General features: G+C 40.6%; 7 protein-coding genes across 11 annotated transcripts in view; 2 read left to right on the top strand and 5 right to left on the bottom strand.

Annotated features, from left to right (window-relative positions):
- Positions 1 to 12078, bottom strand: part of DHX8 (DEAH-box helicase 8) — a 32555-nt gene extending 20477 nt beyond the window's left edge. The window contains exons 1-9 of the mRNA XM_032234770.1: positions 11954 to 12078; positions 7967 to 8052; positions 7512 to 7584; positions 6658 to 6740; positions 5089 to 5198; positions 4002 to 4301; positions 3423 to 3567; positions 2149 to 2349; positions 340 to 427 (exon numbers count right to left, since the gene is read on the bottom strand). Coding sequence (XP_032090661.1) covers positions 340 to 427; positions 2149 to 2349; positions 3423 to 3567; positions 4002 to 4301; positions 5089 to 5198; positions 6658 to 6740; positions 7512 to 7584; positions 7967 to 8052; positions 11954 to 12059 — 1192 coding nt within the window. The 5' untranslated portion in view covers positions 12060 to 12078. The remainder of the gene's footprint in view (positions 1 to 339; positions 428 to 2148; positions 2350 to 3422; positions 3568 to 4001; positions 4302 to 5088; positions 5199 to 6657; positions 6741 to 7511; positions 7585 to 7966; positions 8053 to 11953) is intronic.
- Positions 12079 to 12102: 24 nt separating this feature from the next.
- MLX (MAX dimerization protein MLX) lies at positions 12103 to 23443 on the top strand. Of its 4 annotated transcripts, none has more exons than XM_032234774.1 (8): positions 12103 to 12476; positions 13885 to 13921; positions 14438 to 14527; positions 16545 to 16651; positions 16850 to 16949; positions 20312 to 20411; positions 20836 to 21037; positions 21517 to 23443. In XM_032234774.1, exons 1-8 carry the CDS (start codon positions 12456 to 12458, stop codon positions 21571 to 21573), a joined length of 714 nt encoding a protein of 237 aa, XP_032090665.1. In that variant the 5' UTR covers positions 12103 to 12455; the 3' UTR covers positions 21574 to 23443. The 4 variants fall into 4 exon arrangements, with proteins under 4 accessions (XP_032090665.1, XP_032090664.1, XP_032090662.1 ...); XM_032234773.1 differs by having other exon boundaries at positions 16527 to 16651; XM_032234771.1 differs by having other exon boundaries at positions 12456 to 12537.
- On the bottom strand, positions 23164 to 35005 carry PSMC3IP (PSMC3 interacting protein). The gene is made up of 8 exons (XM_032234775.1): positions 34928 to 35005; positions 34082 to 34185; positions 33467 to 33556; positions 26617 to 26728; positions 26297 to 26442; positions 24695 to 24748; positions 23714 to 23773; positions 23164 to 23556 (listed from the first exon to the last, which is right to left on the bottom strand). Exons 1-8 carry the CDS (start codon positions 34962 to 34964, stop codon positions 23500 to 23502), a joined length of 660 nt encoding a protein of 219 aa, XP_032090666.1. The 5' UTR covers positions 34965 to 35005; the 3' UTR covers positions 23164 to 23499.
- A 7901-nt stretch (positions 35006 to 42906) lies between these two features.
- RETREG3 (reticulophagy regulator family member 3) lies at positions 42907 to 52442 on the bottom strand. The gene is made up of 9 exons (XM_032235223.1): positions 51977 to 52442; positions 48959 to 49065; positions 47400 to 47430; positions 46371 to 46497; positions 45821 to 45905; positions 45430 to 45567; positions 45045 to 45127; positions 43982 to 44114; positions 42907 to 43685 (listed from the first exon to the last, which is right to left on the bottom strand). The coding sequence occupies exons 1-9, from the start codon at positions 52246 to 52248 to the stop codon at positions 43234 to 43236; spliced, it is 1428 nt and encodes a 475-aa protein (XP_032091114.1). The 5' UTR covers positions 52249 to 52442; the 3' UTR covers positions 42907 to 43233.
- A 41-nt stretch (positions 52443 to 52483) lies between these two features.
- Positions 52484 to 91949, top strand: TUBG1 (tubulin gamma 1). The gene is made up of 11 exons (XM_032235221.1): positions 52484 to 52694; positions 53248 to 53360; positions 60156 to 60323; positions 61403 to 61471; positions 66857 to 66936; positions 83326 to 83452; positions 84317 to 84403; positions 85150 to 85299; positions 86533 to 86685; positions 87022 to 87183; positions 91558 to 91949. Exons 1-11 carry the CDS (start codon positions 52646 to 52648, stop codon positions 91753 to 91755), a joined length of 1356 nt encoding a protein of 451 aa, XP_032091112.1. The 5' UTR covers positions 52484 to 52645; the 3' UTR covers positions 91756 to 91949.
- Positions 91950 to 95159: 3210 nt separating this feature from the next.
- PLEKHH3 (pleckstrin homology, MyTH4 and FERM domain containing H3) lies at positions 95160 to 115342 on the bottom strand. 2 transcript variants are annotated; one of them, XM_032237420.1, is made up of 11 exons: positions 114955 to 115342; positions 105562 to 105620; positions 103939 to 104024; positions 103641 to 103835; positions 103166 to 103323; positions 101969 to 102077; positions 101289 to 101586; positions 98728 to 98935; positions 98270 to 98485; positions 96645 to 96871; positions 95160 to 95435 (listed from the first exon to the last, which is right to left on the bottom strand). In XM_032237420.1, exons 1-9 carry the CDS (start codon positions 115099 to 115101, stop codon positions 98477 to 98479), a joined length of 1269 nt encoding a protein of 422 aa, XP_032093311.1. In that variant the 5' UTR covers positions 115102 to 115342; the 3' UTR covers positions 95160 to 95435; positions 96645 to 96871; positions 98270 to 98476. The 2 variants fall into 2 exon arrangements, with proteins under 2 accessions (XP_032093311.1, XP_032093310.1); XM_032237419.1 differs by lacking the exon at positions 98270 to 98485.
- A 24790-nt stretch (positions 115343 to 140132) lies between these two features.
- CCR10 (C-C motif chemokine receptor 10) overlaps positions 140133 to 143758 on the bottom strand; it is a 23403-nt gene continuing 19777 nt past the window's right edge. Inside the window, exon 2 of the mRNA XM_032235904.1 lies at positions 140133 to 141241. Within this exon, the coding sequence (XP_032091795.1) occupies positions 140177 to 141241 (1065 nt within the window). The 3' untranslated portion in view covers positions 140133 to 140176. The remainder of the gene's footprint in view (positions 141242 to 143758) is intronic.

The following is a 143758-nucleotide window of genomic DNA, read 5'->3' as shown; positions in this document are numbered from 1 at the left end:
CTCCACACTTTATTTACCAACATACAAATCTAACCATCATACACTTGTGGTACAACATTCTTTTCTATTGCCGAACAGCCCCGCCATAACTTTATTTCAATACAACCCACAGTTCTGGACTCTGGATTGCTGGAGATAGAAAGATTATTAAAGAACAATCTCTCTTCCATAATATGAAAGTATCTTAAGCAATTACCTGAACTGACAGTAATCTGCTGAAAAGAATCTGAATTAAGCATTCCCAAATTCAACACAAATGAGGAGCAAAAAGAGTAACTACTTTGTGAAACACACTGATGCATCATATCTAGACCATTACTGTATCTATCATGGTTTTACCTTCCTCATCATCAACCTTTGGCAAGATTCCAGTTTCTTCATCAAAGTCAGGAAACTCCTCCTTGGAGAGCACGTTTGCAGCAATCATCTGAGAGTGAGGCAAATGGTTATATGTATCCTCAAAGACACAACAAAGAGGTACTACTTTTTCTAAGCAGATTTTGTAAAAAACAAAAACCATTCTTTTCCTATTAACATAGAATCTTTCAAAGAACTGCCAAGGACTACAGCAACTATAACAAAGTTGTCATGTTCAAAGCAAGGTGCCTCCCTTTACCAATTTGAGAATGGGTGAATTTGGGATTGTTCTGTGTTATTTGCTTCAATGAGTATTTGAAAATGCAATAAATTATCTTAATGCTGTATAGCAGCAGCATAAATCCCAGATTCCTGTAGGAAGGACTTTTAATATGAAAAATATCATAGCTAAGGAAGCTACCCAGATTTTGTGGTCATCTATTCAATCTCATTTCATGGGAGTATGAAGTATCTCAAACAATGGCCTAACAGGAAACAGTACGATAGGAAAGTTCTGCCATACTACTTATACCATCTTAGAAAAGAGAAGGATTTCTCAAGATGACTTACTACATACAGGGAATCCTCAGCTTATGACTAGTTGCTTAGCAACTGCTTGAAGTTAAAAGAAAGGTCCCCCAAACTACTGATAACCCTGTATCAAAGTTACAGCCACTGCAAGGTCCTCACAGTAATTCACTCTTATTTCATATTCCAACTACAGGGAACTGTAATGCCCCCCCGCCAATCTCCCTCACCGTCCTGCCCTGCAAGCTTCGGCTCCTTGGACAGAAGATGGGGAAGAGGCCCACAGGTTCCCTCAGGACGTAGGCCTCCTCCCCTCTCCTGTCACAGATTGCACATTTATCTTTTGAAAATTTCCAGAGCTCTGGACCTCCCATTGGGGAAGGAGTAGTTGTAATTTCATTGAATAGCCTCATTGTTTCCCTAACCCAGTCTGCACAGCACTGCCATGGTGGTCTGGTCACACTGCGGCTTCTTCTATGATATGGCTGCATGGCCCAGAAATGCTGAGGGAAGGCCTGCCATTCTACCCCAATTTGAGGTCCAGAACTCTAGAGATCTTCAAGAGATAAGTGCACAATGGGTGATGGGAGAGTGCAGAAGAGGCCCAAATCCTGTGGGGACCCAGTGAAGGGAAAAGTAGACTCAAGGACTGTGTGGTCTTAAACAAGACAAAGATTAATTTGCATAATAGTAAGCACTTCAATCCACTATCCAACTCTCATATTATACAGAGCTTTAAAAGTTATACAGAATACTAAATTGGATATCAAAATGTAAAGTATGATAAATGAAGCTTAAAATAACAAAATTACCATCCTTATTAATAAGATGTATTCTCTGGGCAGTCTCAAATGTAATCTAGTTAACACATTATTTACCAGTCATGGTTTCCAAATAGGCTTCAATGGTCATCATTATCACCTAATGCAATAGTTAAGCTAGATGGCGTTATTAGAAGATGGTAAACAATGGCCAAGATTTATGATCAGCTGACAGTCTAGAGCAGAATTGAGGGATACTGTTGGCCATTGATTCATATTGGAATATCCAATTTTCTGAGAAAATGACTGAAAAGCCTGCTTTGGTATCAATAGGAGGAAATACAAATATGTATTTAAAAGAAAATCTGTTAAAATCTTGGTGTTTTTGTTAGCTGTCAGGTCCGAATTGGGACCTGACTTCCAGAGGCTGCTTAAGCAATTGCAAAATGTTCTGCTTTTTACAGCAAGAAAAAGTTACATATTTCATAATGAAAATTATTACCTGCTTAATTTCCCATTTTTCTGGATCAGAAATACGAGTGAGACGCTTTCGTTCTAATGTGTCATCTTCTACTTCAGGAGCACTGACCAAAGATAAGTGAGTGGGCCTGTCTGGATTTCTCATGGCTGTCTCTTCAGATTCTCCAATAAGGTTGCGACGTCTATTTGGGTTCAAATCTTCTCCTGTCTCTTGATCTACATCCTAATACAAACATGAGAGACAGTTCCATAGTATAAGAAGAATTTACCTTTGTATAAGGGCACTGAGAGTTTAGTTCTGTAATTTGCAACAAGGCATATTCCCAAATGAGCAATTTACAACATGTCCAATAGTGACCACAGCTGCATCACATAACAGAAAATAGCAGGAGCTTCTATACTTGTAGCTATATAATTAGACAATAATCTTGTGATAATCTTGGTCTGTGAACTTGCATAATGCTTTGGAATAGCGTCAATTACACTTTTTTCATTGTTTCTTTCAAATATTCAAGAAAAATGTATTATTAATTAAATAGTATTCATAATATAGCAAGAGAGGGGAGATAAGGAGTTTGACAGCCTTTTTAAAATAATATTTGGGATATCTGATGGATATGAGGGTTTTTTTTCTGAATCTTAAAATCCTAAGAAATATACTAAAAATTATTTAAACAACCCACTTGTTAACAGTCCAACTTTTTATATCAACATTCCTAATATCCACTTTAGTGATAGTTTATTTAAAACTCTAGATTCAAAGCCATCTGCAACACATTCTGAAATTAATAGTACTTCAAGACTTTTAGACATTAGCATCCTGACCAAGCAGTGAAATCAAGAATATGTTAAGTATACTGCCATTAGCCATTTTAAACAATTCCTCTTACAATAACTCAAATGTTTTTTTTAAATAGCTTGACAAATAAATTGAACTAAAGAATTAATGCTGCTACTCAGCCATTATTTTCAAAAAGGATCAAAAAGAAACACCTTCATTTTTCAAGTTTTGATTAACGCAGCACATAAATCTGTCATATAAATAACAGTTTCTGTTCTAACATCACACAGATAGCAGGAAATACAAAAGAGCTTTGGCTAAAAATCAAGTTAAGTTTCTATTTGTTTCTGATGTTAAAATGTCATAGCTGTCATACAATATTTTCTAATTGTGCTCATGGTGGTTTGTATTTCACCCATTCCACTGAGAAACTGAAATCAAAACAATAACAGATCTAAAAGTCAGCAGAGTAAAAGTCAAATTATCTAATAGACAATAGAGAGGTCTTAACTTACTTTCATGCTAAGGCTAGTTTTTGAGCCAGTGAAGGAGAGTACTTTGACCTTGACCCGCTGGCCCTTGCTCACTACATCAGCCACATTAGCAACTCTTCCTTCCCTACGTAATTCTGAGATGTGGACCAGTCCTTCCCAGCGTTTCCTAAAGGAAGTAAGGCCCAGGAAGAGCAAGAATAACTCAGTGCTGTCTTCTACCAAAAGCACAAAGTATTTTAGAAACATCAGTTCTTCCATAGTAATACTATTAGCTGACATATTTGATTTATATTCTTAACCTTTAAAAAGTTGCTTAAAAATTAATCCTTAAATATTTACAAGAAGCAATTCACTCCTACATAACTTCCCTGACTATTGGTTAATGGCTTCAGTTAAAATGTAAGGCAATTTTATAAAAACTGCCAAACAAGCCTTAAAAATAACATAAAATCTTTCTGTATATATAATATACAGCACTGAAATCATAAAAATTCAAATAGTTTGTAGCAATGGCTACATTACACTAAATATACTAAAAAGACTGCTTAACTTATAATATTTCTTAAATTGTATCGATTCTCAGCAGAATAGGAATGATACCTGAGCCCTTCAAGCTGAACAAAACACCCAAACTGCATGATGCTGGTAACTTTGCCATTGTAGATGTCACCAATGGAAGGCTCTTCAGGTGGAGGGCGGTCCACATGCTTATCCCTCCATCTTTCACTGCTTTTCTCACCAGCTCTCTCTCTTTCTTTGTGGTCCCAGCTAGGACTTCTGCTCCTGGAGCGGTATCTGGATTTACCCTTATGTCGTTCCCGTGTCCGGGAGCGAGAGGGTGATTTTCGTTTCCGCTTTCGATCTCTACTACGACTGCGACTCCTATGCTTTTTCTTGGATCTACCAACAAAACATACTGAAATTATGCTCATTTCTACTTAGATGCCAGTCACTACAGTACAACTTAAAGATGGTTTTATGGATCCCAATAGTCACTACTGCTTGGATGATTACCTATGATGCCCAATGGAAGCTCTTTATTCTTCTACAGTGTTATTTGCCCTTATGTTGTTGTTGTTTTTGCATCAGATATATTTATAACAGTTGCAACTTTATAATACTTTGAATACAGAGAGAAAACAAGCAAAAAACTGCTTCTTATTTCAGACACGTCATTAGATATTAGTGAGCAAGAGACCAGATACCATTTGATTCTATTGCAATAGAAAGTTTGTATGTGTGTGAGCGTGCGTGCACTTTCAAGTCAATTCTTAATTCCTGGCTACTGTCTGGACAAATCCTGGCAGTTTTCCTGATTTTAGAAGTGATTTCCACTGCTTCCTTTTTAGGGCTGAAAATGACTGGCACAAAATCACTCAGTTGGTTTTGTGCTTAACATGGTCTAGTCCAGTCCAGTCTCCTGGTCTAGAAGCCTCTTAACCACCATACCAAACTCACACTTGATGTAAAGCTACTACGGAAGAATATTGATAGCTATTAATAATACAGAAATAAAATCAAAATATTGTATTACATCTTTACTACAGACTACATCCCTATTTTGCCTAATCTATTTGCAATTCTTTGAAAAGATGCTTCATCTAATATAAAAATATTAAGCTAGATAATCTATAATTTTTAAGGTGAAAAAATTATTTCTTAGAGAAATAAGACAAAGGGAACTCACTGATCTTCATTGTTCCGGTGTTTTTCCTGCCTGCCCGCAGATGGCATTAAAGCTTCTAGCTCTTGGAGAGCATCGGCAGCCACTTTCACATCATCTTCATCCAGCATTGTCTATTCAAGAAGAAGAAAAAGTCCTTAAGGCAGCAAGATATTCCCTCAGCAATTCTCTCAAACCTATATGATGGCAGTTGCCATGTGGTCTTGGGAAATTTTTGTTTTGGGGCACAGCTATGTGACGTTTCTATAAACAGATTTCACTTCCAGAAATGCAGTGAATGACCAATTAAGTAATATCAACGTGAATAAATACAATCTGGTACAAACAATACTGAGAAAATGGACTAGATAATAGTCAAATCAAGTTTCACTTTTCTAAGACAACAACACACTATGATAAATCTGCCTAAACTTTCAACGATCTTTTTATTTTTTCCTTAAATATGTTACGTATGATATTTAGTTGTCATATCTTGAAATCCTCACAAGCATTATGGTAAAGGAACAGGTAATCACCTATCTATTGTTTCAGAGGATCCAACAGGATGGGCAGGCTTTGGATCGCTTCTATTAAACTACACCACCAAGCGGGACCCATAACATCTGCCCTCTAGAAAATCAAATTGCACAATATTTGGATAGCCACAACCTTGCTGCCCTTTTGTAAGACTTTGAAAATCATGCAGATGATTGAAACAGGCCTTGAAAAATACCCAAAGTTATTGGGAATCAGGCAGCATATAAATACATTATTAATAAAAATATGTTTTCAACTACATTTTAGCCCCAGTGGCTGTAGGGTTTACAGAAGTTTTGTGCTTTATATATTTATTATTTTGTTTTGTGTTTTTAATCCTATGTCAGCAGTACACAGTCAAATGTGCAAATTGGACAACCATTAAAGTCCATTAAGTAAATAAATAAAGTTAATAAACTAATTTCCAAGTAATACTTTGAATAGTCACAAGAAATTCTCAAGACATACATTCAAACCAAACCACTACCACCCCAAAGAGAGAAAGTGATTAAATAACAGATCTCCATCAATTTAAGGCAGTAGACATTTTTCTATTGCTTTGGGGGAATGCATTTTTTATTCATCCTGAAAATATTCTTCATTGGCTATATATAACTTCTTCCCTCCGATGCCCTTTTGACTAAAATTATTTGTGGTGTCTTGCACAGATTTTTTGCTATGTTGCTCCCAATTCTTTTCTCATTCTTACACAGCTGACACTAGTACTGATAGTTCTGACAGGATTTTATATTTATGGTCGTCACAGTATTCTTGCAGTTATGTGGTTGCAATTTATGATGGTCCCTGCCAACTTCCCACAAACAAAATTAATGGGGAATCACCCAGAAAGTCAGAAGGGAAGTCCTTACTTAATAATCTGCACAGTCCTTGCTTGATGATGGACTGTTATTAGTGGCAGTCATGTGATTTTCCAACTTATGACACATCACTTAATGACAGAGTTCCTGCTCTCAGTTAATATCAGTAAGTAAAGTATTCCCAACTTATTTTACTCTAAATGTATTTGTCAGTAAATAAGGAAACTCACACACCTACCCTGACCATGGGATTATCTGGCCGACACAAGGCTGGAAACAAGTCCTTCAGCTTATCTTTTTCTGTTTTTGGTTTAATAATATCTAATGTGGTAGCAAAAAACAAAACAAAAACCCACATAAATTTAAATGTATTTTTCTTACGTCACAAGAAACATTTCTACTTTTTAAAACTCTTTGAAAAATATTCTTTATTTTTCTTTTCTGCTTGCATGATTTTGCTAATCATATTGGAAAGCTTAGAAAATGGGAACAGGATAAGAAAAATGATATTTACGAGATAAAGTGTATCTCCAACTATTTACAGAATTTGAAAGAGTTTCCAGAAAGACTTATAATATAGTCACTCTTAGGAATAAGCAACTCAAAAATCTCTACTATCCTACTAAAATGTGGGAATATTTTTTTGCTCACAATTTCACAAAGTGAAAAATTATATTTTCATTTATATATCCCGATTATGTTGTACCATATCCTTTGGAAAGGCAAGTGCTTATTTTTTGAAGGCAACTTTTACTTGAAGAGGCTACCTTCATTTTAATAAGATCAAATGTTTGGGATATCAAGGAACCATTTGTTGAAAGTCTGCAAATAATGGCAGCAATCTATTTGCAAGATTAAATAACACAAGAACAACAATCCTTAGAATAATTGATGTAGCTACTCCATAATCTGTTTTGGCCTCTAACATATAGGACAGGTTTGTCTGTCTGCCCCATTTATTTTAAAATTTTATAATTTCAATGACTTAAAACCAATTTTTAATTGCAACTTTCTTTTCTCAGGTAAACAAATTAATCCATATCCATAAGAATCTATGTGTCTTACAATTGATGAACAGCAAAAAATATTAACCTTTGCTAGTGGAAGCTTTTGCAGGAGGCCGCATTGTCTGTATAAGACGGAGCAGATTGCTGACAAGGGAGTCCTAAAATGGTAAAAAAAGAAAAAGAAAACAAATTTTCTAGAAGCTGCAATTTTTTTTAGTAAAGTAAAAAGTATGTTAGTAAAGTTTAATAACAATAGAGCCAACATCTCTCCCTAAAGCAGTATTGTACTGTATTTTTTCTCGGTTGATGACACATTGACCTTATCCACTTAAGAAAGTAAGGGGACAGACAAAAAATGTACTTTGAATATTGTTAATATGAATATTTTTATTATATATTGAATTATTTTCTTTTTATGGAATATTAGAGGTTACAATTTGGTAATATGTCTGGAGCTTGTACTCAAGTATTTGGGAGCCTCAGATTATGTACTTCTCATATACCACATGATATCTTCAAAAGATTTTAACAATTCCTTACTGTGAACTCAGCACCATTCTTCACCAGAGCTGTTTTGAAGGTATCAAAGTTTGTATTTCTCTCTGCAAGACTGATCACAAATTCGGCTGTGAAAAATTAAGAGAAATTATTATGCTGAAATTATTTAGACACTCAATTCTACTTTATACATTTAATTTTATGGGTACCCATTGTAAGTAACAGTGGCCAATAATCAATTGAAAACAATAAGGAAATAATTAAAAAAAACCAACTAAACATCATCTTTAGCATGACTCCTAATCTACACAAATATTTCTATTAAAATAAGCCCACTAGTATCTTAGTCCAGGTCTTCAATGTCTTAGAAAAGGCTGGCAAGATTGGGAGTATGTTGTTCCAAAGGATGAGCACCATAATAAAGAAGACACACTTTACATCTACTATTACATGATGCTGTTTGATAGAAGAGACTTGTAGTGAGGATAGGAAGAAATAGTAGGAAGACAGTGGCACAAAGAACCTGGTTTTGTGCTATGACTAGCTTAATAATTGATAACCAGAATCCTGAATAGCATAGCATAGCAAGAGCAAGGATACTGAAAATTGCCACAAGAACAAGGAGGGCCAGAGAGCATTTATCGCTACATTAGATGAAACCTGGGTCAATAGCAGTAACCTTGAAAGGGATTTTGTAGTCCTAGTGGACAATCAAATATGAGCTGGAAGTGTATAGCAGGAGCCAAAAAAGCCAGTGCTAGGTTGTATTAACAGGGGGATAGAATCATGATCATGTGAAGTATTAGTATTTCTTTAAAAAATCTTAGTAAGACCATACTTAGAATACAGCATCTAATTTTTGTCACCATATTATAAAAAAGATGCTGAGATTCTGGAAAGAGTGCAGAAAACAGTAACAAAGATTATTAGGGACTGGAGGCTAAAAAATTAAGAACCGTTGCAGTAATTGGTATGTCTAGTCTAGTGAAAAGAAAGACCAGGGATGACATGATAGCAGATATTTGAGGGACTTGCCACAAAGAAGAGGGATCAACCTACTTTCCAATATACCTGAAGGCAAGACAAGAAGCAATGGATGGAAACTAATCAAGAATTCCAAACTACAACTAAGGAAAAAAAATCCTAACAGCAGAACAATCAATCAGTGGAATGGCTTGCCTTCAGAAGTTGTGCATGCTCCATTTACTGGAGACTTTTAAGGAGAGACTGGGCAGCCACTAGTCTAGAATGCTATAGGCCCTATTGGGTATCCTGTTTGAACAGGGGCTTGGAATAGAAGACCTCCAAGATCCCTTCCAAGTGCTATTCTGTTATTCTCTCTGGAGATGATCAAGTGCAATTAATATCTCACTACATTCAGGTCTTGAACCTTAATGAAAGGGGATTATATAATCATCTTTTTCCAGGGGTCTCTGAAGTCCAAGCCTTTTCTACATTCTTCAACAAGAATGGAAGGACAAGAATTCTCCAATAGCATTTGGTCCAGCTACAATTTCCTGAGGCTGGGATGAACTATCTCCTCCTTAATTATTAGTGGCACTACGCACTCACTCAAGAACAAATCACCATGACATGGATATAACTATATGTCTTATGGGAGGCCTTAGACCAAAATCTTAATAGAATAAAATATTTTTTATTGACCAAGTGTGATTGGACCCTCAAGTAATTTGTCTCTGGTACAAATAGATACAAACAACAAAGTGATAAATAATAAATCATAAGATAAAACAATAGTATTAAGTCATTAGAGATCAATAGGAGATGATAATAGGAAAGGTGAGAAAGATAATAGCAATACAGCGCTACTTTATGGGTAAATATCCTTAGGTATAAGTCAGGGAATTAGGTGTTTAAAAGAGCGATGGCATGAGGGAAAAATGTCTTTGTGTCTAGTTGTTTGGCATGCAATGCCATATAGTGGCATCTTGAAGGGAGGAGTTGAAACAGTTGATGTGAGACGTCTGTAGATACTTTCTCAGCCCTCTTTCCGATTTGTACAGTATACAGATCCTCAATGGAAAACAGGCTAGTTGCAGGTTTTTTTTTTCCAGTCCTAAGGATCAGTTGAAGTCTGTAGCTATCCTGTTTGGTTGCTGTGCAAAATCAGACAATTATACTAGTACAAATAACAGTGTTAATAATTCTTCTATAAAACTGTATCAGCAGCTCCTTGGGCAGCCTGAGCTTTCTGAGTTGACACAGGAAAAATATTCTTTGTTGTGTCTTTTTAATGATTCTAATGTAAGATGTCCATCTCAAATCCTTATTGTAGAAGATTATAAAACCCAGAAACTTGAAGATCTCGATTGCTGATACTGTATTGTCTAATATTATAAGAGGTGATAAGATAGGAGGGCTCCTCCTAAAATCTACTGTCACATCTGCAGTTTTAAGTGTGTTCAGCACCAGATTATTCCACTGCACCAAAGGGACAGTTGCTCAGCCTCCAGTCTATAAGCAGATTCATCACCATTTCAAATTAGATCAATGACTGTTGTATCATCTGCAAATTTCAGTATTTTAACAGTACTCTTAAAAATTTAAATTGGGATACCTTAAATACTTAAATTGGGATAGGTAACATTTGCTTCAACCTCTGCCATTGATTGTTAAAGGAACCAGAGCATCACAATTAATTTCTGTAAGCCAGAACATATAAATAGGGCATACATACTACTGATACAAAATAACTCAAGATAACAAACAAGCAATCCATACAACTTGTGTCATGAAAGAGAGAAAATGTTCAGCATAATTAATCAAGCTGACATATGGAAAGATGCAGGACCTGGGATATTAATTTTTGTACTTGGTATCTTGGAACAACCACAATTATGGCATATTTTCTACATATATTGCTATTCTAACTTCTTTGCCATATAGATAGATAGATAGATAGATAGATAGATAGATAGATAGATAGATAGATAGATAGATAGATAGATAGATAGATAAAACAAAAACAAACATAAGAAAACCAGAATTTTCTATTGATTTAGGGCAACATACAATTCTGCCTCTCCTAGGAAGACTGTTAACAGATGCTCAAAATGCAGTTGTAATTTAACAGCGTACTAAAAAGCAGAGACATCACCTGCCAACAAAAGCGTCTATAGAGTCGAGGCTATGGTTTTACCAGTTGCAATGTATGGCTGTGAAAGTTGGACCATAAGGAAAGCTGAGGCTGTGCTGGAGAAGTCCCCGCGAGTCCCTTGGACTGCAAGGCGATTAAACCGATCAGTCCTAGAGGAGACCTGACTGTTCTTTAGAAGGCCAGATCCTAAAGATGACATTTAAATACTTTTGCCACCTAATGAGAAGGAAGGACTCACTGGAGAAGAGCCTAATGCTGGGAAAGATTGAGGGAAAAAGAAGAAGGGGAAGGCAGAGAACGAGGTGGCTGGATGGAGTCACTGAAGCGTGAGGTTAAATGGACTCCAGAGGATGGTAGAGGACAGGAAGGCCTGGAGGAATGTTGTCCATGGGGTCACAATGGATCGGACACAACTTTGCAACTAACAACAACAAATGTAATGCTATGTCAGACTGTTTTACAGGTTCCCTCCATCTTCTTCAGAACCATTTGAAGCAAAACAAGCCTCATTTTTGCGATTGAGTCCTCCAGTAAATAAAAAAGGCACAGCTACCTCACAAGACTGCAATCAAAGAAACAACAAGCTCAGTTGGAAGAAATACAGATGCTCAAGCAGCTCTGCCACAAGAATTCACTGCGCAAAGAAGCAGAAGACCGGGGAAGAAATAAGGCGGTGAAGACAGACTAAGGCAGGGGTCTCCAAAGTTGGCAACTTTAAGACTTGTGGACTTCAACTCCCAAAATTCCCCAGCCTGGGAGTTGAAGTCCACAAGTCTTACAAAGTGGCCAACTTTGGAGACCCCTGGACTAAGGGGACCGTGCATCAGGCGCCTGCCAGAACCCACCAGCCACGATACCCCACGGGAGCCTTGGCTCCCCTCCATCCCACCCCTCCAGTCCAAGAGACCTACCTAGATCTTTGTCATTGATGCCCAGATGGTTGTCGAGCTCCGTGCAAACTTTGGAAACGAGTGACAGATACTCGAGCTTGGCGAGCTCATCCGTAGGATCCGCCATGACGCCCCTAAATATCTTCCCCGTCCAGCCTATCTCCAGCAACGAACACTTCCGGCTTCCTGTCTTTACACGCGCTCTATCAAGAAGGCTTAGAGAACAAGGCGGATTTTATTCCAACAGCGCCTTCCGACGACCGTCTGGGAGAAGCCTCTGGGGAGGGTTTCCAGTGATATTCCCTCTCGGCCAAGATGAAGTTAGGACGGATTTAAAAGGAGATGCGAATCCGCAGCCATCAGCTCATGGACAACAGATAGGCCTGCGCGATTTCTCAGCTCCAGGATGCAGGAGACCGTAATGTTAATGAGACCAAAGAAACTACTACTCCCAGCATCCCTTGCGATCCAAGCTCCTTCCCGGAAGTGTGCTCTCCGAACTTGATTGGCCGTTCTGGAGGCGATGCGTGAGCATGTGACAAAGGTAGGGGGGAAAGATGGCGGAGCCGTCGAGCGTCTCTTCGGAAGCTCCTTGGGGAGGAAAAGTGAGCGATGCGAGTAGGAAAAGCGAGGGGCAGAATCAACTGTCAAGGCAGACAGTGTTGTTTAGGATATATTTTAGTTGTTTGTTGGGATCCAGTATTATAAAGTAGTAGTCTAGCGTACCTCTGAACATAGGAAGGTTGCTTTTTTAAAAATTTTTTGCCGTGTTGAGTTAGCGGTAGAAAGTTGTCTGTATTGAGGAACTCTTACCTTTTCGTTGCCTGTAATTGGGATGGGAGTGATATTTAGGTTGGGTTCCTGCAATATGCTAGGCTGAAGGTAGCCAATACATTAGTTTGGTTCAGTGAGCAAATGCAGCCGGTGTGATTGTGCTCTTTGTTGTGCAAACTCTCAACTGGATTAATTGGGTACACGATGGTTTAATAAGCCATGGAGTAATAAGTTATGTAAACACAGCCACTGGCTTCTCAGGAATATTTCGTGCCAAGATTCGTTGAATTTGGTTTGTTGCATAGATAGTATAATAAAATAGACACTTTAAGATTCTAAAGAGATTACTGAAATTAATAAGACTGTTGCTCCACTGATAGCAGTAGTTTTTTCTGCCATGATAATTAAGATGTGGATGACGATGTTTGTTTATAGGTGAGCTCGTAAATTTGCTGCTGCTTATCTCATTGCAAAACTATCCTATATAAAACAGAAATGAAGACAGACAATATTAAGTTCCCACCTTAAAATTATAGATAGCAAATATAAATATGATTGGCATACTCAAAACTATATTGAAAAATATTTATCTGAGACTTTATTGATTGCACTTTATTAAGTGTTACTGTCATTAGCATGCTGGATAGAACAGAAGAGTAACCAACTTTCTAATTTATATTACTATATTTTCTTTGAGGCAAAGTATTGTTTCCCTCATATCCAGAGTTTGAACTTTATAACTTTTAATGTTGCAACATGTCATTGCTTCCTGTCTTGTTTCTCTATTGCAACAAATTGTGCAAGGGTAAGACTGAAGCATTTTAGGGGATTATATACTTGCATTGTAATTTAACTCTTTTCATAGGGATATTTTTTCTCCAGAGGAAAATATACAAAATGTTGGCTTAATATTGTGAAAATATGCCTTAGTTTGTTGCTCAGAAATAGACCCAAAACTGATGCTATAAATTGGGCTGTTTCTATGTGTATTTATAGGCAGTGCTTACTTATTTTATATATTCTAATGTGACATAATAGTAGATTCATTGAATAGTCACCATGGAGCTTTAAGAGATGCTTAGGGAAATGTATGTAATACAACTCACTGCCTGAGTTATCAAAGTTGAGCAATGGAGAAATGATCTCTTATATGTTCTTTTTGTGATATAATTCAACAGGTTGATATTTCTTATACTGACAATGGGTTGGATTCTGGTAAGTTTAATCCCTTTATCATTTTCTTTCCCTGCAATTCTTCTATGAAGAATTAATACTAAGGAGTTTACACATTTTAGTTTAGAAGTTAGGAATTATTTATGGTTACTTCCATTTCTTATTTTCCCAAAGTTTGTTCACATGAGTCTATTCAAGAAGCACATTGTCTTTGCTTCATATTGTGCTTTGAATGAATTCCTAATAAAATAGGGAGGGAATAGTACCCTTGCTTTCAAATAAAAATGACAAGAGAACCAATTGCAGCGGAGGGGAAGGAAGAAAGGAGAAACTAATTTTGCAAATGTTAATGTCATTTATTGCAGTGCATAGAATACTTGACTAAACAGTCACTCTTTTGTATGGCATAATTGCAATCAATACCTATTAGAATCTTTGCTTCAAATATAGGCAGGACTATCAATTTTTTAAAAATATATAATTTATTGAATAGCAAATGATATCTAAAGGATTACTAGATTAGTTTGAATTATAAATACTTTTGTGTTTACCTTCTAGCACTCTTTGTGGAAAACAGAAAAAAAGTGATGATCGTATCAAGAGCTAATAGTATTGGTTCTACCAGTGCCTCTTCAGTACCAAATACAGGTATGCATTTGCTTTATTTCCTCTCTGTAAAACTCAATTTTCTATTCTAAGTGTGTAATGAAATGTACCTTTGTCTTATATTCTTAATTTGTTTCTAAATGGTAAATAGGCAATCAGTGTAATCTTGCTTTGTGAAAATTGTTAACTGTAGATTTAGAAATGACATTTCTTAATTATTATACCAACATTCTATAATTCTAAACAGTTCCTTCCTAACGTTTGGGTAGGCAAAAACTAAGTCTACACAATCTACAATTATTTTCAACAGATGTTATCTCATGAATTTCTGACTGATATTTACTTAATTTATAGCTATTGAAATAATTGTGCAGACAGATACTGAACAGTTCAGCAACTCATCCCCAATCGCATAACCCTCTGGTGGATTTCTTCCTGTTGCTTCCTGAATTAAAGAATACTTTTGTCTACCTAGTATATTCCTTTATTTCTAAACACATTCATATTTATTATTGTTCCTCATCACCCTTGTTACAACTTAGATTTTTTTAAAACAGAAAGGGGTCAAAAAACAATAAAAATCATTTTCAAATAATTTATTGAGTGCCCCCATCCTGGCATCATAAAAAATCTTAAACAAGTAGACTGGAATAATTCTTCCAACTGTATTAGTCATTCAAAGAAGGTCTAGGGCAGACATGTCAAACTCAAGGTCTGTGGGCCACATCCGGCCCATGATATGATTAGATTTGGCATGTGGGGCCTCCTTGGAGATGGTGACGGGCCGTCCCCTGATGCCTTGGCCCCAGCCCGGCAGGGCGCTCCCCTCTGGGCACACACGCAGGAGGTGGTGAGCACATGGGGGCTGGCATCCCCAGTGAAAAGGAAGCATTTGGTGGCTGCAGGGCTAGCAGGTAGGCCGGGCCGATGAGCAGGCAACAGAGGCACTGGTGGCAGGTGAAGTGCTTCTGCTGGGGCTCTACTATGCACTTATCTACAACAACTTCATGGTGGCCACCTGGTGCCGGAACACAGTCAGCACATAGTAGTCCCAGCAGCAGCACTGCACCTGCCAACAGTGCTTCTGCTGCCAAAGTCCCGAAACTGAGATTGCAGTGTGTGTGTGTGCATGCACTTGGCTACCAGCAATTTGGGGACATGAGGAGCTTATGGAGCACAAAATTGTCCTCACAACGAGTTAGCTGGTGCGACTTGTTCCATTCCAAGTCAGCCATGCCCACCTGGCTGCTGCGAGTCGCCATAGTCTTACATGCAATTGGCCCTTTGAGGGCAATCATAATGCTGACGCGACCCTCAATGAAATTGAGTTTGACACCCCTGGGCTAGGAGATCTTTCCTGCATTCTAATTTTATAATTTTTGAAGAATTAATAGCCACTGATATATAATATCTGAAAATGACAGATTCTTTTTATTATGTTTCATTTTTTTTGTTTTAGATAGATTGCAAACCAGTTTATTCATTAGTTCAGGTACACATTATCTTTTCTGGTTTTCCACATGATCCTCCAAAAATCTTAGTCATTTTAAACTGTTTCTTTTATATTAACTTGATTTGTGGGCTCCTTTCAGGATACCAATGGACGCAACATTGCTGATTGCTGCCTTATTTAGCATCAGTTACATATAATTCTTTATTAATCAGAGTCTTTCTGTTAAGTATCCCAAAAGTTTGTTAGTTTTATTAAACAATTTGGTTCTTCACATTTCACTTAAACATTTTATAGCAGAAAGCAATATAGAAGTAAGCAATTTTTCAATTGCAGCTGAAAGCTGAAGGAATTATTTCCTTCAGTATCTATGCTAAAATGAAAGTGCCTTTTAGGGACTATTTTTTTAAGTTATAAAGCTAAGGTCAAATTACTCTTCTTTGACTTTGGAAAATAAATCTGAGGCTAAGCAATGCTGTTAATGGTTCTTAAATAGACTATTGGGTCTTCTTTCAATAAACTGAAACTTTGTGATTAGAAAATTATTGGAAGCACTCACAATGACTTCCCTTCCTTGCTTTGCCAACAAAGACTCTTTTCATGCCACAGATGATGAAGACTCTGATTACCAACAAGATAGCCACAAAGAATCATACAAGGATCGCCGTCGCCGTGCTCATACACAAGCTGAGCAAAAGCGGAGGGATGCTATCAAGGTGAGAATATGACAAACTATATATGTATGCTTGTTATTTGTTGCATCTCAAATTCATTACAAGTTTACAAAGCTTCCACTTTGGAAGAACAGGTAAAGGAATAGATTTACTGACCAGGTTCTACTATTTGTTGTTAATTTTCTTGTATTATGTGGCAGATTTGATATGTGAGTTGTAATGTTTTTGTTTTTCTAACAGAAAGGTTATGATGATTTGCAAGCAATTGTACCCACATGCCAGCAGCAAGATTTCTCAATAGGCTCCCAGAAGCTAAGCAAGGCGATTGTGCTGCAGAAGAGTGAGTAGGGCTCCCAAGATTATCTGTGTTTCTCCAAGACCCGTTATAAGATTCCCAGAAATTTATACAAATTTCAAATTTTGCATTATATAACTATTAAATTCTATAAATAGATGAATCTTACTACTGTATTCTAACAAATAGAAAATAGAATAGAATAATCACTTTTCTGATTAATATATTTTAATAAAAGGTGTGAATATTTATGAGCTCTGTAACCCACTTTGTAGTAGATACCGTATATACTCGAGTATAGGCCGACCCGAATATAAGCCGAGGCACCTAATTTTACCACAAAAAACTGGAAAAGTTATTGACTCGAGTATAAGCCTAGGGTGGGAAATGCAGCAGCTACCGATAAATTTCAAAAATAAAAATAGATACCAATAATGCCATTGCCCATTGAATAACATATACAGCCTGCCTGTGCCCATTAAATATACAGTAGCCATTGTAAAAATTTGCTCTGCATAACAAATTATTATCACACAATACCGGTGTATTCAATGAAATACTTCACTCACCTCATGATGCTGATGTCCCGCTGTGATGATGATGTCCCACCTCCTATGACACACGGCACAGTGATTCCTATCATTGGATCACTGTACCAGAGGAGGTGGGACATCGCTATGTGGCTGCTTGCCATAACAAGGAGGAGGTGGGACATCGTTGCAGAGCGGCAGGAGGGGGAGGAAGGGGAATCGTAAGATAGCCCTGCATTACATTAGAACGTGAGGAGGGGGGATGGTGCGGTGCACGCTGTGCGGCAAACTGACACAGAGGGAGGGGAAACTCACAGGGGCGCTGGGCCATTCACGAGCGTCACCCAGCGGCATGGCCCCGCCCCTTTTTCTCCTCCATTTCGGGCAAATTTTTCACTGACTCGAGTATAAGCCGAGGTGGCTTTTTTCAGCCCAAAAAGTGGGCTGAAAAACTAGGCTTATACTTGAGTATATACAGTATATAGTGGCTAGATTGTTGCAGAGATAGGGGAGGGGCTATGCAGATTATATGAGAGAGCTTTGGAAATGTGTCTTATTTCCCAACAGACTACTACTATTGAGCTAGCAGTTGCTTAATTTCAGTTTAAATCTTTTGTCAGTTTAGCCATTCTGTGCGTTTGTGAGTGACCTGCAGCTGATGAAAGCTTATGCTTTTTAACTAAAAATTACCATATCTTTCGGAGTATAATACAGACCTTTTTTCCTCAAAATAGAGGCTGAAAATCTGGGTGCATCTTATACACTGAATACAGCATTTTTTGCCTCCCCCCCCCTCCCCCTGGCTCTGCACAAAATGGCCATGCAGAGCCTGTAGAAGAGAGCTCATGGAGGCTGTGGAGGGTAGAAATGAGCAAAAAAATTGGACATTTTTTGTCCCACTAGTCCCCAGCATCACTCTATAAGCCTCTATAAGGCTATGCATGCAATTTTTTTTGACAAAAACCAGGCCCGTTTTTGTGAAAAACGGGCCATTTTTTGCTCTATTTTGTCGCCCTCCAGGAGCACTCTGCAAGCCCCAAGGCTATTCATGCCTTTTTTTTTGGAGAAAAAAACAGGCCCGTTTTCACACAAAATGGGCCGTTTTTCGGAGGTTTGCACAGTGCAAAAACTCCCCCCCCCCTTGGAAAGCTCTCTAACTCTTTGATCAGGTCAGAAACAAAGTCTTAAGGTTTGTCAGCGATTTCCTTCTCCAGCACCTGGAAACATCTACCCGCCTACTCTCTCTCTCCCTACCTACCATATTTCTCTCTCTCTCTCTATCCCTCTACCTATCTATCTACTGTATTTTCTCTCTATCCCTCTACTTACCTACCTACACACTCTCTCCCTACCTACTGTATTTCTCTCTCTCTATCCCTCTACCTACCTACCTACTCTCTCCCTACCAATCTACTGTATTTCTTTCTCTCTATCCCTCTCCCTACCTACCTACACAATCTCTCCCTACCTACCTACTGTATTTCTCTCCCCCCCCACTCTCTCTCTCTCTCTCTCTATCTATCTATCTATATATCTATATCTATATATCTATATCTATCTATCTATCTATCTTATCTATCTATCATCTATCTATCTATCTATCTATCTATCTATCTATCTATCTATCTATCTATCTATCTATCTATATATATATATATATGATAACGGATAAGAGCCTGTGGCCTAATGGCTAAGATGTCTGCCTAGTATGTAATATAGCCCAGGTTCAAATCCCAGTAAGGGTATGGCTAGCTGATGAGAGCTAAATAGCTTGAAATAGATCTATACTAGTCTCCCTTTATTTATTTATCAGCACAAATACAATATGTGTGTGTGTGTGTGTTATATTTGTGCTGATAAATAAATAAAGGGAGACTAATATAGATCTATTTCAAGCTATTTAGCTCACATTAGCTAGCCATACCCTTACTGGGATTCGATTTATTTATTTATCAGCACAAATATAACACAAATATAACAAAGGCAACAGTAAAAATATTGGGTTTCTGTTGTGATGGACTCTTGTGACGAGCCGATTGACAGATAATGGAAGCAGTTAGCTTCCTCCCATAATTGGGGCATACTAGGGGTTGTGACACTATATATATATGTATGTATGTATGTATGTATGTATGTGTAGGTCTCTAGTTGTTCAGGTTTTCTCCCGCGTAGAATTGGAGATGTCTTGGCGACGTTTCGACGAAGTCTCATTCGTCATCTTCAGGCTACTTCAGGCTTGGTGTTTCCAGGAAACACCAAGCCTGAAGCAGCCTGAAGATGACGAATGAGACTTCGTCGAAACGTCGCCAAGACATCTCCAATTCTACGCGGGAGAAAACCCGAACAACTAGAAACCTACATACTAACACCCGCGAAAACCTCAGAAAACACACACATATATATATGTATGTGTGTGTGTTTGTGTCTGTCTGTCTGTGTGTGCGTGTGTATGTATATATATGTATGTATATGTATATATATGTATATATTTCTCTATCCCTTTACCTACCTACCTACTGTATTTCTCTTTCTTTCTCTCCCTCTCTATCCCTCTATCTACCTACCTACTTTTTAAAAAATTTGCCTCTTCAAAACCTTGGTGCGTCTTATACTCCGAAAAATACGGTACATCTTTAACAATAAAAAATAGTTACAAAAAGACATTTAGTTTATTGCCATCATACACTAGCATGGTTCTCCAAAACTTGTTAGTCTTAGTGTTTGTCAATCTATTTAACTCTGTCTTCATTCTAGGGAATGGAATGCAAATTTAATGTAACTGAGTGTAGAAATATCTGAATAGCCAGATGTCGTGTGTTGGGTTTTGAAAAGACTCAATGACTCCTTTTCTAAATTATTGCTTTCTCTGCTACCCAGCTATTGATTATATTCAATTCTTGCACAAAGAAAAAAAGAAACAAGAGGAAGAGGTCTCCACTCTCCGGAAAGATGTGCAGGCCTTGAAAATCATGAAAGTGTAAGACTTATGCATTTGTATATTCATGATTCACTAGTTGTGCCCCCCCCCCCCAAAAAAAAAGTGTGGCATTAAAAAGAAGAGCAGGGAGACCTATGTTTTAAACTACCTTCAGTCATGGAAGGTCACAGGCTAATTTTCTTAGCTCAATCAGGGCTTTGATTTTCAGAAAAAATAGTAAAGAATGTTACATATGTTACCTTGAATATATGTCTACAGGGTGGATACATATATTTTTAGTTTAACAGTAAATTCCATTTTATGTTTGAGAAATGTTTACTCTGTAACATGATTATCATTTATTGTTACAGTTCTTCCATCCTATCATTAAGAAATGTTTTCTACAAAATAATCAGTTTATTATCCTAGATCTGATTATTCCACGTTTTCTGCTAAATTATCTAACTATATATATGCATTTCAGAAACTATGAAGAGATTGTTAAAGCTCACCAGGACAATCCCAGTGAAGGAAAGAATCAGATCTCTGACCAAGTGAAGTTCAATGTTTTCCAGGGTATCATGGACTCCTTGTTCCAATCCTTTAATGCCTCCATCTCAGTAACAAGCTTTCAGGAGCTCTCAGCTTGTGTTTTCAGCTGGATAGAAGAGCACTGTAAGCCACAGGTAATTTCAGAACATAACACATGCCCAATATCACATATAGGAAAAGTATACTTGATTTGCTCGTGGAATCCTAGATTCAGAGATAATCATATTAAAAAAGTCATAATGTAGATATCCATTGCTGTCCCTTAAATAACATTAGTCTCAGCTTCTCTGGCTGGCTTTTGGGTTTACTAAATAGCATAACAGTGGCAGAGATGGTCTTGTCTTTCACACCAAAGTCCTCTTGTCATTGCTTAGGAGGAAAATAAAGCACTTGAATGGAAGCAGCATTTTTTTTCATAATCTTGCTGCAGATAACTAAAAAGTTCTATTCCAATGCTAAAAGGTTGACAAACTGCCATATTCAGACTTCAGAAATAGAATGGCGATTGTTGGTGATTTAATTCAGGCAGAATTCAACATCTACCATGTTTTTCAAAGGATAGATTATACCAGAAACTGTTTGCTATGAACTTACTTAGTGCCTTTTTCTACAGACCCTGCGAGACATTGTCATTGGTGTACTGCAACGACTGAAGAGCCAACTCTACTAATCAAAGAGAAAGCTTTGAAGGGGCCTCATTTGGAGAGATATGGCCAAGAAGCTTTATTCCTTCCAGTAATTCCATTTCAAGCATTTTTAGGGCTACAGATTGGTTTTACCTCTGGAATCCCGTCAGTTTACACTGCAAGCTCTTCAGATGAGCAGAAAAATAATCAGCTCTCAATTCATCAGGATTGCTTGCTGCCATCTCTTTTTCAAGCCTTGGCTCTACCTGTTCCTATGCATAAATGTAGTGGATCTAATAGAAATCTATTTACAATATACCAGGGTTTCACAATGAGCCAAATTCTTTTCTTAATGTCTCTTCATCTCTGTTTGGTAAATACTTTTTCTAAATGCCTAGATGTTATATCTAAGATTTGGTTCAAGGAGCAGTAGCTAGTGTAATGATTATAAAAACAACGCTGTTTTACATACTACCATGGCTCCATGTAGCATTTACCTTGGGTTAAGGGCAGAGAACCAAGGAAATTAAGCAATAAACTGCCTCCCTCTGATAGTCTTGTAGAGAGCTAGTAAATCATTTAGCAACAACCTTCTGTTGTGTAGCCAACCTCCAGCTTTTTAAAATTAACCTATATGCAATCATCATTTGCCTTCACTTCAATTCTATGGATTAAAAGTCTGAATAGGCTTATCAATTACGTTGTATTAGCAATAAAGGGGAAATACCTTTTAGTCTCTTGCAGCTTTGGTTTCTATAATAATGCAATGAAGTGAATTAAGCCAACTCCCTTCTGCAGCTCCTTGGTTTTTTTGTTTTATTTTTTTGCTGCAAAGGTGGGTCCACTGTCTTTTATAGGCATTGCTTTCTGGATCTACTGCTGGTTGGTGGAGAAGGACATTAACTCAGACAAGAACTTGCTATTTTTTATTATGACAAGCAGTTCTAATAAATTTGCTATGTGGTTGAATGACTTGTTGGCTTTGCCTGATTTTATCTAAAATATTTTAAAAGACTGGACTTGGGTATTTAGATTGAAATTACTCTAGTTATTTCATGGTAATTATATAAAATGCTAATTTCCAGACTGGAAGCTATCCTATTACTTTGAACTCTGAATCATATATAATGTTCCACTGACATCTTCACGTAGGAATTTCCACAATATTGGTCTTTATTTGAAGAGAGGTCAGCAATTTGAAATGTCAAAGTGAATGTTACACATCTGGCTTAAGGCAACAGTATTACCTTTAGCAAAAATAAAGACCTTGTGCTACTGAAAATTTATATTTTACTCCAAGACTTCGGGAACATGATCTTGTAGTGTGACAGCCAGTCACATGGAACCATACATGAGTGTGCTGATCTTTGATCTAATCCAATAGCCACTTGCCCAAGTCAGGAAACTAATCTTTTAATATCAATTTTCCAAGGTACATTGTTTTTCTTCCATGTAACAAAGAAGAAGTAAACCCAGCTGTTCTCCCTCCCACAATTGCCCAATTAGCTTAGAGAAAATGTATTCAATGTGTTTGCATCTCACAACTTGACTCACAGCACAAAGCAAAGCATGATGGCTAAATAACAACTGACATTAAAATTTCCCCAATTCTTGGTGGGATAATTAGCTCACTCTGAGTAGTAGTGTTGCTTTAATGACATAATATGCTGTTAATACAATATGCAGACCAATTACAGAGAAAATACTATCAGAAATTCAAGTATTTTGAGCCACCTCCCCCATTTTCTCAAGTGCATATTAACATTTTGTTCTAACTACTTTAAGAACAAAACAATCAAGACTGATTAGGAAGTCTTATGGAGAAATACTAGGAAAAAACTAAACAGTGTAAAATGGGAGGTGTGCCCCAATGAATGCAAATACTTTTAAATTCTGAAAATTAGAGCAATATAGAATGAGAAACTGAAACTTGAGTGCTTAGATTTAAATTACGCAGGTGAGATCTTGGTTCACACAGAAGGTACTGTAACATTGAAATCTTCATCTGTCTCAATGCCAACTTCCTCCTGAACAAGAAACAACACATACTCTTAAGATGTAATAAATGAAAATAAGAGCATTCTGTAGACCATACATGGCGCAGTAGTTGAGCAATCCACAGTTAGAACTGACCAAGAGCCTGCTTACTGTGGCTCTCAATATCAGTTTACATGTAATACTCACAAAGAACTGTTTCTTGCTTTTCGGATAGCCTTCAAGGATTGCATCAAGTAATTCTGTTGCCTGTTGAGAAAGTTATGTCATACGTTTAGTTGCTATCCTTTCTACAAAAAGATTGGCAGACAAAAATAACACAGATCTGGTAATTATAGGAGAAAATATATGAATTTGTCTTAACTAGTTGAAAACACAGCTGGTAAGCAATTGGAATTGGTAAGCAATAAAAATAAAAATCACTTTTCGAAATCTTTGGGTCATAACATTTTTTCTATCATTTTACTTAAATATGATTCAAAAGGGAAGTAAGAAAAAAAGACAGGAACTTCCATCTTAAGGAGATACAAAACTTCATATTAAATCCTTATTAAAAAGAAAGATCAATTGGAAATATTTTGTTAAAAAACAAAATACTGATTTAAGAAAATCACAATTCACAATTATTTGTTGCTATGCTACCTTTTCAGTAATCCATTTCCCAATTTTTTATTATAATTGATCCAAAAGGCCAAGTGTTTGGTTTGGTTTAACAATTTACACAAAGAAAATGAACAGGCAGTTCTTAGAGCACACATAACTTTCCATATTGCTACATTTTTCAACAGCTGAAGCTTCCCAAAACATCCATGCCAAGAAGGTTATACTCTTATTTCCAACTAACTTGTACATATATTGTATATTTTATATTATACATTTTATGCCATATGTTTTGTTTTAATTTTGATGCTTCTGACACAAATAAGCAAACTATTTTCAACACAAAGAGAGGAAGTATGCACCATTTAGTTTAACATAATAGGCAGGAATCCCTGCATTCAATAACCAGATTAAATTATGCATGGAAAGTGAATCTGTAGCTGTATATTGTAAGATATCATTTGAATCTTATCTTTTACATTTGAAAAATAGGATATTTAAAATGTATTCTGTTGGTTTCCTAGATACTCACTGAACACATTTTTAAAACCATAAATAATTGTGCCTTACCATTCTCTTGCGGCGACGCCATTCTTTGCAGTACAGCTTTTTCTCATTGTATACCTGCAATCAACAAAACCCAAGCAATCCTTATGTTTTCAGGTCCAACGAAACAGCTCAGACTGCAGCCAGCTTTGATTTAGGAACAAAAGCTGCAGCATCCAAAACTGAGTGTTGACAAGCTACCTGCAAGAAAAGGGCCTTAAAAGAGCATTTATGTTTATTCCCATTTTAATGCCAATTAGAATTAATGTATTTTTGGAGTATAAGATGCACCTTTTTTCCTCAAAAAAGAGGCTGGAAATCTGGGTGCGTCTTATATATCGAATATAGCATTTTTTGCCTCCCGAAGCCCCACCCTTTCACCAAAATGGCCGCGCATACCCTTTTGGAGGTTTTCAGAGAGCACCTGGGGCTGGGGAGGGCAGAAATGAGCAAAAATGGGCCTTTTTTGCCCCCCCCCCAGAGCACTATAAGCCTCCATAAGGCTATGCATGCAATTTGTTTGACAAAAATGGGACCGTTTTTGCAAAAAAAGGACCGTTTTTTGCTCGTTTTTGCCCCCCCCCCAGGAGCACTCTGCAAGCCCCCCCCCCGGGCTATTCATGCCTTTTTAAAAAATGGGCCATTTTTGGGAGGTTTGCAGAGTGCAAAAATCCCCCCCCCCTTTCAGAAAGCTCTTTAGTTAGAGTGATTGATGAGAATTAGATTGATCAAGTGCTGTGCCAGCAGAAACAAGTCTTAGGTGCTGCAGATTGTCAGTGATTTCCTTCTCCAGCACATGGATAAATACACCTGGAAACATCTACCTACTCTCTCTCTCCCTACCTCCTACTGTATTTCTCTCTCTCTCCTCTACCTATCTACTGTATTTCTCTCTCTTTCTATTTCTCTCTCTATCTGCCTACCTACCTACCTACCTATCTACCTACACCCTCTCTCTCTCCCTATCTATCTACTGTCTCTCTATTTCTCTCTCTATCCCTCTACCTACCTACCTACTTTTTTTTTAATTTGCCTCTTCAAAACTTGGTGCGTCTTATACTCCGAAAAATATAGTAGATTCTAATTAGATATGTAGATTTTCAATGCTCTTGATGTATGCCAGGTTATGGGAGTTCCCCAGATCCCATGAAGAATTTTTAGCAAATAAATATTTACAATGTTGTAAATTTCTGTACAATTCGTTAGCTAATGATATGTGCCATAAACTAAATGAGCATAAAGCTTATTATATTGGAGTACTATGTAATAGTCTTCCACATACTAAGCTTTATGTTATATTTAATGCTTCTGCTCTTCTCTTTAGATTTTTATATATATTTTCTATTTTATAACTTTTAGCTTTTTTTTAACCTGTGTTTTAACTGACTACACCTTAACCGTCTATATGCTGGTTTGTGGCCATAATAAAGAGTCGATTATTAGCAAATAAAAATGTGTTTTGGAGTCCAGGGACTATCCTCTCTCTGATGCTTGACTTAATTTTGGAGTACTCGGCACTTCCACTGCCCTTATATATGGTTGCTACAGGATAGTGAGGCAACCGGAATGGGCAGTCTAAACCATCTCTTTCTCTGCCACTGGAACCTCCCTTTGCAGCTTTGTTACCTTTTCTTTCTCCTCAGGGGACACATGATTGGCAGCAGATTTGATCCGTTCCAATTTCTCTGTATAATTGGCACAATCTTTTTTTAACTCTTCAATTTCTTTAACCATCTCTGGGGTTGTCATAGAGCCCTTCAGTTCTTTCAGTTCTGGAATGGAATTACTAGTTAGAATAGCTGAAATAGCACTGGTCAGTGGGAAGGCTTGCAGGCATTTCAGCTGCAGCTCAGATACAAACAGTTCTCAAAGGTTCCATGCCATTCAAGCACTCAATTGCACATATATTCACATTTAACAAACTGATTTAACCTTCCTGAACGCACCTGATTCCATGTGACGACAGTTCTGTTGAAGTGTCTGAACTTTGCAAGACAGTTCTGAAATCTCATTGTCCAAGCCCTTGAGATCTGATTCACTCATATTACCGAAACGATTCTGGGAAAAAAACATGTATAGGACAAAGCATTAATCTAAGATGATCAGCAGAAGTTTTATGTATATTTTCTATTATGCCATAATGGAATAAACTACATTCCAAGCAATCAAGTTTTTGTGAAAATAAAACCTTCATTGTATATCCTTGTACTATCCTTATAGTATATTTAGCCAATGCACTTTTCTTCCAAAACAATCATTATCTATTTACAAAGAAATAATTTTCAACTGAGAAGCAATTTGCTTATTTCATAAAACTGTAAAACAGCATCTCCATCTGGTGCTTAAAAATTTGGTGCAAAAGTATAAAACTATTTGTCTTGTAATATTAAGCTTCAACTTAATTTACCAGTATATAAGAAAATTTCATCATCTTCTATAATACAGTAGCATAGTTGGAAGGGACCTTGGAGGTCTTCTAGTCCAACCTCTTGCCTAGGCAGGAAACCCTACACCATTTCAGACAAATGGCTATCCAACATCTTCTTAAAGACTTGCAGTGTTGGAGTGTTCACAACCTTTGGAGGCAAGCTGTTCCAATGATTAATTGTTCTGTCAGGAAATTTATCATCAGTTCTAAGTTGCTTCTCTCCTTGATTAGTTTCCACCCCTTGTTTCTTGTTCTACACTCCGGTGCCTTGGAGAATAGTTGGACTCCCTCTTCTTTGTGGAAACCCCTGAGATATTGGAACACTGCTATCATAGGTAGATTAGGTTAGGTTATAGGTTTATTACATTTATATGCCGCCCTATTCCCCGGAGGGACTCAGGGCGGCTAACAAACCCAAGGGAGGGAGTAATACAAAACAAAAAGCAACCAACAAACAAGATACAGAGAGCGTTTAAAAACGATCAACAGTCACTCAATTCGAGCGGGGAAGTCTCCCCTAGTCCTTCTTTTCATTAAACTAGACGTACCAATTCCTGCAACCGTTCTTCATGTTTAATCTCCAGTCCCCTAATCATCTTTGTTGCTCTTCTCTGCACTCTTTCTAGAATCTCCACGTTTTCTACATTGTGGCGACCAAAACTGAATGCAGTATTCTAAGTTTGGCTTTACTAAGGCATTATAAAGTGGTATTAACACTTCACGTGATCTTGATTCTATCCCTCTATTTATGCAGTATAGAACTGTGTTGGCTTTTTTGGCAGCTGCTGCTCACTGGTGGCTCATATTTAAATGGTTGTCCACTAGGACTCCAAGATCCCTCTCACAGTTACTTCTATTGAGGAAGGTACCACCTATACTGTACCTGTACATTTTGTTTTTGTTGCCTAAATGTAGAACCTTACTCTTTTCATTTTATTAGATAGTGCCCAATGTTCAGGTTTGTCAAGATCCTTCTGTATCTTGAGCCTTTCTTCCGGAGTGTTGGCTATTCCTGCCAGCTTGGTGTCATCTGCAAATTTGATGAGTTCCCCATCTATTCCCTCATCCAAATCATTGATGAAGATGTTGAAGACATCTTCTAAAACAGAGCCTTGGGGTACTCCACTGCATACTTCCCTCCATGTAGATGCAGTTTCATTAAGGACTACACGTTGAGTGCGGTTGGTCAGCCAGTTACGAATCCATCTGGTGGTGATGCTGTCTAACTCACATTCTTCTACTTTATCTAGTAGTAGGTTTTGGTCTGTCTTATCAAATGCCTTACTGAAGTCCAAGTAAACTATATCGACGCCATTCCTCTGCTCCACTAATTTTGTCACTTTGTTAAATAATGCAATAATATTAGACTCGCATGATCTGTTTTGGACAAACCCAAATAAACAAATAGACAAACCCTTTTGGCTATTACTTTGTTTACTTCTAGGTGTTAGCTAATTCATTGCTTGATTATCTTTTCCAGAATCTTCCCTGGCATTGAGGTCAGGCTAATAGGTCTAGTTTCTTGGATCTATTTTTTTTTTCCTTTTTTGAAAGTGGGAACCACATCAACTCTTTTCCAGTCCTCTCGCAATTCCCCAGTGCTCCAGGATCTCTGAAAGATATAGTTCAGTGGTTCTGAGATCTCGTCTGCCAGTTCCTTCAGAACCCTGGAGTGTAATCCATCCTGGTGATTTGAACTCATCTAGGGTAGACAGGTCCTCACTTACCATTTTCTTCCCTATTTCAACTGTGTTCCTAATCTGATTTTTGTGGTGCTGTTTTTGATAGGTTGGAATGTTTTATCCCTTTGTGTAAGAACAGATGCAAAAAAATGAGTTAAATAGTTCTGCTTTCTCCCTGTTGCTTATCACCTTCTTGCCACTTTCTCCCAGCAATGGACCAATTGTTTCCTTAAACCTTTTCTTGCTTTTAACATGTTGGAAGCTTTTTTTTTTGTTGTTATTTTTTACTTTTGTGTCAGGCCTTTCTTCATTGTGAGCCTTAGCTTTCCTTACTTCATCTTTACAGGCTCGGGCTATTTGCTAATATTCTGCCTTAGTTATGTCCCCCTTTTTCCACTTTTTATATTTATCCTTTTTGTCTTTCAATTTGTCAGAGTTCTTTATGCAGCCATGCTGGTTTCTTTTGGGAACTGTTCTCATCTAGTTCAGTATTCTGTCAACTGCTGGCTAAATGGACTTATCTGGGAAGCTCACATGCCTCTACTAGAGGGTAATAACTTTCCACTTTAGTTTCCTGATAACTAATATTTTTATTTATGTAATTGTTCTTTTGTTATATTTCTATCCCACCTTCCTTCAGAAACTCAGAACACATGAAGAATTATGGCACACCCACCCTCAATTTACCCCTGCAAAGAGCAACCCCATGAGATTCGTTGGGGGACACAGTAACTGGCCTAAAGTCACTTGGGGGATAAGAAGAAATGTGAATGTGGGATTCCTATGTCCCAGGCCAATACCTTCATGGCGTGCATCCAGCCATGCATCAAAAACCAGAGCTGTCTAGATCAGGGGTCTCTAATCTTTGGACCACAGCCCATTACCAGACTGTGGTATATTTGCAAAGGGGCCACAAGCTGGCAATATGCGCGTGTATGTGCAGCTTGATTCATTCAAGTGGTGGGCTGGCGCATACACGGGTACATATAACTCAATTCGTGTATGGCAGGCTGGCATGCAGGCAGGTGCATGCGCAACTTGAATTGTAGTTCAGCCCAGTTCCCCTCTCCCCTCCCCCCCCCAAGCTGGCTCACCAAGCCGCAAAACTTGGTTACCTTGATCCATCTTAAGTACCAGCTACCACACATCTTCCTGCTGGCTGTTTCTGCTGGCTATTTACATATCCAGACAGAAGCCCAAACAAATGTTTAATGTAGCTAGCTAAAAAATACAAACTGATATCAGAAGTTAATTCTAACTTGTAGAAGTGTTGGGCTGGCATCACAGTCTTTTAAGTTACTAAAAGACTCTGGAAAACAAAAGTTGAAGATGTGTAACAGCTGGTATATAAGATGGATTTAGATAGCTCTGGTTGTTAATATTGGTTATCGGTTTTAGAAAAGCACACAGATTTTGACAGTCCTGAATGAGACTTAGTTTTCTTGCTGAGGCTTTGTTTCTGTTTTTTCCCCTGGAGTGATAGAAGTTAAATTTAAGTTTCCCAGAATGGCACGGCCACGGGAGCGGGTCGGAGCATTACGGTCGTAACAGGGAGGGGCAGATATGGCGGGGACTTTAGGGCTGGCCATTACCGGGGAAGGAGGGTTCGCTACGTCACAGAGATCCCTCCTTCCGGCCCTATGAGTCCCACTCCGAGGCCAGATGGGGCGAGTAATCAGGACCCTGGTCTCAGGCTGTTGTCGCTAAATGCCAGGTCTGTTGTTCACAAGGCTCCCCTCGTCCGGGACTTAATTTTAGACGAGAGGGCAGACCTGGCATGTATTACTGAAACCTGGCTGGGCCCGGAGGGAGGAGTCCCCCTCGTAGAGATGTGCCCAGAAGGATTTCAGGTGCTGCATCAGCCGAGAGCCCAGGGAAGGGGTGGCGGTGTGGCTATCGTTATCCGGGAGTCGTTAGCACCTCGTAGGATCCCTGCTCCGGAGCTTGTCGGGTGTGAGTCTCTGCTGGTAAAGTTGGACCTCAAGGGTCAAGTGGGTTTGCTGTTAACGTACCTGCCTCCCAACAGCGTTGCAGCAGCCCTCCCCTCGCTCCTCGAGTCGGTAGCCGAGCTAGCAATTGAGTTCCCCAGACTTATGGTCTTGGGGGACTTCAATTTGCTTTCGCTCGGTGAACACTCTGATGGGGCGCAGGAGTTCATGGCTTCCATGACGGCCATGGGCTTGACCCAGATAATCCGGGGCCCAACCCACTCAGCGGGTCACATGCTCGACCTCGTATTTCTCTCGGAGCAGTGGACTTGTGATCTTGGTCTGAGGGGTAATGAGATCATACCCCTGTCGTGGTCAGACCACTGCCTACTGAGGCTCGACTTTCGGAGACCAAACCCCCACTGTAGGGAGGAGGAACCGACCAAGTGGTTCCGCCCCAGGCAACTTATGGAGCCTTTGAGGTTCCAGATGGAGCTTGGGGTTATTCCTGATACTCTCGCCCACGGTCCGGTGGAGACTCTGGTTGCTGCCTGGCACTCGGCAGCATCGGAGACCCTTGACCGGATCGCGCCACTACGGCCCCTCCGAGGCGGCGGATCCCGGAGGCCTCCTTGGTTTACCGAGGAGCTCTGGGAGATGAAGCGCCGGAGGAGACGCCTAGAGCACCTATGGAGGTCCGATAAATCCGAATCGAACCGAGCACTCCTAACAACCAGCACCAAGGAGTACATCAGGGCACTCAGGGCAGCAAAAAGATCTCATATTGCCACCTTGGTTGCGTCCGCTGAGTCCCGCCCAGCCGCCCTGTTTAGGATAACCCATTCCCTCCTAAATAGGAGGGATACGGGGGAATCCTTGCAGGGTAGAGCTGAGGATTATGCCCAATTCTTAGCGGACAAAATTGCTCGGTTTCGATCGGATTTGGACTCCATCCCTGCAGTTCCAGCCGAGGCACAAGAGGATGAATTGGTAGACCACCTCTGGGTTGAGTTTCAGGATGTTGCCCCTGGGGATGTGGACAAAGCCATGAGAGCTGTGAGTGCCTCCACCTGTGTACTGGACCCGTGTCCCTCATGGCTGGTTGCCAACAGCAGTGAGGTGACACAAGGCTGGATCCAGGCAGTTGTCACCGCCTCTCTTCAGGTGGGGCACTTCCCCGCCGCACTTAAAGCGGCGGTGGTGAGACCCCTCCTAAAGAAGCCATCTCTGGATCCAGCTATCCTTAACAATTACCGTCCAGTCTCCAACCTCCCCTTTGTGGGGAAGGTTGTCGAGAAGGTGGTGGCCTTCCAGCTTCAACGGTCCTTGGAGGAAGCAAGTTATCTTGACCCCTTCCAGTCGGGCTTCAGACCCGGTTACAGCACAGAAACCACTTTGGTCGCATTGACCGATGATCTCTGGAGAGCCAGAGACGGAGGCCATGCCTCCATCCTGGTTCTCCTTGACCTCTCGGCGGCTTTCGATACCATCGACCATGGTATCCTTCTGCGACGACTGCGGGAGGTGGGGGTGGGAGGCACTGTTTTGCAGTGGTTCTCCTCCTACCTCTCGGACAGGTCGCAGTCGGTGTTAGTGGGGGGGCAGAGATCGACCCCTAGGCCCCTAACATATGGGGTGCCGCAGGGTTCGGTCTTATCCCCCCTACTATTTAACATCTACATGAAACCGCTGGGTGAGATCATTCGGAGGCACGGGATAAGATACCATCAATACGCGGACGATACTCAGTTGTATCTGTCCGCCCCGTGCCAACTCAATGAAGCGGTGGACGTGATGAACCGGGGTCTTGAGGCCGTTATGGACTGGATGAGGGCTAACAAGCTTGTACTCAACCCGGAGAAGACCGAGTGGCTGTTGTGTTTCCCTCCCAATAATTCGACCAGTGTTCCATCGCTCAGGCTGGGGGGGTCAAATTTTATACCCCTCAGAGAGGGTTCGCAACTTGGGAGTCCTCCTGGACCCACAGCTGACTTTCGACCACCATCTGACGGCTGTGACCAGGGGGGCATTTGCCCAGGTTCGCCTGGTACGCCAGTTGCGACCCTACCTGAACCGGGAGGCCCTCACAACAGTCACTCGGGCCCTTGTGACCTCTAGGCTGGAATACTGCAATGTGCTCTACATGGGGCTGCCCTTGAAGAGCATCCGGCGACTTCAGCTAGTCCAGAACGCAGCCGCGCGAGCGATTGTGGGCGCACCTCGGTTCGCCCACATAACACCTATCCTCCGCGAGCTGCGCTGGCTACCTGTTGATCTCCGGGTGCGCTTCAAGGTGCTACTTGTCACTCATAAAGCCCTCCATGGTAGTGGATCTGCGTACTTGAGAGACCGCCTCCTGCCAATTACCTCCCTGCGACCAATTAGATCGCACAGATTAGGCCTCCTCCAAGTTCCATCTGCCAGTCAGTGTCGACTGGCAACCACACGGAGGAGAGCCTTTTCAGTAGTAGCTCCGACCCTTTGGAACGATCTCCCCGTGGAGATTCGTACCCTCACCACCGTCCAGACCTTCCGCACAGCCCTCAAGACCTGGCTATCCCGTCAGGCCTGGGGATAAAGATAATATGTCCCCACCCGAATGATGAATGAATGTTGTTTACTATTTTACTTTTATGTATTGTTTTGTGTTTATTGTCTTGTACCCTCCCTTCCCTATTTTATGTAAGCCGCCCTGAGTCCCCTCAGGGAAAAGGGCGGCCTATAAATTCTAATAAAATCAATCAAAAATCAATTTCACCTGATCTGGAAAATAAATCTTCTGTTTCCCATAAACCTTTTCGTTGATCTTCCCTTGCTGAGCCAACTGCTCCAGTGCCTTCACTACAGCCTAAATCAAACAGAAAACAAAAGCAGAATGAGAAAAATTCACAACAAAATGGAGGACTAAAGTGAAAACTACAAATTGTTTGAACATCAAAGAAAGATTAAAATTTGACAGAGAAAATTAGTTGCTATAGGAGAACTGAGCACAATTGTTCAAAATACACATGGCATTTCAGAAGAAATCTGCCAACCCAGGTGGTGGAGGTAGTTGGGAGCTAATGCCAATATGTGAATATGTCTGCTTAAAGTGTAACCTACTGCATAACACAGTACAAATAAAAACTGATGCCATAAGCAGAGAAACTAAAGTATTTCTTAACCAATCTGTTTCTGCAATGGTGGTTCATGTCATGTCATGAATATTATGAACATTCATTATTCTTGTAGATTAGGATTATGTTAAATTAAAATACCCAATCAATTTGGAGAATTTAAAAGATACATAGCATACATTTGGAAAGTGAAGTGCAATGTTATTTTGACCGCTGGAGCTAACACAAGTCCCACACTGCTTGTCATCTTGTCTTACCGTCTTGCCCAATCCATGTTGTTTCTGTAAATTGCTAAAGACATCCTGAGCACTATGAGGCCGGTTCTGCTCCTGAAGATAACGTAGCAGGATGGCAGCACATTCTCCAAATCAAAAAGGGGAAAGGAAAATTATAATGACAGGCTAGCATATGAGGAAATCGCATAAAAACAGAAAGAATCTTTTCTCATATATAGTTTAACATTTGGAGAACGAATAACATTCTCCATCAGTTAAAAAAAAATACTAGGCCGCAAGGCCATAAGCAAAGAAGCTTACTGCAAAGCTACTAAACGCCACACAGCTTTGTCAATATTCCAGCAATATGTCTTATTATGATAGAGACTGTGATATCTTACAATATAATATCTTGTATTATTTATATTACAATAGCAAATTCATTGGTAGACCAGTGACCATTGATAAGTATAAAAATATTTTTTCTTTTGCTTCTTAGTTTGCATTTTTAGCTGATATTTTTTTTAATTTCCTTTTTTAAAGAGTAAAGAGTTACAGAATAAGTATATATCAAACAAACACTATAAGCCTTTCCAAAGCAGCAGCACTCCCACACATTTCCTGGGGATGGTGGGAAATGTAAAATTTGGGAAATGTCCGATTAGGGTGCTGTTAAAAAAAAGAAGGGGAATGCGAAGATCCTACACTCTGCATCCTATAGTTGGGTTCGTCACGAAGGACTTTCAAATGCTGGAATCAAGGGAGTTTGATTTTTTTTTTTTTAATAAAGCGGATTTCACGATAAGCGCGCTTTGCCTTGTATATATGAAAAGCGGAAGAGGACTAGGGATCCGCGCAACACCCTCTTTGAATTTCTAGTTGCTTTACCATCAGATGCGTCGCGCTTCTTCCCTCCTCCGCTCATCCTGATCAAGGCGGGACTCCTGTAGGAAGCGGAAGCTCCTGCCTGAGACAGAGATCCCAAAAATAGACAAATGTCAAAAAAAATCGACTTCCGGGTTGAACGTCAGCGTCATTTGGGATATGATTGGCGATCCAAAGATGTCTTTTGCCATTTAAAATGACTAGTACTAGCTCATCTAGGTCTCTCGGTTGGCGGGATTGAACGCTGCCTTTGAACTCCTAGGGACTGAAAAAAGGAGCAAGAACATTAGATTTTCCTCTGCTATTTTCTGAGAAATAGTTACGATGGAGATTACTAACCTCTGTTTTTGTTAGAAATCAGTGATATTTATATTTATATCCCTTCTTTATTATTAGGTTTTTTTTTTTTACAAATAACACTTATGGGGGTGAAAATGCCTAATATTCTTTCCTCCTTCTATTTTCTCCACAACAACTTTGTAAGGTGGTTTGGGCTAAGAGAGAACGACTGGCTCAAAGTCATCTAGGTGGCTTTCCTTCTTAAGGTGGGATTAGAACCCAGTCTCCTGGTTTCTAGCCTAGTGCTTTAACCACTAGACCAAAGTTCACTTTCCTTCGGCTTTTCCTAGCATGACAGATTTCTCAATGTGAATGGGTCTTCCCATATATAAAGAATATTATGAGGTTGATACTTGTCTCATGTGCCTTGAATGACAATCCTGACTTTATTTGTTTTATGATCTATTTATTTATTTTCATGGCTGCCTATGATACTCTCAGGAGTCTTTTCCAACAGCAAACTTTTTCTTTCTTCTTCAAAGTCCAAAGTTTCCATGGAAAAGTGTTTGCATCTTCAAGATGTATGGACTTAAACTCTCAAGAGTTCTACAGACAGCAATCTGTCTACTCTAGGGCATTCTGAAATTTGAAGTCTACCATCTTAAAAGTTCCTAAAAATGAAAAACACCCATATACATTACAGAGAAAAACGAACAAAATTGTGATCTCTCTCTCTCTTTTTATCCCCCCCCTCTATCTATCTATCTATCTATCTATCTATCTATCTATCTATCTATCTATCTATCTATCTATCTATCATCTATCATCTATCATCTATCTATCTATCTTCAATATATTAGTAGTTTTAAGAATTTGTTAACATTGAAGAAATAATTATACTGTCAGAAACTGGTAAGTTATCCAACTGTTTTATTATCATAGGTTGCAAAGTAAAACTACATTTTCCTTTGTACTATTGGAAGAAATGTCCTTCTGGGTTTAGCTCCAAGTAGGGAAAAAGACACTGGAGACATTGAAGCTGCTTGGAAAGATGGTTTAATGGTGGACAGGACACATGTCTTGCGTTCTATTATTAGATATCCCTGAAGGCTTTAATCTAAACCAGGGCTGTCAAACTCCTGCCCGCGGGCTGGATGCGTCACATACTGGCCACGCCCATCCCCAGTTTAGCGAAGGGGGGTAAAAATCCCGATACATCACATGACGATGCCAGGCTGGGAGTTTGATAACCCTGATCTAAACAGTATCATTATCATCAGTATCTTACAACAATCTAAGCTCTTCTTCAATAACATGTTGGGTGTCATCTATGTAATGAGGAATCTGACATACATCACCATTCTTGCCTAACAAAATTTACAATATATATCACATTTACAATGTATGTTACCAAATCACAGATGAGTAGAACCTTATTATAAACAAACCAGGCATTTATTCTTCAGAGCTTGAGACTTCTAGGATTCAAGATTGGAGTCATTAGATTGGAAGTAAGGATTGAGGTTACATGGGTGATTCTGTTTTCCCTGGAATGGCCCCTCTAGTGCCCGCTGCTATACATATCTTCCTCCTGAAACTAGGATTAGAATGCTTCCCCCACTTAAAACATCCTGCAATAAGGTATTATTGAAGCAATTCACTACACAAAATATTCAATAATCCAATAGTTAATAAAACATATCTTATTATAACATACTATCAAGCAGAAGCTGACAATCTGGTGAACCACTCAGGTTGGTTTTTCCCTTCTTACACCTTTCAAGTACAAATACAGTTTCTACTAGCTTCATTTTCGATAAGTAAGCTGATAGAGATTCAGGTTGGTAGCCTGAAATACCTCCGATAGTGCTGACCAGGAATGGTATTCCTCCACCACAGCGCTGATCAATACACTCTCTTTAGATTAGGCTCGCCTCAGTTTACATTTCACCAAATGCATCACCCTTATGTGTCTTATTAGTAATCTCCCTAGAACATTTTATTTTTTTGATACCACAATGGCAACAATCTTGGGTGCTATAATCACCATTTAATTCCACCAAGCATATGCTGATCCAAGGTATCACATGCCAGGCCTTCAGTGTTGATGCCTCCTTTCTTCTTTTGCACTGATTCCTTCTACAAAAGACTCCCAAACTTTACTCAAACTGATTTCTATACTCTCCATTCCAGACCACAAAGATTGGTAATAGGCCACAGTTAATCACAAATTTGGGGTGAGGCATAGTCACTCTGCACATCACTCCATTATTTCAAAACAAGGAATTGGGTGGGAATTCTGGTGACACAAAAAAGCAGTGGGTTCTTCAACTATATCATCTGTAACCTGCCATAATAGCAGTTGGAAGCTCAGATGTTGGGTAAATTCCTAAAACAAGGCATGCGATTTCTCCGCGGGTCGCCCATGAGGCCAATGATGAAGGAAGACTCGGACACAAGTCTTCTCTCGAAATGAGACGACCCAGAGCATAGTCTGGATGACACTTTTATTGAGCATACACAAGGAAAGGGTGGAGTTGCAAGGTCCATGTGGACCAATCATGGTTGTACAAGTCTATGGTATATGGTAACTCATTTACTTCCATGTAGACCTCTGAACCTAGAGAATGCCCATAGTCAGCAAATAAATCTTTTACTAGCATGCAAACTTCTGACCCCTACTTAATACTGCAGAGTCAGCATGCAAACCTTTGACCCCTACTTAGTGCTGAGAGTTAACAGTTTGTGACTTCTGACCTACTTAGTGCTTCAGAGTCAGCAGTTTGTATTACTGACCTTATGGTATGGTTAATCATTACTGCTGTTGTATACGTGTTCCAGCATAGCTATGCATGCCTACACTTATGCTACAACAAAGGCAGTTACACAGGAATAACCTTACAGAGGAGTAAATGAGAATTAGAACATCAGCTCAAAGAATGTCAATGAGATCCAGCTAAATTATCTCAGGATACCGACACTACCATGTATGTAGATTACTGGATAGTATAGACTGAGCTCCTAAAATAGAATTGAAAGCAGAAGAAAAATATGTTGGCTGAAAGTTAGAAATCATTATTTAGGTTGGGATTTAGTGGTACAGTTTTAACATATTGCTCCTTTTCTTTACCATAATATTTAAAATCTATATAAAGCTTCTATTGTTTGCATTCTTTCAAATGGACTTTGACTTCTGGTGACTGCATAGAGAGATCCCATGCAACTAGCTCACAATCATCCAGCTACCTTTTATACATAAAGGTGTTGGAAGAAATGTCCTTCTGGGTTCAGCTTCAAGAAGGGAAAAAGACACTGGAGACACGGAGGCTGCTTGGAAAGATGGTTTAATGGTGGACAGGACCACATGGCTTGAGTCCTGAACAGAAAAGGTGACCACATACTTCAATGTTGGGTGACAAAGAAGAGAAGGGCCGAGGAAGGGGCTTGTTGGGCTTTTTATAAACTGTTTGGCCCCACCTCTCTGTTTTCTGTTCCTGTGTAAGAAATGTATTCTGATTGGTTGTCAGACTCCATGGGGCCATGCAGAGGCAACTCTCTAGGCTGTGTTTTGAATCCAGGTTTGGTTGAGTTCTCAAATGCCACATGGCAAGTGTGTAAAGGCTAATCATGCCTTAATCCCATTGCCCTGGAGCTGAAGGGGAGAACTGTTTACTATGTAAAGGGACTGGCTTGGGCATTTTAATGGCCCATTGACAAAGGGGATGGGCAGGAAGCTGCAGGGACCTACTTTGTCTTTAAAACATGTTTCTTCTTTTTCACATCCAGGGAAATGTAATATTCTGCCTTTTCAATATTTCCTAGGATATTTCATTTTTCTAGGAGAGGGCTGGTTGCTAACCTCCTACAAAGGAAAACTTGAACTCAGGTGTCCTCACTTTGTCTAACATCTGTAATTAGTTCTTGTGAAATATCTGGAAAAAGTTTGTCATCAAATTGGGTTGAAGTATCACCAGTTTGCTGATGGTTCCCTCCCTCTCCCACTGGAAATATCACCAGTTTGCTGATGGTTCCCTCCCTCTCCCACTGGTTCACATAGAATAAAAAAAGATGCTAATTCTAAATTGCTATGCAAATACTGTAAGAATCTGGATGGTATAACAAGTTGAGATTGAATCCTGGCAAAGAGATTGTTCCGTAGTATTGGGTGGCTTGGCTTCTCTATTGTTTCTGGAGAGGATTATACTAAGACTTGTGGTCACCTTTCCTTTGCTTTACAGCTTCAAAATGATTAAAACCCCAAATGGCAGAAATATTTCCAGAATTCAACTCATGAGAAAGCTGGGTAAAATCTTATAGCCCCTTTTCTTCACTTTCCCAGCATTTGGGATGCTCTTCCTGGTACTAGAATAACTAGTAAGAAAGGAATTAATATATGTGTATTTGTCAGTTGGAGAGAAATGGACTATACGAGTGTGAACAGGTATGCAATGAGAAATAATTGGCATTGGTACTTATCTAAGCATTTCCCTCTCTGCAAAGGGAGAAAGAAAAAGCAACCCAGGACACAGGATAATGTCTACTGATTTGTTAATGGTGAATATGTAACTAAGGGAAAGACAATGTGGTCACAAATGTGGGCACTGCTCAACAAGTTACTTTTTCATTGCCATCGTAATGGCATTTGCTATCTGAAGTAGTTGCTAAATGAGGATTACCTGTATGGCAAAGTGATCTATTTAGGATTGCAATCTGAAATCTGCAATGCATTAAAATGTATATAATGGATACAAGTTGATTCAGCAAAATAACACTTTGCAGGTTTCTGAGTACAACTTCCAGATGTTAGTTTTCACTTCTAAATCAGTATACAGTAAAATCTTATTTAATAAATTTACATGCCACCCATCTCACTCCCAGGGTGACTCTTCAAAGGTAAGTCTTAGGATACTCATGAGATTACAATTTTCAAGTTAACTCTGGAGAGCCTGTCCTGCTCAAGAAGTGATGATGTTCTGGATTCCCTCAATTCAGAGGTTGAAAAAAGCAGGAACTCTAAAAGTAATGGTTCTCTGTTGGTGCTGTATGAGCTCACCATATCCTGAAGGATGGCAGTAGCTGAATAGAATTTGAAGAGCACTTAGTTTCTCTTCAGCTTCCATACTTTTATAAGACTGGCTATCTTAAACTGAGAGACAATAATTGTATAATGTTGAGAGACAATGGATGGTAAAACAATGGGAGAATATACATTTTAAAAAATCTTTCAAAAAGCAAACTTCTCCAAAAAAAGGTACATACACAAATAGCCAATGTAACGTGAAGTTCAAATCTATCTTCAGTCACTCTCACTCATTAAGTGATTTGAGTCAATCACTTTTTCTCATCTCAAGTGAACATAGCACGGTTAATATGAGGAATAAAATGAAAGATCCCTGTACAGCTTTTCCTTCACTCTTGGAGGAAATGCAGGATATAAATCTAATTGTACATAAATAAATCACATTCCAATAACTACTTAAATGACATAGCACAATATGTGAGTATAACTATCGAATCTAAATTATTTTGTTTATATGAGAAACAGTACAAAAATAGCAGCTGATCTAAGTTAACAATTGCATGACCCTGTGGGCCAATAGAAAAAGTATTCAAAGAAATTTCTTACTGTTGGAGCTAAAGAAATGAAACAGACAGGATTTTCCCCCTCAAATACTTTATTTTGCAGCAGATACAGCAGATACAAACACTCAATAAAATGTTTAAAATATATTTAACTATTAATACAATGGAGGAGTGTTTGATGATCTTATTGCACTAAACCTTTTTCTATTCCACATCACATAAAATCTAATTAAGTAGTCAGTTTTCCATTTCCATTTTATTTGTTTTACTGTATTGTATTTTGTTTTCTATGATAAACAATACATTTAAATCAAAAAATTATTTACTTTAAAAACTTCTCCAATGAGACAATTTACTATAAATATTCTACAATGTTGGCTGATTTATAAACACTCAAAAAGGCAATTAAATACCATGATATTGTCACACAAATGCTATCAAACCAAGCTGTTTTAAATTTACAATGCATTACCTTCTTAAATTTTCTCTACAAGAATGTGCTATTAGTCATATAGCATTAACATTACAGTACTACTGTCCAATAAAACAATAGGCAGTATTTTACCAAGGTCTTTTAATGCTGTAAGTTGGGGAAAAATAGGAAAAGTCAAAACTACTCAGTCTGCAAAAACCATACAGGTTGAATTGCTACTAGAAATATGGAGCAAGGCTTTCTAACTGGATATGCAAATGCACAAGTTGTTGTAAGTAGTTCAAATCTAAATAAATGTTTAAAATATAAAAGCACAGCACTTATTCAAGTCTCTTTTGTTCAGAGAATCACCAGGATGGCTTTCCATCAAGGATAATTACTTCTAAGGTACAATCTTCCAATAGTTTAGTATAGAAATAGTTTTTGTATGGAATTCCGTACAGGAAATTACAGAGCACCAGAATAATTAACTCATAGGTTCCTCACAGTATGAACTATTTAAAGAAGGCTTGTTTTTGATAGGCCTGCAAAATAGTTTTAAGATGAATGCAGCCCCCCCCCCAAAAAAAAGTCCTTTGCTGGTTTTACTCAAAACAGAAAGACACAAGCAGTTATGTGCCATAGTATTTATAACATCCAGATATTAGCAGATGTTTTATTGAGATGGAATGTACCTTCACAGTAATGCAAACAGTACAACCAAGATATAACAACTATTCTATTAAGTCTGATGAAATTGGTCTTCAAATGGAACATTCTTGCTCTCAGAATTACACATCTCCTTTCCACTTCATGTAATTTTGTTCCCATTTTGTATTCTTAGGGAATTTCCCTAAAAGAATTATCATTAGGCAGTGTAGCCCACGGTTATGTTTTGAAAACTGCATTGAAAGCTTGGAGCAGTTGTTCTTAGGATTCTGACCTTTGTCATTTTTCAGTGGAAAGCAATTAGCTTCCAAGCAACATATTTTTCTTCAGAAAGTAAGAATCCATCTGAGAGCTAAACAGCTTCAGATAACATGAAATAAGGGCATGTCAACAATAGTGGGACAAATCAGTATAATAACCGTTTGCTGGGTATAAGTAATTTAGATCTATTCCAATTTTGAAATCAATATAATTAGAGAGACTTGATGACTTCTAGAGTGAAATAGAGCAATTTTTTCAGAAACTGTGGTGGAGAGAAGGTAAGAAATCTTCATTCAAAAGTTTATAGGGATTTCTTTGTGTGTTTTATTGCTATTATTTTTGTGAGAATATCTCAACTAGGGTTTAAATAAATTATGTATTTGGAATCATTACATGCAAATATTTGTTAGAGATAGGAGTAATTTCTAGTACCTCTAAGGCAGTGATGGCGAACCTTTTCAGCACCAAGTGCCCAAACCAGAATGTTTGTGCATGCGTATGCACATGCGTGTGCATGCCAGAGCACCGGAAACCTGAAGACCCTCTTACCAGCACGGGCCTGCCTATTTTTTGGGTGTTTTTTAGGCTGTTTTCAGGCCGTTTTTCAGTGCTTCAGTGCCCACAAAGACCAGCTGGCTGGTGCGCATGTGCACACCAGAAACCCAAAGAGCAGCTGGCAACGATGCGCATACCCACTGAGAGGGCTCTGTGTGCCACCTTTGGCATGCTTGCCATAGGTTCGCCACCACAGCTTTAAGGTCTTGGGAGCTTTATGTATATGTATGTACAGATGCAAACACATATAGTGTCTCTGGATATATATTTCTAGTAGTAATGAAAATTTAAATCCTAAATGAGAAATTGGGAAAAATACTCACCTGAATTACTCAAGAACTCAGTACAAAGTACAAAGGTGTAAGTCACAAGAGCCAAATTCTTGTGATTCTGCTATAGTAGTCTTTTGTTCTAAAATTTATACAATTTCCCAAATTTGCCAAGTCAAATTAGATATGAAAACTGTATGGTAATATCTTATTCCTGCACCTGGCTCTTCTAATTCTGGTCCATTAGATAAAGGAGCCAGAAAACAAATGCCAGATAATTGTTATTGACCCCGGGAATTTGAAGGATCCATCTGATTCAACTCTGATTGATCCAATAGTTCAAAATCATCTCCTTCAGCATCTGTATCCAGCTCTGAGCTGGAGGTCCGAAGGAAGGCCTTGGCACTTCGCTGCTGTCTGTTGCTATGTGCAGCAACTGATTGGGAAGTTCCTGACAAGGCTAGCTGAATCATTCCCCTGGTCACAAAACCAGCTAAGTCATCTGTCAGATTATGCATTAATGGAAGCTCACTCAAGAGGAATTCTGAAGTCACTTCTTCCTGTTTATGAGACTGTTGATTCTGTTCCTGGGCTTGGTTACGGAAGGAAAGGCTTGGAATGCCAATGCTGGTGTCATCCTCATCATCTATGCCTGTTATCTCAGGGTTGATAGAAGGGAAATCTGGAAGATCCCGAGCAAAAGATTCCTCTGGATCACTGTGGCCATCAAAGTCTAAAGAGAATTTTAATGGGTAATTACATTAAAGATATTGAGTTCTGAAAGGTTCTTGTTCAACAAATAAAAAAGTCATATTAATCAGTTGATCTTAGCATTTATCTTCCCATATCAGCGTCACTCCTCAACATCCAATTTAAGTTCAAACATTTTAGAGCAGCTCTATTATGTTTTCATACTGGATAGTTTGCTTTTTGTTTTGTTTTGCTTTTTTATCCCAATGGACCTTCAAAGTGATTTAAGTGATATTTAATGTCAAATGCATCTTGTATGTTTTTCATACATCTACGTACCCTCAGAACCTTCTGTCAATGGTGTTTGGCCCCGGGATAAATTGAAGGTCCCATTCTCAGTATAAGACACTTCTGCATCAGAATGCTCAGAGTCAGAGATAGTCAGTTCTTTGGCAACCACAGCATCATCCAACTTGGGGGAAAGAAACAGGTTTGAATACTTTTGACAAAGGCAATTGTACATAATTAGTTATTCCTGTCATCCTTTTTCTTCTTTTTATTTGTTTTATTGTTTCATATTGATTGTTGTAAACCACCCAATTATTGGGAGATGGGTGGCAAAATAAAAATTATATATACTGTAAGTTGTACTTACTTAACTATGCCAATTTTACAGAACTGTAAATAATTCTATTTCTCTCCAAGGGTTCACTTGAAGAGTTCAGAACATCAAAAATAAGCATATTTAAAAATACCCTACTCACAATGACATTTAGATATTATGTACTAACAACTGATTTATATACACTAATCATAAATAAAAATTCGCCCAAGAAGTATTTAGATGCTATATTAAGGGAATCATACCACAGAATAGAGTTATGTATAAGTATATAAAAAATCTTGAAAGCAACCACCATAATGGTTACTGCACACTTTTATTTTTTGTTGATTTGTTGTATGTTTATTGAATAACTTTTAATAAATATGAATGGTTACAAGTTTGGTCTGCTTCTCTGTATTCTGTTGAAATGTGGCCTACAGCAGGGATCCCCACCCCTTGGGCCACGCAAGCAGCAGGTGAGCTCACGAAACTTCATTAGCACATGGGAAACCGTCCCCTCCCACACATCACCAATCCGTGAAGCCAGGAAGGTTGGGGATCACTGGCCTATAGAAAATAAAAACAAAACTGCTGTAATTGGTGAAAATCCAACTACTCCAAGAAGGAAGAGTCCGTACCTGAGATACTCAATAGCATCATTTTTAAAAAAACACCTCTTTATTAAATAAAGTATTTAAGTATTCTTTATAGATAGAGCCATGAAAACACTCCCCATTGCACTCTTTCTACAAATTTCAAGAATATGCTACTCTTTACCAAAGTCTGTGCTACTTTTACCTTAGGACAAAAAGCAGCAAGCTCTTCTTCACTGTCACTCTCATTGGCTCCAGCAGGATGCTCCCTCCAAATGTGGTGACGTGCTAAAATGAAATTAGAGATCTATCATCACAGAAGTAAACTGAAGAAAAAAGGACCAAAACAAGACTATTTACAGAATAATTTCTAGAATTTGAACATCTACAAGAAATGGTCATTTCCCCAAACAAATCTGCTTAGGATAGGAAAAAGTTTGTGAATATTCCATAAGCATATTTAATAATTTCATCCAAAGCACAAAGATGACAAGTCTTTCGTGTAACAATAAAAAGATACAGTAGATAAAATGTAAAAAAAAAAAAGCCTCTTGCACTCAAAGAATGGTGAAAGTTAGTGTCAAACTCACACTGTCTCTCCTTATGTTTGGACATCATATAGCCACGAACACTGAAGTCTAACCGTTGCAGAGCTGGCTGTAGTTTGGTGTACAGATGTTGATTCAGGTTATGGTATACAGCAAGTGGCCACAATAAGAAAGAAAGCACTGGAGAAAAAGAGTGATTAGAAGACTACTATTCTATAAACACCTCCTGTTTTACCCCTGTTCCAAATATTTTGAAACAGGTGGGTAAAAAGTGAGGTTGCTATAATGAACATTTTACAATGCACTACAGCAAATTCAAATTGGGTATGGTTAAATCACTTTTTGACCCTGCATTTTAAGATGTTTATAAATGATCCCACTCCCCCTTTTATAAGAAAAGTATTCTAGTATCCAGTCGTCCCTTGATACTCACTTATGAGATAGGCAAGGCAGACACCAGGGATGTAGTATCCTAAGACAGTCAAAAATGTAAGGGCACCACAAGCTAAAAGGCAGAACTGCAAAAACAAAACAAAACCTTGAAATCAGTTTGTGTTAGGCAAACTGGTTATGATTCAAGACAATTGTAGGTATATTTAGACTGCTGCCAATAAACTGCTTTTTGAGAAGTGGTATCAAACTGATATTATATATGTAGCTGAGGTTGGAGCATGGCAGGAGTATCAATTTCAGTTGCCTTCAATGTATAAGTAATGGGGACAGAATCAGGACAATTCTGGGATGTTGGTTGAAAGCTGCATCAAATAAAAATGGGATATACTATATTCTCTATTCTTGTACATCCTTATTTTTCCAATTTCCATTTTCTTATGTGTATAAATTATATAACACAGATGCTGGTATATTATATTCTTATGCAGAAATATTCAAACATTTCCTTTCTCAGGTTTTGCTCTGGAGTAGCTTTCCCCCTTCCCACAATGAACACATAGTTGCTACTACTTCTTGGGATTGTTTTTCACCTTGCCAGGATTTTGTTCTTTGAAACTCAGCAGGCTTTTCATGAAGCTGTCTCCTGTGATCCATCCTTTGGCCAAAAAGTGGCATAGTTCAGGAACACTCAAAAGTTGAGGATGGACAAAGCCCCAGCTGAAAAAAGCCAGATTAAAATCAGATCAAAAACCAAACTATTTCTTGTAAAATACAAATACACTGAGCAGAATTTTCAAAAACCTGCATTTCACTTACAAAGATCATTAATATTTTTAATGTACATCTTACAGATAAAAGCTAAAGTGCTATTTGTCCTGCTCAAATCTGTAACAATAATAGAACTTTTACTGTGGTATACTGACCTCCAATCTTCATGAATAAAATATCATCTGCCTTTTCATTAAAATGCATAGGTACTTAAGTAGAGAAAATATTTTCGAGTTAAGAATCTGTAACAGCAGTAATAGATTTTAACTAATGGCATTTTTGCAAACAAATTCATAGAAGTTAATAAGACTTTTCATGAATAGTTTGAATTGGACATGAGCCAAAGAATTCATCTTTGGAGATAGTTCTAGTCTGCATTTGAAAGAGATAATTAATTTCAAGTAAACAATCTTGACTATGTACTAAGAGCAATTAAAAAGCAGCAAAAAGAGTTTTTTTCTCTTGCCACTGAAAAGAGTGACATGATCATTTTTCAACTCATGACCATTGCAGCATCCCCATAGCTATGTGATTTACATCTGGATGCTTGGCAATTGATTCATATTTATCACAGTTGTAGTGTCCCTTCTCATGTGATCCCCTTTTGCAACCTTCTGACAAGCAAAGTCAATGGGGAAGCCAGATTCATTTAACAACCATGTTACTAATTTAACAACTGCAGTGATTCACTTAATAAACGTGGCAAGAAAAGGGTAAAAGCCACTGAGCAAAATTCACTTAACAAATTTCTCACTTAGCAACATACATTTTAGGCTCAATTGTGGTTGTAACTTGAGGACTACCTGTACAGACAATAAAATACACAATTAAGGTGACTTGATTTTTCATACCTTTCATTATCTAGTTGATCAGGTCTTACTGCTAAAACATTAAAGATACAATCAGGATTAGTTGTGAAAATAATGCCTGGAAATATACTAAGCTGAATAATTAAAACATAAGTTGACATGGCATTTTATTACTGGTGGTCATGAATAGAAAACAGGATGGACATTGTGGTTTGTAAACTGTTTAAGAAACTGAATTACATACCATCCATTCCTTTTTTCTGCAGTTATTTAGGAAAATAATGCTAATTCCTTTACTAAATATCATTACACTAGACTGATAATACTGCATTATGGAAATACAGAGATTTCAGTTACGATCCAGACCCACATACTATCCTTCAATCAACAAGTACCAGGTTGACTGGTATTTGGGTCTTTACCAGTTGACAATACTGGGAAGAAACTAAATAGACCTCTTATAGTCGTACATTGTTTACTTGTCCATCACCTTTGAAAAATATTGTTGGCCTACAATAAATGTCAACAACTGTTTTGGAAGAAACCATCTAAACATCTATTAGACTTGAATCTTTCTAAGGAACTTAGAGTTGCCTTTTGTCCTTAGAAGAATTTAGTGACAGATATTGGATTGAAGTTATACGGGCAAGTATATACAACACACTAAATCATAATGCAGTTTTTTGTCTTTCATTTGGTATATTCTGTGAAATGTGAATTGCAGTTTGTAGCCAATGGCTTATAAATAATTATGGTTTATTCAATAAATGATTAAAAAAACATGCGTCCATAGGCAGGTATCTCAACAAATTCTCTTATTGTGTTCTATGGAATCAAAAAATTTAATCTTGATTTCCTAAGTCCACACTAATATATACCTGTTTCTTCAACTGGTGCCCTCCAGATGACTAGCATGCTGAATATTTTTTTCTAGGCTGAAAGTTGCACATGGCTTTTGAATGGCATGTTGCCATTTAATTTAACAATGTTTATTTTAATTAAATCTAAATGTAAATCTGATAATTCTGCAGTAATGGTTACAGCATTCTTTTTCTTTTTGTTACATAAAAATTACAACTTTATAACAGGTTTTGATCCACATTTTGTGGGAAGTGAATGTGTAAAAAGTCTTTTCTGTATTATGTCACTTGAATATTTTTAAAAATTTTCCAGTTCCATAATATAAGAGGGGGGGGGGCATTTCCTCCCAGGCTGGCCTACACTACATATTTTCTTCAATTGTGAACTCCATAATTACTTTCTATATATTCAGGCATTTAAAAATGAATGGTGCTATTTCTTTTATCCAATATTAATATATTTTTGGATTGAAAACTATTACAATTTTCTTCTTAAAGTTGGCTTTCTGTAACTGTAACATACAATTATTTTTCTCACTTGATATTGTTGTGTACAGACTAGCAGTATAAGGAATCCTTTATTATACAACTGAGGTACACAAAATATTTTCTGGTATCGGGGAACCTTGAAAAATACCAAAATTCTCATTTATGTTCAGTCACAGAGCCTGGTAATAATATAATTATATTAGATGAGAAATTATAAATGAGATGTAGTTACCAAAAGGAAAATGAGCATACCTTTTATTTCAGGCCAGATTCTATTCTTCCACTGATCTAAACATACTATTAGTATTAGGGTGAATGCAATTACGAATATCAGATGAAGAGAGGTCAGGGCAAAAAACCTAAAGGAAAATAAATCCAGTTAGTGCAACACTGTTTTTTTTGAGTGGGAATTATTATATAAAAAGATCAGGAAAACTTACCTGGGCCACCAAAAAGAAATCAGGATAAATAATGCTGCATTGTTACCAACTCTAGATTGCCAGAGAGCAGAAGATATTGAACAAAAATAACCCAAAGAGCTTTTAAAATTTCTCTTTCACTTTCTAAAGTTTTATATAAATCAAAATTCCTAATTAAAGTTTAATCCAGTTTTGAATGATATGACATGAAACTCCAATTCTTACTAAAATAGCTCTTTAAGAATAAATTACACAAGACAACATCTTTGCTAAATTGGATGGTTTGCATTATTTTTTTTCCAATTAACTTTTTTTTACTTAAGATATTTTCATGCAGTGTGTTGGCTTAACAAAAAGACTAATAATGATTTAGATGATAGGTGTCAAACTCATGACATCACAATGCTGTCACGTGATGTATCACGTCTTTCCCCTTCAGAGAGCTGGGGTGGGCATGGCCGGTGCCTGAGGCATCTGGCCTGCGGACCACCAGTTTGACACCCCTGATTTAGATTAACCTGAAAGCACATTAGCCTTTTAGTGACTTTCATATGGTGTATAATGAGGTTTTTCCCCTTTTGGATCAATATGGATACATTTACTTTTGGCTTAAAAATATCTTCCATGTTTCTGTAGTTTTTAAAAAAATGTAAAATCTTTTAATAAAAAATTTAAAAAATATATTAGAATTATCAATTTGACATTGTATAATTGATTATGAAAGAACATTATATCAATGTGTTGTGTTGTAATAAGCACAATTACACAATAAAAACAAAAAAATAACAAGTACATTCTCATCGTTGGAATCAGAATTACTGACAGCTTTTTAAAGGAGTAATTATTTTAAAGCCAAATCTAAACTGAGCATTAGTGTTAAGTCCATGAGAGACAGTATCACTCAACAGTGGTCATCAAATGACACATTAGCATGTTTTATGAAAAAAGAATTGAAAACATGCTTGTTCCTCAGTGAATAGGAATCATATCTTCAATTCCTTGCCAAACATAACTAGCATTATTGTGATGGAACTTTCTGCTGCACAGTGACAAGACCAAACTTCAAAAATTTCTTAAAGTTCTTAATAACTATTCCACTATTTCCCTGACCTAATCCTCTATTCCATTATTATCGGATAGCCATCGCTCTGCTAAACGACTAATTCCAACAATACTGTCAAATTATTTACTAAGACTGTATTACTATTCTTCTTCTCATCCTTCCTAGTACCTATCTCTTCCCACTTATGACTATAACTATGTAACAGGGGTGTCAAACTCGCGCCCACGGTTCAAATGCATCACATGTTGGTCATACCCACCCCAATATATCAAAAGGAGGGGAAGTCGCAATATGTCACATGACAATGTGATGCCATGAGTTTGACACCCCTGCTCTAGAACAACTCTAAAGCACAGTCAGTTACAGGATGGAATAAGATCTGCCTGGGCAAGAACATGGTTTTCTCATTGATGATGATGAAAATCAGCGTAAGAAATGTAAAGGACATTGAATTAGGCAATGGTTTTTACAGGCTTCTCTTGGTACTGTATATACTCGAGTATAAGCCTAGTTTTTCAGCCCACTTTTTGGGCTGAAAAAAGCCGCCTCGGCTTATACTCGAGTCAGTGAAAAATCTGCCCGAAATGGAGGAGAAAAGGGGGCGGGGCCATGCCGCTGGGTGACACTCGTGAATGGCCCAGTGCCCCTGTGAGTTTCCCCTCCCTCTGTGTCAGTTTGCCGCGCAGCGCGCACCGCACCATCCCCCCTCCTCACGTTCTAATGTAATGCAGGGCTGTCTTACGATTCCCCTTCCTCCCCCTCCTGCCGCTCTGCAACGATGTCCCACCTCCTCCTTGTTATGGCAAGCAGCCACATAGCGATGTCCCACCTCCTCTGGTACAGTGATCCAATGATAGGAATCACTGTGCCGTGTGTCATAGGAGGCGGGACATCGCTCCCGCGGCTGCACGGGACATCATCATCACAGCGGGACATCAGCATCATGAGGTGAGTGAAGTATTTCATTGAATACACCGCTAGTTTACTGTTTTTCTTTGAAATAAATATTCAAAAACATTATTGGTATCTATTTTTATTTTTGAAATTTACCGGTAGCTGCTGCATTTCCCACCCTAGGCTTATACTCGAGTCAATAACTTTTCCAGTTTTTTGTGGTAAAATTAGGTGCCTCGGCTTATATTCGGGTCGGCCTATACTCGAGTATATACGGGTAAGTATGCATTAAAACAGTGACCTTTACACAAATACTTTCACTTCAAATAAGCACACACACACCCAAAACCCAGCAATAAACAAGATAACGAAAGCTTTTTAGATCCAGGACAAGTTTTTCTGTGGTTTATTTTCCCATTCCCTTTTAATTAGGTATAATAATGGAAATAGTATTAATTTTTTGCATTCCTAATTATGTGGGGCTTTTGAATTAGAGCTGTTGTGAGCAGAAGCCTGTGAATGAAATCTTACATCCTCTATACAACATCAACATTGGCCTGCTTTTCTTGCAGAGAAGAATCATCTTATTGTGCCTTTCCCCCGATTTCCAATTTTTTTCCCATTGGTACAAAGCCCAGCTCTCTCTGTGTGCGTCTGTGAGTCTGTATGTATGTATTAATAAAGGAGAATATTTGAAGCTCAGGATTGCAAGAAAACAAGCAATTCAGAAAGCACCAAGGACCCCTTATGTATGCACAGTATGCCATCCTGGCAAGCCCCTAACCAGAGACTTTCACCCTCGGTCCTGAAAGGGTTGTTTCCCCTTCCTCCATGCCCAGAAATCCCTTCACTCCCATATCCCCGCATCCTCCTCCTTTATAAGGCTGCTCTCACCCGAAGGCTGCATGAGCGGCAACCCAGCCAAGGGCGCTCCTTGCTGGCTTCTCCCAGGTGAGCGTGGCCTGTAGAGCTGTCAGGATCGGCTCGTAAGGCCCGAGGTGGGTCCTCAAGAAGGCGCTCAAGGCGCGCACTCGTTGCTCTCGCTCCGAGGACGGGCCCTGGGCATCAGTAACGAGGCCTCTGCCGCCGCCGTGGTTAGTGCCGCTACTACTGCCGGCAGCCCGTCCTGCTGCTTCCGCCGCTGCCATTCTTCCTTCGCCCAGCATCACCGAGGGACCAGTGGAAGGAAGGGTAGGATTACCATTCTTCGTCAGCAACCGTTCCGGTCGCCACCGCAGTAGCTCGAACGTAGCCGCTACCCTAACAATTCACGTACACTCCCATGGCCGCCCCCGTGCCTGTCTAAAGCACAGGAAGTGACAGCGTTAGGAGCACCATCTTGTTGTACGGAAAACTTGAATAAGTGCACACACGCGCCCCATGCTTTTGTTTTAATGGCTTCAGCGCATGCGTATTGGCAAAAGCTAGAGGGGAAAGAAAGCGGCAGTGCCATTAGCAACGGCATATTTGTCGTTTTTTTTTTAAAGAAAGCGGGAACAACTCAGGGAAGGATCGGTTTTAACTCCCGGAAGAAGAGGATTCGGATTTTAATCCACACTCACTATGCCGCGGGAGATTATTACTCTGCAGCTGGGGCAGTGTGGCAACCAAAGTAAGGCCAAGAGAAAAGGCCTATGGGACCCGTTTGTGGTGGTGGTGGTGTGTGTGTGTGTGTGTGTGTGTATAGCAGTGGAATCGGAACTTGGATTATGGGTAGAACTGTTTGAAAACAAGAGAGATTGTCCCTCGAAGGAGAAGAAGCTGCTGTCCATTTTTTTTTTAAAACAGAACATTAAATTCTGTTCTGCCCCGGCTGTCAATCGGGGCAAAACAGTAATTGATGTAATTCCAGATTTTTAAAGTATAGGAAATAGCATAAGAACCATGTCAAAGATAATACTGCCATATCAGGATACTGTGATGTGGAATTCTGAATAAAACGCATCTCCATTGTCGCTTGTTACTCTGACTCCTGTAGGGCAGTGGTCTTCAACCTTGGCAACTTTAAGACTTGTGGACTTCAACTCCCAGAGTTCCTCAGCCAGCAAAGCTGGCTGAGGAACTCTGGGAGTTGAAGTCCACAAGTCTTAAAGTTGCCAAGGTTGAAGACCACTGCTGTAGGGTACAAGAAAAATGCCTATTTTTGTACTTTTATGTTTTTGCAGTTGGATTTGAATTTTGGAAACAACTCTGCGCTGAACATGGTATTAGCCCTGAAGGTATTGTAGAGGAGTTTGCCACTGAAGGTACTGATCGCAAGGATGTCTTTTTCTATCAGGTAAAAATATTGTTTTCTTCCATTCCTGTTGTTGGGTCTGTGGGTTGTGTGCAAGGGATTGAAAGAGCATTGTTCGTTAAAACATAATCCGCAACTCATCTCAATTTATTCATGTTTGCTTTACTTTTAGTAGTTTTAGAAGTTATCCAACTGTGGGGTAAATAAGCTTTTGGTTGAAAAAGACCCTAAGATTTAAAAAGACAGTTTACAATTTATAAATTCATTTATGCACCAGAAACTATGGAAACTATTGTTTCTTCAACAGGTAAAAATGTTTACCTTTTATGTATATTTGAGGATGATCGTATAAGCCACTGTACCGATATAAATTAGAGTAGATGTGAACCAGTGGTGAGTTGCAGGCAGTACGTCCTGGTACAGGCGTACTGGAGCCTGCCCGGAGCACCAGATACCATTCTGGTACGGTGCTCCGGAGGGCCCGCTGACCCGCCAGAGCTCCTCACCTGTCTTTTACAACTTACGTGCATGGCGCATATAGCACCTGCGCAACGATCCGTGGAGCACTGGAGCATCACGGAAGCGCTAAGATGCATGTGCATGCTGTGCACGGCCATGTGGACGCCGCCAGACCCGTTCCAACCATACCGGTTGGAACAGGATCTGGAATCCACCACTGATGTGAACCATTCCTATTAAATAAAAATGATTTTTTAAAAAAATGCCTATTTTCAGGAGGCAATCAAGTGTCATACTATTGTGGTGTTTCTTGCTGAAAATCTGTAAAGTTTTTGGGACAAGAATACCAAAATTAGTTATGATAAAGCATTGAGATATCAACATCTAATCATAGATTGTGATGCCTTATGAAGTTTTAGTCATTTAATATATATGCATATATACTTTAGCTGTAGTACCAAAGACAAAAACATCATTATATATTTTTTTGCTGTTCACATGTAACTGTTTTTATTTGGATACAGATACTTACAACTTACAACAACAAATAAGCCCAAAATTTATGTTAAGCAAGACAGGTGTTAAGTACATTTTGCCCCATTTTATGATTTTTTTTTGCCACAGAAGTTAAGTGAATTACTATAGTCGTTAAATTAGTAACACAGTTGTTAAATGGATCTGGCTTCCCCATTAACTTTGTTTGTCAGAAGGTCACAAAAGGTGTTCATATGACCCCAGGGCACTGCAACTGTCATAAATATGAGCCAGTTGCCAAAAATCAGAATTTTGATTACATGACCATAGGAATGCCGCAACAATCATAAGTGTGAAAACAGACATAAATTACTTTTTTCAGTTCTGTTGTAACTTTGAATAGTCGCTATGAATTGTTGTAAGTCGAGGCCTACCTGTATTCAGTTTTGAGGTAAACCACTGGCTTAGGAGATAGTTCCATTGAGAGAACTCTTGATTCTTAGACCAGTCTCCAATATCTGGGGGGCTTTTGGTAGGGGATGGGTTACATCTCAAATGAATCAAGAAGAATGTCTTTGGAAACCAGTTGGCCTGCCTTCTCCATAGGGCTTTAAATTAAAACTGTACAAGGAGGGAGATAATTTTTAGAAAGTAATTCCAAGCACAAATTTTGGGCCAGTCAAGAAAGAAGGTAAGAAAGAAGGCAGACTCATAAAACAGGAGGTGTAGAAACCAGAGGATCGGTTAAAAAGGTTTATAGGTTTATAGGTTTATTATTTATAGGCCGCCCTTTTCCCTGAGGGGACTCAGGGCGGCTTACAGTTCATAGGGAGGGGAATACAAGACAGTGAGACATAAAACACTACATAATTAAAAATAGAACACAACATTCATCATTCGGGCGGGGGCGGATTGCAATCTTTAACCCCAGGCCTGACGGGATAGCCAGGTCTTAAGGGCTGTGCGGAAGGTCTGGACGGTGGTGAGGGTACGAATCTCCACGGGGAGATCGTTCCAAAGGGTTGGAGCTACTACTGAAAAGGCTCTCCTCCGCGTAGTTGCCAGTCGGCACTGACTGGCGGATGGAACTCGGAGGAGGCCTAATCTGTGCGATCTAATAGGTCGCGAGGAGGTAATTGGCAGGAGGCGGTCTCTCAAGTACCCAGATCCACTACCATGAAGGGCTTTATGGGTGGTAAGTAGCACCTTGAAGCGCACAAGAGATCAACAGGTAGCCAGCGCAGCTCGCGGAGGATAGGTGTTATGTGGGCGAACCGGGGTGCACCCACAATCACTCGCGCGGCCGCATTCTGCACTAGCTGAAGTCGCCGGATGCTCTTCAAGGGCAGCCCCATGTAGAGCACGTTGCAGTATTCCAGCCTAGAGGTCACAAGGGCCCGAGTGACTGTCGTGAGAGCCTCCCGGTTCAGGTAGGGTCGCAACTGGCGGACCAGGCGAACCTGGGCAAATGCCCCCCTGGTCACAGCCAACAGATGGTGGTCGAAAGTCAGCTGTGGGTCCAGGAGGACTCCCAAGTTGCGAACCCTGTCTGAGGGGAATAAATTTTGGCCCCCCAGCCTGAGTGATGGAACACTAGCCAAATTATTGGGAGGGAAACACAACAGCCACTCGGTCTTATCCGGGTTGAGTACAAGCTTGTTAGCCCTCATCCAGTCCCTAACGGCTTCAAGGCCCCGGTTCATCACGTCCACCGCTTCATTGAGTTGGCACGGGGCGGACAGATACAGCTGGATATCGTCCGCGTATTGATGGTATCTTATCCCGTGCCTCCGAATGATCTCGCCCAGCGGTTTCATGTAGATGTTAAATAGTAGGGGGGATAAGACCGAACCCTGCGGCACCCCATATGTTAGGGGCCTAGGGGTCGATCTCTGCCCCCCCACTAACACCGACTGCGACCTGTCCGAGAGGTAGGAGGAGAACCACTGCAAAACAGTGCCTCCCACCCCCACCTCCCGCAGTCGTCGCAGAAGGATACCATGGTCGATGGTATCGAAAGCCGCCGAGAGGTCAAGGAGAACCAGGATGGAGGCGTGGCCTCCATCCCTGGCTCTCCAGAGATCATCGGTCAATGCGACCAAAGCGGTTTCTGTGCTGTAACCAGGTCTGAAGCCGGACTGGAATGGGTCAAGGTAACTGGTTTCTTCCAAGGACCGTTGAAGCTGGGAGGCCACCACCTTCTCAACAACCTTCCCGACAAAGGGAAGGTTGGAGACTGGACGATAATTGTTAAGAACGGCTGGATCCAGAGATGGTTTCTTCAAGAGGGGTCTCACCACCGTCGCTTTAAGTGCGGTGGGGAAGAACCCCTCCCGAAGAGAGGCGGTAACAACCGCCTGGATCCAGCCCCGTGTCACCTCCCTGCTGTTGGCAACCAGCCAGGAGGGACACGGGTCCAGTACACAGGTGGAGGCACTCACAGCTCTCATGGCCTTGTCCACATCCCCAGGGGCAACATCCTGAAACTCAACCCAGCGGTGGTCAAAAATTTCCTCCTGTGCCTCGGCTGGATCTGCAGAGATGGAGTCCAAATCCGACCGAAACCGAGCAACTTTGTCCGCTAAGAACTGGACATAATCCTCAGCCCTACCCTGCAAGGGGTCCCCCGTATCCCTCCTATTTAGGAGGGAGCAGGTTATCCTAAACAGGGCGGCTGGGCATGACTCAGCGGACGCAACCAAGGTGGCAATATACGATCTTTTTGCTGTCCTAAGTGCCCTGATGTACTCCTTGGTGCAAGTTGTTAAGAGTGCTCGGTTCGATTCGGATTTATCGGACCTCCATAGGTGCTCTAGGCGTCTCCTCCGGCGCTTCTTCTCCCGGAGCTCCTCGGTAAACCAAGGAGGCCTCCGGGGTCCGCCGCGCCGGAGCGGCTGTAGTGGCGCAATCCGATCAAGGGACTCCGATGCTGCCGAGTGCCAGGCAGCAACCAGAGTCTCCACCGGACTGTGGGCGAGAGTATCAGGAATAACCCCAAGCTCCGTCTGGAACCTCAAGGGATCCATAAGTCACCTGGGGCGGAACCACCTGGTCGGTTCCTCCTCCCTACAGTGGGGGTTTGGCCTCCGAAAGTCAAGCCTCAGTAGGCAGTGGTCTGACCACGACAGGGGTATGATCTCATTGCCCCTCAGACCAAGATCACAAGTCCACTGCTCCGAGAGGAATACGAGGTCGAGCATGTGACCCGCTGAGTGGGTTGGGCCCCGAATTACCTGGGTCAAGCCCATGGCTGTCATGGAAGCCATGAACTCCTGCGCCCCATCAGAGTGTTCACCGAGCGAAGGCAAATTGAAGTCCCCCAGGACCATGAGCCTGGGGAACTCAATTGCTAGCTCGGCTACCGACTCGAGGAGCGAGGGGAGGGCTGCTGCAACGCTGTTGGGAGGCAGGTACGTTAACAGCAAACCTACTTGACCCTTGAGGTCCAACTTCACCAGCAGGGACTCACACCCGACAAGCTCCGGAGCAGGGATCCTACGAGGTGCTAACGACTCCCGGATAACGATAGCCACACCGCCACCCCTTCCCTGGGCTCTCGGCTGATGCAGCACCTGAAATCCTTCTGGGCACATCTCTACGAGGGGGACTCCTCCCTCCGGGCCCAGCCAGGTTTCAGTAATACATGCCAGGTCTGCCCCCTCGTCTAAAATTAAGTCCCGGACGAGGGGAGCCTTGTGAACTACAGACCTGGCATTTAGCGACAACACTCAGATGCCTATGCTAACACTCAAAGTATAAGGAACAAACAGGATGACAATCTTCTATTGTTGCCATTGCTGAAACTTGGTGGGTTGAAACCAGTGACTGGAATAGATATCTTGAGAGATTTTGTTGTTCAAAAGAAACAGTGGATTAATATAAAAGAAATAGTGGATTAATATAAAAGAAAAAAAAGTGACATTGCCAAAGGTGTATACTACACCTACTCAACCAAACAGGAAATTAATGAACTGTTTTGCTATCAGTTAGTTAAGGTATGTATGAAGCATACCATGATAGTGATGGGGTATTTGAACTACCCTGACATCAACTGGGAAACAAACTCTACACCTATTGGAAGGTTCCTAGTAGGAAACTTTGTCTCCCAAATGATAGAGAACGAAACTAGAGGGTCAGGTATACTAGACTTAATTCTCACTAACAGAGATGAAATAATAGAAGGGGTTGAAATTACAGAAACTGGGGTAGAGTGATCATGCAATGCAATACAATGAAAGCACAGATAATAGACAGAGCCTAACAAATATTTTAGACTTTTAAGAGAGCTTGCAGAGGATTCCATAGATGGAAATTATTAAGGGAAAAACAAATCAAGGAGCTTGGGAAAATGGCGTTATAAAAGCCCAGTCTAGCTCAATATATTTTGGAACATATTTCTTTCTGGAAAAAAAAGAGCTCCCCAAAAAACCCAGCATGACTGCATAAAGAACTCTCTTGCAAATTGAAAGACAAAAGGGACAAGTATAAAAAGTGGAAAGAAGGCACACAATTAAGGCAGAATGCCCAAACTTGCAAAGATATAGCAGGAAAGCTAAGGCTCAGAATTTGGGAACGGAACAGAATGAATTTGGGTTTGGAACAAATCTCAATAATAATAACAACAATAACAACAACAACAACAATAATAATAATAAAGTTTCTTTCAATATGTTTAAATGAGAAAAAGTCAAAGAAGTGATTTGTTCACTAATGAGGGGAAGATAGCAAGAAGGTGACAAGCAGGAGGGAGAAAGTGGAACTGCTTAATAGGTACTTTCTATCTGTTTTTACACACACACAAAAAAACAATCCAACCTATCAAAAACAGTACCGTAAAAAAACAGATTAGGAATATAAATCAAAACAGACAAGAAGATCTTGACAGACCTGAACACTGGGTCCTATCTAACAAAATGTAAGTGATGAGAAATTAAGTGATGAGAAATTAAGTGATGAGAAAAGTAAGGTTATCCACTTAAGGCAAGAAAGATGTGAAGAGAAAACTGGAAGGCGATAAGATAACATGTCAGGGAAAACACCAAATCTTATTTTCCAAAGCTATAGTTCAGAACCATCATCTTAAATTAGAGCAAAACAAGTTTCTGCTAAATATTAAGAAAACATTTTAAATACTTTGCAGGTGGAATCTGATTTCTAGTAAAATAGAGAACTCTTCTAAATACAGTAATACCTTTTTTTTCTGAATAATATTAAAACTAGAATTTAATATTAAATTTATGATGGATAAATTACTTAAAAATTTTACTCAACCTAAAATATGCAAGCTGGCTTCTTCACTGCCATGAAAGAATCACTGCTTGTTTTTCACCCTTTCCTCCTCCTTCTCCTCCTCCTCTTCTTCTCTACACACACACACACACACACACATACACACACACACTTTCCCATGAAAAATCTCTAAGCATTGTCTCTTCCCCCATTTTTTAGCCATCTCTCTGCCATGACAGCATATATACAGTATATATAGGAAGAAAGAGGGGCAAAACCTGTCTTTCCCCACTTTTACATCTATTCTCTTTAAACACTTGAACTTCTGTAACTGTTTGTTCATGATAAAAGATGGGGAGAACCTGAATCCTGCAATTATTTGAATTACCAGCCACTCTGGTATTAATATTGGTTTCATCACCATTACTGAGTATATCAGGGACTAGCTGCCTTCAGTAGTTTAAATATGTATTCAAAGTCAAAAAAGATGAAGATAGGAAGCATAGAATAAATAATAACTGTGCCCTCTAGTGGCCGCTGTTTATTCTGTGCAGATCACTCTTGCCAATTATCCATAACCACTGCCCATGGATTAAGGGTTATGGGAACTGAATTTCAACAATTCAGAGGGTAATTCTGCAAGTTGTTTATGGTATTTTCTTTTTCTATTTATAGGCAGATGATGAACATTATATCCCACGAGCAGTGCTTTTGGACTTGGAACCACGAGTGATCCATTCCATTCTGAATTCTCCATATGCCAACCTTTACAATCCTGAGAACATATACCTATCTGAGGATGGTGGTGGAGCTGGAAATAATTGGGCTAGTGGCTTTTCACAGGTAAAGTAGTCAAGAAGCATGGAACAAACGCCCTTTGATTCCTCTCCTGGGCATAATTTTATAAACTTAGTAGCATCCCAAGAACTCTACTTTGTTTTGGAACCTGATAGCCACTCATCCATTTGATAAGCCTTTTCATTCCCTTATCTTATTCCTGCCTCTGCATTGGAGGACCATTTTAAAACGTTATATTCACACGAAAAATTTCCTGGCTTCGATTTAGGTCTCAGTGCCAATCTGTTCCCAAACGGCCCCAAATAAAATAAAATAAAGACGCTCATTAATCAGCTAAAGTCTGGTAAAGCTCCATGCAATGATTTTATCACTGCAGAAATACTATGAAACTCTGGAATAGTAGCCCCCTCCCCCCTTTTATATATATTGATTGGACTGTACAAATTCTAGAGCATTGAGGCCTAATTATTATTGTGCCTATTTACAAAAATGGACATCTGAGACTTCCCTGCTAACTATCAGTCTATCAGCCTCTTAAGTATAATAAGTAAGTCTATGATAGACATTTATACAATAAATTAGTCAATTGGATTAACTTAGAGCATGTACTGGCAGATGAGCAAGGGAGGTTCAGATCTGGACACTCTTATTTATGGGTACGCCCTTATTCTTCAACACTTGGCTGAAAAATACACATCCAAACCAGTTTCATCATTATATACTACATTTATTGATTTCAGGTCTGCATTTAATCTAGTTCCCAGAGAAAAAACTCACAGACTCAATTTATAATACCTTACCTAATGTAATAATCTGAGAAATACTGATCTTTTTATGTGCAATTACTATAATTGACTTAGTATGAAGTAGTTTCGCTGATTGTAGCCAAATTCTGCTATAGTTTGTAAAACTAGACTGTACACTGTTAATTCATCACAAATTGCAATTTGTTATTCTGCCTTTTATTTTTATTTTTATTTTTACTATTATCATTGTTTTAATGCTTTTATTTTCTGGTCTGTGACCTTAATAAAATTGATTGATTTATAAACTTAAGTTTATAAAGAAAGAACTTTGATTTATAACTGAATCTAGAATAAATAGTCTTGTCTTGTGATTTACAGGGAGAAAAGATCCATGAAGATATTTTTGACATTATAGACAGAGAAGCTGATGGCAGTGACAGTCTGGAGGTAAGACAGACTTGTGGTGCTGACCCTTAGATTACGTATAGATTTCTGGATCTGGGGAATGCTAGTACTGGACTGCGGTGGCCATCTGTTTAGCCTCAGAATTAAGGGGAAAGGAGAAATCCCTTGGCATGCAGGGGGAACAGTCTCCAAATCTAATGTTCCCTGCCACTTCCTCATTGATGCTGGGAAATCTGGCAAAGGAGATTGCAAATGGAGACCACATGATTGCAGGGCACTTTGTTATAAATGCAAAGAGATTGCCAATACCTGAAATGTGATCATGTGACAGGAAGTTTTATGATGACCAAAAATGCTTTATGGACTGTAAAGTACCTGTTCCCAGGCTGTTGTGATCGTGAACCTATTACTAGATTCTTATTACTAGAATCTAATAAATATATTTCATTCTTCTGGAAGATTGAAGTAATCAGAATAAATGTTGATGCAGTATATTTAAACTGTGTGACTTATTTAAAAAAAACAAATTTTCTTCCCTTACAATAGAGATTCTCTCTCTCACAGAGAGAGGGGGGGGGAGGGGAGCAATCCTGTGGCATAGGTTAAGTGGGTATAGCAGCAGTGACTATTCTAGGGTTACTAAATTTGTTACTTAGGGCTTTGAATTCTAGCCTCCTTGTCTAAAAGCCAAGGCCTCCCATTTTGAATGATTGAACTGGAATCCTGGCTTTGAAAAGGAAAATTTTAATCTATATCACTCTCATGACTCTGGGTTAGATTTTCCTATTTTAAAAAACAGTTTCTCTAAGCTGCAATTTATAGATTGAAAGGTTATAAAAGCACATAAAATGGCAATTTTATAGTGGGTTAGAGATAGAAAGTGATTCATATCAGGTAAATGATAAAAGAATAAGCATAGCATGTGAAACTTTTAATCATATGGGCATAAGATAATATAAAACATCAGGATTGTTGTAGCCTTCAGATTACCACCATTCATTCAGATAATCATTCAGTGGCACTGAATAGGGGACTGTTGTGACTGTCTCAGTGTCCTGATCATGACTTGGGTGCTTGGGGATTGGCTTGCAATTATGACAGTTGTGGTGTCCCACAGTCACATGTTCATCATTTGTGACCTTTCCTACTGGATTTCCACAAGCAAAATCAGTGGGGAAGCATGCAGGGGGTCATGAGTTGCTCCCATTCTTTTTTTACATGCCTCCATAGCACTTGTCCTTTTGGCCACAGAAACACATTCTTTCTCAGAATGAACATATATCACAGAGTTGTTGGGGAGAAAGGGGTGATGGAATGCTATGTACATCATTGAACTTCTGAAGAAAAGATGGGGTAAAGATGTCACAAGTAAATAAATAAAATCAATGAAGGTCTTATAAAATGATCTGATTAAACAGAATACCCCTTTATTGTTATAGAATCACACGTTAATTTATAAAAGAATGTCTCTTCTTAAAAACTGCCTGCCGCTCCTCCACATTTCAGTCCCCCACTTTCCATTATATATGTCTAGTGAAAAGTCTGCTAATAATCCTGCTTAGCCTAAAATAGCTTAGCAGAATCAACAGTCTGTCCTTTTTAAAAGATGACTGATATTGATTGCAAACCCCTAATTTTAAAAATACAACTCTATTGATTTATAAAAAAAACAGCCAGAGTATTTCATTCCTCTATAATATGTTTAATTAGCTCAAGTGCAGTTAATTTCTTAGATATTGTTAGGCAATTTTTGTAAAACAAAGTGTATATACACTCAATTCCCAGTAAGGGTATGGCTAGCTGATGAGAGCTAAATAGCTTGAAATAGATTTATACTAGTCTCCCTGTATTTATCAGCACAAATATAACATATGTGTGTGTGTGTGTGTGTGTGTGTGTGTGTGTGTGTGTGTGTGTGTGTGTGTGTGTATATATATATATATATATATATATATATATATATATATATATATATATATATATATATATATATATATATATATATATGTATATATCTCATCAGCTAGCCATACCCTTACTGGGAATCGAGCCTGTGCTGTATTGCCTCTAAGGCAGATGTGTTAACCATTGAGCCACAGAGCTCGACTCCTTATGAGCCAGCCAGGGTGAAAGGTATCTATTTAGATTTTACAACCCCCGGTATGGCCAAATATGGGAGGAAGATCACTACTTCCATTCTCTGTCCTTCGGCTCATCACAAGAGACCATCCAGACAGAACCCAATATTTTTTTTTTACTGTTGCCTTTTTGTTATATTTGTGCTGATATATATGTTGTATTTGTGCTGATAAATAAATAAAGGGAGACTAATATAGATCTATTTCAAGCTATTTAGCTCTCATCAGCTAGCCATACCCTTACTGGGATTCGAACCTGTGCTGTATTTATCAGCAGAAATACAACACAAATGTAAAAAAGGCAACAGTAAAAATATTGGGTTTCTGTCGTGATGGTCTCTTGTCACGAGCCGATAGATAATGGAAGCAGTTAGCTTCCTCCCATGATTGGGGCATACCAGGGGTTGTGACACTATATATATATACATACCTATATATATAGTGTCACAAATATATATATATATATATATATATATATATATATATATATATATATATATATATATATATATATACATATATATACATACATACATACATACATACATACATACATACATACATACATACAGTATCTGAATATACTGAATAAATCTGTGAATACTCAATATGAAATTACTAGAGATTCCAAATAGAGCATACTTCTATTTTAATGATATCAAATATAAATACTTTTTGTAAAAAAAAACAACAACCAAAACTTCTACTACAGGTAGTCCCCAATTTACAACAGTTCATTCAGTGACCATTCAAAGTTACAACAGCACGGAGAAAAATCTTATGGCATTTTTTCACGCTTATGACCTTTGTGGCATCCCTGTGGTCACGTTATCAAAATTCAGATGCTTGGCAACTGATTCATATTTATGATGATTGCAGTATCCTGGAGTCTTGTGACCACCTTTTGCCACCTTCTGACAAGTAAAGTCAACGGGGAAGCCAGATTCACTTAACAACTGTGTTACTAATGTAACAACTATAATGGTTCACTTAACAACTGTGGTAAGAAAGGTAGTAAAATGGGACAAAACTCACTTAACAAATGTCTCACTTAGCAACAGAAATTTTGGGCTAAATTGCAATCATAAATTGAGGACTACCTGTATATCATGTTTATTAGTGTTAAAAACTGTAGTGTTAGAGGTAAATATTTAATTTTTCATACATATAAGTCAACCAGATGATTATTTCAGATGAGATTTTTATCTGATAATTGAATCTATTTGACATCTAGTCATAATACATATAAATAAAATATTAAAAAAAACAGGCAATGGTTAACTCAAATATTACACTAAACTTCAAATCCTTCTGTTAATATCTGTTTATGATTTTTACTTTGGATGTTTTTCACTATTATGTTCTGCTACTAAAATAGATTTTTGAATGTATTCTGTTTTCTGCTGGGCTTACGGTACAAATTTATGTAACCTTTTACATTTCTGGCAGTGTCTTGTCTAAGACAATTAACCATGGGTACATGATAGTGTCCACTTTACCACAGCTCCCCTCCCCTGCAGCTGATGCATTACAGGCATTTATCATCAGCTGTCTCCCTGCCAGCGCTTCTCCCACACCAATGGTCTGCTGGTGTTCCTCCAATACGCCCTCCTCCTGGGCAATTTGCCAAAGGATACTTGTCCATGGCCAGTCCAAAGCACAGGACAAATAACCGTGTGTCCCCACTTTGCAGATTCATGGCAAGGCAGTGCTGCCAGGGGGAGATTCATGGTGCTTCTGAAAGGGAGAGATTGACTAACGTCATCCAGAAATCAGGATTTGTTTTCAGTTTCAGGATCAGCTTCCTGCATTCTGAAGAATATGTCAAAAAAATTGCATAACAAAGACCCCAAGGAAGAGGCATGATATATGTGAAGGACCTCCTTTCAGAAAGAGAACTATCAACAGTGCCCTGAAAGCTTCTCCCACCGAGCTCATTCTCTGTTATTGTAGTTAGCGAAAATAAAATGAAAACATTCTCTCAGAGAGAGAAAGTAAGGGGGGAGGACTCAACCTCCCCACCCCGCACAGATGGAATTGGATGAAATGACGTTATGCATATGGAAATGTCCAGAAAGTTGTTTGCAACAAATGTTGCAATCCCAAAAAGGCAATGTTTTCTTGTGATAGAAGCATAAACCACTAATCCTGACAATTATTCTCCTAGTTGCTACGTTTTCCTTGATCTTTTTATGACAATGTTTCTGGTCGATTTCAATATCAGACATTTTTTTCCTTTTTCGCTTTCTCTTTTCTTTCCCCCTCCCCATTTTCTTCCTCCACAAACACGGCAATCTCTTTTTAAAAAAATGAGGACTAGCAGTTCCCCATATAAGATTAAGCTCTAACTATGTTATAAAACTAAGTACTTTTCTCTATAATAAAAGCTGTTTAAGGGGTTTACCACAGCTTGAAACAGAATTATAATTTATTTCTTTTCAAGTGTCCAGACCATACGTTCTTCTCAATTCAGTCTCTTTCTCCTTGTGGAATTAATGCGATCTGATTTGATCAAGACAGTGCTTGCAGTCCCTAAATTATTAGACTCTGAACACATCACTGCACTGATGTGATCAGTGGGGAGGAGAGCAAGGATATCCTGATATTGAAATCCACTAGAATTTCAAAATCAGACATGGATATCAATATCAGGCATAACCTTTCTCTCCCATGTGCCCCCTCTCTCCAAATCACATTAGGACAGCAATGTGTTCGGAGTCCTAATAATTTTGGGATAAGCAACTTTTATTAAAGAGAGACGCAGTTAGTTTTATAACAGTGATATGGGAATTCATATTATTCTGCTTCTTGCCAGGGAAATCACACGTCCCCCGCCCCCAACTGTTCCAGTTTCTACATCAAGAATGTGAGCTAAAAAGGGACTGCCTCCAATTGGAAGGCAGAGTGGGGATACATGGTTACTTGTCTTGCACTGCTGATTGGCTGGGGGCTAGTATCCTTTGGAAAATTGCCCGGAGGAGGGTACGTTGGCAGGAGAGAAGTGCTGGCAGAGGACCAGTCGACGATACATGCCTGTGATGGGGGGAAGACAGAGTGAAGTGGTTAATTATCCCAGTTCATTGCTGAGGAGCATGGATATTATTTGGCCCCAGAAAAGAAGAATAGCTAACTTTTAGGACTTTGGTGCTCAGAAAGAAAATTGTCTTATGTACACTGTAGTTATCTAGCTTTAATATGAATTTGTCTCTCCTCTTGACACATTTATGTGCATTGGTATTTATCCCATAAGAGGATAGTATGTATCTTTTTCCTATGTTGTTTCTTTCAGGGTTTTGTGCTGTGTCATTCCATTGCTGGTGGGACTGGCTCTGGCTTGGGCTCTTACCTTCTGGAGAGGTTAAATGACAGGTGAGTAATGGCCACAAATGTGTTTGTGCTCATGTCTATTCTCCATTTGGGTAGGAAAATTATAAAGCAGTCAAGTTACTTTGGGGAAATCTGCTAACTGGCAGACTTGGAAGATACATAGCTGACTCAATAAGGTCTGCCCCACCCAATCACCAGCTTGGACAAGCCTTGTAGTTTGTACAGTTGTAACTTGAAACAAGAAAAAGATTAAAACAATCAGTTTTGATCCCTCAGGCAAGAAGTGTTCTTCAGTGTTGGCTAATGAAAATCACATATATTTTTGTTGGATAACATAGTGTTTTAAGAATGAGAACTATAGAACTTTCAGAAATTGTAAGGAAGGATAAACAGGAACTTGATGAAAATTAAGTTAGGCTGATCAATAACATGCCAAATATTTTTTAAATGTAGCCAATTTTCATTATGAGATGATTTCAGAGGAGTAATATTTTTGTTCTTCTCAGAGATTGACAGAATATTTTGAATCTTATCCCTAGCCACTGCTTATAGTTACTATTTGTACTATTCACTTCCTTACATCCCCTAAGAGTGCTGGATCACGTGGAGGCAGTCTTAGGTTGGACTGAATTTTTTAAAAATATTTTTCTTATTGGTTGTGAATAGCAACTCTTTATTGAGAGACTGGCAAAATTGTAGGTAAGCATGCAGGGATGGATAAATTATCTTTTTTATCAAGGAGGGAAGAACGTACAGAAGTTCTCAGTGGAGAAATTATCCCCTTAGTGCAGTGTTTCTCAACCTTGGTAACTTGAAGATGTCCGGACTTTAACTCCCAGAATTCCCCAGCCAGCATTCACCTGCTGGGGAATTCTGGAAGTTGAAGTCCAGACATCTTCAAGTTGCCAAGGTTGAGAAACACTGCCTTAATGTTATCATGTGATGTTCCTGAATGGATTGTTTGTAATGTTTTCAGTTGTTCCTGTGATGTAATTTACAGTTAGAATTACAGTTGATTTTCCACATTAGTGGGGAGATTGTTAATTAAGATCTAAATTAAGTGGACAAAATATAGACACTGTTTGAAAATTTTAAAAATCTTTTCAGCAATATTTCAATAGATTTTAATAATATTTTTAAAATACATTTTTGGTATTATATGTTTTTTAAGTAATAACTAGCAATTGCTAGTTATTACTTATACAAAATTCTCAAAACTGTTCTATGTGATATTTTAGCAAAAAAATTAGTTAATGTACTTTTCATCCAAAAACTAACAATGAAGCAGAACATTTTAAAAGTAAAGCTTACTGTGCATTATATTTCTCAACTAAGTAGTTTATTAAATATGTTATTCATATGGTTGTAATGCTATCCAGCTATCACAGGACTGCCAGGTACATTCTAGACGGTTCATCGACAAAAGCACTCCTGACAAAAGCGCACTGACAAAAGCGCGGCGAGAAAACCGCGAGGTCGAAATCACGCCCACAGAAGACAAATGTGCGCTGATGAAAGCGCGTAATCAACAAACAACGTGAAAACAACATAATAACAACGTAATAACCCTAACCCTAACTCTTACCTTAACCCTAATGGCGCTTTTGTGGGCGCGGTTTTGTTGGCGCTCTTGTGGGAGCGCTTTCGATGTTGTGGTTTCTCACCACGGTTTTGTTGGCGCGCTTTTGTTGGGCGCATTTGACAGGTCACGATTCTAGGCATAGAATCAACATTTCATTTGCACCTGACCAATTTAGGTTGGCGTAGTATGGGCCAGTCACTTTTTCTCAGCCCAAGGAAGGAGGACATTTTTGAAAAATGTGGCCAAGAAAAACTGCAAGATTTGTCCTGGTAGTCTTCAAAAATGTCTTCATGAGTGGATGGAAGAAGCCCCCCCTCCCCCGTATAATTAATTTTTATAAATGACTAAGTAGCAAAATGCTATGGTGCAATTAACACAGCACTGCAGCTGACAGAATAATTGATATTACTATACTCATGGGAGCTTGCCAGAGAAGTTTGGAAGACCTCATAATTGATTCTGACGTATACTACTCAATCTGAATTGTTTATGGTCAGATGGCTGGCAAAATTTCCTACAGATCACACTGAGATGATTGTTCTCAATAGAGGTGGAGATAGCATCTAGGAATGGTTAACACTGTCCTGTCTCCGAAGTGAGGCGTGGGAGGAGTCACAAATGGGTATTAACACAGCACTTTTGCCCTGGAGACTGAGGTAAATCTTGAGGCCACACCTCTGTTCCTCCTCTGACCTCCCAGATTAACTCCAGATTAATCCCAGTCTTCACTTCGAAGACTTTAAGGTTTTCGTACAGGAATTTTTTTAGGTTTTTACCTTCGGATTGCTTTACCTCTCCTCAGCTGTGCTCAGCACTGCTAGCTTTTAAAGCCTCGCCGCTTGCTAGCGCGAGCCCCAGGTGGCCTGACGGTCGCGTAAAGGGGAGGAAGGCTCTGTGCCACGTAGTTCGCATTGGACGGCAGCCCGCCTTCCAGGAGGCCTTTGCAGAACATTGTAGGACTGAGGACCCAGCAAGGATCATCCTCCAACGTTCCCGAGTTTCGGAGGAGATCGGGTCGTAGATCGGCGGCCGCCATCTTAGTACTTCCGGCATCTTAGAGCATGTGAGTGAGCGCGTGACCGGCGTTCCTTCTACGGATGCTGAAAGCGCTCAGAAGACACCGCCAAAGCCAGAAGAGGCTTCAATGGCCTAAACTCCGCCGGCAATCCGGGGAGAGCTCAAAGTTCGATGATGGGCCGGCAGTTGGACCGCGGATTGGCGGCAGAGATCGGAAGAGTGCGGAGCCTTGAAGAGGCAACGCGCACAACAAGCGTGGCCGGCAAGGAGAGAGGAGGTGGTGAACAGTGTAACCATGAGTACTATGGTGGAGGCGGTGAGGAGCGGGGGTGCAGGGCCTAGATCTCCAGGGGACTTGGACCCGGGCGAGGGGACCACAAGGTAGGTTCCCCCAGTCACCAGAGGGAGGTCCCCCACCAAGAGAAGCACCCCCAGGCCCCCTAGGAAGGAGACCTCTAGTAAGGAGGTTCGGGTTACCAGGCCCTCTAAGAGAAGGTTCAAGGCCACTATCAGCCCCTCTCCTTCCAGATCTCGTTCCCCCCCCAGGCTCCCTGTTCTGGAAGAGGCCTGGGTTGTATCCCCAGGATCCCCAAGGGGCTCAGGCAGAGGGCGCAGTTCCCTATCGCCCCCTCCTTTCACCTACCCATCCATCGGAGGCTAGTGGAGACCCCTTTGGGCGCAGGGCACCCAGTCCTTCCAGGCACCTGCTGGCACCTCAATTCCCAAACCCAAGAGAATTCTTACAACCCCCAGAGTTGCACCCCTCTCTCCCAGAGCTGCCTGATAGCTTCCAGGAGGTCTTAGCTAGGGCCATAGCCTAGGGGATTGCTCCTGGAATGAAACACCAGTCGCAGGATTCCAGGAGTAGGTCTTTCTGGGACCACCCCAGGGATCATCAGGATCGTCCCAGGTCTTCTGCTCCCAGAGAACCCAGGTCACCCTCCCCCTCCACTGCCAGTGAGGCCTCAGAGCTAGAGGAGGGAGAGTTGAAGGAGGTGGGGTTTTCTGAGGATGAGGACGCCCAGGCCCCTGAGGCGCCCAATGTCACTGGGCTGTTTCCCCCCTCCTTGTTTAGCTCCTTATTGCATAAGGCCAGAGCCACGGCAGACTTGGACACTCCCCCAGAGTCCAGTCCTGCGACTGCCACCCCCGGCACAAGCGGGGGGAACAAGGAGGGGCCCTTCCACAGGCCCCAGGTGGAGAAGGAGGAGATTCCCACTCCAGAGATGTTCTTAGAGGTGCTTAGGTCCAAGTGGGTTAAGCCAGGGTCCTTTCCCAACCCAGGGGGCAATGAACATAGATTTTTATAATCTAAATTCTACCTTCGCCCAAGCTCTGCAGGCCATGCCTCCATCCTGTTACTCCTTGACCTCTCGGCGGCTTTCGATACCATCGACCTTGGTATCCTTCTGCGACGACTGCGGGAGGTGGGGGTGGGAGGCACTGTCCTACGGTGGTTCTCCTCTTACCTCTCGGACAGGTTGCAGTCGGTGTTAGTCGGAGGGCAGAGATCGACCCCTAGGCCCCTAATGTATGGGGTGCCGCAGGGTTCGGTCCTGTCCCCCCTTCTTTTTAATATCTACATGAAACCGCTGGGAGAGATCATCCGATGGCACGGGATAAAATACCACCAATATGCGGACGATACACAGCTGTATCTGTCCGCCCCGTGCCAACTCAATGAAGCGATGGACGTGATGAGCCAGGGCCTTGAAGCTGTTAGAGACTGGATGGGGGTTAACAAGCTTGTACTCAATCCAGATAAAACCGAGTGGCTGCTGTGCTTCCCTCCCACTAATTGGTCAAGTCCCCTCAGGGAAAAGGGCGGCATACAAATAAAGTATACAAATACAAATACCCTCAGTGGACACTCCAGTCGCTAGCCTGGCTTCAGCTTCGGTGGTGACTGGAGACGTAGCCAACTGTCTCAAGGCAGAGGACAAGAAAGTGGAGATGGTAATGCGTAAGTCCTTTCAGGCAATAACCTGGGCTATTAAGGCAGCCGCGACTGCCTCCTTTTTTAATAGGTCCACAGTGCTATAGTTGGAACAGTTAAGAGACAGGACCCTGGCCACGGAAGTACGACTGTTGCAGGACATCTCCAAGGTGCTGGCAGCCACCCAGTTTTCGGCGGATGCCACACTGGACGCAGTTAAGTATTCCTTGCGAGCTTTGTCGTCCTCTGTAGCATCCAGGCGCTTATTGTGGCTGCGCCACTGGCAGGCAGAATCCCGTGCAAAGTGGCACCTGGCAGGAGTTGACTACACCAGGGACAAACTGTTCGGTTCTTCGCTGGATCCCATTCTGGTGGAGGACAAGAATAAGCATAAGGTCTTCCCGGCCAGACGTCAGAACACCGACAGGCTTCTTATCCCAGGGGAGCATCTTACCACCCACCTGAGTTGGACTTCCAGAATCAGAGGTACCAGGCACCCAGGTTTCCCAGACAGGGAGATAGGCAGTTCCCAAGGGACAAATTTAGAGGCCAGCAGCAGAGCAAGCGGCCCTTTCAAGGAGGGGGCAGCTGACCTTTCCACAGGTTCAAGTGATCCGGTCCTGGATCACCCCATCGGTGGTCGCCTCTCCTTATTTGCGGATGCATTGGATCACATTGGATGAGTGGGTCCTCCAGACTGTTAGGCTTGGGCTTCAGCCCCCGAATAGATTCCGCACCTTTACCTCCTCTAAAGATCCAGCCAAGCGGGCCTTCTGGCTAAGGCCATCAAACACCTGCTAGACATCAAGGCAGTAGAAATGATACCAGAGGGGGAGAGGGGTTTGGGATTTTATTCTAACCTGTTTCTGGTCTCCAAAAGTTCAGGGGGGTGGAGAGCCATTTTGGACCTCAAGCTGCTCAATTCCAGAGTGGTCTACCGTAGGTTCAAGATGGCCTCTCTCAAATCCATCCTAGAGAACATCCAACAGGGAGACTTCCTGGCCTCCATCGACCTCACGGAGGCCTACCTACACATCAGAATCGCCCCCAAACACCATAGGTTCCTCAGGTTTTCCCACGAGGGCAATCACTTCCAGTATAGGGCCTTCCCTTTGGGCTGGCGTCAGCCCCCAGGCTGGCCGCGGCCGCGGGTCACCTTCATTCCTTTCTGGTCTGGCTCCATTGCTATCTGGATGACATCCTCATCCTAGCCAGGTCCCCAGCTACTGCTGTGCAGAACCTGAGCTTCACTATTGACACTCTAAAGTCCCTGGGGTTCTCGATCAACCTCGAGAAGAGCCAACTAGTCCCCTCTGCCAGACTCCAACACCTAGGACCATCATAGATTCAGTGTCTGGAGAGGTCTTCCTCTCCTGGGAGCGAAGGGACAGCATTGTTCAGCTGGTTAAGGAGTTACGCTCTGTTCCTGTAGTTCTGCTTTCCAGGCTCCTCGGGAAAGTCATTTCTTGCATAGGGATCGTTCCTTGGGCCCGTGTCCATGCCAGGGAGCTCCAGTGGTTCCTGCTTCCGCACCAGAGAGCCGGGACAAGCGACGCCAGCTTCAAGGTTCAGGTGTCACCCCAGGTGCTTCTCTCGCTTTGTTGGTGGATGACCCCAGCTCTAGACAAGGGGTCACTCTTCAGGGAGTCAGCAAGGAAGGTGCTCATGACAGATGCAAGCCTGTTCGGCTGAGGAGCGCATCTAGAATCCCAGATGGCCCAGGGACGCTGGACTCCAACAGTCCTGCACAACAACATCAACTGGCTGGAGCTCAGAGCCATCCATCTGGCTCTATGCCACTTCATGACTACAGTGACCAACTACTGCATCCTGGTTTTAACGGATAACATGGCAGCCAAGGCCCACATGAACAAGCAAGGGGGCACCCATTCCAAGGCCTTGCGCAACGAGGCCCTCCAGTTGGGGAACTGGGGAGAAAGGAACCTTGGATCGGTTAGAGGGGAACACATCTCCGGGATAGAGAACCAACAGGTGGACTGGCTCAGCAGGGAGACAGTCGACAATAGAGAGTGGCAACTCCACCCCACCATCTTCCAACAGATCTGCAAGAGGTTCAGACGCCCGGCAGTGGTCTTCCAGTGAACGCCCAGCTGCCAAGCTTCATATTGAGGTTCCCGTCCAGAGGTCCCATGGACACAGATGCCCTTTGCTTCAGTTGGCCACTGGCCTCCTCTATGCCTTTCCTCCCCTTCCCCTCATTTCCGGGGTTCTGAGGAAGTTAGTGACAGAGAGCAGAGATGGTTTTGGTGGCCCTGTTCTGGCCACGTCATCCTTGGCTAGCAGACCTGCTGCCACCTCAGCAGCCTGGACCACTAAGACTCCCATCGAGGAGATCTGCAGGGCTGCCGCCTGGTCCTCTCCCTCGCCTTTCATCACGCACTACCGGCTAGACCCTTACGCCTCCGCAGAGGCAGCCTTCGGAAGGAGGGTTCTTCAGGGAGTCCTCGATTCTCGGAGCGGCTCAGGCCCATTAATCCCTCCCAAGGACATCTAGCTTTGGTATGTCCCATTTGTGACTCTTCCCATGCCTCACTTCAGAGACTGTCAGTTGGTCTTACCTGAACTGCATGTCTCTAAGATGGCGTGGAAGTAGTCACTTCTTCCCCATTAGGGCGCTCTGCGCTAGGGGCCTGAGTTAGAGTCGTTCCTGCTCTACCTAGGCTGCCAGTAGGTGGAGACTATCCTGTCTTTCTTCTGAGAGGAAAACCTGGACCGCCACCATGTCAATCCAAGCCCCATGGTGCAAGATATGTGTGGTGGGTGTAAAGTGACTCTTGGTGTGGTTGTCAGAGAACCCATGGGATTGGAGCATCTGAAGAGTGATGTTGAGGTCCCTTGTGGCCCCCTCCACAGAGTATGACATTAACAATATATATAAAGCCTCTAAGACTTCTAAATCCTCCAACAAGAACTCTGAACCAAAGAAGGCCTCCAAGCCTGGGGGAAAGGAGTCTATCCCCCAGGAGAAGCCTGGTTCTCCCCCTCCACTCTTTTGTCTCTAGGGAAGAGTGTGGTTCCCTTAGCAGCGCCAGGCCAGACCACTGCTCCCCACTTCAATTAGACACTGGCCCCGACCTGTTTAGCCCAATGGCCCTATGGCCCCACGTCCGCTGGGCAGACATGTTGAAGCCACCTTTACACCCATGACTGCTGGCCTCCACCCTGAATATACAATGCCTGTCATGCTTACCTTGCCTCCTGATTACCAGTCTATCATTGCGGAGGCATTAAGCAGGGGATTGCAGCCGGTTTGCAACAATAGTGTATTCCTGCTAGTCCCCTACCGCCCCCCCCCCCCCCCAGGTGCACACCATTAGGGAGACGACCTCAGACCTGGAAAGGGAGCAGTCGCCCCAGCAATCTCACCGCAGCCGTTCTCCTGCTTCAAAAGAAGGGGAGATTAGGAAGGCCGAGTTATCGGATGAGGAAGGACAAGCTGGTCACAGTAGGGCTATTTCCACTGGCTCTTTTCAAGCCACTGTTGTCCAAAGCCAAAACTGCAGCCGAGATGGGTGGACAGGTGCAGACCCCCACTGCGCCCGGGGCATCCACATCAGCCTCTACATAGTTTACTGAACATAAATTGGAGGCAGATACCATCCCTGCCCCCAGTTATTCGTAGACACTGTTCAAAGACAGTGGCCTACACTGACGTCCGGCCCAGCTCCTTCCAGTTCTGATAGGCGCTATTACAATGTGGCGGATGGGCTTGATAAACTGTTACCTTGGCCTGTGGTGAATGCCCCTATTTCGGCCCTACATTCAAGCACTTCGTTTCCCGGATCCCAGGAGGAGGTCCTCAAACCAGAAGATAAAAAAGCAGACCAGACCCCCCAGCGGCTGCTTGGGTGGTCCAGGCTTCTGCAGCAGCTTCATTTTTCTCTCGATCTATCCTGTGTTGGCTCCAACAACTGCAGGAGAGAATCCCGGCCAGGGACTCCAGGATCCACCAAGACCTTAATAAAATTGTAGCCACAGTGCAGTTGTCAGCAGATGCCACCCTGAGTGCCACATGTTTTGCCTCCTGGGCCATAGCGTCTTCTGTGCCTTCCTGCTGCCTTCTGTGGTTGCACCAGTGGCAAACAGATCTACGTCACAAGTGTGCCTGGCATCAGAGCCATACAGAGAGGGGGTCCTATTTGGGGAGTCCCTTACACCGCTCCTTATTGAAGGAAAAGATAAGCTTAAGGTGCTATCCACTAATTATAAAAAAGGGTCTTACTGACCTGGGCCCTATCTGAGGCACCAAGGCAACAGGATTATGGGGGCTCATTTAGAGATCAGGTTTATGGTTCCCCTAATTTCAGACCACGGGGGGTTTGGCCAACACCAAAGGCAACAGTCATATCGCCAACAGAGGGGCAATCAGTCCAGACGGCCCTTTCGCGGTGGGGGAACTGGTTCTACCGCAGGCCATGAGCAATCTCACGATCGGTTCCCCATTGGCGGGAGATTATTACATTTCGCAGACCAGTGGGAGACCACCACTTCGGACCGTTGGGTCAATTCCACAGTTAGAGCAGGTTTGGCCCTTGAGTTCCCCTGTGTTTTTTCATTAGGTCCCCAGTTTCTAGCAATAGACAGCAAGGCTGTTGATGACCTTGGCCATCCGGCATCTTTTGGACATTGAGGCTGTCCAGATGGTGCTGGATGACCAGAATAGAACTGAAGGGTTCTATTCAGTGTTGTTTGTTATCCCCAAGTCCTGAGGGGGTTGGAGGGCTATTTTGGATTTGAAACTTCTTAATAAATACTTGAAATACCGAATGTTTAAAATGCATTCCTTGGAATCGATTTTAGAAGGGGTCAGACAAGGGGACTATCTTACCTCCATTGATCTGACTGAGGCATACTTACATATTCCCATTCTCCAGAAACATCATTGTTTCTTACGTTTTTGCTATGATGGTTGCCACTATCAATATAGAGCTTTGCCCTTTGGCCTCTCATCCGCCCCGCGGGCATTTACAAAGGTTTTGGCGGCCTTGACGGCCCATCTAAGATCCGTGCCCATTCGGATCATGTCTTATTTAGATGATATATGTTAATGTCACGCTCTGTGGAGGGGGCCACAAGGGATCTCAACATTACTCTTCGGGTGCTCCAATCCCATGGGTTCTCTGACAACCACACCAAAAGTCACTTTACACCCACCACACATATCTTGCACCTTGGGGCTTGGATTGACATGGTGGCGGTCCAGGTTTTCCTCTCAGAAGAAAGACAGGATAGTCTCCGCCTATGGCAGCCTAGGGAACGACAGGTGTCGCTGGCTACCTTATCTAAGCTACTGGGGAAGATGGTCTCAGCCATTTCTATTGTACTCTGGGCCAGACTGCACTCCAGGGACTTACAGTGGTTCCTCCTTCCTTTCCAAAAGGAACGAAGAAGCACCTCCCTCGCCAGGGTCATCCTACCTAGAGAGGTGAGACAATCCTTAAGCTGGTGGAGGCCACCAGCCATCACAAGAGGGTGCCGCTTTCGGGTGGAGGATAGAGTCACGATCACCACAGACGTGAGTCTTAGAGGTTGAGGTGCTGACCTGGGTGCACATATTGCACAAGACAGGTGGACGGAGAAGGAGGCCGCACTACCCATTAATCTGCTTGAACTTAGAGCCGCCCGTCTTGCCCTCCTACACTTCGTATTTCTCATCAAAGGGAAACATGTCCTCGTTTTAACTGACAACATAACAGCCAAGGCTCATGTTAACAGACAGGGGAGTACCAGATCGAGAGCATTAATGGGAGAGGCTAGCGAGCTAGGGATCTGGGCGGAGAATAACCTCCTTTCCATCACAGCTGAGCACATATCGGGTTAATGTTAGGGCAGACTGGCTCAGCCGTTCTACCCTGGATTAGGCAGAGTGGAGATTGCACCCTTCTGTCTTCCAGAAGATTGTACGACTGTTTGGAGTTCCGGTCATGGACCTGTTCTCCTCTCCAGCCAATGCTCAGCTGCCTCAGTTCCTCACGTGATTTCCCGCAACAGGTGCAGAGGGGACGGACGCCCTTTGCTGACCCTGGCCTCAGGGCCTACTATACGTCTTCCCACCGCTTCCGCTATTACTTAATGTCGTGTGCAAGATCTCGTCCAAGGCGGAGATCATTCTTGTGGCCCCGCATTAACCACGACAGCCATGGTGCAGATCTTCAGGCATTGTCTGTGGAGAGGCCCTGGACAATTCCGATGGACAGGTTATACCTCAGCCAGGGATCGCTGAAGCACCCAGATCTCTGGTGGCTCCAGTTGACCACCTGGCAATTGAGCAGGACTGTCTGAGCCTTGACAGCTTTTCGCCTAGAGTAATAGACACACTACAGGCATCCAAACGGCCCTCTATGGACCTCATTTACAATGCCATCTGGAGAATCTTCTGCACTTGGTGTTCTGAAAGGGAAATAGTACCTATCTCTTTGTCGGTTCCCCAAGTCCTGGAATTCCTACAGGATGGTCTGGACAAAGGGTTGTCACCCAATACACTTAGGAGACAGATGGCGGCCCTGGCCACCCTATTGTCTTGGGGAGGAGGACAATCATTGTCACATCATCCAGTGGTTCAGAGGTTCTTGAAGGGGGCTTCCAACCTTAAGCCACCTGTGGTACATAGATACCCCACGTGGGATTTAACTAAGGTTCTCACTGCACTCACCAAAGAACTATTTGAACCCATACAAGCAATTCCATTGCAATATCTCACTTTGAAAGTTTCATTCTTAGTGGCGATCACCTCCGCGCGGAGGATTTCTGAGATCCAGGCCCTGTCTGTTAAGGAGGAATTGTGTACATTTCATGGGGACAGTGTAGTGCTAAGGCTGGATCCATCGTTTCAACCTAAGGTTAGCACATGGTTCCATCGTTCACAAGAGATTGTGTTGCCGGAATTCTGTCCATCGCCGTCTAGAGTATTAGAAGAGCAATGGCATATTCTGGATGTCCGGTGTGCCTTGCAGATATATATTCACAGGACGGCAGATTTCAGGAAGACAGAACATCTATTTGTTTCGTTCCAATCATCATCCCTGGGGCAGAAAGTGTTGGTCACTACCATAGACAGGTGGATGAGATGTTGCATTGCATTGACCTACTCTTCAAATCAAGAGCAGATCCCTCAAGGGATTACGGCCCACTCAACCAGGAGTTCGGCCACCACCACAGCGTGGAATACGCAAGCTTCCCTGGATGAAATCTGCAGGGCAGCTGCTTGGGCATTCCCTTCACCCTTTATTTATAATTATAGGCTAAACAAATTTGCCTTGGCAGAGGCGGCCTTTGGCCGTAGAGTTCTACAAGCAGTACATGGTGACAGGTAGTCCGGCAGTCTCCTCCCTCCCAATAGGGACTAACTTGGGTATGTCCCATTCCTGGATGCTATCTTCACCTCTATTGAGAAAGGATGTTGGTACTTACCTGATATGCCTCTTCTAATAGAGTGGAGATAGCATCCAGCCCCGCCCTGAGGGGAGATGGGACCTTTGAAGTTTAAAATAATGACAGCTGGTTACTGTGTATGGTTTTTTGCATTGTATTTTATGCTTGAACATTGCATGTGTTGGTTTATTAAATTACTGAATTTCGGATAACACCTTGAGTCTGTTGTTTTTTCTTCTCTGAAAGCTGGGTGGAGTCACTCAGAGGGGCGGGTTATATAGCTTGTTAATTAGTAATCAGACTCAGACCAATAGGAGAAAGGACAATGTTAGCCATTCCTGGATGCCATTTCCACTCTATTAGAAGAGGCGTATCAGGTAAGTACCAACGCCCTTTCTGAACTTGCTGAAAGTAGGGGCAGCCAAATATTTGCGTTCATCATTGAACATGATGATCTAGTGCAGGACAGTTACCAGCATTTCATATATATAGATTTAGAGATGCATCTGATGGTTTTGCAAGAACAAGTATAAATAGAGAGATCCATAGTCTAGAAGAAGTCACTGAAGAGTTTGTCCATACATATCAGATATTCAATTATTTGCCAGAGATGTGGATAGAATTATTTGACTCTGATTGAGCCAATTTTGAGAATGACTTGCTGACAAGCTAAGATACTCTAAATTGGTGAGAATTCTTCCTAAATAATTTGGAAGAGTTTAAGCATGGAAGAAATGGCAATGGAAGAGGGTTTTACAGCTACCCTCTGCCATTGCCCCTCCCTTCCCGTGGCCTCAGAATTCAGCACTGAAGAAGCTCTGTAATGAGAACAGTGAAGAGATCATTGCCCAAGAAGAGAAACAGAGGAGATCTTGGTTAAGGTTTCTACTGTGGTATTCTGGGATGTCCACTTAGAACTTGCACCATTAAAGTTCATGCTTCTTAATCAGCTGTGAAATGCTGCACTTTTGGACCTGTCAGCTGTTTAACAAACAAATGCCTGAGTTACTCAAGAGAAGTAAGACTTCTCCCAAGAGCTTAGCAAGGGGCCACTCCGATAGTTAAGCAGCTGACAGCAGGAAAGTATATTTTACTGTTTCTCTTACTTATTTAAAGTATTCTGGTTGAGAAATACAACTCTTAGTCCTAATAATCTTGACAGCCAAAGCCAATTTTACAAATGAGGCTACAGTGCAAAGATTTGATTTCTTTACACTGATACTGGAAAAACAAAAGCTGGTAGAAATGATTGATAGGCAAACACCAAGCCTGTTTGTGTATTACAATGCATACACCTTTATAAAGAATCACATACTGTAGTATTCTTACCACTCTATTGTTATTGCTTCTTTCTTTGTTCCTGTGGTGGAACTGATTAGCTGCAAATAACGCAGATGTACATAGGGAGAAAAGTACAGTTTCTTTTTTCTTTCCAAAGTACAAATAGTACGATTTGTAGTCTTTCTGTTTTTATGCTTCATATTTGCCTGGTCAACTCGCAAACTCCATTTCATTGCCAAAAAAACCCTTGGATTTTGTAGTTGTGCTTGAGAACAAAGAAACAACTGTGTTGCCATCAATTTGAAGTCAAGCCCAATTTCTGGCTAAAAAGCAACATTTGTATCCACTTTAAAAGAATTTCTGGGTGACAATTTGAAGAAATGTTTTGTTTTGAATCCCCAGTATTTGCATTCACATTGTTCATCTCTTAGGGAGTGTTAGAATTGTGCCTGGCTATAGACTTTAACTCATAAGACCATTAGGATCCTCACCCATTGTCTCTTATTCCAGATTTTCTAGATTATGCTCAGATGGCATGCATTTTCACAAAGTTAATCTATAATTTGATCAAAATGAAAGAAGTATGTGAATAATTAATTGCATTTTATATAAGATATGGCAAGTTTAAATAAACAACTGTGGCTTGGTGAATTGCAGAATAGTTTTTTCCAGATGGATGGGTAAGTTGGACAAGTATACATGGATAACATACCGATCTTTTCAAGAGCTTAAATACATTCTGTAAACACAAACCTTTTACTATATTGGGAAAAAATGACATTTGATCTACCCCAACGGTCTCTTTAGCTTACTAGGTCTCTACAGAAGGAATTCAAATGGCCCTGCAAAAGTGCAATTTATAGTTTCATGTAAAAAAGCTAAAAATATAACAGACGCATAGCATTTTCCAAGCACTACTAATTTTTAATAGATCTATTTTTAATTTTGCAACTAGATAATACTGCTAATAATACTGCTAATTTTAAAGAAAAGATGAAGGTTTACTTGAGCAAGCAATATTTCAGAAACCAACCATCGTTTTTACAACTGTTATTCAAGCATCCAAGTCCTCTTGTCAATTCGTGGTCTAAACAGATGCATCAAACATTGCATTTCACACCATTGTCCTCCAAGCAGAGAATGGGGGAAGAGAAGGGGATGAATCTTCTGCCATTTGAAATTTACTCCAGGTTGCTTTTACCAGCTGAATGAAACTGTAACTTTTTTGGTCAGAGTTGCTTGCAAGGAAGATAGCATTTTAGCATTGGAGGCATTCCTAGAAGGCATTCAGAATAATTACAGATTAATTTAGAAATTCTGTGGAATACAGTTTCACACCTTGACAAATCAGGTGGGCACACATTTTTTTTCTGTTTCAATTTTATATCACTTATTTTTTTCAGTTCACCAATAATATCTTATCATGTAAATCTGTATACAAACTTCCCTACTCCTCTATCCTTACCATAATACTGCAGCCTCTCCCCAGGATTTAGACTTTCCTGAAAGATTAGGAACAGGGAGTCAAATGACAGACTTAGTAAATTGGATCACAGTGTAACAAAGAGGCTATCACTTGTGCCGACAGAGGAGGCATGCTGCAGGTCCCTTCAACCCAATTATTCCAGCAGGTGGGGTTCAGGAGGAGGGCCTTCTCTGCTTCTGCCCTCTGGAACATCTTGCCCCCAAATGTGAGCTTGGCCCCAACCCTACCTTTTTATAAGGGTCTATAGATATGACTGTGCCAGTCAACTTGGGGCCCCAGTGCAGAAAGAGTACAAGTGAAGATGGTTGAGTAGTAACTGTTATAACAGATTGTTTGGTAATTATCAACCCTTTTATCAGTGTTACACATTTTTTAAGGCATTCTGGTCATATCCTAGGGAATGCATGTGTTTGTGGTTTTGTTCAATTTTTCATCCGTGCTTCATTGTCAGTTTGCTATGGTTTTCATTTCATTGAGGTTCCCAGCATTTCTCAACATTTTATGATGTACTGTGACATCTCACTGGCTATGCCAGCTAAGCTATCACTGCTGACTCACTGAGTCATGCCATCTTATTACAGGTTGGACTCAGTCTTTTCACCAAGAGGGCTGGCTTTGGACCAATTTTTTCAGAAGAAGGTTGCTGCTATTGTTGAGGATTGGACTGGTGTTGGATGCTACTGAATACTTAGGATGAGCTTTTAAGGGAACTGGGAGGCTACTGCAGACATCTCTGATTGTTGCGGCTTCTATTTTAACATTTCTGCTGCTTGATGACTTGCCACTGCCTGGTTTTTTTCTTCATTGCTGATGTTTTGTGGGATGCTGGATCTTTGGGGGAAGGGCAACAATAGGCTACTTTGGATGCCCTCCCCCTGTGAGGGGTTATTTTGCTTGCCCCTGGGCAGGAATGAAGAAGTAGCATTGCTTCATTCTTCTTTTTAAAAAATGCCTTGGTTTTAAATGTGAATGAATGGTTGCCTCCTAGATAAAAACTATGTGAGGAATTAATTGGTGGTTGTTGCAGGGGAACCATCTTGCAGTGGGTAACAGCAGTAGAGGAGGGAGCCTTCGGCCTTTATGTGTTGTTGCTACTTAATGATGTCAGGTCAGTCTGCAATAAAGCCTCCTTTATTCATAATTTAATCAATGGTGAGAGAGTCATTCTGGCATGCATTTCCAACACCTAGCTGGGCTCAGAAGGGGGAGGGGTTTGCTCTTTTGGAATTGAGCCCAGGTGGTTTTGAATGTGGTATCAGCCAAGACTCTGGAGCAGGAATTGCAGTGTGGCAGATGTCATCCTGGAGTCCCTTATGATCTCCACTGCATGAGAGGTTTCTGGATGTGAGACACTGTTCATTAAATTGGACTTAAAGCTAAGCTTGGTCAGTTAGGTTACTACAGTTGCACATTTCAGTACTGAATGCTCTTTTCTGGTTAAATGGAAATGGAACATTGGTAGTTTCTTGATGGTTAGTCTCTTATATTAATTAAAAACTTGGAATTGGCTTTTAGAGGCAATACTAGCTGTCCTGCCAAAGAACAAGTTTCATACAGTAGTCATGCACCAACATCTGATTTTTCTGCATCTGTTTGAATCTTCCAAAGTGATAATCAGGCAAAAAAAGCACCCCCTTTTTAATATATATAATACCATGATATCGTAAGTGTCTGAATACAGCAAAGAAATATGTTACATCTTTTATTGTAATACTGAATAGGTAACCATTTTTATAGGTATCCCAAGAAGCTGGTGCAGACATATTCTGTCTTCCCCAACCAGGATGAGATGAGTGATGTAGTGGTGCAGCCGTATAACTCTCTCTTGACACTCAAACGGCTGACAGAGAATGCTGATTGTGTGGTAAGAAATATTGATAGAAAAGGCCAGTACTTCCCTCTGACAAAGAAAGGACATTCCCTTCACCTAGTTATAGCACCTGGAGCATATCATCATACACCTAAACATAAGTACATTATAATAGAATGATTTTTTTTGCTAAGCAAGCATTGTTTACGTAGGCTTTCTTTTCTTATGTGGCTAAAGTTGGCATAACATGAGGTGCTTACCACCCAAGATCTCGTTGCTAGTTCCTGTTCTATTTCCTATTGATTCTGTTTGGTAAAATAAATTTTCTGTGAAGCAAGTTTGACTCCTGGTGGAATGTCCATATAGTTTTTGGCAATAAGATATGGAAGTGGTTTGAAATCACATTCTGGCTAAGTATTTTATTAGATTATTATTTAAGCATACAGATTATTATTTAAGCATACAGTATTTTATTAGATTATTATTTAAGCATATAGCTACAAAAGAAATTGCATAAGTTGATGCTTTTCATGAAATTTAATTTTTCCTTTGATCAATGATAGTGTGAGAATTTTCTTCAGCTAAAAAATCAACGGCAAAGAACGCTGATACATTCTTAATTTAGGGATTAATTTGATAGCTGTATTTAGATTTTCCCTTTTATGTTATTTTTGTCTATAGAAGTGTTATTCTGGATAGAAAAACTTAACAGATATTTAAATCTTTGCTCCTCTTTAAAATAATAATTATTTATATCAATTTTCTCTTTCTTCCTTTTATCTGTGATTTAATTTTCTTTTAAATATTATTTATTCATTTTATTTGTTTGGTAAACCTCACAATTCTACTTAGCATGAAAAGTGTGCCCTCTTATCTTTTTGGTCTAATAATGCTTAAACCAATTTTCTTTTTTAACAGGTGGTTCTAGATAATACAGCTCTGAATCGTATTGCTACTGACAGGTTGCACATCCCAAATCCCACCTTTTCCCAAATCAACCAGCTGGTAAGCACCTATGGGGGCTTCCTCAGGCTTCTGAAAAAGAAAGATTAGGATCTGAATCATGCACAAGACTATTTTCATAAGGTAGTCAGAGTTGAACAGAGATATGAAGATGATAGGAAGAAATTCTGAAGTGAACATTATTTAATTCTCTAGGCATCAATGCCTTGGTTTTCTATATTTTAAAACTGGAACACTCTGAAGAAGACTGTACATACATTTAAAACAAAAAAGTTGAGCTTTGAAATGTAGAATAGGTGACATTCTTGTCTTAAAATTATGGGAAGCTCACTTTTTGTCAACAGTAAGCTATTCTAAAATGCTGACTCTTGGTTTTCCCAGTTTCTTTTTATATTTCAGTGTTGAGGATAATTTTTACACCATTTATAGATGACACTGTTCATGACAGTTTCCAGGTTGTTTTAGTATTGCTGTACATACAACACACCTCTATATCTAAGAAATGCTATATGTGATCAGATAATTAACTGATTCTCCTATGTACAATCCCAGCTTATTAACCATAATAATTTGTAAGAAGAGCTAGCAAATACAAATATAGTGGTTGTACCATAACTGTTTACCATTTTGAAAATTTTCATCGTTTGAAATATGAGAAGTACAACTCCTGAACATACTTCTGAACAACCCTGGAAATTTTGGGGTACATTTTTCAGGATGTTAGAAACTACAACTGTCTCCTTGATTTCTTGGGAGGATGTCCTGAAACTTTTGTCTTTTCTGTGTAGGTCTCTACTATAATGTCTGCCAGTACCACCACATTGCGCTACCCTGGTTATATGAACAATGATTTGATTGGGCTGATTGCCTCTCTTATTCCCACGCCTAGGTTGCACTTCCTTATCACAGGATATACACCTCTCACCACTGACCAGGCTGTAAGTGATTTGACTTTAAATCAAGATCTGGGAGTCTTCATACTTCATTACAGATTTTCACATTGTATTTTCTGTGATACATTCAGATGATATGAGATTGGATAGAAATGATGTCTGGACAATTTCCTTGTTAAAAGGATGGCCAAAGATTAGATTCACCTGTCAGACCATGCTTTGCTTAACAGTAATTATTGAATGAAACACAATAATTGCCATAAATTAGGGATTATAAACCCATAGTTACATACATCCCAACAGCACTGTATTTTTATCCTTGCAACCTAAACAAACAGGCTAATACATTAGGGAGTACCTTTTTCTGTTCTTTTAATATTTTGATGGGCTTAAGAAAAAGAGTGTGGGCCTTAAATATTGTAGAAGACTGCGTATCTATAGCTTCCTGAATATCCTTCAAATCAAATGTTACCTACTCAGTAATGTCCCAGTGTGATTATTCTTCTCCATTGAAAGTTTCAGGGTGGGCACAAAGAAAAATAACCTTGATTTGAAAGTACAGTGATTAGTTTTACACAGCATATTAAGGTTTTCAAGCAAAGCTATAGTACTTTGATATTGTTTGAATTGGCCATACTGCCCTACATGCAGTTGTGATGAAATTACCAGTACTAGTAATAAAAGTATGAGCTCTCCTGCAGCCATGTTCCCAGAATGCTAAACAGCTATCTTCATTTTTGCTTTTTTCAACAAGCAACGGGACAGGATGCCGAGGGGCAGATTGCAAGGGTTAATGATTCAAAGGGTATCAGTTGCATGGTGTTTTGTGTTGTGGGGTGCACAAGATTTTTGCTGTGCATTTTTCTCTTCTCACCATTTTTTCTCTTCCTTTTGGAGATGGGATGCTCTTACATTATTTGTTTGCTTTTCTAAATGTGATTATATACTTTGTCAAAAATAGCCACATTTCTCTTTTTTTCCTGTTGCTTACTATTTAAGGAAACAAATAGTATATAGAACGAATTACAATTTTCTAGATTCAGGAAAAGTCATCTTCTATAAGTGGTGTGCGATTCTGTAATTTGGCCTAAGTTTGGGGTTGGAACAAATGTTTCATAGCTTTAATGCATGAAACCTGGCCATGGGCCTCTGCATAAATTGTCTTCAAATGAAGAATCCTCCCAAGCTCTGTCTGTACTTTTTTTTGTGTGTGTGTTCAAAGACAATCTTCAGTTCTTCCACCAAATAATATATACTTCTGCCTTATTTTGCCCATAGGTGGCCAGTGTGAGGAAAACAACCGTTCTTGATGTCATGCGTCGGTTATTGCAACCTAAAAATGTGATGGTATCCATGGGCCGTGATAGGCAGACAAACCATTGTTACATTGCCATCCTTAACATCATCCAAGGGGAAGTGGATCCAACCCAGGTCAATAGCTTGAGAAACATTGTGCAATTGTTTTAGTTGTATTATTAAGGCCTATCACTTCTGATAATAGCAATGATGAAATAATTATACTTTTTAATGTCAAATCATGTATAATGTACAAGTGTGGCAGGGATAGGCTGTGATCTTCTGTGTTGATGAATTAGAAATCCTATACATTATTCTTGGTCATGCTCTCAAATTAATGGTACATTGAGTGAACATTTTTACAAGATTACTTTTTTCAATAAGCTTTTCTACTATTGTTACTCCTCATTAAAGTTGAATTATTGTATTCATATACATACTCATAGTTACAAGCTATTTACCCCTCATCAGGTCCATAAAAGCTTACAACGGATCCGAGAGAGGAAACTGGCCAACTTCATTCCTTGGGGCCCTGCCAGCATCCAAGTGGCACTTTCAAGGAAATCTCCATACTTACCATCAGCCCACAGGGTCAGTGGTCTCATGATGGCTAATCATACCAACATTTCTTCGGTAAGTTTGATTGGGACCATTCATGTTGTAATTATTTATTTAGGATCTTAGTATTCTTGTATCTGAGATAATAGCATGGAGATGTGCAGGAGTTCAGATTTTATATTCGAAAGATGCTTTGGAATCAGAGGAGTGGGAATATAGGATACTCTTGTAAAACAATCATGCCGTTTTCCAAGATCTGCATTCGTGGAAAGATATAATTGTAAAACTTTGCAGTCAGACAGAATACCCATTCTTCCATACAAACCAAAACAGTTCTTGGAGGTTGACTTGAAGGTTCTGCACAACTCTTAATTATTTCCATCAATCTACCATTCCAGTCACTTCCCGTTTATATGCGGCTGCTGGAGACTGAGTTGTTTACAGTGGCCCCAATACAGGACAGGACTGAAACAGAACAATTAAACAACTGACAATAGCCATACCATTGCCTCTATTGTTTTGACATCTCACTATTTCACAAGAAACTATATAACATTGGTTCTGTGCCCTTTTTAAAATTAAATTCAGAATTTAGTAGATGATTTCTCACTTTCTCTCACTAATGGCTTTGAGCTAATATATCCATTTTCTAAGTATAGAGTTCATGATTCAGAAATAGTTTACATTGATTCCTTTAGGAGTAAAAAATACAGGTTTAAGAAATGTGACTATGTGAGAGAATATTTTATATCATGAAATTTCTGGTGAATGATTATGGGGGAAATATAGCACACTTTCATTTTTTGTATAGATTGAGAGGGCTATTTGGTAATGTAGCATGGGGTTTCTGATGACTGAATTTACTCAGTCTTTTACTTCTCTGGATTCCCTCCCTGAAAATAAGTCTATTTGATCTACAGGAATTTGTTCTTTAACACCAAGAAAATAAAGGTACTGTATTTTTTGGACTTTAAGAACACCCCCCCCCCCAAAAAAAAATAATGGGTGGAAATGTCTATGCGTCTTATAGAGTGAATATTGTCGAAGGCATACTCACTTGCCAGCCCCCATCCGCCGGCCTTTTCTTCCCAGCAATTTGCCTCCTTGCAGCAAACAGCCTGGTCAGCTTCAATACAGCCTGATTTAGCATGAGCAACTGATTGGTGGTTGAGCTGCCTCCCGGAATACCTCTGATCAGCTGTTCCAGGCTGCAAGGATAACTGGTGCCGCCGTCACCCATCGCTGTTACTATCTATTGCCACCCCTGCATGCCCCATTTTCGGCTTCTGCGTGTCCCGTTTTCAGCCTCCACATGTCCCTTTTTTGGCCTCTGCATGTTCCGTTTATGGCCCGATCCAGATGGTGGGGATTGCTGCCACCGCTTATCACCGTTGCCTGGAACGGGCTGAAAATGGGATGTGTGGAGGCCGAAAACGGGGCATGCGGAGGCTGAAAATGGGATGCAGAGTAACAGTAATGGGCAATGATGCCGCCAATGGGCAGTGGCGATCCCTGCAGCTTGGAACAGCCGATTGGAGGTATTTTGGGAGGTATATCCAACCGCCAATCGTGTTAAATCAGGCTATGCTGAAGCTGACTAGACTGTTTGCTGCAAGGTGGCTAATTGCTGGGAGGCAGAGGCTGGTTTTTTTCTTGTTTTTCTCCGCAAAAGCTAGATGCATCTTATAGTCTGGAGCATCATATAGTCCGAAAAATGCAGTAAATACTAACCATCAGGGACTTGATCCTGGGTGTATTTGCTGATCTAATATTTCAGCAGATATGTGACTGTGCAAATAGGGCTAATTAGACTTCAGAATGCAGCAGTGACTTTTGGTTGGAAAATGCCTTGTCCTTTGTAATCGGATATCATTCCAAATGCTCTGTTCAGTGATCCATCCAGACTGAATATGTTTGTTGTCCTGCTCATTCACATGCACATTTAACAGTGGTTTAGGTTTATTAATATTCATCAGCAATTCCCTTCACTAAAACTCCAGAACTGTCCCAATTAAGTCCAGCCAAAATCAGACCAATGCTAGTCTACAGAGCAATGGCCACAATGAGTCCACAGGACACTTGAAAGTTTCTCAAACAAGACAAATCCTCCAGGCTAAATTAAATCCACAATACAAGAGGATTCACAAGGCAAGAAAAGGATTCACAAGGCACAATCCAAAGTCAAGGCAGGAATTACAATGACCAGGAAACAGGCAGCTAGGGAATGAACATATTTTCCCCATCATTATCTCCGTCTGTGCTAAATAGCCAGCCTCTAGTACAGCCCATCAAAAGGGGCAAGGTTGCCACTGCCTTTTCTCTGCCCTACTTATATTCTTGGATTGGGTGCAGAAGGCAGTTCCTCTTCCTCATCCCTAACCAGCTGCAGCTGCATGCTCTCCCCACCGGAAGCCTAAGGGCTATGCTGCTAAAGCTGTGCTTCAGCCAAATCACTCTCAGACGGCTGCTCACTGGTTCATCCTCCTCCAAACTGACATCTGGGGACGCATGGGGGAGTCATCACAATATGTGAATCTGATACCAGGATTATGTTTATATTTAACTTTCCTTGCTTGGGAGATAGATCTCAGCTGCTTATTTGAAATAGTTACAATGTACTGTTTGGGGGAATGTGCTGAGACAATCTTAACCTACTGCAGTTTAGGAGGCTTAACAATGGCAATAGCTATGTCTCAGATATATTTTGTGGGGCATATGTTTGATCTATAGGGCAAAAGCCTGGTGATATCTTTGATAAGAAGTTATTATAGACGGGAAGCTTAAAATTATTATGCAGTTAGGATCAGATTATCAGCAATGTTTTCTCTACACAGGGGAGGGCAATTGTTGGGATAATGTTCTGGAGAGTGAAGATTTCTAATAGCCATTTTTATACTTTAATTGGTAATCTTATTTGTATTTTGGCTCAACTCTGGAATAGAGAAGCACACATTTTTCTCAATCTTCTGAATTGAAGAAATAATTTGCATAGTCATCTGAGGAACTGAGAATATTAATATGGTTGGAAAATCTATGACAATTTCTTCTTTTGTGATTAAAGAGCATTGTACCTTGATGGTTGCATCATTTCCTTGGAAATCAGTCAGAGAAAACAGCTTCTGTAGCTTAGGACTTTTCAACTGCATTATATTACAGGTTCCATCTATGCATTTAAGCCTCATGAGACTGCTTGGTGATTCTGTTTTAAGCCTTGAATTGAAGTGTGATAAACATGGAGATGACAGTGGGCTGTACTTCCAATTTTCAATTATTCAATTACCACAGTTCTACATCATAGGGAGGGGTAAACAAACGAAATACCATCTTGATAGTTGAAGAAACTGATAGTCAGAATTTATAGCAGTTGGGAGATGTTGTACAACTCATTCTTGATGGATTATATTTCTTTTTTTGAGACTTGTGTAGTAATTTTAACTTTTAATTTGCCAATTGAAAGTCACTTTCCAAAAACAAAAACCTGACCATACTTATTCATATCACAAACTACATTATTCCAAAACTTTGGTGGGACTGTCTTAATGCATTTGGAAACTGATTAGTCAAAAAGTGTTTTGTTTTTACCATCTGAGCTCAAGGTTAACATCAGACCAACAATCAAGTAAACAACACCCCAATCAAGAAACTGCCAAACAAGCAAACAGTCCAACCAAAGAACCTATAAATTACTCCCCACCAATACTGATAGGCAAGCCACCAGGATTTAAACTGACAGCAAATTGCACTCCTTACTAGCTTTGATGATACCCAATTTAGGTAATGCCATGTCTGCAAGAAAACAAGCTGAGATCCATGGGTATTTATCTGGCTAGCGCAGCAATCAGCTTCAGCATGTTATTGTAGCCTGATTCAGCACAAGCAGCTGATTGACGGTTGAATCGGCATCCCAGAATACTGCCAATCAGCTGTTTCAGGCTGCAGGGATAGCCACAGCAGCTGATCGCCGCCTCTGTGTGTCACATTTTTGGCCTCTGCACACCCCATTTTTGGCCTCTGTGTGTTGTATTTTCAGCTAGTTCCAGGCGGCAGGGATCAGCAGTGGCGATCCTGCAAACACCTCTCTGGCAAAATAGAAATAAACCCTAATTTCTCAAAATAAAACTCCAATTGATCTCCCACTGTATGCCTGGCTCTGGCTCTGGCTCTGGCTCTGGCTCGTTCAACCTGCAGAGTGTAGTAATTTCTGATGATGGCACCATTTACTAACTGCATCTTCCTTCTCCCTTTTAAGCAAAATAGCGGCAACCATAGTAAGGAATCCTCTTGCTCTTAGTGTATAATACTTGGAACTGAAAAAAAGCAATCCATTACTTTGTTTCATTGTTCCAGTGAAGGATGCTTGGTATTGTTAGAGGTTTATATGATTACTCTACCCCCTCTCTGTAAAATCCTTCCCTAAGACTTTTTTGACGAGTTGTTCTTTTCATCTAGCTCTTTGAGCGTACCTGCCATCAATATGATAAACTGCGCAAGCGTGAAGCCTTCCTGGAACAGTTCCGAAAAGAAGACATGTTCAAAGATAACTTTGATGAACTTGATGACTCCCGAAAGTTTGTCCAGGAGCTGATTGATGAATACCATGCTGCCACTCGGCCTGACTATATCTCTTGGGGCACTCAGGAACAATAAATTAATTGTTAATGTGATTTAGACTGTATGGAGTATTTTCTTCTTGTAACAACAAATTCTTTTAAATCTGTCAGACTTTCTCTTTCTGTTACTTATATCTTGAAGTAGTTGCAGATCTCTCTCCTTCTGTACTGTTGGGTTTACAACCGTTCATTTACCTTCAACTATTCAAAATTATAAAAGCTTTGAAAAAGTGACTTGTAAATTTTTTCTCTTAGGATCGTTGCAGCATCCCCATGGTCACGTGAGGTATCTGTGAAAACTCAGATACTTGGCAATTGGCATGTATTTATGATGGCTGCAATATCCTGGGGTCATGTGATCACCTTTTGTGACCTGACAAGCAAAGTCAATGGGGAAGCCAAATTCACTTAATAACAGTGTTACTAATATAATGAGTGCAGTGATTCACTTAACAACTGTGGCAAAAAGGTCATAAAATGAGACAAAGCTCCATTAAAAACTCTTTGTTTAGCAATGAAAAATTTGGACTCAGTTCTGATTATGTCAAGGGATACCTATATTGGTGAGCTATTATTAAGCCCAGCTTCCTCCTTTCTAAAAGGATCTGGCTAGATTAATATCAAGCAATATACCAATTTCTTTTCTTTATTTTTAACATTCTTAAAATGCTTTTTCTATGTTAAGCTATGTTCATTTGCACTTGCACTTATTTAAACCTGAGAGACCGCCTCCTGCCATTTACCTCCCAGAGACCCATAAGATTCCACAGACTAGGCCTCCTCCGGATTCCATCTGCCGGTCAATGTCAGCTGGCGACTCCCCGGGGGAGGGCCTTCTCTGTAGCTGCTCTGGCCCTATGGAACGATCTTCCTGTGGAGATCCGGACCCTTACTACCCTTCCGGCCTTCCACAAAGCGACCAAGACCTGGCTGTTCCGGCAGGCCTGGGGCTGTTGATCTTTCCAGCCCCACCCTAAGCTATGAATGTTGTGGAATTTTAATGTTGTTTTTTAATTTTTTGTATGTTCCCCCTTCCTTTTTATCTGTAAGCCGCCCCGAGTCTCTCGAGAGTGGGCGGCATACAAACCCTATAAATAAATAAATAAACATGTTTCTGCTGAGGAAGCCTCAGAGTGGATAATGAAGAGAAATATCTACAAGCATTTCTAAATAATCCAAACCTGTATTTCCTGCATACATTTCTGGCAATTTTGTATTACTCAGCATTTAATCTGCAGATCCATTAGCATATAATAGATGAAGTAAGATTAAAACAGGAAGGGTAAGATAGGCAGGAGAGGCCTGGGTATCTGTTTAGTGATCTATGCCACTAATGAAGAAACATAGTAACTGATAGTGAATCTACTTCTGCAAATAATTGCTTCATTTTGTCACTGATAGGCGGACTTATTTATATTTAAATTTTTCAATCTATCCCTCAATGATGCTTATATATTGCAGATGTTATAAGACATACATGCAGGAAATTACAATTGCCATAATAACCAAGATTTCATATCATTTGAGACAGCTCACTTTATTCTTCTGTTGTTTACCTGCCAGTGATTTTCAATAGTTAATCTGCTCTGCTCCTGTGTCATTAATCCTTCTATTGCCCTTGTCACTTTCAGGTGATCATCTGGTAGTTGGGACCATTTTTAATACTTTTTTTTCTTTCCTTTTTAGAGTTCTGCTTAATTTCCCCTCATCTTTTCTCCTCCCTGAAAGTGGCAAGTAAATGCCCTCATTTGATCCTGTCTTGAGAAGGGAGTTTTATACCAATTCCATATTTCTCCCAGATCTCATTGTAGTCTTGTTAAGAGCCAGAATACCAACAGCTGACAGAAAAACCTAAGGTAGACTGGGTTGGTGGAGGGATATCCTTTTTATGCTTTCCTGCCTAATGGAATGCCAGAAAGAAAAGTATGTGAAGAAGTTTGGGACTCTCCGCAGGATAGTTTTCCAAAAACAGAATGGGACCAGATTTGCTATGAGGGGAGAATCTGGCTAAATAAAGATTAGAAAATAAGCCAAAGCAATTTAATCACTGGAGAAAAACAATCTGGAGAAATTTCAGCCGATACATGATCTATGGGAGAGGCTATTGGGCAGTGCTTCTGAATGTTGCTGACCTTGCTATTTTTAAGCCCCTCCCTTCTCTTCTAGTCATGTGATTTAAAATGGAGCAGGCTTGGAAAGAATTTTGGAAGCCAGATTGCCATTAGCCTAATTTTTGGGAAAAGTAAAATAAAAAGATAATGCTTTATTATAGCATTGTGTATATCGGGTTTTGTGAAAAGTCATTATCTTGCTATTTGGGAGAGTGTATATTCTGGTTTAAAGTTTTGTGTTGATCAGGAAAGCAGAACACGGCTTAATTTTAAGAAAGTTACCAGTTTTTTAAAACAATTTTTTATTGTATAAGCTATTTCTCTTTATGTGGAAAATAGTTGCAAGCATTTAGAAGCATTTTTTTCTTTTTGCCTTTAAAACATGTTCATAATTTCTGGATTCCCATGGAAAGATTAGAAAATAGGTTATGATGTTGACTATCTAATAAAGAAGGTACAAGTGCTTGGAAAAATATGTTGGTATTCTTTAGCTTTAATGTGTAGAGATTATAGCCATCCTTTTAATATATCTTGATCACCAATATTCCACAATAAAGCTACAGGTAATCCCCCACTTACAATAATGGAACCACCACTAATCACATGTTGTGACAGTCATTAAGGGAGCCCCATGATTGCCTTAACAAACCCAATCCCTGCTCTTCTCATTGGTCATCAAATGAACGAAGGGGTGTTTCAGTGGCGGGGAAGGTACTGGGATACTTACTGCAGGCCAAGCCTGCATTGCAGCACCTCTCCAGCTCCCATATGGCCTGCCCTGAGTACTATCCTACTCTGAAAAAGCCCATGCTGTGCTTTCCATCCTGCTGGGACAGCACTCTTCTCATAGTTTGTCTCACCATGTGGACTTCCTATATTGAGACTACAATCTCCTAATATGCAGGGAAGCTGAGAGGCCAACAAACCAGCTTTCCTTCTCAAATGTAATGTCCAGAATGCAATTCATAATGGCAGGAAGACTTGCCAACACCCAAATTTTGTTCACATGACACAGGACTGCTGCAGTGCCTGTAACTTTGGGCAGGGGTTGTAAGTCGCTCTGTTTAGCACCATTATTCAAACAGTTAAATCAAGGACTACCTCTAAATAATTGCTATTTATTCCTTAATATATATTCTTAAGAGACAACCACAGGAAAGAAAATAATGGCTCTGGCTAGTTTCTTTATCCATTGTTTGGTAGACTGTCAGTAGGAATAGTGCGCCAGGTATCATCCAGATGAAGAAAAGGGGCATGAAGAGTAAAACTTTTCAGCTTTCTTTGCAACAAAGCTGGTTTTTTTTTTTTTTACACAGGAGACAAGGAGACATTTTGTATAAAAAGTATTTAATTAGAACAGATGTGGAAAACAAAGAATTCCTCTGAATAGAAGACATAATTATCAGCTCCTTAGGAGCAAACAGTATCACTATTATTCTTTTCAAATGACCAGAATATATGCTGATCCAAAACATTTGCCAGGATACCTAGGAGTCAACTCAAAATTCTACCACTGGCATTTTGGGGAATATTTCCCTGTTCATGTGATTTCTGGGAGTTCTTGATGTTGAACATGCTTGTCTGTTGATGCTGCAGAACTGTTCATCTGAAAAAAGAAAACAACAGGTCTTTGGTGTCAGATAAACACTAAGGTCCTCCCGGCATATAACTGCCTTCCAAATACTTTCTGCTTCTTGAACAACCCCAAAACAAAGAGAAAATTAAAGAAGGGTTTGGTATATATCCTTCCAGTCAGAAAAGCTGGAGAAATGCTAAGGACACAGAACATATAGAAATGTTCTGAATACCACAACTGTCTGTGGAACTTAGCTTGCTTCAATCAACCTGCATGCATAGCTAATCAGCAACCTAGTAAGAATATGTTTTTTGTTCAAATTTGTCAAAGTTGGGTAAAACCAACTTGGTTTTTTGCCATATTAAACAAACTACATGGGGTTTATAGATATATACACTGAGTTCAAGCAACCATGTTCTTACACTTTTATGTTAAACTTAACATGCATTAATCAAATGTCACACACTAATACAGCTGGACTTAGAATGGTACAGGAGTGCAGAGCTTTCTGTCAACACCCCTGCATTTGTTATTGACCCCTTTTCTCATACTGAACAGACTTTCATCTTGATGTACAGATGTACAGACTGTTAACAAAGTATTAGCATATTTTTTTTAAAAAAGTTAGACTAGGACAAATAATGTGTACACCTACATTTATTCATCTGTATCAAATTTCTGTAATAGTCTCAATATACAGCAAGGATATGATTGTAACTACTTACCGAGAGCAGCACTTCAGTTATAGATTGGCATTATTTCAAAATCAAATAAGCTTTTTTGACTTTCCCTGCTGGGTTACTGTACATAGTGTGAATGACAGGAATTTCATCACTTAAGCAATATGGGCCTATTATATTTTGGAATATTATGCAGCTCACCTGAAAGTCCTAAAGGTTAGCATTCCCCTGGGAGTAGAACAAGTTGACTCAGGGGTTGGGGAAAAAGATACATTGGCTAACTATGTATAAAGGTGGAGGAACAGTGAATGTTTGCAGCAATACATTAATTAAAGCAAAACTCAACCATCAAAGATATTAAAATGAAATCAACTATCTAAATTGCCTCTGGACAATTCTCATATGCATCAACTATTCTTAATAGAAAGAAGAATAATTCTTAGTCCTAATTAAGATCCTAACCAGACTCCTAAAATATTTCCATGTGCCCTTTCACATAAGTGGCTTTGTCCAAATTGGTACCAATCTATTTTCATATTCTCCAGATGGAGTAACTCACCTGAGAATACCCTGGAAAGGGCAGAGCTAATCACTTTCCAGACTTGTTCAGAGAAGCTTCCATGACCTTCAGTTGTCCCATACTTCATTTCTTCTGATTGTTCATGATGGCCCATATCAGAAAAATAGCCTTCAGGGTACCACTGCGTAGATGTTCTTGCTTCTCTACTTACTGCTTGGCCAAAGAAGATCCGAAGTCCAACAGACAGTGCCCTAACAAAAAAGATCCTGGAGATAGGTAATAGTATATAGTTATAGGATGCGAAGGTATCATAAGAATAAATCAGGTTAATACAAAAAAGCTGGTTGAAGCAGAGGCATAGCAAAGTTCTGAATGTATCCTTAAAGATAGAAGATACTACTACTGGTAGACAGTTTATATGGCTGAAACAACAAACCGGCAGAAAATGCATGTTAATTTTGGAATAAATTTCTCCACTTTGGGCTTTACCTCTCATGACCTTATCTCCAGCAGTAAAAAACAGTGCACACTGCTGGCTGTTGCAAAGGATTTAACTCACATTGAAAAACCATAGTTTCTTAAGTTTCCACTATAATGCCTGCCCACCATAACTAGAATGCCTGCCTACCATAGCTACACCTTTAGGTAAGAAATTGGGGTAGGGATAGAAATCTCCTTAGTTTGAGTGACTATTTCCTAATATTTCCAAGTTAACAATATGGATTTCTGACTTATAGAATGCACTGTTTCCAAATTGCAGCTTTAAAGTCTTGCAAACTTGAATGTTTATTTTGCTTAGTTTTGTCCCGACTTGACAAAGGGAGGCTTCTCCCTTGCAAAAGCATACTACAAGAGCCATAGTGGCACAGTGGAGTACTGCAGGTACACAATGCAGTACTGCAGGTTACTTCTGCTGGCTGCCTGCAATTTGGCAGTTTGAATATCACCAGCCTCAGGGTTGATTCAGCTTTCCATCCTTTCGAGTAGTGGTGGGTTTCCATTTTTTTTTACTACCTGTTTGCTCTTGCACATGCGCAACGCTTCTTCGCATGCACAGAAGTGTTTGGGCGGAGCCTCCCAACACTGCCACTACCAGTTTGCCCGATCCAGGCCAAACCAAGAGCAACCCATCTCTGCTTCCGAGGAAGGTAAAATGGTTGGTTGCAGATTGTTGGGGGTAATATGCTGACTCTGTAAACCACTTAGAGAGGTCTGTAAAACACTGTGAAGCGCTATATAAGTCTACGTGCTATTGCTACTCTTATTTATGTATTCCTTCATCTATTTTATACAACTATCTCTCAATACATTATCTGTTGCCCAATAATTCTTAAAAACAAAATACAATATAAAAATGATAAATAAAAACCTACACAAGATCTGCAACCAAACTGTAAAAAGCTTCCCTTCCTGGATCCCTTATGTATGGGACCCAGATCACACCTCTTCTGAAGAATCTTATGGGATTGGTGGATGTAATTGGGAATAGGTGGTCCCTCATATAAGCCAGTCTGATGGCATAATGGTTGCTGCAGCCAGATAGGCTCTAGATTTTGATTTCCCCCCCCCCATCAAGATTATAAACACAGTCAACCCTTGATCCCTTCTTTCAATTTAGCTATAACTGACACACATATTTTTTAATGGGAATTTTTTTTCCATACCTGATAAAACTATTTAATACATTCTTTGAACAGGGTTGCTTATGCTGCCAGTTCTCCATGTGGAAAATAAGTAAGTTGGGGATTCAGGTCACACCCAAATGCAACATCAGTTCTTGAGTCACCTGGGATAAGGTGACAAAGGGGGGGAATGACAAAAGGCCTAGTAATGTCCAGTAGGAAAGTACTCAATGCTGCAAACGTCATGTGTCAAACATGCTGAAGAAAGATAAACGGGATAAGGGGAGGAAGAAACTGATTTAGCAATTTATATGGAGAATAAGAAGCCAAATGTAATTGTTCTACCAGACTACATAGTTAAATGATTCTATATAAGACTAACTCTTCACTGTTGGTAAGAAACTAGAGTTGTAGAACTTGCTATTTCTAAGAGGAGGTAGAAGTTATATTACTAGTATCAGACCCTTTTTTGCATCCCACCAATTAAGCAATCTTCTCACCTTCTGGGCTGTAGCATTAGATGTGATGGTCACATAACAGGTAGTAGTGCCAGAACAATGCGTGGACTGTGGGATTTCCTGGCTTCCTATTAGTGTCGCAATCTCATCCAAGGAGGGCACACACTCCTGCCCTTTGCTTTTGTGCAGGGCTTGTGTGATTAAATGTCCATAGTGGGTCACCGGTGATCTTGGAAACATTTTCTCCACCCTATTAGGTCGGGGAAGATATGATATTAAGTGAGTGATTCCATTAAGTTTCTTTAATAAGAATACTGCACTGACTTCCCTCCAGGATGGCATGCTGGGTGGTGGTGGTGGGGATTTGCTTCTCCTGCCAATAAGCCACCGATTTTGCTGCCAAAGCAGGTACCTTGACTGCCAGATCATATGGGAACAGCTAGGAATGATCTAAGATCAATCTTGGATGACCATGGACTCTCTTGGGAAGAGGAATCCCGGAGATTGCAATTCCTAGTAGGGGCAGTTGCAGAGTTCTGCTTTTCATCTTTCTTTTAGCTATTTGCTTTTTAAGCACACCTTTTAACAGCACATTTCAAAGTGTTATTGTTTTCTTATTTTTCAAAGTTAATTGACTGGTTGAAGGCTGATTTATTTTTAATCGTCTGCTGGATTTTAATGTTAAATTTCCTTCCTTGCTTTACTGTTTTTGATTTCTACTCTGAGCTACTTTGGCTTTTATTATGAACCTAACTGACAACTTTCTGAGTAAACCGACCAGATTGGATTCACATCTATATGGGATTTTGCTACAGATTTTTTTTCTTTTTAAATTTATGATGGAACTTTTCCTTTTCTTTTTTTTTTCTTCAATGTTCTGTTTTGTTGCAGAAAATTTATCCTTTTTGTTTTTGAAAGAATTTGTTTTCTGCTGTTGTATAAGTTCAAATACAAGAGAATCTGCCTTATATTAAAAATGCAAATAATGCACCAAGTTAAAGATAAAGCCTGATGGGCCATCTTCACAGAAAAAAAAAGTTTTTTTAACCTACAACTTCAAAACCTTTGGTTAAAAGCTTAATAAAATTACCTGCAATTAAATAAACCTAAAGAGAATACCCTTCCAAGCCAGACAAACAAATGGATGGACTAGAATCTAAGTTTATGCTGACAGATCTGAAGAAGGAGCAGTTTGGCTGGAAAGCAGGAGGCCTGTTGCAGAAATTTGAAGATCATCTGGATTTTACAGATTTACAATTGGCAAATTTGATGACTGAATCAACTGGATTCTGTTAAGATGAATTTATCATATCATAGTGTTAAATAATTTGGATGAGATTTTTCTGGGAAGATGGATTGATTTTTGAAAATGGATTTATTATATCTAACCACACAAAAACTAATAAAAGGCTTTATACCTTGGTTCACAGTGAGACTGGTTCAACAATGGATGTGGTGGAAATATTTACAGCAGAGGTTTAGCTTATTGGAAAATAAGATATTATTGGGAAAACTTCCACTAAAAATCTTAAGGGAAAGTTTTATTATTAAGATATTTGATCCTGAGTACAATTACAGATTGTTAACAAAGGGCTTTGAAATTTAATTTTGCTGTTGATTTACCTGTTAACTATTTTGTTTTTACCTATAGTAAATAGATGTAGGAATTTTTTAGACTATGGGCCTGCTTCACGAGAGGGAAAAACTAGGGTTGTTGCAATATATTTGTCAGTAATCAGAGGGGATAATAATCATAAATTTTGTTTTTTGTCCCTTTTAATGCACATTTTTAATGTTCTGTCCATTTTGGGGTTTTTTTTGTCCCTTTTAATGCACATTTTTAATGTTCTGTCCATTTTGGGGTTTTTTTGGGGGTTGCTTGTTATTTTTTGGGAATTTGTATTTTAACTTTTTGAACAAAATTTTAAGAAATTCAAAAAATTACTAACGCATGAAATTGTTTGGAAGGTTTTAGGTGGAGAGTTTCAGGGTTTTAGAGGCTCCTGCTGGACTGAAGCTGTTTTTCAAATATTGTTCATTAAACATTCTGAATCAAACTGAAGAATAAAGAAATAGATATGTGAAGAATACTGCATCTAGAAAAAAAATCCTTCTAAAGGTCTGCTTTGCACATTGCTTAAATATGTCAAATGAATTATCTTTCTAATCCACTTCCTGCCTACTAGGCCATAAGCAGTCCTAATGGAAATGTATTGGCAAACTGGAACTATATTGTCTCTGAACACATTAAAAAGGGAGGGATCTTTATTCACACCCTTGTGAATAAGAGCTCCTGCATATAGAACAAGGAAGGATGTTGAACACAGACACTCCCCCGCCTCTTTCATTTCCCTCAGATTGGGTGAAATAGTTTTTGCCAGTTGGTCTGCATTCAGACCATAGTTTGTGACCAAAGGATTTCACTAAGAATGGGAACTCATGGCCATCCAACTGTGGCTGAACTACAGCTACCAGCAGCACCAACTAGCAAAGTGCTAATGATGAAGGATGCTAGGAGTTATAATTCCTCAACAGGTGGAATTCCCAAGTTTCCATTTCTGCATTAGGCATGTTTTACAATGTTTCCCATTTCCCTGGCTCACCGCTGCAGATGCAGATGCAAATAGCAGAGTATAGGCACAGAAGGTATAAACGTGTAGCTCATGCACACAAGCAGCTGCCAATAGCGCAAATCTTTGGGTGCCCCTGGATTAGGGGGCTCTGTTGTCTGTTTCACCAGTTGACAGAATATTTCATCCACCAGGGCTGGAAGGTCATGGCAAGTTTGCAGCACCCCCTGCATGAGAAGGATTGGATCTCGCAATTCTTCAAGCTGTTGTAGTGAATGGAAAAGTTTGACGGCTTCATCACGAAGTCCTGCATAGCCTTGGCCACCCTGAGCTGCGAAATTGGGCAAGGTTTGTGTGAGGAGAAGAAGATAAGAAAACAATATTTAAGATCTATTTAAGCCCTTGCTCTCATTTTCTCTGTAGGGAGAGAACTGGTATATTTCATGCACACAGTTTGTATTTAGGTCAAGTACTTTAAATATTGAGTATGGGATTTATTTTCATTTAAATTCAACACAGTTGATATAATAATTTTTTAAAATATTTAACAATGTTCCTTTTCTGGCATCTTAAATTTTAGTGGGTGGTGAGTTTTGGAGGGTCCCTCAAGGCCATGCTCCTGAAAAACCATAAGCAACACAACTTTAGCACATAGCAAATAATGAAGTCAATAAGTTAAGGATTCTGATTACTAGCCAAGAAACCCTACCCACCTGCATAAGGGAAGGGCAGAAGAGGTGCATAAATTGGGCCAGCTGTATAACATAGGATGGGATTATTGCGATAAATTTGATCCAAGATTTCTGGGCTGTTGTGGTTCTCCTGCAATAGAGAGAAGAAAATGTGGGGGGAAGAGAGAGATCTAATCTATATTTCTACTAATTAAGATTACTAAAATTAACACTAGGTTCTTTATGAACCTTCATCATTCTTAGAACTGGGGCCCAATCTCTGGAGTTGCCACATTCCAACATAGCACCTTCCTAAGCAGAACATGCTAAGATAGCTGTTATTTTTGTAAAGGGCATGACACTTCAGTAATTGCATTATCTGTGATGCAGAGGCTTCAAAAACCTTCCAATCTTCATCTGTATTTTATAATGGAAATCTTAGAAGGAATGCGTAATGCATATGTACAATAGAATGCGTAATGCATATGTACAATGGAGATGAATTGAAATTAAATAACAGAAATACAAGTAGTCCTCAGTTTATTCATTTAGTGACTATTCGAAGTTACAACAGAACTGAAAAAGTGATTTATGATTATTTTTCACATTTATGATCATTGAAGCAGCCTCATGGCCATGTGATCAAAATCCAGGAACTTGGTGACAGGTTCATATTTATGATACTTGCAGTGTCCCAAGGTCATGTGATCCCCTTTTCACAAACAAAGTTAATGCGGAAGCCAGATTGACTTAACAACCGTGTTACTAACGTAACAGCTGCAATGATTCACGGAACAGTGGTGGGAAGAAATGTTGCAAATGTTGTAAAATGGGGCAAAACTCACTTAGCAACTGTTGTGGTCATAAGTTGAGGACTATCTGTATCTTTACACTTACAAATAACTAACTGAAATTGAATTTAATGAATATTCATAGCACCTTTTTGAACAAGATCTGTTCACTGCCATGTGGTTTTAAAAAGTAAACATAAAAACATTTTGATGCACTTAAAATGACACTGAAATCAAAGTTACCAATTTAACCATAAAGAATTGAATTCTTGGCCCACTCAAAACATTGCATAGGATTATCTTTTTCTGTCCCCACTTCAAAGAAATATCGTTGCATGTTTCCCTTGCCTATTTCTGCCAAAATTCTCTCCCAGATCCCTATTGCTATTTAACCACGCCCCCACTCCTACTCCCAACGGCATGTCCTTGTGCTCATTTGGTTCCTCACCTCAATGTCACGCATGAGGAGCTGTGTGGGGGTTTGCAAAGGGGCCTTGCTGATGATAACCTTCTGCAAAGCACAAACCCAGTGTACAGCTTCATTTAAGTGTTCTGTATACAGTCGGTAGCAGTGCTTTCTGCCAAAAACTGTCACTGCCCAGTAGCCTGCAGGAACGGGAGAGAGAAGTACTCATATATAATTAACATGAAGATAATCATAGATAAGTATAAAGAATTTTGACCTACTTTCTTAAAATGTGTGGGTTATATTTTCACTTCGCAAAAAGGGGGTAAAAATTAAAAATACTTCTTAAATAAATCTATGGACTATGGATATGTTAGTGGCTGACCATAGCTTAGTAAGAACACTAAAAAAACAAGCCTTTGCTGAAATCATTCATTCCTGTTGCCACAAAGAAACTACAATGGTATTAAAGCTGAGCACAAAATAGTTTAACAATGCAAAAGCCGACAATCTTTACCTGTTTCCTTATAGGTTTGCTTGTCAGGCCAGAGCACAGAGCAGAGGCTGGTGAGAACAAGGGATCCAAGGCGTTGGGCACTCACATCACACCCGCTGTAGTAGTCCAGAGAATCCTCTGTCAACACAAACCAGTATTTGCGAGGACGCAGCCAGGGAGTTTTAATACCTCCTCGGACCTCTCTCTGCAGCCAACCTGGAAGATGGAAAAAAGCTGAGTCCCTTCAGCTTTAAAACCATTAGATTTTTTTTTTAATTTGAAAGGGCAGTGGAGGAGAGAAACAAATCTAAGCTCCCACCTTTCACAATAGCATCAGGTTCATGTTGCATCCTTCCACAGTTCTCTGAGATAAGACTGTGTGTCTCTTCAGTCACCGGCAAAGACCTGAAGAAAGCAAACAGAGAAGAAGCAACAGACATCAGCCAGACTTACACTAATACATATGAAAGGAGGCTAATTGATCTTTCCTTAAGAGTAGACCTATCTCTTTCACTCCCCCCACTCCTTGCTCCAAAAAAATCCAATTTGCTGGGATCCTGATGTTATCTATCTCACTCTATGGATTTTCATTGGATGGATCAGGAGCCTCCACTGATTACAGCCAGATTTTAAGCCATAACAGCAGCACTGTATTACCCAGTCACATACATATTGGGGTATAATTCCCAAGTCTCCCTCTTTTTTTATAAGGAAAAAGGAAGAATATTGCCCCCGCCCCCAAAATCCCTTTTCTTCCATAGTTCTGGGAAACTGGTCTGAGATTTTGCACTGTTAACCTCAGACTAAAAATAAGCTGTTTATACAGAAGAGCTGCCAAGAATTTGGGAAACGAAGGAGCTCAGCTGAGGAAAGGATGCTGGCTGGATTGCCTGAGATGAGCGGGGAAGAGATACAGAGAGAGGTCTTGGCATTTGCGCATCGGAGAAAGTGGGGGGGAGAAGAAAGAGAAAAGAATGCCTCCTTCTCCTTCTCCTCTCTATTCATGATTCTTTATAGCAAATTCCAGATAGTCCAACCCCACAAATTACTGCAGATAAGCAAATTCGCCTCTGCAGGTGTTCGTGGCATTATCGACTATTTTTCTATTTCTATTACCACAATTACCTAAATGTCCTAGTATCACAATTAGGCTTTGCAGCTCAAGTAATAATTAAGTACATTCCCAGGTTCTTCTTATGTCCTTCCCTCTCACATCCCCCTGCTTCTATCCTGCTCCCCCTGTCCCTTTCTCCCAGCAACCTCCTGGAGCAGAATTCTAGTGGCCTCAGCCTCACAAAAGAAACTTCTGTTTCCCTCTCCTTTTTCCCAGACCCACCTTGGCAACAGATAAGAAGCAAGAATCACTCGCCCAAATAGTTACTTCCTGCCTGGCTATGCCTGATCCCAGCTGGGAACTATTAGCTCTGAAGCAGAGTGGGAGATGTGTGGGTCACCAGGCAGAATTCTTTCCATGGATTTTTTGGCTTTCCAGCCGAGAATAAACGGAAAACATTAGGACGGAACAGAGCAGATGCACTTGGAAGGTATTAATTTGGTCTTAGGGGAGACTTGGGAATTATACCCAATACTAGGGTTGTACCCTAAAGTGCGAAGTAATCATGAACATTATGCTTTTTATTTCTTTCTCCTCTTTTTGCTTCTCAGTTTAACAAAGTGTCAGCTGGAAGCCTGAAGATGAAACCTTTCTCAAGAGGAAAACCATAGGGAAAGGAGGGATATGAAGTTTCTGGTCTGCAATAGGGGAAGTTTTAAAGGGGAAGTTTAATATTTTAGAATGTTAAGAATCTCCCTTTCTTTTAGGAGAACAATAGCCAGAAATATGACTCTGGCTAACATGTAGCATTCTTCCCCAAAAGCACAGCATCTCCCCCACTGCAATGCCAGTTTCCCACTGCCTCTTATACAACTCTTTTATGCTCACCTTTCAGAGCAACTGCTAGCACGACTGGGTTGAGTGAGGTTCACTTGCAAGGTAGAGTCCTGGGAAAAATGGGGTGAATAGAGAGAGGGAAAGAGAAAAAAGAAGAATGTCATCAGGATTCATTCAGAGGCATGAGAGTTAGATTTAAGAAAAATGAGAGCAGAAAACACCTTGGAAGACTTAGAAATTAGAATTCCAAGATAGATACTACGCTATCCTGTAATTTCATCCTTTATGTATTCAAAAGTAAGAGGTTAAACAGAAAATGAGAACACATAAATAACATTCATACAGGCATGACGCCTCCCAACCCTACAAGGAAGTAAATTATTAATTTGCACCTTTCCAGGCTGCCTAGCCTGCACTATTGCCCCTCCCAAGCCAGAGCCTGGCTAATCAACCTTCTCACATCCTGCAAGCTGCAGCAGCTGAACAAGTTCCTGTATCCTCAGCCGACCTCAGTGTTGGGCTGCAGACTCTTCAGAATTGCACAAGCACTCTATTGGGTAAGACAACCAAAAAAAAAATAAAAAAATCCTATTGTAGCCAAAGCTCCCTTCCCCTGCAAAGGGAGGGTGGGGGAAGCAGACAAGTCCTAACAGAAGACAGGAAACTATAGTCTCAGGCAACTAATTCATGCAAATTCCCTAATGTTGGCAAAAATTGTAAGCAAGTTTGAGATTCAGTTGTGATAGTTTGGTGGAACTATGGGATCTAAAACTTCATACACTTTGTACACAGTCCCCACAAAGGTGCCCCAAATAAAAAAAAATGATGCTGGATTTGTTGTAAGCTGCAGGGAGGGGAAGAGAGAGAGAGGGAGGAAGGAAGGGAGAGAGAGAATGAGAGAAGGGGGGGGGAGAGAGAGAGACTATATATAAAGTCAAACTGGATGGCGAAAAGTAGGGGGCTACTGCAACAGGTATCGAGTAATGGACAGGACACCAACTGTCCTGTGCCATTTTAACACCTGTTGTAACTTGGCCCAAGTTGGCATAGATCATCATAATCCTGTAAGGCAAGGAGACTAGCAACCATCAACAGAGCATGGAAAGATTAAGCAACATCAGAACTGAAAAAAATAAAAATATTTAGGAAACAATTGCAAAAATTAATTTCTCCCTCATAACTCATTTCTAAAAATTGCACCAAGATATGGATGGATTATAAACTATAAAATATGGTTTAAATTATGTCTGAGGCACTTAGTAAAGACTATAAAGCATTTTATACTCTTAAATGATGTTTTTGGTTGAAACTTAGTTTTTTGCAGTTATATAGTGCTTTTCACATTTCTCCGCCACAATTCTCATGTTTCAGTTCCCCAGAACACCGAGACACCATAGAGCTTGCGACTGTTAATGCCATCTAACTGATTTTCAATATTTTCATTCTGGATGAGAAAGAATGGCATGCATTACTATTGACAATTACATGCACATGTAGGGAAGGAAAGTAGGGGAAAAATAGTGAGGATGAATAGAAAGATGCACTTTTGAAAACAGGCATGATGTAAGTGTCCTTATTATCATGAGCGAAAAAGACACTGAAAAAAGCAAAGCACATCCAAACATTCATGGATTAACAAGGCTACCTTTGTTTGAATTAATTACTGAATTTGTAATTTGTAAGTGGACCAAAACAAATCTGACATTTCAGTAATGCTGAATATGTACAACTTTACAATTCTTCACTTTTATAACAGTGAATCAAAATCAAGAGTATAGCATTGTATCCTATTAAAATTTGGTATCTCTAAAAAAAAGCCAGAAATGTACAGTAACTTATCTGGAATTTAATTCCCATCAATTAAGAAGAGAAATATGAAACTTTAAATCTTTAGGACGTTCTACTGATTTTCATTAAAACAATGAATGATATGGATCATACCTCTGAGATACTCAGAGAATGACACAATGTGTGGCAGGAAAAGAGTGGATGAGGAAAAATCTGATTGCTTGCTGAGCAGTTTTCTCATCCTTGCCACTGCCATTATTTGATTGCAACTCTTTCTCTATGTGTGGTTTTCTCAACAATACTGAAAATAAATAGATAAAGCTCATGCCCATTGGTAAAACAGCCATTGCTCAGTTCTTACCTAAATGAAGATACCTGCCTGACAAAAGTATATTTATTGTTTGGGGCTGTCGCCTGCACAAGCTGCCAACTCAGATATACAATACACATTTTCTCAGGCTCTGACATACAATCCACCTTTCAAGGCATGACTCTTGGTTGCATACAGATTATAAATAAAATAAATATCATCATGTCCAGCCTGACATAGACAAATGGCTGATGTTACACATTCAGCTTCCTTATTTGTACTGGGGACATCAGGCTTGACATAGTATTGCACCAAAAAATAGCTAGAAAAGGAGAGAATGTGCAATTTATAACAATCCAGTACCATCTGATGGTCCACTGGGAGCCCTTTATTTTCTTTGTAACTTTTAAATTGGTGACCACAGCATTGATACCCGAACAGCTGTTATTTATCTTTAACAGCAATGAATAGTTGCATTTTTATATTTGAAGTTAAAGAGAGTGTGCATGTTATATTTTTAATATTTTTTTTTTAAAAAGTTAAATTTGATTTTGTTTGTATTTAATGGGATTGGTCTCAAGGAAGGAAAAAGGGGACGAATCTTTTTTACACACAAACCTCTAGGTTACATGGCCAGGAGGTTATGAAATCATGCTGCTTTCTTGTATTTTTATCATTAACTCGCCAGAAAGTCAGCACTGATTATGAGAGCCCTACTTCTCTCCTACAACAAAGGTAGGAGGTGACATAACAGGTGAAGTTCCAGAGACAAAGAAGTGACAACAGGAGCTGACAAGCTGCTATAGGAGATGTGGAGACAAAAAGGCTTAAGAGAAAGAAACGCCTCATCACAGGCTTAGCCATTCTATTACAGTTGCGAATTCTGATTTATAAAATTCAGAGCAGCTTATCCAAATTCCCATGGCAAAGGGTTTTAGTGAACCAGGGTAGAAAATTGATTATCGGTAATAAAAACTTACGGTGTAAAAATGTTTATTTTTAAAATACCTTAACTTCTCTTGAACTTCTCTTTTCAACAGGACTTCTGTTGAAAAACTAGTCAATCATAGGATTTTTTTAAAAAATGAGCAGGAAATTAAAATAGACATCATTCGGCCTCAAATCAATATTCTCCTTATTTGGAATTTTTACACAGGAAAAGTGGAACGAAAATAGTGCATTTAAATTTAAGTAAAGACTGTATGTGGAATACTGAGATGAATGTACTTTTTTTAAAAAAAAATCAGTAGTGAGCAAAACTATCAATAAATATAGAACAAGGAGATCAAGTGGGAGAGTTGCTCCTGAGTCTAGATAAAGGCTACATTTACATAATTGTATGCAATACCACAACACTAATTTTGTTTGGTAGAATTGTCAAGTAGAATTCTATGGGATGTAAAATCCAAGAACTTCTATTTATCACGGGGGGAAAAATCCTCCAATTATATCACGTAGCTAGAACATAAAATTTAAGTAAAAATGACTGAAAACCTCAAATGTTAACGATTTATAGAGTATTGCCTTTCTACAATGGAAACAATGGCAGGAAGAAATTTTCCAAGGGTACAATAGCTTCCAAAGTACCAAAAAAAAAAAAAAAAAAAAAAAAAAAAAGCTGCCCTTTTAAGCAATTAGTATTGGTTGAAATAGCATATACACGTCAATGTATTTCCAAGTTTCTGTTTTCTGATTAAGAATCTTTGTTTCCATTTGCTCCATCTTTCAGTTCTGCTTTCTGCTCCCCACCCCCCAAATGTGGGGTTTGAGCCAATGATCTATCCTATCTCAAGCATGGCAGATGCCCTCTGAGTGGACAATAGTTCAGCATGCCTAGTTGACAACCACTGCATACTGTATATACTCGAGTATAAGCCTAGTTTTTCAGCCCACTTTTTGGGCTGAAAAAAGCCGCCTCGGCTTATACTCGAGTCAGTGAAAAATTTGCCCGAAATGGAGGAGAAAAAGGGGTGGGGCCATGCCGCTGGGTGACACTCGTGAATGGCCCAGTGCCCCTGTGAGTTTCCCCTCCCTCTGTGTCAGTTTGCCGCGCAGCGCGCACCGCACCATCCCCCCTCCTCACGTTCTAATGTAATGCAGGGCTGTCTTACGATTCCCCTTCCTCCCCCTCCTGCCGCTCTGCAACGATGTCCCACCTCCTCCTTGTTATGGCAAGCAGCCACATAGCGATGTCCCACCTCCTCTGGTACAGTGATCCAATGATAGGAATCACTGTGCCGTGTGTCATAGGAGGCGGGACATCGCTCCCGCGGCTGCACGGGACATCATCATCACAGCGGGACATCAGCATCATGAGGTGAGTGAAGTATTTCATTAAATACACCGCTAGTTTACTGTTTTTCTTTGAAATAAATATTCAAAAACATTATTGGTATCTATTTTTATTTTTGAAATTTACCGGTAGCTGCTGCATTTCCCACCCTAGGCTTATACTCGAGTCAATAACTTTTCCAGTTTTTTGTGGTAAAATTAGGTGCCTCGGCTTATATTCGGGTCGGCCTATACTCGAGTATATACGGTAACTGATTTCAGTTTCTGATCTCAACCTGACAAGTGTCAAGTTCCCGTTTACAAGAAGATCCTAGTAGCTTCATGCAAAAATCATCCTCAGATAGCACAGTATGAGCATATAATTTAGAAGTCAAAAAAGATAACCGAGGGGTAGTTATAGAGGTTTATAAAATAAGCTTGCTACGGAGGAAGAAATATTCAGAATCTTTTTATTAACCTGGCAAAAGATTCAGAAGTAGCAAAAAAAGAGATTTTTGAATTATTGCATATTCAATTCAGCCTAGATGCACCAGAAGATGCAGTAGCTATGAATTTAAAATCAGATTTCTTTAATTTGGCATTTATCATACACTCTGGATCAGTGATGGCAAACCTTTTCGGCACCGAGTGTCCAAAACGGAATGCATGTGCGCACTCCGGAGCCCCAGAAACTCAAAGAGCAGAAGAGCAGTTGGCGATGGCGAGCATGCCCACAGAGAGGGCTTTGTGTGCCACCTTTGGCACGCATGCCATAGGTTCGCCATCACACCTCTAGATGCTATTCCTGTAATCCTCAGCCAGTCATTGATTTTAAAACAGAGCAATTTATGGGGGAACAAAGTCTTATCAGAGGGTCTTGGAGCGAAATCAAAATGGTAGTTTCAAAGGTAATCTTTTCCTTTCATATCAAGGAAGAATGAAAGAGGGCTGTTGATTCCCACAATTTTCTATTTGATCACTTGGAAATAGGAGGATGGATTGGGAGCTTATCTAGAATCACTCCTCGTTTTACCCCTGATATGGGCCTTGTCAAGATTCTCAATTCTCAGAATAATCCCATAGTTGTGGTGGGTATAGACTAGGTTTGGAACATTTGTTATCCTTTTCTTTTAATTGATTCCGTATGCTTCCCATATTCTCGCTCAGAAGGATTAAGCAGAAAATGCTCCTCGGCTTCTGCAAGACAATGTGTGGTTGAGGAAATGTTCCAAAAATAACTGGTACCGGAATACCCCACCAACCACTTGGCACTTCCCTGTAGCATACTTTTAGCACAGGGCCATCTTTGTCCCCCATCCCCAACTTGTCATCAAAATATAGTTTCATAATTTCTCTTAATTGATGATTGGGGAGTAAGGGGGAAAGTGAAAGGGGGCAACTCTGTTATGCAGCTAAATGTAGGGGGATAGGCTGGCCGGTCAAGGTTATTACCCACCAGGCAGATGATTCTCTGAAACTTTCCCACCGCACTCAAGACAGCGGTGGTAAGACCCCTCCTGAAGAAACCGTCTCTGGATCCAGCTGTTCTTAATAACTATCGTCCAGTCTCCAACCTCACCTTTGTAGGGAAGGTTGTTGAGAAGGTGGTGGCTCTCCAGCTTCAGCGTACCTTGGAGGAAGCTAACTATCTTGACCCCTTCCAGTCTGGCTTCAGACCCGGTTACAGCACAGAAACCGCTTTGGTCGCATTGACTGATGATCTCTGGAGAGCTAGGGATGGAGGCCATGCTTCCATCCTAGTTCTCCTGGACCTCTCAGCGGCTTTCGATACCATCGACCATGGTATCCTTCTGCGACGACTGCGGGAGACAGGGGTGGGCGGCACTGTCTTGCGGTGGTTCTCCTCCTATCTCTCGGACAGGTCGCAGTCGGTGTTGGTGGGGGGGCAGAGATCGTCCCTGAGACCCCTAACTTATGGGGTGCCACAGGGGTCGGTCTTATCCCCCCTACTATTTAACATTTACATGAAACCGCTGGGCGAGATCATCCGAAGGCACGGGATAAAATACCACCAATATGCGGACGATACACAGTTGTATCTGTCCGCCCCGTGCCAACTCAATGAAGCGGTGGACGTGATGAACCGGGGTCTGGAAGCCGTTAAAGACTGGATGAGAGCAAACAAGCTGATACTCAACCCAGACAAGACCGAGTGGCTGTTGTGTTTCCCTCCCAAAAATTTGACCAACATACCATCACTCAGGCTGGGGGGACAAAACTTACACCCCTCAGAAAGGGCCTGCAACTTGGGAGTCCTCCTGGGCCCACAGCTAACTTTTGACCACCATCTCTCAGCTGTGACCAGGGGGGCATTTGCCCAGGTTCGCCTGGTGCGCCAGTTGCGGCCCTACCTGAATCGGGAGGCCCTCACAACAGTCACTCGAGCCCTTGTGATCTCCAGGCTGGAATACTGTAATGTGCTCTACATGGGGCTGCCCTTGAAGAGCATCCGAAGACTTCAGCTAGTCCAGAATGCGGCCGCGCGAGTGATCGTGGGCGCACCACGGTTCGCCCACATAACACCGATCCTCCGTGAGCTGCACTGGCTACCTGTTGATCTCCGGGTGCACTTCAAGGTCCTTCTCACCACCTATAAAGCGCTCCATGGTAGTGGATCTGGCTATTTGAGAGACCGCCTTCTGCCAATTACCTCCCTGCGTTCCATCAGATCGCATAGAGTTGGCCTCCTCCGTATTCCATCCGCCAGTCAGTGCCGACTGGCGACTACTCGGAGGAGAGCCTTCTCTGTTGCAGCTCCGACACTATGGAACAATCTCCCCGTGGAGATTCGTACCCTCACCACCGTCCAGGCCTTCCGCACAGCCCTCAAGAACTGGCTAGCCCGTCAGGCCTGGGGATAATCTTATTTTTGCCCCTCCCGAATGCTGAGTGAATGTTGAGTTTTACTGTCTAATTTATTTTTGTGCACATTTCCTTTGTATTGTCCTACACTCCCCTTCCTTTTTGATTGTAAGCCGCCCTGAGTCCCCTCAGGGAAAAGGGCGGCCTATAAATGTCTAATAAATCCAAATCCAAAATCCAAAACCAGGTGGGTTTTTTTCCTCCGACTTTTGGGAATTCTAATAGCAGATTTGTAGAAAACAAAAGAACTCTAGGCTAGTTTCTTCTAGCAGCTATACTGAACTGCCTCAACATGTTATGTCTCGTTCATCTTGACGATCCTTTTTTTTAACCTAAGAAAGAAAGCTTGAGAGAGAAACTCCCGGAAAAGAAATGAATCCAGCACATCTGAGCTCTGAATTAAACTGAACTTTTTAAAGATCCCTTGGGGATTTAAAACTAGCCAGTCCTCCGGCCAGCCACCCACACCTCAATTTAGTTTTGTCAGAGAGGACAGCTTGGCCTTTTTACTGTGCCAAGAAGTGACGCCATGAAAAAGATTATCCAGACAAAGGAAATATTTCCTTGGGGACTGAAAATTTTCTGCCCTAGTATAGGCATCATCATGCCTTTAAAACATAGTTTCATTTGAACCAGAGCTCAGCAATCTGAACTTGATTGGAATGAGAAAGATTTAGATATGCTGTAAAGCCAATGTTAAGTAGGTAGAAAGTATCTATGAAAATCTAACTGTCTCTTGCAGTTGCCAAGAAAACCTGAATGTAATTTCTGGAAATACACAGTTATATGTTTTGTACTTGATTCCCAAAATCCAGTTTGGAGCAGAGGGCAAATATAACATCTGTTTGTAACTCTAGAAAAGAACTCTAGAAAAAGATGTGACTGCTTTAAAGAGCGCAAGAAATACTTGTTTGCATACCTATGCAGAAAGTTGGTAAATAAGAATGGAAGAAACAGTTCACCTTGCTAACTTGGCTACTTTTTTTGAAGGGAATGACCAGATTCAAATGGCGGTGGCAGAGGAATTTTCTTTCTGCTTCTTAAGGGGAAAAGAACAGCAGAACAAAATATGGGGTGAGAGACCTGAAGGCCCTACTGTGAACACTTTTGTAACATTTTGATGGGCTCTATATGTTAGTTGTTCATGCCAATCAACACACAGCCTTGTTCTCCATCACTCTTTGACTCTCTGTCGTAATTAAAAGGAAACAAGGAAGAAATTCCAAGCATCCAAGACAACAGCTTGTCCTATATAACTCATGGCACATGCATTGCATAAATATGAGGAAACATATTTTTTCTGCTCACCTAGGTCAGCATACCACTCCTGCAATTCGATTGAAAGGTGAAGAACATTTTGCTGTTGTAGATTTTGCTGTTGTAACAGCTTCAGTCAGCATAGTCCATTTTGATGTGTGATGGGAGTTACCATACAGCAACCCCTAGAAGCTCCCAGGTTCCCCACTTTGAGGTTAATTTGACTTATCTAGAGCAGTTTGAAAATGGAGAATGTACACACTTGTGGATAAATCCATTCATGGATAATCCAAACCTGATTTCAGCCCTTAAAATTCTCAATTTATCTGTTATATACATTAGAAGGAAATCAGTTAGCTACCGAAATATAATAGAATCCTTGTGGATTAACACTGAGAAAATCAATCAAATTAAAAGGGGGAAAAATAGGAGAATTAAACTAACAACAAAAGATAGAACTCCTCCACCAGAATAATATCATTTCTTCCAACAATGAATCTGAACATATAAACGTATCTTATTAATGACAGCTATACTGCAATGCCAGTAGCTTTGAAGGACACCAGACTAGAAAGGCAACATCAAGGCATGTTCCTTTGCAACTCTTTAAAATAAAGCAATCGAAGAAGAATGTTGGCCCACATTTAATCTGACTGATCCAGTCAGTGAGCACGTTCTAAATTGATACTTAGTGGTATCAGAAGACCTTCCAAACCGGAAAAATTTCCAATGACCACTTTACTCTCTTTTTATTATTGCATCGTTAGTATTTGCATAAGATCTTTTGAATCCCCAGCAGAGGGGTGTGGAACACATCGAGGCACGCATTTTCTTCCCAGACCACAAAAATCATAGTTTTTCCTTCTAGCTCTTGATAGAATTCCCAAAAGAATGGAACGAAGTTCTGATGTTCCTCCCGCCCGCGCACAGCTCACCTCATCGCCTTGCATGCGTAATTCAAAGGATTCTTCAACTTCTTCCTCTCCGGCCACCCCCTTGCTTGCCTCACAGTAGTCACGTCGCAGCAAGGTGAAACCTTGCCTGCAGCACAGCAGCCACCATAAGCCGCCGGGGAACGGCATCCGTAGCTTGGGTCTGCGCAGTAAAAGCAGGGCAGGAAGGAAGGAAGGAAAAGGAAGGAAGGATTGGGCTGGGTTGGTTGAGGCGCCCAGGGCGCGCTTAGGAGAGAGCTTAGAGAAAGCTTTTGGCGCCTTGAACTAGCCGTCTGCTCAGCTTGCTTAACCGGGCTCTTGCCCCGCCACCGCTCTCTCCGCCCAGTCCAGGAGCGGGGGAGGGGCACGGCAAGGCCCTGCCGGTTGCCCAAGAAAGTGCCACCCTTTCCGGGGGGGGGGGGGGGGGCGGCGGCGGCGGTATATTTCATCACGTGGGCTGGCTTGGCCGGGAAGGGACGGCCGGTCAGTCACTCCGGGAGCGTTCTCTTTCCTCGTTCCTTTGGCTGGAAACGAAGTTGTAGTTGGCTGCCAACATTGAAATGCTTCATGAAAAGCATAAAGTATGTTACCAAAAGCGTCACTGGAACAGGATGGTGTAGTATTTATTTCTCGGAGAATGGAAAGCTGAGGGCGGGAATGGGAACGGGTACCAAGAGATCTGAAACTTTGCAGGGCAGTAGGAAACCCGGGACAATAAAAGGCATCATTCTTAAATCACTGGGGCAGTCTTCACCATCTACTGAGACTCAGACTGGCCAAATATATTTTCGACTAGCGTTTGTGAGAATTACTGCAGGTCAAGTACGGTAATGCTGGCTCTTTCCTGCAGCCCCAAGAAATGAGGTGACGTGATCTAAATTAAGATAACACGAGAACGCTAATAAATTGAAATACTTCCCGATAGGAATCACTATTGTAGAGAACGCCTTGGCTTCCAGGTGACCTTGAAGCAAAATCAAAGGGGTGTGACACCCAATGTATGTGAAAAATAATTATTTTGAAGAAACAAAAGGTTTTTATTCTCTCTGATTAGAACTAGTACTTACAGATTCTGGATTGCTAGGTCAGTAGCACATAGCAGGTACATAGGTTAATTTAAATTTAAAAACAACATTGCTTAAATCCAGGTATTCTTTCATTGCAGAGCTGAAGGCCCGCACTTTTAGTTGCCAGGTTCTTTACAATGATGGCAGTGAAGCTGAAGGGCAATGTTCCAATCCCTTTACCAATGAGGCTTTCTGGAGTCTCTCTGTAGTACAACTTTGATAACGTTAGGGTCTGTGGATGTCAACTCCAGGAATGTTCCTCAGGCGGTATTCATATTATGCTTTCAGCTACAAATCCATAAACCAAATATGCATTCACCTCATGTTATCCCCTTCTTCAGATTATATATAGTTTTATTGATGTCTGCAATTTGCCACCTTGACCTGAAATAATCATTTTGGAAATTGAATTTAGTAATTTACAACATATGTAGATTAGCTCTCAGTAACCAAAGACAGTAGTTGAGTATCACATGCACCAAGCCTGCAGATTCATACTCTGTATTATTAAGTAACAAGGAACATCCATGCATGAATCTCGCTCTCTCTCCCTCTGTGTCTGTGTGTGTGTGTGTGTGTGTGTGTGTTTGCATGCTTCATGACCTGACTTGGAGCTTCCCTTCTGGTTAGTCATTGTGGGAAACAGGATGTGGACTGGATCAGTTTGGGGGCTTTTTCAGCTTCTTGTTATGCTGTTAACTCTTGTTTCTCCTTAGCTATTTTTGAATAATGAGATTTGCAGTTACTGAAAGTGACATTCTGTCCAGCTTGTCTCATTATTGATTTTGTATTGGGTTATGGATAGCTTTGTAGAGCTCTCTTCTACAAATCCTTTTTTCTCTGCCAGATAATAAGCACATATTTTTAAACAGAAAAACATTCAAACTTTTCAATTTCTTCCTTTCCATTAGTACCACTAAGACTGTGTGCTTTTAAAAAGTGAAACAGTGCAGTTTAAAAACAATATAGGTTTGCTGTTATCTAAAACAAATGTAGGTTTACTCTTTAGATTGATCTGAAATAGAATATTTGAAGATAGAAGCTAGTCTTCAGCAGCTGTAAAGGGATTTACTCAAACTGTGGAGTTGCCAGAGGGTGATTAATTCCATTATTTCCCCAATTAAGGAGCTGCTCCAGAAGCTTACAGCAGACAAGATAGTTTTAAAGAAAGTATGACTTCACCCCAGAAAGTCTCATGGAAGAATAAAATTTACCATTCTCTTGCAGCACCAATCTCAAAAGCAAACACCCCACCCCACATGGCTGCTTTTATGGGAGGGAAGAGCAAATATATATATACGTGTTTTCCCTTTTTTTTGTACTATATGTTTTATTTGTAGTGTTGGAAGAAATTTCCCTGGTTCGCTCCCAGTCTTGAGTCTCTTGGCACTGTTTTCTGAAGTTTCTGGTGCTGTGAGATGCCTAACAATGTCCCCCCCTCCGGGGTATACTTCCCACAGTAGTTTTCCTTTAACAATGTACATATTTTGTACATAGTACATTGACTGAATCAATATTCTTTTTACAAAGTGCTAACAGTAATAATACCATTAAATATACATAATCCTAATCTTCCAACTTCAGCAATACCCTTCTATCTTTATGATTCTGTAGGAAGTTAAAACCCACCTCTCTCCTAGAAAAATGAAATATCCTGGGAAATATTGAAAAGGTGGAATATCATATTTCCCTGAATAAGAAATGAGAAACACGTTTTTAGGCAGGAAACAGACTCACTCTTAATAGCCCTCACCTTTGTCAATGGGCCATTAAAATGCTTGAGCCAGTCTATTCTACATAACAAAGATCTCCTCCTTCAGCTCCAGGGTGATGGAATTAAGGCATGATAGTATTAGCCCTTTACCATCTCACCACAGGGCACCTGGGAAGAAGCAATGCTCAACCAAATGTGGACTCACAGCATACAGAGTTGCCCATGGATGGCCCCATAGGAGTCTGACAACCAATCAGAATACAAGCTCAAGATCAAAGCCCAGAGAGGGCATAAAACCAGGAACTTTCAGCATCTTGCTCTCTTTTTCTTCTTCACCCAACATCTGGAAGCAGAGAGGTGGGGACAAACAGAGAGTATAAAAAACCCAGCAAGCCCCTTCTTTTTTCTATCATCTTTACCCAAAATCTGAAAGCATGTGATCCCCCTTTTCTGTTCAGGATTCCAGTTATGTGGTCCTGTCCACCATTAAACCATCTTTCCAAGCAGCCTCCATGTTTCCAGTGTCTTTCCCCACTTGGAACTGAAATCAGAAGGACATTTCTTCCAACAATTCTTCATCACATTTTTCAATTAAACATCACTAACATTTCTTTATTCATGTTTGTTGTCCTCTGCTGAATCTTTAATACTTTAATATTTTAAAAATGACTCAATTCCATCATAATTCCAATATCTGAAATATCTAGAAACACTAATAAAACCAATAATTAACAAAATTTAATCAGGATTATATCTCAAAGTCCACAAAATTTCTAGTCCCTAATAATTATAGTTTCCAATATAGTTTTTACACACTGTTAATAACAATAATACAATTCGGTTGCTTAATCCTAGACTTACAACTTCTAACCTTATTTTTAATTATTATAATAAATTCTATTATTTATTGATATGTATGCTGCTATTTTCCACTGTGGTTTCTACTTTTTATCTTTTATCTCTATCCATCATTTTTACCCTCTTCCATAATTTCCATCATTTATTTACTTTTTGGTCACTCTTTTCTTTCTTTCTCTTGGAATCTTATATCTCTTTCTAACATTTTTATACCCATTAAATATTGCCTTTGGCCTTTGACCCCTTGTCTCCTTCTGCATACATCCTTTGAGTACCAACTGATAGCCCTTTCTTTTTTGGGAGGAGATTTTTCTTTTTTCTCTCTGTTCTATTATAAACTCTTAAGGGAATATCTATTTGATTCATGCTTATTTATTCCTTTCTCTTCATTCTCTTCATCTTCTTGTATCTTATTTTGCTTTGTCTCCTCCCCCACTTTTTCTGGTTTCTCATCTCTTTTCTGAATATTATGTTCATCTTTTCTTTTCCCCCATTTGTTGAACATCTTCTACACTCACTTCTTTATTTTTTGACAGTTCCTTATCTCCATATTGTTCTTTATTGTTTCACTAGTTGTTCCCGGCCACGCGTTGCTGTGGCCCAGTCTGGGCGTAGTGGGGTGGCAGGTGGGTGCTGCCGTTGGTCAGGACTCGGGGCTGCTGGTCCGGGCAAGACTGGTTGGGGGAGACAGCGCCAGGGCTGTTGGCCTCGTGGAAGTTGTTGAGCATCTCCTCAGAGAAGCTGCGCTAGGGCTCCCCCAAGTCGGTGGCCCGGGAGAGTGAGATGTCCAGGATCTGAGGAGAAGTCCTGGGTGTGCCGCCTCACAGGGCACCCAGGGGCCGCCCTAGCTCCGCTGCACCTCAGGCTGACACCGCCACCATCCCATTGGAGCCGCCTTGGTGAGGCCGTAGCTGGCTTGCTGTGAGGGGGTGGTGGAGAGCATGTGTGGCTGGCCAGTCTGAGGAGATGCTCCGCCTCCGCCTCCTCTGGAGGGCAGAAAGGAGAAAGTGTGCGGCCGCAGCCCAGCCACACATATAAAGGGACCATCGGGACGAAGCTGGAGAGAGGCCGAACTGTTCCGAATATACTGTACTCACTGCTTTTCTTCCTTCTGAAATGGAGTCAAGGTCAAGCCACCTTCCAGGTGTTGTTTAATCCAAGGGTCACCAATCTTTCGGACCTCAGGGACCACTAAATTCATAATTTTAAATCCCATGGACCACCAAAATGATGTGCCTAATGACCAGCTGGGTGGGCATGGCTAGGTGGTAATGTGACTGGGTGGGCATGGCCAACTCAATGTCACTCACATTGAGGGACACCTCGCTAGTCTCTCCCAGCCACTCCTCCCCTCCCCACTTGGGCTCCTTAGAGCCCCAACAGGAAGCAGTTGTTGGAGCTAAGCAGCCACCATGAGAAAGAGTTGGCAAAACAGCTCAGTTCAAATTGGATCTGATCAAGAAGCAGGCTCAGTAGAAGCACCTCACCGAGGACTATGAGCATAGGCTTTCCAAGCAGAAGAAAGTTATGCAGGAGTACAAGGTCAGATACTGGTGCCTGGAGGCTCAGCGGGCTGAGTTTGTCAGCCAGCTCCAGGCCATGATGCAGTCCCATTGGAACAATGTCCTCTGGCTCGTCGCCACCAGTGGCACTTCCCTCCAGCCTTGCCCAAAGCCCCGCACCAGGAGGCCAAAGCAGACCCCAGTTGAAATTTCTGCCCCCATCTTACCAATGGTGGGTTGCAGGGGGTACACTCCAGTATGGGCATACCAGTGCCTGCTGGGAGCACCGGGTATCGTTCCAGTACGGTGCTCCGGAGGACCCACCAGCCCACCCTCGTTATCTGTATTTTAGCTCTTTGGCGCTTCTGTGCACACACATGGAGCATACGGCGCCTGCGTGACACTCTGACAAGCAGCTGGAGCATCGCGGAAGCATTGCAAGAGGTAAGGACACTGTGCACGTTCATGTGGTGGATGCTGGGTCCCGTTACACCATACTGTTTGCAACAGGATTGAGAACCCACCACTCCATCTAACCCACAGAAAAAGACCCCGATGGGGGAGACCCTTCAGCAACACGAACATTCATTGCATGTACCCATCCCAGGGGCCGTAGTTTGAGGACCCCTGATTTAGTGCAATATAAAAAATTCAAATAATTTTTCTGTGGATCATCAAAATTTTCAAGCAGACCACCAGTGGTCCACGGACCACCAGTTGGTGACCACTGGTTTATTCTCTCTCCTTCCTTTATGTGTATTAAACAATTCTCAAATTTGTTTTGAATCTTCAAATAAAAATATGAAAGGCTGTCAGAGCACAACAAATTGAGAAATAACATTGCCTTATTCATACTAGAAGCCTGGCATGATTCAAACCTCTGAATCTAGCAGTTTCCACCATTAAAGTTTAGCAGATGCAAACTTGCTTGAGCTTGCCCTGGCTCACAAGTTGGGTCAAACAGCATCTCAGTGAAATTAGGTGTGTTTAGCCTGAGTTGTGGACACAGGATATAAAGGTACAGCAGATTTGCTTCCATTTGTAGGCTGTGCCAGTTTTTTCTGTATGTTTGTGTGTAAATCATCCTTCCATATGAGAGAGAGAGTGGTGCATCTGTAACTGGTGGGATGAGGAGACACATGAGTAGGAACTGCAAGAGTTGAAGAAGTGTGTGACTGAACTATCTCCAAGGTGAGAGGAAAAGGACCAGACAAGACAAGGCCTTGGCAGTCTGATTGAGATACTAGGTTAGCCCAGTCTTCTCTATTGATTAGATAGTAATGGGTTATATATCACTATTATAAAATTATTGCAGTTGGAGAGTGGTCAAGGAGCTAGGCAAATTGAGAGTGTGAGAAAAAAAATATGGGGAGATTGTAGTTCCTCCCCAGTCCCTCCTATTTTCCATACAGACGAAAATAGAATAGAAGATAGGGATCAATCTGTGGCAATAAAAAGTGATTGCAGTAGTCTTAGACTTGGCTGGGGCCAATGAGTGTTATATCTGAAGGAGCAGAAAGCTCTACTGGCATGAATGGTCTTTTATAATTAGTGCTGAAGCAGCAGAAAATTCTGCAATATCTTATTAAGGCCTGGTTAGATATGGATAGAGGACTCCTCTGTCCGAAATCTGCCTAATTAAGTTTTAAGTGGTAACTTAAAAGAGCAGGAGAGAATGGCTGATGTTAATATTCCATGAAAATGTGATGAGTGAACTGGTGTTTGTTTCACAGATTGCAAGGGTAAGATTCTATATGTGTTGGGTGCTGGGAACGATCTGTCAGTACTCTCAACTAAACCAGACAGGAAACATGACTTGATGAACTAATTCTACCGTATTGTAAGGGTACATTAACAGAATCTTAGAAGTCTGAAGTACAGACTTCCTGTTGCCACTGTTGGAAGAAATTTCCTTGTGGGTTCAGTTCAAGTAGGGAAAAAGACACTGGAAATGTGGAGGCTGCTTGGAAAGATGGCTTAATGGTGGACAGAACCACATGGCTTGAGGTCCTGAACAGAAAAGGGGGGGTCACATGCCTCCAGATGTTGGGTAAAGACGATAAAGAGACAAAAGAAGGGGCTTGTTGAGTTTTTTATACTCTCAGTTCAGCCCCACCTCTCTGTTTCCTGTTCCTGTGTAAGAAATGTATTCTGATTGGTTGTCAGATTCCCACGGGACCATGCAGGGACAACTCTCTAGTCTGTGTTTTAAGTCCAAGTTTGGTTAAGTTCCCAGATGCCATGTGGTGAGTTTTTGTAGAAGGTTAATCTTATCTTTTTTATGTAGAATAAACTAGCTCAGTGTCCCTAATGTCCTATTGGGAAAGATGGGGGCTATTAAGAATGAGTCTGTTTCCTGCCTAAAAATATGTTTCTCTCTTTCTGATCCAGGGAAATATAATATTCTGTCTTTTCAATATTTCCCAGGCTATTTCATTTTTCTAGGAGAGGGGTGGGTGCTAACTTCCTACACCACTTTTAACTGCTTGATCCATTAAGGCGGATCCTTTGTAAGTTTTTTTCTCTGACAACTAAGCCACTGGGATCTCTGACTCTTGTGTCTGATTGTTTCCTAGGCAGCATCCCTTCCCCAAGGTCATTCACACAGTTCCATTAGAATCTGGGAGTTTTGCTAGGCTGTTGCCTCCTTTGCTGTCTAAATAACTCCTTTCCGAGACAATCAGCTTCATTACTATGCTGGTAATTTACTTCCAGCAGACAATTTACCCCAGGCTCTTTGTGCTAAGGAATTTCAACCTACATACTTTGGTTGCATGATATGACTACTCATGGTCTGTGTTTTAAATTGTCACATCTCGGAGGGAGCTACAGCCAGGTTTGGAATTCATCTCAGAAGTATCTAGTTTGTGATTTTAGGGTGGAGGAGATTGTTCGTCCATCCACCTACTCACCCACCTATTAGGGGTGGGTTGTTGCCGGCATTTCTGCCAGTTCGCTTCACGTGCCCGTGTGCAGTTGACTGTAAATTGTTCTGTGCATGCGCAGAACATGAAAAAAATGACTAAAAAACAAGAAGGCAATGGCAGCGGCAACTGGGGAACTGGTTCAGCAACCAGTTCAGCAACACAGTTCCAATTTCCACTACTGGTTCACCCAAAGTGGTGTGAACTGATAGCAACCCACCTCTGCTACCTACTTACCCATCCCCTTTCAAAGCAACTCTGGGCAGCTTACAGCATTAGAAGCATTTAAATAATAAAATAAATATTTCTGAAAGAAATCAGAAAGTACAATAAAAAATAAATTGTAGTTAAAAGATGGAGAGGGAAGGAGCAGGATCTGGGGCCCACAGTTTGCTTCCTCTGCTGGCATGGATGGGACAGCCCAGTTCCAGGGGATGAAACAGTTCCTCAAGCAGCCATGCCCTGCAGGACTTTAAGGGTAATAGCAACAGCTTGAATTGCATCCGGCAGCAAACCAGCAGCTAATGCAGCTTGCAGAACAGTAGTGCAACATGGTCCACCCTAGGGGTCCCAAGAACTACCCATGCCACTCCACCCAGCACTAGTTGAAGTGTCTGGATGTTTATTCAAAGATAGGCCCCTGTAGAGCGCATTGCAGGAGTTCAGACATGGTATGACCAGTGCTTGAATGACTGAGCCCTGGGATTCCTGATTCAGGGGAGGTTGTGACTGGCACACTATGTGAAGTTGTGCAAAGAATAACAGACTAATAGAGTTGAAAGGGACTTTGGAGGTCTTCTAGTCCACACACACCCCTGCTCAGGCAGAAAAACTGAGGATACCAAAATCTGAGTGGCAGGTCTGGGAAAGGTATCAGAATAACACTTAGAAGGGACCTTGTGTGGGGAGGTGGGGAGGCGGGAGGGCTATACTATTTCAGAGAAGGCTATCCAGTCTTTTCTGAAAAACCTGCAGTGTTGGGGCACCCATAACTTCTGGAGACAAGCAGTTCCACTGGTTAATTGCTCTCACTGTCAGGAAGTTTCTTCTTAGTTTTATGTTGCTTCTCTCTTTGTTCAGTTTCCATCCACTCTTATTTGCCTTCTGGTGCTTTGGAGAATACATCCCCCACTTCTTTTTGGCAGCCCCTCAAAAGCCTGTTTTGTGACCTGCCTATCACACTCTTGGGTAAAACATGTGAGCCATTTCCTCTTTTCACTTGTCCATGAAAGTACATCTATAGTATGTAGATGCAGATAATAAGGTCAAAAAGGTGAACAATATTTTTACAGAACTATAGATACATTGAGGCCAGGGGTGACAAGGAGTGGCTGGGAGAGGAGGGGTTAGGCGAGGCACCCCTTGATGTGAGTGATGTCGAGTTGGCCACACCCACCCAGTCTCATGACCATGTGGCCACACCCACCCGGCCATGCTGACCCACCCAGTCATTATGGCAGATAACTGGTTGTTAAAAAATTTGAATCCCACTACTGCCTAGTACCCTTAATACACTTTAGCTTTATCTCTTGCTATTAGGTCAAACATAATATGTGGTAGAAATCTTGATCTAGGTTCAGAAAAATCTGGGTGTAGTGAAACAGACTACAATTAAATCCTAGGAAGAAAAGAGTACAGTTAGAACAGAAGCCCCCTGGTCCATGGAAGTTCTATCTACTTTCTGCTTTTGGTTGCACATCCCCAGGAAAAGCTGAGGTGCAGTTTGGGAATTCTGGACTCATAGCCTTGCTATGTGTTAGATATCCTGGCTTTAAGAGACTATGGCCGGTCTTAGTGAGTATGCCAAGTGAATCAGTCCCTGGGCTAAAAGGCTCAAGGTTCATATCTTTGTCATTTCTAAGATTGCGGTAAGTTTTTCTATGTGAAGTTGCCAGGCTGAAAGCTGCTGCACAGAATGCAGCTATGTGTTTACTGAGAAGCTACACTTAGTTCAGCAGTATAACGTCCATTTTATGAGAACTCCTCTGGTTGCCATTAGGCTTTGGAGCCACTTCAAAGTGTTGAAGACAGTGACGTGCGGTGAGGTTTATGGCTGGTGAGGCAGCATTCTTTTTCGACTTGTGGACTTCAACTCCCAGAATTCCACAGCCAGGCATGCTCAGTTCCGATTTAAAGCGACAGCATTTGTTTTTCTAAACTTATTTGCTAAATAAGTTTCCTTCTTTCTTTTTCTTCTCCCTTCCCCTCCTTCCTCCCTCTCTCCCTCCCTCCCCCCTCTCTCAAACACACACAGACACACTCACACACAGTTGCACTAGGATTCAGAAAATTTAGGTTTTCCCCCTCAGCCAATGTTAGCAATACCACTAGCAGCGTTTTGGCTGGCAGGTGTAAGTAGAAGTGGAAATTCATTCTACTGAAAACATTGTTTTTGCTTATGATTGGATAATTAAAATTTCAGAAGATCCAAAGGCATAGTATTAGAGTGTTACATAGTGCATAAACTAAAGAACTGTCTCAATATGCTCCCTCCCCCCTCTCTCAAACACACACACACACACACACACACACACACACAAAATTGTACCTGGAGGATGAAGTTTGAATTCCTCCCCCTCCCTCCGACCCACACGTACACGTACCTTTTCCAGCTGTTTCACAGAGGATTTCAACTCTGCTCTTGCCTGCCATCATAAAGGAAAAAAAATGTAAAAGGAAAAAGTCAAGAGCTGAGGTAGGCTGAGCTAGTTGCTGCCAGAGTCACCGTGTGGATGAGTTGCTTAACTGTTTAAAAAAGCCTCTAAAAAACCCCCTCTACAGGAGGCAGGAGAATGACATGCCTCATCTATGTCAAGAATTTTTTAGCTTTTAATCCTTGCTTAGCTCTGCTCGAGTGATCATAAAGTCAGACTACATGAGGCACCTCGTTCTCCTGCCACCTCCTGTAGAGGGCACTTTTTTAGAGGCTTTTTTAAACAGTTAAGCACTAAGCAGAGTCATCCATGGTGACTCTGGCACAGTTCACCGACAAAAGGGCGAATGACAAAACTGCGCCCGACTAAACTGCATCGCTGACGTCATCAACAGGGCGACAACAGCGCAGAGACAGAAGCACGCTGTAAACCCTAAACCTAAACTTAACCCCTAACCCTAAACCTAACCCTAAACCTAACCCTAAACCTAACCCTAAACCTAACCCTTAACCTAACCCTAAACCTAACCCTAACCCTTAACCTAACCCTAAACCTAACCCTAACCCTTAACCTAACCCTAAAGCTAACCCTAAAGCTAACCCTTACCTTAAGTTGAATTGGCTTTCTTTCAATGCGCTATTTAAAGCGCTCTTCTTTCTCCGCGCTGGCTGTTGTCGCCGCGTTGATGACATCAGCAACGCGGTTTAGTCAGGCACGGTTTTGTCATTCGCCCTTTTGACAGGTCACGCTCTGGCAGCAACTAGCTCAACCTTTTTCCTTTTACATTTTTTTTTCCTTTTCATGGTGACAGTGGTGACGCTCTGCCTCCCCTGCCTCCCTTGACTGCACGTCCCTGGTTGAAGACTATAAAGTCCTATATAATCTGGATTCTAGTTATTTTGGGGCTGCCTTCTCCAGATAGAATCCACAGTCTTACACAACTTTCCTAGGGGCAATGCTGTGGATACACATCCTAAAGAGATTGTGGAGTGGACACACACACACACACACACACAATCTCCGTGACACCCTCCTCATTTTAGAATAGTTTATACTCTGAGTTCTTGCCCCTATCTTTTTATTCTTTAAGAAATAGATTTAAACCAAAATCTTCTTCAGGACATTCAAGGACTGGTTTTGAATGAAAAACAGTAACAGACTTTTATAAAAAAAAAATAATTATTTAGCATTAGTTGATTTTATAGGTATTTTAATATTTATAACTGTCTAGAAACAATAGCATAGGAAATGATTGCTATAGATACATTTAATTAATTAATCAATCCAGGGGGATTGCTTTCTCTGTATGCTACACTTAGCAGAATAATACAGTTGGAATGGACCTTGGGAGTCTTCTAGTCCAACACTCTGCTCAAGTAGGAGACCCTACACTATTTCCAACAAATGGCTGGAAATGGTTGGAAAGTTGTATCAGGAAAAGTAAATTCCGATGTCTTTTAGCGGCAATTTTATTCCTCATAAAATATACAGTTTTTACTATTTTCTTCTTGCTCCTCGAGTCTCTTTTAACTCTAACTCCTCTATTGAGACAAAAGGGCATTTAATTATGATTTTTCATATTTCATATTCCATTTTTTCATAAACCCTTTATCTTTATATCTTGATTTTCCAACCAGTATTGCTAATGTTTTATATGTTTCTTCAAAAGAATATTTTTGAAGTCTTCAAATTTGTGGCAAAAAGTTATTTATCTGATCTCCATATACATAAAATAAGTGAAAATGGGAAACAACCCTGGCTCTAAATTATTTGTATTCAAGATGACAGAGTCAATTAGAATAGTTTACATTTCCTTTCATCCACATGTGGGAAGTAGTGCTAACTGTTAAAAAGCTAGAATTTCCAGAGGCTCTGGAAATAGTAGTTTATTGTAAATTGTGTGACATGAATTCAGAATCAGTTGTGTAACATGTACGCAAAATCAGTGAAAATGCCGCATCTTGTATTTAGAATATAAATTGTTTTACTTCTCCTTTTTACTCTGAGAAGGCAAAATAAAAAAATAAAAAAAATAGAGTCTCAAAGCTATTAACAGCTTATTGTTTCTTTTATCAATTTACACAATAGAGTAGTTTGAATTTAAGATCAGATATTTCTGTACTTCATGAAAAGACTTTTCCAGTGAACCTGGTTAGAGGAAAGTGCATTTGTTGACTGCACATGTTACAGCATGTCTGCAAATTTGCTTGCAAATAAACAACAAGAAAAAAAGCAATGAAACAGTCAGTCCGTTAAAAAGAAAAGATGGCAAGAAAGTGACAGGCAGCAGGGAGAAAGCAGAGCCAATTCTTTGCATCTGTCTTCATGCAAAAAAGAAAAACCAAACTACCAAACAAGAAACTACCAAAAATCTAACCGTGAAAGAGACTAGAAATAAAAATTAAAATGAGCAAAAAATGGGAAGAGAGCACCTATCTGATTTTGATGAATATAAATCATCGGGATCTGATGGATTACCATCCCAGAGTTCTGAAGGAGTTGGCGGATGTTATCTCAGAACTATTGTATCATATTTTTTTAAAAAGCTTGGAGCACCAGGGAATTACCAGAGGATTGGAAAAGAGCTGATGTGGTTCCCATCTTTAAAAAAAATCAGGAAACTACAGACCAATTAGCTAACATCAATACTTGGTAAGATACTGGGGAAAAACAGATCTGTGAACATCTAGAAACAAATAAAGTTATAACTAGTAGCCAGTAAGGATTTGTTAAAAACAGAGCTTGCCAAACAAATCTTATTTCGTTCTTCGACAAAATGACTAAAATAGCAGACCAGTGAAGTGCTGTGGAGGATCATTTCCTCCTTAGGCTTGACTTCCATACTGCCCCCCCCCGCTGCAGGGAGGCGGAACCGATTAGATGGTTCTGCCCCAGGCCCCTGATAGACCCTGAAAGGTTCCTGATGGAGTTTGGGACTTTTCCTGAATTCCTTGCTCACAGTTCGACTGAAGCCCTAGTGGAAGCCTGGAATAGGGTGGCCACTAGGGCCTTGGACCCAGTGCCGATCCCGGGTAGCTCCCTGGTTTACCGAGGAGTTCCAGGAGATGAAACGCCAGAAAAGACGCCTAGAGAGTGATTTGAGGGCCAGCCGGTCCGAATCTGACTGAATACTAGTAAGAATTCATATTAAATCCTACTTAGTGGCGATAAAAGTGGCAAAACGGCAACATTTTCCCGCTCTTATCGCGTCCGCAGATAACTGCTCAGCTGCCCTGTTTAGGTTGACCTGCTCCTTATTTAATCAAGGAACTGGGGAAGACCTCTTGCAGGGTAGGGCTGAGGAATTTGTTAAGTATGTGCAGGATAAAATCGCTCAGATTCGGACAGGCTTGGACTCTGACTGGGTAGATTCGGGCGATGAATCTTGTGGAAACTATCTGGGATGAGTTTGACCCTGTGACTCCCGAGGGCATGGACAGAATTATGGGGAGACTCAGTGTTGGACCCGTGTCCCTCTTGGTTAGTTTCGGCCTCCCAGGAGATGACACGAGGCTGGCTCTAGGTGATTACCAATGCTTCATTGAGAGAGGGGTTCTTTCCCACCACCTTGAAGGAGGCGGTGGTGAGGTCCCTCCTTAAGAAGCCTTCCCTGGATCCAGCCTGTTTAGCCAACTATCATCCGGTCTCCACCCTTCGCTTTGTAGTGAGAGTTGTTGAGAGCGTGGTAGCACGTCAGCTTCCCGAGTACCTGGACAAAGCTGCCTATCTGGGTCCGTTTCAGTCGGGTTTCAGGTCCAGGTACAGCACGGAGATGGCATTGGTCACGTTGGTTGATGATATCTGGTGGGCCTGGGACAGGGGTTGTTCCTCTGTCCTGGTCCTATTAGACCTCTCGGCGGCTTTCGATACCATCGACCATGGTATCCTACTGTGACGACTCAGGGGGTTGGGAGTGGGGGGCACCGTTTTGTGGTGGTTCTCCTACCTGTCAGATCAATCGCAGTTCGGGTTGACTGGAGGGCAGAGATCAATCCCGAGGCGGCTCACTGTGGGATGCCCCAGGGGTCGGTTCTCTCACCCCTCCTGTTCAACATATACATGAAACCGCTGGGCGAGATCATCTGTGGTTTTGGGGTACCATCAATACCCATGATACCCAACTTTTCATTTCTACCCCAAGCCACCCAAATGATGCCCTTGGCGTGATGTTCCGATGCCTGGAGGCTGTACGGATCTGGATGGGGATGAACAGGTTCAAGCTCAATCCCTCCAAGATTGAGTGGCTGTGATTCCCATCATCCCGATGTGTGCATTTTGTATCATTTTTGATGATAGGGGGAGAAATTTTAGCCCCCTCAGAGAGGGCCCGCAATCTGGGAGTCCTCCTGAATACGCAGCTTAATTTAGAAGAACACCTGATGGCTGTGACCAGGGGGCCCTTTTACCAGGTTTGCCTGGTACGCCAGTTGCACCCCTTCCTGGATCAGAACGCCCTGTGTACAGTCACTCACACCCTCGTCCTTTCTCGCCTGGACTACTGTAACACTCTCTACATGGGGCTGCCTTGAAGAGCACCCGGAGGCTTCAGCTGGTCCAGAATGTGGCCACGTGGGTTGTCATGGGGGTACCTAGGTGCTCCCATGTTACATCCCTTTTAGGCAGCCTGCACTGGTTGCCAGTTGTTTTCTGGGTACGATTTAAGCTGTTAATTTATGATCTTTAAAATGCTCCATAGCTTAGGCCCAGGGTACGTGCGAGACCACCTACTGCCACCGGTAGCCTCCCACCATCCAGTACGATCCCACAGAGTTGGCCTCCTCAGGGTGCCATCCGTCAGGCAGTGTCGGCTGGCAACCCCCAGGGGGAGAGCATTCTCTGTGGGAGCGCCTTCCATTTGGAATGAGCTGCCCCCGGAGCTTCACATAATTCCCGACCTCCGGTCCTTCCGGCGCGCCCTAAAAAGTTGGCTTTTCCAGCAAGCCAGCCTGGCCTGAATAAAATGAATTATTAATTTTAATTGTTAATTTAATTTAATTTTTAAATCTCATTGTAAATGTCTATTGAGTTTTTTGGATATTCTATTTAATTTTTCTTTTAACTTTTGTAATATGTGTTTTTATGTTATACGCCGCCCTGTCCTTTGGGAGAAGGGTGGCATATAAACCTAAACCTAAACCTGTGGACATAGTATACTTAGATTTCAGTAAGGCATTCAACAAAGTAGACCACAACAACTTGATATAGTAGAAAAACGTGGGATAGATAGCGTCATCACCAGATGAATTTGTAACTGGCATACCATACTCAATGAGTAGCCCTTAATGGGACTATATCTACAAGGAGGGAAGTAAGCAGCGGGATACCACAAGTCCCTGTTTTAGGCATAGAATAGAATTAGAATTAAATCTTTATTGTCATTTTAAATGTACACTAATCAGCATACATTAAAATAAAATTCCATTGCATTCAGGTCTCAAAAGATAATCATTATGCATATACCCCCTCCCCCCCACATGACACAGATATATACTGTTTCACATGTATACATATATAGTGAAAAAAACAAATCCTGTAAATTTACAAGACGGATGGCATGGGGAACAAAGCTGTTACAGAATCTAGTAGTCCTGCTATAAATACTTTGAAACCTCCTCCCAGAGGGGAGCAACAGAAAAAGACCGCAGTGGGTATTAGGGATCTCTGTCAATGCTTTGTCCTCTAAGCACATAGCGCTTATCAGTAGTATCCTGAGTGACAGGAAGTGAGCTTCCTATAATCTTCTCAGCTGTCCTCACCACTCTCTGTATGGACCTTCTATCTGAGGCACTGCTGCCAGCAAACCAAACAGGGAGGCAGTTTGCTAAAACGCTCTCAATCGTGCCTCTGTAAAAAGTGGCCAGGGGAGAAGGAGAAAGATGTGCTCTCCTTATCTGATGCAGGAAATGCAAACAATGGTTTGCACACTTTACTAAAGATAACGTATGAAGAGACCAAGTCAGACAGTTAGTTAACTGCACCCCTTTAATACTATTGAGTACCTCTACAAGTGCAGCCTTGATTCAAAGTGGAGTATGACTATGCCAGCTCTTTCTAAAATTAACAATGATCTCCTTTGTTTTATTAACATTCAAAACCAGATTATTTTTATTGCACCAGTTCAGCAAAGGCTTCACCTCTTCCCTATAAGAATCTTCATTGTTATCCTGGATAAGACCCACCTCTGCCATATCATCTGCATACTTCAAATATGATTCATGGCAAACTTGGCACAGCAGTCATGGATCATCAAGGTGAACAGTAACAGACTCAAAACACAGCCCTGTGGGGAACCCGTACTCAAGGAGATGTAATTGGAAACTTTTATTCAAACCTGCATAAACTTATTTTCATAAATGACTTAGATGAGGGAATAGAAGGGGAGCTCATCAGTTTTGCAGATGACAGTAAACTGGCAGGAATAGGCACCACTCCAGAAATCAAACTCATGATACAAAAGGATTTCAATAGACTTGAACAATTGACCCTATCCAACAAAATTAAATTTAATGTGGAGAAAAGCAAGATTTTACACCAAGATAGGAAAAACCAAAAATACAAGTACAGATTAGGCGAAACCTGGCTCAAAAACAGCAACTGTGAGCAGTGGTGGGTTGTGGCTGCTGCTACTGCCAGTTTGCTCAGGGCTGCGCCGTGCATGCACAGTATAACAAAAATTGCTCTGTGCATGCGCAGAAGCCAAGAACAAGATGGCAAACCAGTAAGAGCACACCTGGAATACTGCATCCAGCTTTGAATTACAAAAAAGATATTGACACTTTGGAAAAAATACAACGAAGAGCAACTAAGATAATTAAAGGCCTGGAGACGAAAACATATGAAGAATGGTTGCAGGAATTGGGTTTGGCTAGTCTAGAGAAAAGAAGAACAAGGGGTTGACATGATAGCACTATTCCAGTATTTGAGGGACTGCCACAAAGAAGGGGGGGGGGCAACTTATTTTCCAAACCACCTGCAGGCAAAAAAAAAAAAACAACGGATGGAAACTAATCAAGGGGAAAAGCAACCTGGAATTAGGGAGAAACTTCCTAACAGTGAGAACAATTAAACAATGGAACAGCTTGCCTTCAGAAGTTGTAGAAGAGCTTCATTACTGGAGGTTTTTATGAAAAGACTGGACAGCCACCTGTTTGAAATGGTATGGAGCTGGGGTGTCAAACTCAATTTCATTGAGGGCCACATCAGGGTTGTGTTTGACCTCGGGGGGCCAGTGTGGCATGGCCAGGCTGGGCATGGCCAGCTCAATGTTCATTCATGTCAGGGCCCTTGTGCTTGCAGCCCTTCCCAGCTTCACTTTGGCTGGCAGAGGGTTGCAGGAGGCCATCACAGCCAAAAATGGAGCTCAGGAAGGCTGTGCGTGGCCCTTCTGAGCTCCATTTTTGCTGGCAGAGGCACAGCGGACTGGTCTACTGTTTCCAGGACAGCCCTATGGGCCAGATCTAAGCACCACTACCACGGCCCAGATCCAGCCCCGGGGCCTTGATTTTGACACCCCTGGTATAGAGTGGGGAATGGCAACGTTCCAAGAAGTTTTCAGGTGAGCGGGCCAGAAGACAACTCCTGGAGATGTTGCTTTGCATTCTTCTACCCCAGGATCTCCCTTTTCCAATTAAGAACCATGTACAGTATATATAGATCAAAGGACAGTTTTGGAAGTGTGGAGAAGGGCTTTCCCTCACTATTGAATAACTATTGGAGTCCCTAGTGTTCTCTGAGCTTGGCTTTTGCATGAAGACATTCCATCATCCCAAAAGGTAACATCATCACTGTACCTCAATCAAGTTCACAGGGCATCAATTCAGTTGCACTCTTTTAAAGCCTGGGTGTAGACACCACCATCACCACCACCACCCCCGTTGGATTTTTGCGACTTTGTGGAAAGAAAGACAAGCCCTTGTAGTCTGGGTCTGGTGTAGGACGACTCCAGGCTTGCCCTGGCTTCTGGTGGCAAAAGCAGCCAAACTCGCTCAGCGGCTTTGCCATTCCTGCTTTTTGGCCTGGAGTGCTCATTCAACCATAGAAGAGACAGAACAACAGCAGCACAATGGCTGTGAGCAACTCACTGGCATTTTTATCTTCTGGCAGGGCCTGGCAAACAGGCGTTCAGCTCTTTTTGCTTTCCCAGAGTGACCAGCCTTATGTGTTTTAAACTGCATGTAGCTTAAAACATCTAAACAATCAGGGAATGCTGTGTCACTTGAATTGCAGCTGTTAATGACCATAAACATCTTGACTGGAAATATTTGAACAATACAGCAGCGATTTCTATTCTAACTAGTGCAGGAAAATAATGGAAACTAGACATTAATTTCCTATTCAAAGCAAGATCTTAGAATAACAGATCACAGATTTTTCTTAAAAAACGTAAAATTACACATGCTCATTAAATATTAATTTGCTGGATTATTTATTCTAGCAATTAATAGTGCTTTATTCCTGTGGCACACAGAGGAAAGGCCTTATTCTAGTAATAATTTTAATTAAGAGCACAACTGAGTGGGGATATCCATTTGTCTGAAGTGGTGTAGGGGTTCCTGCCTAGGCAGGGGGTTGGACTAGAAGACTTTCAAGGTCCCTTCCAACTCTGTTATTATATTCTATTCTAATTCCAAGTTCACCTTCTTTGTTGAATTGGTGTCAGAAAAAAGAGCTGGAATAGAATATAGTCTATTAGTTTCATGGTAGAATGAGTGATTGGAGCAGCAAAGGAAAAAGGGGACTCTTGAAGACCAATCTATCTTGCTTGTTCAATCAGGATAATGGGTGACCAAATTGACTGATGAATGGGTCCAGGAAACAAGCAATCAAGATCTTACACACATTGCATTTCAGATAATCACAAAGCTTATAAACAAAAATATCAGGGAGATAGCTAGAGATTTGAGACAGGAAAGCAGGTATCACTTTAATCATGAAACTGGATTGGATTTCATAAGAAAATGTAGCACTGTTTTTCATAGATTATAGAGAGTAGTATCTCTTATTAGAAGCATACAAGAATATTTGTTACATGTAACATCTTTCTTGTGAATGTCCCATTTATATAGGCATTTATCACTTATTTGGAATGTACATTTAATTACTCTCTTCCCTGAAAACTATGTGAAATTGCATGTATATAATAGGATATTTTATAGGCCTGATGAAATGACCTATAATTCAGAGAAGCTGACTGCTATACTATCTATCTATCTATCTATCTATCTATCTATCTATCTATCTATCTATCTATCTATCTATCTATCTATCTATATCACAACAGTATTGCAGAGGTGTAAAGTCAAAATTCCTAAAACATAAAAAACAGTGTACAAGTTTCATGTCTTTAAGAATATTAAAAGAATCACTGTGTAAAATATTTAAAAAATCATTTTGCAAATTACATGTAGCCTTTTGGTTTCAGATAGGAAAGCAATACGAAAATAAATAATTGGCATGATTTATAGTTTGCTGCCTCCTGCAGGTGATTTTAGAAAACAACAATCCTTCTACATTCCAGACATACCATGTCTTTGACATTTTACTCTACTAGTTTTAAGGATTCATGGAGGATAATTAAAAATCAATTTTAAAAAGCAAATTAGTTTAAACCTATTAATTAAACAGATATGAACTTCCTCTAAAAATGTAAAGATCAAAGAAATGAAGTACCCCCCTCAGCTTATATATTTGATGTATCAATAGAAGAAACTTAAATGTTCTAAATTGTTTTTGTAATTATACAAAATACAGTTGGATCATTTCCAGTTTGCAATCTGGCATGTTGACTTTCAATCATATTCTACCTAAGATGTGTTTGATGGAAAAGTGTAATATAGAGCATGTTTTCTTACGCACATCTATACATAACTTAGGAATTTTTTTAAAAATGCCACTACAGAATACCCCCAAAATATGTACATGGATATACCCAGACTTAGCCTCTGTGGAAATCTTACAGCTTTTAGCCGATCATGGGCTATCAATTCCTCCATCACAATCAATCATAGTGGAATCTATTTTGTGATGATGGCAGCCTGTCTTACAATACAAATTACAATACTTTAAAATTTACCATTGCAGGAAGTATGCACAATTCTCTGCATGCATAGAATTGAATCAGAGATATGTATGAAACAGAACAAATGTGTGAAACCTTGAAACCCCCCCTTTAGAAAATTGCTTTAGTTGTTGTAGTGTATTCTTGTATTCCAGTAGAAGAAAACTACAACAAACTTGACTATTTTCCTTTTAGAAAGCAGTGAAAATTAAAAAAAAAACCTGATAATTATTTCCTTGTTTTTTAGATTATGGCTATAAAGTTAGGTAAGGTAGCAGTCCTTGATGAATGCCATCTATCAGCCTAAAAATGTGTGGTTTTTTAATTTTTTTTTTAAAAAATCCTATAGCAAACAATGAAAACAAGATCTAAGTGCATCTTTTACGGTTTGACTTGTCTGTATAAACAGTCATAGAAGTGAGCCCAGCAAAGAACAGGCAACCTTGAGAGCTAGATTGGTATTATAGTTAAAATGCTAATCTAGCAATAAAGGAGACTGTGAGCTCTAGTCCCACTTTAGCTATGAAAGCTAGCTGCATGAATTTGGGCTAGTCACTCTCTTTCCTTCCAATCCGTTCATAGGGCTGCTGTTATGGGGAATATAGGAGGAGAAGGATTTATTATGTAAAAATCTAACGAATAAATAAATAACACTAAATAATGGATTGTTTCATTTTAACACAATCCATGAATAATTACCATAACAGCAAAACTAATATCTTAGCCTACAAGAACCAACAAAGGAACAAATTTATTCCTTTATCGATGTGAAGTACAACTACACAGCAATATCTTTAATGCACAATTAAAATGCACAATTTCCACTTGAGAAATCATCTGCAAAACTCAACAAAGCAACGTAACTCCACCATTTGCAATCTGAAAGTTCAACAGTGTAATACCTATAATGCAAGTGATTGCATACTTCTAATGCAATGCATACACTGTAACACTTAAATTTTCAAATAAAACAAATTCACTTGAGCGGGAAGTAACAATCTTTTGTCTACAAGCTGTTGTCAAACTGTTTGCAATGTAATGCTTTTTAAGTATTCAAAATGTAGTCTGGTTATCATTCACCTCTCCCCTTCATTAGTTCAAGCCAATGTCCGTGAGGTTGGAATCCTGCCTGGTTTTCTTTTGCTTAATGAATCTCCAGGGAAAAATTAAAAAGAAAGGAATCACAGGAAGTTGGAATACTCAAAACAGTGAAATGAAATGAAACGTACCATTTGGTTGTAAGATCTGGACAAACACAAAATATTTTGTTTTGAGTTTGGCATTAAATTCCAGAACACTGAATGTTTTCCTTGGGAATCTTTGTACAACCCTAAACCAAGTTTCCTTATTCTATCTACAGAAAGAAAACGTTCTATTATGGAGGACGGTGATGACGCTTCTGTAGCAGTTGCAAGGAGCTCAGTTCAGCATCAAGTAGGCCCAGAAAATGAATTAAATCTGCATAAGACTCTCATTTCTTAAGCTTCCCAGACCTGACTAATGCCTTTTACACAACAACACTACACAGCAATGATCACATAATACCAAGAGAATGGAGAGGGTCCAGAGAGAATACTCTGCAGACTCCAGAGAGAAAACAAATTATGATAGTACGTATTGGCTCAGTTTTGTTCCCTCCTCAACAGCTCATCTGGCAAATCTCATCACTGGTTTTTGTTGGACTAAACAATCCCATGCACACAGAAGGGTTAATTCCAATAGTACCGTGTTCACATTTATAAGTTTATACTGTGATGGTTTCAGGTTCTGGGTGTCTTTTAACCTTTCCTCATTTGTACCCAGTTAGTGATTCTCCCACCCTCTCATGTTATGGTTACCTAGAATAAGGTCTTTTGCCCTACCTCTTGGTGAACATTATTTGAACAGGAAGTAAATTATATCTTAGTTTGTCTGAAGCTGATGTAATTAAGAGAGTCGTTTGGCTCATGTAGGGAGGGCAAAGGAAGAGGAGAAAAATAGAGATAAAAAGCAGAGCTGAGACTGAAACTATCCAGTCGTTTCTACTCTTTACCATGCTTTTTGGCGCACAAAATAACTCATAACAGGAAAACTTTCACCTCACATGTAAGTCCTATTTATTAATATCCAAGAGCAGAGAAACAATGACTAAATACTGTGAGGCAGGCAGCAGAACTATGCTATTTTGGCACACATCTATCACTTTTCATTATATAGGCTGTAAAACAGTGGGCAATGAAGCAGGCCAGGTGCAGTTTGAAGTCGACACTCTGCTTCTGAGAGGAGACATTTTCTGCCCTTTTACCTCAAAAGGAACATGTTTACTTGAACTATGAGTTGAAGGTGCTTCTTTAGTTTGCGGCTTCTTTTGCTGCCAGACTGAATCCTACTGACTTTGTGGGGACTTGTGACTGTCTGTTTATTAAAAAAAAGAAAAGAAATCAAAACACCAGAGGCATACTGGTTCTGTGGGGCTCACAGCATTTCTGCGTGAGCTATAGATCTTAATTTTCTCAGCTCCTTTTCTTTTTTTCAGAAGGAATCCCATCTGCTGTGCAGCTGCTCTTACATCTTACCTTATTTGTCCAGAAAACATCTAGCTAACCATAAACTAATAATCTGTGTGTGGAAGACACCCTGAGCTATGATTAGATAAGGAAAGGAAAGGAATATTTTAAATAATTATGTAGCATTTATGCTCTGATTTGGGTCTGAAAGCACACATGCCAAGCAAGCCTACCAATAGGCACATTTCTGACCAAGATCATATCCCATGTTTTGCCAAAATAAACCAAAACTAAAGTGTGGAAAACCTACCTCTGCCAACTGGAAAGAAATATAGAGAAATTAAACCCTTTATTGATTACTCTATAGATTTTTAATAAAAAAACATTTTATTTCTTAAAGAATTAAAGAAACAAGCAAAATCTAAGAAGAGCTGTCTTCTGTCTGACAAAATGCAACATTATCCCCGCAGTAATCATCAGACATGCGCAGGAACAGCATCTTGCTCTCTTATGGGTAGCTAATTGAAAAATAAGCTCATGGTAATATCAGAGATCCTTAATCTCATGGTCTTATTTTCCATGAATTGTACTGTGTCCTTGGAAAACTGCCTACATTAATTATAACAGCACATTCTCAACCGGAAATTCCTATCATTCCTGTCCTCAACTAATTTTTTGCAGAATGCACGTAACTCTTTGCCCATTACTTTCCTGATTTAAGAAATATAAATATTGTAAACTTTCTTTCCTAAATCAACAAAAGCAGGTGACCCATTTTAAAGACATTTATAGCACCAGAACACATACAAAGGTCTGAGCACTACAAAGGGTCAGATGATGGTACATACCATTAACGTACTAGAGATGTTCATCATATTAAATTTCCTCTTTAACAAGAGCTAGAATGAGTTTAGAATTTAAATAAAATGTGTATTATTTAATTACTAGTTTTATTTACCATTGAATTAAAAAAATCAAAGTTACTTGAGTTCTCTTTAAAGGTAAAGGTTCCCCTTGCACATATGTGCTAGTCATTCCCGACTCTAGGGGGCAGTACTCATCTCTGTTTCTAAGCCGAAGAGTCAATGCTGTCCAAATATGTCTCCATGGTCATATGACCTACATGACTAAATGCCGAAGGAGCACAGAATGCTGTTACCTTCCCACCAAAGGTGGTTCCTATTTTTCTACTTGCATTTTACTTGCTTTTGAACTGCTAGGTTGGCAGAAACTGGGACAAGTAACAGGAGCTCACTCCATTATCCAGTGTTAGGGATTCGAACCGCTGAATTGCCGACCTTTCTGATCGACAAGATCAGCGTCTTAGCCACTGAGCCACCATGTCCCTTGAGTTCTCTTTAGGAGGGGAATAATGGAATACGGTCAGGGGAAGAAAATTAGGAGGTATTTATTTGATAATTTCATACAACCCCCCCAATTCTATTTCTCCCCACAAAAATCCCATGAAGTAGGTTTTACTGAGAGAGGGTAGCTGGCTCAAACTTACCCTGTGAATCTCCATTGCTGAAGGCAGAATTGAACCTGGGCCCAAGAACTAATTTCATGGGCTAATACACACTGTAGTTCTATAAATCTCTCCTTTATATGCTCAACAGGACATAATCTTCTTCCTCCTTCCCAGATCCATTGGTACTAACCACATGGGCTTGAGCTACAAAAGATACTCTCCAATCTGGATCCAGGATTGGCCAGAACTGCTAATTGTCTCATTTGTGGATTATTCCCATTCTATACATTCAGACACACAGACCAAATAACTTGCCCAGTACACAAGTAGTAGTAAATGTAAAAACAAACAAAACACAAGTTTTAGCATTATCCAAAATTGAAGCTTTATTGTCAAAAATTGCAGATACCATGTTAAAGTTGCACACTTCCCTGAATGCAAAAGCCAGGCTTCCAGAATGCCAAGATTCTTTTGAGGTGGGCAGTGCTGATGTTTTCATGGGGTTCTTGATAGTCCTTCCAGATGGGTAGTAAATGAAGCACAACGGCTACCACTCCTGGGTCTATCATTGCAGCATGCCCAATGCCCCAGGCAGCCAAACTCCCTACTTAACCTTTGCAGGTCGTTACGGAACCGCACCCCCAGGAAAGTATGAAGCACAGGATTTAGGCAGCAGCGAGCAAAAACCAAGCCACTGGTAATGAGGAGGGCAAGATCACGCTGAAGGCTTACTGTGCAGCTTGATGCCTGCTGGCCTATCAAATCTGCTGTATCTAATAAGGTGAGTAGGGCATAAGGGAGTTGCAAAACCAAAAACAGCAATACCAGGGCCAAAATGAGCCACAAGGCCTTGTGTGACTGGGCATAAGGAGAGGACCAAATAGTACGTGTGATGGCTGCATAGCAGATTACCATGATAGCGAATGGTAACACAAAACCAAAGCCCACTTGCACTAAGCAAACAGTAGTTCTAACAACAGTCACCCTGCAGAGCTGAAAGCCTTTGTAGTCCTCCACATGAGCATACATGACATTGGGCACTGCTAGAGCTGCTGAGAATAGCCACATCAACCCAGAGCAAAGCTTGCCCCAGAAACTGGCAGAGGGGCGCATGCGGCGGGCAACGGGTATCCACACTATGGTTATGTAGCGGTCCAGGGTAAGACTCATGAGGAAAAGAAAGCCACTGTAAAAGGTCAGGGCATGAAAGCCTTGCAGAATCTGGCACGCAGTCATTCCCAAGTACCAAGTGCCCATCATCCCAGCCACGCCCACTGGTAGAGTCAAGAGAAGCAGCAAGTCCGAGATAGCCAGATGTAAGAGGAGGATGTCACCAAGGAACTGGACTCGATGGTAACGGGCACGAACTAACAGCAAAATCCCATTGCCAAGAAAGCCCAGAACACAGAACAGGACAACCATGATTGGAAGATAGATACGTGCCACCATGCGGATAGCCTTCTTTTCACATAACTCTGGCAGGTCTGATGGGACTGTCTCAGAGTCCCATGAGTACCAGTCTGTGCTGACTGGAGGCTCACTGGCCCAAGGAGCTTGTTCCTGCAAACAAGGGAAGGAAATAAGCATCTATATGCTGCTCTTCAATACATGTAAAACAAAATACAGGTAGTGACATAGACTCCTCAGTGATTTGTGGCCCTGGCATTCGTATATCTTTCAATTTGTTGCCACTATTACAAAGCTTTTTTTCCTGGAAATATTACCCCTGCGCCGGAGTTCCCAGCAGGAGTTCTCTAAGACAAATGTGTTTCCCATCCTTGAGCAGTCGTTCTCTTATCTTTTAAAAAAATGAGCAGAGCTCAATTTGAACTAAAAACTATCAGGGTGCAGATTGTAAAATATAATTTTCAGTCCAGATTTTAATTCTGACTTATGCAGAATGCCTGGTTCTTGTCACTTAGTCATTGTTGTTTGTTTTTCCTTTGGTCTTGTAATCAATTCTTGTGCATCAAAAGCCTTCAAATTATTTTTGAAAAGCTGAGTTGTTATCATAAAGATATTATTTTTACTTTTAATTTTTTCCTTCATTCTATACACTCATGAATTTTAATGGCATTAATTACAATGGTGGAATGAGAAGCAATGCATCCAACATTTTAAGTTGCGATTACTGATGGACTTAAGTGCTGAAAAGCTTTGATCTGTTCCCTAGCATTTGTTCTTTTGTTGCTGTGAACATTCCATTGCTGGAAATTGCTCTGAGAAAAGTTTGTCCTCTTCATGAAATGAAAGCATGCAGTGTTTACTCATCAGTGCTCTATTGCTAAATGAGGTTTGATTGCTCAATGCAGATTATCTATGGTGAAGACTAAGTTGATATACTATGCATTGCTGGCCATAAAAAAATGTAAAGAAAAAAATAATGAATTAGGAACAGCTGATTTGTATGATCAAAAATGAAGTAAGTGACTTGTGAAAGCAACCATCAAGTATTACATAGATAGGGCTAATGGTCTGATTAAGGACAATCACTCAAATTCAAAAGCCAGACTTTAGCAAGAAAACACAAAATTGCCAATTTCTGGGATGCAGATAGCATTTCACATAGTTTTTTTTTAAAAAAAAACTTGGCATTATTATCAATTCAAAATGCTACGTTGCGTGTGATTTACACCTTTTCTCAAAAGTGGACCAACACCATCATGGGCTTCTTTTTGCCTTGAAGGGGTAAAATCTGGACTTGGTTGAAGAGATAAATGTTAACTTCTTTTGTGATGGTTTTAGGAAGCTTGCCCATTATTGACAGAGGTGCATAGTAAATGTTAGTTTCTGTAGAAAATTTTGAGGAGTATTTTCCTGTTTCATTAATCAACACATCTTTATTTAAACTAAAGTTAGAAAAATGGAAACATTGCTTTTCATTCAACTGTTATAGTTCTACAAACTTGTAAATGTGGTGCAAAGAGAATTAAAATGTAATACAATTTATAGTTCTTTCATATAAAGTTCCTTATTAATCTAATTTTTAATTTAATCAGAATAAAGTAAAATAAAGCATACTGTTAAACTTCAAGTTTTGAATACTTGGTTTAAATCCTTATCTACTATCAATCACATATAGAGATCTATTTATAAAACTGGTTGAATCTTAATGCCCATTCCTTATAGTAAATAATAACAAATTCAAAAGTCAAATACAAACTGAATGGTAGCTATTCCAAATTAATTTAAATTAGAAGAGATTGGGGAGTTCACATTTAATTAACTCTGTATGCTGCCAACAACTCAATGCAAAAACAGTTTGAGGAGGCTTTGATGCCTGAGATAGGTATAAAAAAGGTATTTAAAAGGTTATTCTAATCTTCTTTTGCATCGTGTTGCAGACAAGACCTGGTATTCCAAAGGGTGAGGTTTTCTTGGCCATTCTTAACAACAAGTATATTCCTACTTACTTGAAATTGGAGCTGCTCATCCATCATCAAATTATTGTTCCTTGTCAGTTTGCTGTCTACAAATATTATTTAAGGCTTGTTTTAAATTGACTATTCTGTTGAGTAATGTGGCTGATACTGAGAGGACAGTTCCCCTGTTTGAAAGTGAAAGAGCTGGGCTGTGTTATTCTTAGATAAATTATTTGTAGCTATGGCATGGAGATTATGAACCAATGATGTTACATAGTCAAAATCTGATGGATAGCACAATGTATAAAAATTAAGTGCAATCTTATACATAAGGTAATTCTAAAATAAGAAGATGGATTCTTTGATGTGATTTTTGAGCTTGAAGATACTTCACGTTCAATAGATAACTTCCACCCACCTGATCTCTGTCTATACTACTTGGTTTTGATGGGAGCTGACATCAAGCAAGACCTAGAAGGGCCCTATTTCCACCTCTGGCTGTAAATGTCAGATTTACAGAGGCTACCGCTCTGAAGCAAGTATTTTGGACAGCAATCATCACCATCTTTCTACAGTCCTTTCATGTTTTCTTAAAACAACACAGCTCATGCACAAGAGATAGTAGCTTAGACAAGGTTTGCTCTTTCACTTGTGACAATTGGGGGAACTGAGGCGGGAATTAGGGGGAATTAAAAGTAGGTGAAAGAAAAGAAAA

Source organism: Thamnophis elegans, chromosome Z (genome assembly GCF_009769535.1).
Source record: "Thamnophis elegans isolate rThaEle1 chromosome Z, rThaEle1.pri, whole genome shotgun sequence".
Taxonomy (NCBI): domain Eukaryota; kingdom Metazoa; phylum Chordata; class Lepidosauria; order Squamata; family Colubridae; genus Thamnophis; species Thamnophis elegans.
This window is presented reverse-complemented; position numbering and strand designations above follow the sequence as displayed.

What these genes read in the sequence shown, in the direction of transcription:
- TUBG1 (XM_032235221.1), top strand. Translation starts at nt 52,646, where the DNA reads ATGCCGCGGGAGATTATTACTCTGCAGCTGGGGCAGTGTGGCAACCAA. An exon ending in GGGCTAGTGGCTTTTCACAG is followed by an intron (nt 60,324 to 61,402) that starts GTAAAGTAGTCA and finishes TGTGATTTACAG; the next exon opens with GGAGAAAAGATCCATGAAGA. An exon ending in ATGGCAGTGACAGTCTGGAG is followed by an intron (nt 61,472 to 66,856) that starts GTAAGACAGACT and finishes TGTTTCTTTCAG; the next exon opens with GGTTTTGTGCTGTGTCATTC.
- PSMC3IP (XM_032234775.1), bottom strand. Translation starts at nt 34,964, where the DNA reads ATGAGCGGAGGAGGGAAGAAGCGCGACGCATCTGATG. An exon ending in AACATGGATTGGGCAAGACG is followed by an intron (nt 33,557 to 34,081) that starts GTAAGACAAGAT and finishes TGTTTGATTTAG; the next exon opens with GCTGTAGTGAAGGCACTGGA. An exon ending in GGCGTCGCCGCAAGAGAATG is followed by an intron (nt 23,774 to 24,694) that starts GTAAGGCACAAT and finishes CTTTCTCAACAG; the next exon opens with GCAACAGAATTACTTGATGC.
- PLEKHH3 (XM_032237419.1), bottom strand. Translation starts at nt 115,101, where the DNA reads ATGCCGTTCCCCGGCGGCTTATGGTGGCTGCTGTGCTGCAGGCAAGGT. An exon ending in TACGCATGCAAGGCGATGAG is followed by an intron (nt 105,621 to 114,954) that starts GTGAGCTGTGCG and finishes CATTTTTCCCAG; the next exon opens with GACTCTACCTTGCAAGTGAA. An exon ending in GCAAACCTATAAGGAAACAG is followed by an intron (nt 103,324 to 103,640) that starts GTAAAGATTGTC and finishes CCGTTCCTGCAG; the next exon opens with GCTACTGGGCAGTGACAGTT.
- MLX (XM_032234772.1), top strand. Translation starts at nt 12,490, where the DNA reads ATGGCGGAGCCGTCGAGCGTCTCTTCGGAAGCTCCTTGGGGAGGAAAA. An exon ending in AGCGGAGGGATGCTATCAAG is followed by an intron (nt 16,652 to 16,849) that starts GTGAGAATATGA and finishes TTTTTCTAACAG; the next exon opens with AAAGGTTATGATGATTTGCA. An exon ending in GCCTTGAAAATCATGAAAGT is followed by an intron (nt 20,412 to 20,835) that starts GTAAGACTTATG and finishes TATGCATTTCAG; the next exon opens with AAACTATGAAGAGATTGTTA.
- RETREG3 (XM_032235223.1), bottom strand. Translation starts at nt 52,248, where the DNA reads ATGCTGGGCGAAGGAAGAATGGCAGCGGCGGAAGCAGCAGGACGGGCT. An exon ending in CTGCCTTGCCTATCTCATAA is followed by an intron (nt 45,568 to 45,820) that starts GTGAGTATCAAG and finishes CTTTTTCTCCAG; the next exon opens with TGCTTTCTTTCTTATTGTGG. An exon ending in ATTGACAGAAGGTTCTGAGG is followed by an intron (nt 43,686 to 43,981) that starts GTACGTAGATGT and finishes AATTCTCTTTAG; the next exon opens with ACTTTGATGGCCACAGTGAT.